The 106,319-nt window shown below is 35.4% G+C and overlaps 1 protein-coding gene across 2 annotated transcripts; it reads right to left on the reverse strand.

The window, feature by feature from the left end:
- Positions 1 to 52,363: 52,363 nt before the first annotated feature.
- Positions 52,364 to 94,089, reverse strand: LOC149769604 (uncharacterized). 2 transcript variants are annotated; one of them, XM_089949817.1, is made up of 3 exons: positions 72,205 to 72,304; positions 59,291 to 59,321; positions 52,364 to 56,032 (listed from the first exon to the last, which is right to left on the reverse strand). In XM_089949817.1, the coding sequence occupies exons 1-3, from the start codon at positions 72,255 to 72,257 to the stop codon at positions 53,516 to 53,518; spliced, it is 2,601 nt and encodes an 866-aa protein (XP_089805943.1). In that variant the 5' UTR covers positions 72,258 to 72,304; the 3' UTR covers positions 52,364 to 53,515. The 2 variants fall into 2 exon arrangements, with proteins under 2 accessions (XP_089805943.1, XP_089805944.1); XM_089949818.1 differs by lacking the exons at positions 59,291 to 59,321; positions 72,205 to 72,304 and adding an exon at positions 93,916 to 94,089.
- Positions 94,090 to 106,319: the final 12,230 nt, after the last annotated feature.

Genomic DNA, 106,319 nt, shown 5'->3' on the forward strand with positions numbered 1-106,319 from the left:
ATCATTTTTTGATAGTCCATCCCGATCCTTTATTAGTGTATTTCTAGATCGTTTCAGGGAACTTTTCAATAATTCTGTCAAATTCATCAATAATGGCGCTGCTATCTTTAAGATTCAGCATTAAGCGGGCATCGCTGTGAATCAACGGGTGGAAGTTTTATATCTGCCTTTGTTATGACAAAGCGGCAAAACTAAATGCGCACCAAGAACAATGTCTGCTTAAACTCCGACTGGCCACAGTTGATTCCAGGCATCATATGTGTTAATAGTTGTTAATAGTTGTGTGTATGCAGGTGGGATAATGGCCACGTGATTTTCCAACTCGCGAATATGCGTTTGAAATTTGCATTCCGGAAAGTGTGATTTTTGTGCTTCTGCAGGAACGTACTCGGTAAGGAAGACCTTTTTGTTAATTCTCATTAATTCTTCATACTCGTCTACTGCTGCAAGGATATAAATCTTTTTTGTCCCTTGGATATTTGGATATTATGGTCATGTGAAAATTGTTCTAGTTGTTATTTACCATTCTTTTTTTGCTGTTGTTCTTAATGCTGCTCAGTGGCAGTGACATCCGATGCTGTTGGTAATGGTGATAATGGTGGATTCAGCACAAATATGGTCTCAATAATTCAAGTATGTCTGATTCTCATATGACATGGCATGTATATGCCATGCTGTCATGCGAGCTGTTTTAGATGTGGAAGTCTAAGCATGTTTATACTAGAAGGCGAAGTGTATTTCTAATTAAGAAATGTTGCCGATGGCTTCTTTTATTTTTGTATTTTGTCAGCATCAGAAGCTACTATCGCTTCAATCCTGATTATTATTTCAATTATCTCTGTTTTATTGTTTGCTCTGTGCCATCTGCTTGCGGTTGGACACCCACGGGTATTTGCGGTTTTGATTTGTTTATATGTGCAATATAGCATTCACAAAGAGATCCTTAAGGCCGTCAGAGTTTATTGCGTGATTTGACCCAGTGTCACATTTCAGGTAAGGATGTGCCCCTGGGCCATCAAGTAATATTTATGTGTATCTTCTACAACATTTATAATGGCAAGTTCTGTCACAAGGTTGGTATTTCCCAAGGCAGGCAACTTTGTATCTGATGCGTTGAACTGCCATGGAACTTCTTATATACATATGTGCAAGCCTGTATCTAATTGGTAGAAACACGGCTACACTTTTTCATCTGTGTTGTTAGCAGCACTCTCACTTGTACTCTCCATGGCGAACATGAATCTGTAAATCAACCCTTGCAAAATAATTAACTACGCCTATCTCAAAGTACTCATGACGAAATCAATATTTGGTGTTGAATAAAACATCTTTCAGAAACATTTCCGCCTCAATGAGATGGCAACATGCTGGCAGTCTCTAATGATTTTGCATGGGTGCAGTTGAATACGTGATATAGCAAGTCCACATGTGTCAATATGTAATAAATTATTGGGTGTCACCGAGAATGCAATCCAGTGAGTACCAGATCCTGTTCATAAATCCAGTTAATAATGCCGGTTTGACGTGCGCGTGGCACCATCGATGCATGATGATCCGCTTAAAATCATCTCGGGATGTTTGTCTGATTTTACCACCGCGAGTAAATCAAGACTGGTTTATGGAAGCGTGGCCTGTCGCTAGTTGTACCGTAAAGTCGAAGATCTTTGTTTGATGGTATTTTTGACCCTGGTAATCGAAAGCCTTTTCCTGTTTTATTCGTCCAGCAACAGCCTTTTCTAAAGCCATTCATATGCTGTTCTGATAGATCAGCAGCAGCTAAGAATTTTGGAATCGATGCAAGGAAAGGGAATATTGCACCTGTCTTCTGCCGTTGTATCACCTCTGATTTGGATAAAGTTAATGTGAATAAGATGTGTGCTTTGCCCTGCAGCATTAAGCTGATTAACTTGTGTATCGGTCAACCACAAGGGGAAAATTCAAGTTAATTTTGTTGAAGGAAGCCTTGATGTGACCCCACAATAATTTTTGTTGCGTTTTTATTTTCCCGATTTAGTTTTCGCTAAGACCGACATTGACTTCATAATAGGACACTATTACTTGGAAACGTAACATATTCAACTACCCAATCAAATTTCCATAGGAGAATCAAGGAGCCTCGTGCGACCACCAACAACAGAAACGTTTAGTAAAAGCTGGATAATATTGATAAACACCGGTTGGAGCCACCTCTACAAGTGCATGAAAATATATGTCAACAGCGGACTGTCTGAAAAACTCCAAATGATCCAATGAAATTTGATCAATCGGGTCAATGTAAGGAAGTCGTAATGAGAAGTTTGCAAACTAGTGTCAAAGTTTTGATGTGGGCCCTTGTATGGTCACAGATTATGATACGCACGCGCTATTCGACTGTCTGTGAAGTTAAGAAAAAAGTCTTCATAGGATTCCTGACGACCGTTTAAGCGCAGAGAAACTTCCGTCACTCCTAAATGGTCATATTTAATTATGATAGTTCTTCTCTATTATCTCTATTTGTTTTTTAAAAGCCACGACGACGTAATTTGGCTCGGTAATACCATGTTGGGTACTTATTTGCCATGTCGACGTTCAAACAATATTACTTCTTGGATCCGCATCTGTCGTGTGCGCGAGATACGACAGAGTCGATTCGGTGCAAGCTTGTATCAACGACAACAAATGTTGTTAGTACAACTTTACCAGCAGCTTCTCCTGTACGATAAATTAATTGCATCATCGGTGTTATTCTTACGAACTAATGTGACTGTGTTTAGCTCCAAGCCTTTCAAATACCTCTGCAAAACCGGAATAGTTGACTAAGGGGGTATCGCACTCACGAATCTCAATGAGTCTCCCTTAATTTGTAGTCGATGCTGTAGGAATCCAGATAAACAAATGGCATTAAGAGCAATTTCATTGTTCCTTTTGCATTTACTGCTTCTTTTCTAACATTTTCAATAGTATGCATTGGATGCACTGCGTCATGAGATATATATATATCACAAATATCATAGACTAGCAGATTTCCCATAATCATCACTGTAACGGCGAGTCTGAGAATTAACGTGACATTGTCAACTTTTTGAAATATGTCTTCCATTTCCTTTTCATCTCTGTTAAACAACGCCATGCTACCATTATTGACAAATCCAACACTTCTGACATCAACACCATAATCATCATCATCGTCTTGTATCCGTTTTCCCTCAATATCTATGATAGCATCATAAGGAAGAAAATCCTAGACGTGCCATGGGCTTGTAATTTCATTTTTTTTTTTTTGTTGATTTAATGACCTAACTGGGGAAGAATAATATATAAAAGTTGTTTCAAACTACCAAAACAGGCGCGCCAAAGTCAAACGCGCGATCGGATTTATTATCAAATTGGGCCATGGTAAAATCAGCCATTACTGGTTTTGTCAACTTCCCATTACCATATTTGCAATAGCGGAGTCAGTTATTCGTTATTGAGCTGCTTTATTCATAATGTGTTACCAACCGCGGCTGGCATTGTTTCTGCTGAAAATGGTTTAATTGCCTTGGTTGTCGAGTGCGATGTATCATCAACAAGGGTCCACAATGCCGTTGTTGATCAATCGTTTTCAAATTGATGATTCCTTATTAATGTTTGGTGCGTTGTTGACCGCACAAAACGACCCTACATGTGTATCCAACCAACCCACATGTTTGTCAGGACCATTGTCCACCAAGCCTTAATTTATTGCTGATGTTATGTACGCATGGGTCTGTCTCTTCAATATGCATATATCACTGTTCAGGCGCTGTCTTATAGATTGGATCCATATTCGCTTTAAGATTATGTAGAAGCTTATTACAGCTGGCGTAGCCTGTTCTTTACCCATGGTTCGATAGAGGTGAGCAAGCTTGTCGAACTCATTCCAAATAAGAACTCTTCTGCTTAATATGCTTTGTCATGTCCACTGCTTGTATACCTATGAATGCCAGTTACTTTCAAAGTAATTAAGATTCCTGTTCTGTGGTAGTTTGTGCTCCAGCATATACTGGTTTAGTTGTTTTCTATTAGGTATTAACGAGGCAAACCAAATAGGATTGCTTAAGATTTTCCTTTGTGCTGGTTCTAGAAATCTGTATATTTCGGTTCTTTAACTTTGATTTGTTTTTGGGTGGTTTTTGTTGTGGACAATTCATATGCGTTACTTCAAGATCCTTTTGCTTTTCCTTTAGTTGGTTTTGTCTTTGTGCTTGCAGTGCCTGCTCACGCCTGATAGGTAGATGTCGTTCTTGTGTTCCCATCATTGCTAAAGTGGTTCCGCGACTTTATGTGTTTGTTCCAAAGTTTCGCGATGGTCCCTGAAATATCTTGTTGGTGTAATCATCATTCAAAGCCAACATAATGAACTTTTCGTGCAGTTTGTCTTTAATGTAACATATCTTTGACACTTCTACCACCGACTATAACATTACGAATCAGTTTCTCACTTTCACTAGCAGATTTAAGGCTGTGTTTTCCATACTCAGCTTTGACATCGTAACGGGTTTTATGGGCCACAAATGAAGTAAACCCAACGAGACAGCTACGTTGGTGTTTGGGAAAATAAACTGAGAATGGCTAACAAGGTGGCAGATATCTATAACCTTTAGAATACAAATAACATAAAATTGAATTGCAATCCACTATTAGAATATCTGTAACTCCTTTTACACCGTATTACATCGGGCGTGGGGTGTTCTATTGGCACATTAGCACCTTCGAATCTACTTGCACATCAATACATTTAAGATCGGAATTTTTTCGGAACAAGACTGGATTTTATTGGTACACTCCTTTCTTTAAGACTTCTGATAGAACGTTCAGGACGATTTGGGGTTTAATTCATAATACTGAAAGTTCCTTTTACTTTTCATTTTGTATTCTATGGGAATAAATAATTTTATCAATTTTACAAAACTTGATGCTTTTTGCTATTTTACTTATTTGAAGACCATAGAGTAATAAATAGAAAATTGGATCTCATCCAAAATCCAAATTTCTGATAAATATTTCAGAGAAATTAGAAAAAAATTAAAATATAAATTTACTTTCTTTTGGAATTATTTTAGTTACTGGTATTTTTTTTAATCTTTAGTGCAACAATATAGCAGCAGAGAGGGTGAACAGACCACTTTAGAAAATGGTCACTCCTTGTTTACCAAAAAAAAACCCTCTCTGCTGCTATAATTTCAGTTCTCCTGAAGATCTTCATCTGTTTTATGCTTCAAGTAATACTCTATCTCTGTTGGTGGTTTTCTATTTTTGGATTTATTTTTTTCTTCTTCTATTTTTATAATATATCATTAAACTTCGATATCGATCTCCACAGCAATTTCCACAAATCTGATATAATCCTCTAACGCCGTTGTTACATCCAACACACCGTCGTGGACCAGCATGTGAATTTTTTGACATGATATACTTGTGTTTTTTGCAATATTCTCCACGACACCTTTTATCACATTTGTTAGTGGTTCCTTGACGCAGCCACGCACAGTTGTGCATTATATTATTGATATCTGTTTAATTAAATTTAATTTTATCGTCACCCTCTCTGTTGTTATCCAAATATTTTATCAAGACCTACACGATATCTTATTCTGGGATCATGTAAATTTATTGTTATAAATCCGTTTGCAACTTGAGCTCGTGAAAAGAAATTTCTGAATTTATTATAATCCATGTCACCACCACACCAAGTTTGATGAATATTTCGCAACGTATGCGTATCAACTCCATTAAACACAACTAAAATATTACAGTTATCTCTGATCACTTCTGGAATTTTTGTATATCGCTGAGTAACATAAATGATATCAGTATTTGTATGTCTACCACGAGAAAATATTCTGCCTGGATTTGGTTGTTTATCTAGCATCACACCATCGTATACAACTAAATTATTAATAAACCCATCAAGATCATCTACGGACGGCGCTTCATCAATATCGGTTATAAAATTAATAACGTCGTTATCCAACAATCTTGCATTTTCATTAAAATCTTTAAGTACATCGTAACATCTTTGATCATCAACGGATGGTGCTGCCAAATACAACTTATCCCATTTTAGCCATCTCATTCTCAAATTGAGTAACAGTTGCGTCTTTCCACTTCCAGATGGCCCTATTATTATCATTCTGATGGAATTTGGTAATTCTGGATGATGCTTAACTGGCTCTCGTCGCCGAGTTGCTGAGAAATTAATTATATCCATGTATGAATTATACATGAATTTATATTGTTTACGTTGTAGAGTTAAAACTCCAACTACCGATTTAGCCACGGTCACAACAAAAAGTAAAAAGATAGCATATGGTGGAAAATGTTCTGTATGTGGTAGAAAGAAATGTTCGTTTGTACCTAATAAAGACGGTGGCGATATTGCTAAATTGATGTCAAAGTTTCCGGGTACTCCTTGGGCTAAATACCCAGGAGAAAAACATCTACCAGGATATAATTACTGTGGTCCTGGTACCAGACATGATATCAGACTCGATAATCAAGACCAACCAAAACCAGGTGAGTATCCAATACACGATATTGATAAAGCGTGTCATGTTCATGATGTAGCATATAAAAGCAATGATCTACAAGACATGCATATCGCATATCGCAGATGTGAAATTAATTCATGCGTTAAATTCTATAAAAAATAAAAATATAAGAGAAAAATTAGCTAATTGGTTAATAACATCTACAATGAAAGGCAAATTAGCGCTAAGTGCTGGTAACATATAATGGAATCAGTTTGTTAGAGTCCAAGAGGATACTGGAGAGGTAAAGCAGCAATTAGTAAACTCGCTGACGCAGGAAATGTTACTCGTGTTACTGCTGAAGCGTGATTATATAAACAGGCGATTATGGCAAATTTACCTACCACCACCGAAACGAATTCAGTACACGTATTTCGATGTTAGTGTTCCTAATGAAGTTCATCAAGCAGATATTTTATTTTTACCACATGATACTGTACGTAGAAAAACATACAAGTACGCGCTAACTGTTGTTGATGTTGCAAGTAGGTATAAAGAGGCAGAGCCTCTATCAACTAAAATATCTTCTGAAGTAGCTGATGCATTTGAACGGATTTATCAACTAGGATCCTTACGATGGCCACATTTACTACAGGTTGATCCTGGCAAAGAATTTCTTGGTCCGGTATCATCGTTGATGAAGCAACATAATGTCAAAATACGACGAGGACATACTGCGATTCATCGTGATCAGGCAATTGTTGAACAATTTAATCGAACACTTGCTGAGAGGTTATTTGGATATCAATACGCGAAGGAATTTATTCAAGACAAGAGATCTCGCGAATTGGTTGCAAGATTACGAAGCGTGGTAACTGCGTTAAATAATGAGATCACACGAACAACCAACATGAAACCAATTGATGCAATTACAAAAAAAAATATATAAACACAACGAAAGGATATTGAAAAACAAAAAATACTCGGTAATATCACTGTAAGATATTTATATGAGCCCGGTGAACTTGAAGGTGGTAAATCGAGAGCAACTGATCCTATCTGGAGTGTTACCACACACAATATATCCACCGTGACAAGATCCTCAGGTTAGATTCAAATGCTCCTCAACGTGGATTTCGACGTGACAAGATCCTCAGGTTAGATTCAACTGCTCCTCAACGTGGATTTACACGTGAACAACTGCATGTGATTCCCACGGATACACAACTATCACCGCGATCACTTAACTAGCGCCTTGACGTCGATTGCACTCGAGACAGGTCAACATAACATTTTCTCGTGTATGACCGCGACTATTATTTTTTCTCTCTACGGTAAATTGTCTTGAATCATTATTCGAATACCGCCACAACATTATACAATGACAACTTGTACAATGATTATTCTGCTGCTGTTTCAACGTTATAATAAATTCAACATCAAGATCAAAATTTGTCAATAGTCTTTATGTATCACAATGATATAATCCAGAACAAATTCACATTAATCCCATCCCAAAATAGTGATTTACTTTGTAATTCCAATGAATAATTTAAATAAATAAATCCCCCCAGATTAAAACTAAACACAGCTAAAAGCCTAATTCCACTAGACAGATATTAAAATAAGAATGACTAATTCTCAGGTAAATAACCTTATATAATACATCCCGAAGCAGCAAACACCTTTTCTGAAAAAGGACTTCAGCATTTTAACGGAAAGTTACCACAAACTGTGTATAAGGAAAGGACAGGTTAATTCAATTTTAGCGAATCCTCCTGCCAAATATCAGGTAGACCATGTAAATCCCTAGTGGAAAATCAATGCTCTGAACTCTGATCATGTTTACAAATGTTCTTTTATGATTAAGTCTACTTACAATCATGGACGAAAGTTAAACACACAATATAGATATTAAGCAACATATTTAGTAGATAATGTCATGCATTTACAGGTCTTTAAATGTTATTTAATATTATCTATTTTGTTATAGATGTATACGTGCATTCATATGGCCAATACAATGTAAATTTGTATCCTTATCTTTGGCAATTTTGCGACGAAACAAAATTTCTGATATGTTGTATCTCAGCTCTTAATTTATGAGTTTCAGTATTTATAATAACTTTGGTTTTCAAGCGAATAAACTGACTCTTTAACTTGCTAATTAGAGGTCACTTATTCTAAGCTCACTATTACTAATTCATCTTGCAAACCCGGGACTGGAATAATAAACTGCACTACGTGATCATATTAATAATTAGTGTAAACATATTGTAATTTTTAAATTCCTTATTATCATACTGTCGATAGCTGAAAATGTTAAATTTGTGCTGCATGAGAGATTGTGTGAAGTTGGTTGCTACAGTTGCCAGTTATTTATGGGACTTTTACATCGTTTCTATTATTATATTTGACCTAACACAATCGTTGTGCTTTCTGTAAACAAATACATTCAGAAAATATTACCGACTTAGCAGACTCTTCAAGAATAAGGTAAAACCAATATTTATTTCATGCATTTGTTACTTAATATGTTTCTTTAAAAAAATAAAATAGTTGTGCATCTGTAATGATACATAATGGCATGAGCACCAAAAATCGCCAAATTGTATATCTTGTTTGTTGCTATTCGATTGTCTGCTAAGAAATTAAAACACTTCCGTAAAGACCTGCGTGAAATAAATATATTTCACTTCACAAACTATGGATAGGACATTCTTCTCTTTTGGAATAAAGCTGGATGCAACGACTCTATCAACCTGGATGAGCAATTATGTTTAAGGTTATCTAAGGGGGCGCTGCATGGATGTATATTTGGTCTTAAATCCATGTCAACGTTCGCGCATTCTGGATCCATTTTCACTTATACAAAATGAAGGCCACGGATTCTATATTCTGTGTTAGCAGTCAAATTGTACTAGAATGCACCTCAACGGCAATAACACCAAATACAAAATGATTAGTCTAGTATTTGGACTGTATGCGGTAATTCTGCGCTCTCTTAGATTAGCTGTAGTCCATACAGCTCAGAGACTACTTATCGTTTTATAGGGAATATACGATATAGTATTTAAATCAATTAACTAATTTTAATGGCAAATGCCCATTATCTTAATTCCCCATCCGGACTCCCAAATAAAACAGCCTTGAGCAGATTTCATAGATGATCACGAATAAGGTGTTGGCTTAATAAAAAGGTAATCTATGCCTCTGAATTGGCCGCATTAATTAGTCATTTTAAAAGTATCCCATTAGTAATTTAACAAATCAGGCCATTGAACTGTTATGACAAATGAAGATCAACGCAAGCGCATATTTAAAACAAATTAAGGGACAGATACACGTAAGGAAGGAAGCTGAAGAATACAGATTGGTGAAAGGTAACATAAATTTATTTGTGAAGAAATGCAAAGAAAAACATGTTTTCGGAACAATATGTTCTTATAACCTGATCATGATATCAGAACCTTACCTCGACACTTTCCAAATTAGAAATATGATGATATTTGCCGAACCCTTTAGCATCAAATGCAAATAGAACTTGACATGCAGTCTCCTGGACAATTGTTTCTTTCACACAGAAATACACCCATCGGAAGGTTGGCGTCGTGCTGTGTATAGTGTCGATGTCCAAGGCACTTATCTTATCGTTGTATTTTGAAGGTACACAATTGTAATCAAATCACGCGATGTGCATATCTTGCACTACCACGATATTTACACTTAGGCTGTACCTAAGGTATCAGTAAAAATGTGTCACACTCATATAGACGATCAATACTGCAATCGATAATACACGAAGAAACATTTGCTTGGTAAGCATTATATAATTATAAGCAGAATGTATATTACTAACCCATATTCAACCTCTTGGAAATAAACTTCGTTATGAATAAGCAAACACATAGAAGACACGAATGTCTCCCTATGCATGTTACTCCACTCTCACCCATCCAGATCCATGTTACGAGAAAAATTCGTTCAGTTACGACTCCATTGTCTTAATCTAAGTAACAGAAACGAATGAAAGCCAACAAGTTTTGTAATATTCAACAAATGATTTACTGTTTCAAAGACAAAGTGGAAATAAAATAAAGAACCTTCATTATCGTGAATTTAATACCAAGTAGTCCTAAAAATTATATTACAATTCCAAAAGAAAACATATTTATAAATGAAACCCGGTGGTAATCATAACGAATTCCACTTTTAATTGCGCTGACATGCCAGAAACCTTAAATGTTATAAATTGTCAATAGTCTTGATGTATCACAATTTTATGATTATATCTGTCTTCAAATGAATTAACAATAATCCCAAAATAGTGATTTATCATGGAAACAATGATCGACTGGTAATTCCAAGTAAGTATTCAAATGAATAAATCCCCTCAAATAATAATTGAACACAACTAAAAAGCGGAATTCCTACGGAAGTTAAAATAGGAATAAGTAATTTTGTTTCTCACCTATTTTATAATACAAAATAAGCAAAATTAGATTATCTTAAAGTGCAACTCACAATTATGAAGCAATGGAATGTTGTCTACAACATGGCCCCTGTAATCTACAATCAAATAAAAATAAGACACAAAACATAGTTATACATAAATAATTGTCATTTTTGAATAGTCGACTTTAGAGACATTTTCTCGTGTGTATATATAACGATTAGAACTTTTTTAGTCTGGGTTACCTTGATGAAAACGCCAATACTGGCGTCCAGTTATTCATAGAGCTTTGTTCATTCGTCTGTGTTTATCATGTCCATTTATCTTTCTCAATTCTACCGTTTCTTTGTCCGTGAATGGGCCTGTGAATTAATATGTTTATCTGTTCGTCTCTTCAGCATTTTAATCGACTATGTTTGTCTATCCATCAGATCCATTTTCCATCGGTTCGCCAATTGCCCATCAATTCGTTTGCCAGGCCGATTTGTCTATTTGGGTACATCTCTTTGTTTCCACGTCACCTAGCTTCCCATCGTTGTTGATTCAATTTTATATCCGACTTCTGGTTCTTCTAATGTTTATCTCACTATTTGTGAGTTTAACTGCCAGTCTAAAACAACCGTGTATTTTGCTTTACAAATCAGACATTATTTCGTCTTTCCAATACGTGTGTTCAAACAGATGAATTATTACAAATATAATTCATCACGAATGTTTGCCTTCTTCTGTTAGATGAACCATCCCTCCCCCCCCCCATTCTAAAGGAGGATTGTTATAATTGTATTCAGATATAGGAACTTAAAGAGGAAGCTGTAGATTTTAAAAGGAGAAAATGTTATTCTGTATCAAATGCATATTTGCTTACCTACCTAACTACGTCAATTTATTAAATAACCATATACACAACAATTGCATTTCTTGCTAATAGGTATATAAGCCATTCCATTCGACATCATTCGTAAACTAAAAGCATTAGGTGCATTTTCCCAATCTTTAACCATTCAAGCACAATTTAACTAGGAACCTGCCACTGACAATGTACATGATGTAAGAAGCACAGCGACCAGTGTCCTTTGTTATGAGCTTCTTGTCGATGGTTCTCATGAAACGTTTCCATTAGCAGCAAATACAGTCGGCCTCGGCCTCCAATCCGATGATGAGATTCGTATAAAACTCATATGCTCGTTCAGATTTTTTTCTCCTGGGATGTTTTGGTACGATTCTAGATGATAGTCGACCGCTGTTTTATTGGTGAATGTCTTTCGCAAGAGATTTACATATCGTGCTATATACCGCTTCAGATTTACCAGACCACATGCAGAACAGTTAATATAATAACTTTCGGACGTATCTAGGTAGCATGCCATGGAACCTTCATGTTTGGATTTTTCACTGTAGGCAAGATCGGACGTGATGAAAATAGACCAACCGCAGTTTTCTGGATGGTGTTTCATTTTCTGAACAAGCGAGTAATGCTTGATATCGATTTTGTGGAACACGTCGATTTTCTTAGCGTCAGTGATCCTGTCGTTGAATCGCTGTAGAACCTTATCGGTATGGCTAAGAGGAGGATTTTTTTCTTAAAACATGCACGTGTTCAGGCACTTCTCGATGAAGTATGAATCGAGACGCTTGTGTAGGACTCACCGTAAAAAGCTTTTTGAAGAGTATCGGATTGCGTTTCTTTCTATGTTTGTTCATTCTCCGTATCGTAAGTCATAGTCACTCCCCAATCAGCTCTAGGACAGTACAGATAAAGAACGTTATTGTGAATAAACACTAGCGCGTCAATATTATCGTGAAAACGATCGTTCTAGATTCTCTGTGAAAGACAGTCATGCTGACATCCTGGATACGGCACGATATCAGACCGATCGGATCTCCTGCGAGTTTATTGGAGATTTCACGGCAGATATATTCTGATAAGTCTTCAAAGTGATATATTCAGATCGAGATAACGTTCATAGTCTCTTGCGTCAATAGGCTGTACCAGATAATCGTACAACGTCCATTCTTCCGTTAACTCCTTGCATCGGCTATAGGCACTAGTTTTAGTCGTGGATAGTTTTACATGATGAATGCCTACCTGATCATCGACCTTTGAGGAAGGATATAATTCGGTTATAGAAGTATTATTGGCTCGGATTTCCACAATAGCAAATAACTTATCAGGCTATCCCAGGAGATGATAACCGCTATTGGTTCTCAACACGATAGCTCTGACCCGGTAAAGCAACTCAAAAAATGAGACGACGTTATCCATGTTCTGGGGAGAATCGACATCGAGTACCTGACTTTAATCTTGCTTGGTAATCTCATTCAAGACCACGGTACCACGAATTCCCTCCGTGTTACGTATATTTAATTTAATTTTTTTTTATTTGATTTGATTGTTTTCGGGTTTTTTAATATTTTTTTCTGTACATATCAATGTAATGTAATTTTGTTTACAAGGAATTTGATATTTTCACGAAAAATCCGTTTGACCTGAATGTTTCCATCAATATCTAATAATATAAACACTTGTTTCCATTTTTTGATTTAGTTCCTGGCCTTGATTGAGGGTCAAATAAACAACCTTTTATCGGAGGAGAATGATTGGTTCTTATTAAGATCATACAGTAAGGATGTGACGTTTACATGTAAACATGCTCACGTGATCCTCTATTTCGCAATTGGGCATTTCCAAAATTAAATTGCGAAATATTTAGTATTAATAGTGATGTTTAGGGACAGAGATCTCAGAATCCGGGCTTTTAAACACCAATGTCAGGTTGTTTTCTTCTGCTGTGACCATTATTGAAAATTTTGAGTTTTTGAGTTATATGTTAACTTTTCTTGAGATTATTTGGACTCTAAAATATTAATTCTTTTCTCTGGAAATATTATTGTATTCATACAGAACTCGCGAACAAGGACATTTCTGGGAAACTTTATTTGGATTTCCAAGACCGCAGGATTAATTATTATGTTTCTACAAGGAAATGTAAACGTCAATACATTACAGGCTACATCATACATTATCACCTTCCATCTTAGATTCTTCGTAGGGATTCGAACATGGAATCATTAGAACATTCCAATATTAGCACTTCAAAAAATTGTATTCGTGGATTATTCTCTTTTTATGTTTTGATTTGATTCTGGAAATCGTAAGTTCTCATATTGTTTCATTTTTTATTATTTTTTCCAGGGAAATAAATTGTTATATTTTTAAAAGCATGTTGTTTTTAGTCTTCGGCATTGATTTCCTCGGTGTTAGTGTACAAATAAAACTTAAAGTTGATGAAGAAGATGATAGCATCACGATAGCTAAAATTCGCTTCTTGCTTGGTACGGAAGATAGCTATTGTAGTGATTCATGGTTATTGTTACTATAGGATATGTCTTCTAGTCCAGGCAGATACTACTGTAGAGCTACTATATAGTAAACCATTTCTCTGTGAGTGCACTTGCATCGTACGACGTTAAATGCTACTATGAAGAGAACTACACCATGATCTTTGACCCGGCGATCTTGTAATTGACCGTGTGTTCATGAACTTGTGTAGGGACAATGTGCCACGTGATCGTATCATGCCCCGTGTTGTATATAGGTCAGACATTTCTCTTTTCAGCATTATAGGATTTATCTCCATAATAAAATATGACAGTTAGCACCTGGACAATTCCAGCTTAAGGTCCGAGTTAATATTGACAGATCCCTTCTGAATAGCATCTTTTATTAGTAAGAACAGGTGGATATCGGACATACATATCTCATACTTGTCCACAGGGACATCGTTGCCATCAGTTGCCAGATACAATTTGGTGGAAACACGATTCATGATACATTCCTCATCGGTGATCATCTCCACTTGATACCGCTCAGTTAACTAATATATTATGAGCAAATCGGCTTATTGTATTCAGTACACTAAGACCAAGGTCTACAAAATCAATCACCATAATGTGAATGTCAGAGATGGCCAAGTCAGATCCATCAGCGGCTAATAAACAGACGATGATAATCATAAGGATGAGACAGAATATCACATGCTTGAGAAGTACGGTAAATATCATCGAGTGAAGCCGGATGGGTTTCAATCACTTCCCTGAAATCATTCTGCTTTTCTTGAATCACCTCATATTTCCATCGTGAGGCCTCCTTGGTAGGTTTATGATCGTTGTGATTCCCTTATAACGTGACACCAAGGGGTCTCTCTACAGCAACACGTTTATCCTTCCACAGAGTGGATTTATTATCATATCTCTACACCGCAGATATAACTTTATCATTCCTCTCCTGATGATGTGAATTGATCCCTTTTGCATGTGAGGAGGAATATCCTGCGTAGTCCCATTATCGCTGAAAAAGCATCTCAGTGACAATGTTCTCGACGTCGGTTTTAGTCTCATATTTCATATCCGGGTGTATCCGATTCAGGGAGTAGACACCTGGTGTCTCAGTAAGGTTGATCCTTCTCCTGACGATGTGCTTACCGGTAAACAGCAACGTGACTGTCAGAGGGGAATATGCAATGAGTTCGAGTCGAATTTCTGCTGAAATATCTTCCAGTGTTTTTATCCTGCTTCTTTCAGCGAGATCATTACATTTGAGGCATTTATTATGGATTCCAGACTAGCAGTTTTATCCTTTTGTGGCTTTGATCTCATTTTCGTCGCTTCAGATCTTGTCGGATATTACAGATACATCATTATCTGTCATGACCTTGATAACCTTCTTGATTCTGACCAGAGACCCCTCTACCTCATACGACTTTAATGATGTGGAGTCTTCTATCTCTTTTATCTTATCCTGGAACTCCATAACGTTAGCCTGAATAATTCTAGCCAATGATTTTTTTTCACGTTGTCCTGTCTGCTGTATCTCCTATATTAGCGACGATATCATCAATCTGAGACTGATTGCCAATTACATCGCCTGCTGCTGGCTGCAGATTATTCATAGCATTCTCCAGCACCGAAATATATGTCTCTGGGTCCTCTATCCTTTTTCTGCTTTCCAGAGAAAATATCATTTGTTCTCAACGATCTGTGGACTAAGTGCGGATGTAGTGGTTAGTCTCTTTCCTGGTTCACTCAACGACATGTTTGTATCTGTTTGAGAGCGGTCTTAATTCAAGGCAATTCCATGTAACCGATCTTGTAGTTTCTAGTCCATGCCGACTGAGGAACACCCATAATCCACAGCAAAAGGTTAGGTAAATACAGCTAACTGGGACCACGTCGACGTGACATAGCAACTTACATAAGTAAACCACTCTCCGAAGTTCCTCTCCAGCCACACGTGATATATTTTAATTTTATCAATATACTTGATGTGGGAAACGTGAACAGCGTAAGGCCTGAGGAAGAATTGTCAGAGAGATGATCCCCACAGCTATCTTGTAGTATGGAGTTGGATAAAAAGTGATGGTGTACGGTTTAGCAGTACGCATTGCTGAGAATATGAGGAACTGCGGATCTGAATAGAAAATAAAAACAAGATCTGTATTCATCTCCTCCAAGTCCACATAATCCTTGTTTGCAGCATCATTGGCAAACAACAGCTGTGAGAGTATATTATGATTTCCCATGCTGAGATCTCCTTACAACGAAGATACCTAGTGACAATAACCTGGCCCAGCAGTCGATATGATGTTTTTTTTTTATCTTGTTCAGGTCCAGACTTAACTTAATGTCATCGTGGGATTGTTCTCCTTCCAAGTTGACTAAATAAAATATTGTAGTGAAAGTGGTACAATACATGGTATCGTGAAGAAAAGCCAGAAATCTTTTTTCTTTCTTATGTGTTTTCGGCATATCTCCAATACGACTGAAAACGTCCACTATGGAATATTTATCTTGACTTCAAAGACCAGTTTGGTTTTATTTACTTCAACGATGATTGGTGGCGGCACCGAGGATTTGGAGAGTGGTATCTTTTCTTCTCGTGAAGAACAATTGTCCAGACGACGACCATAGATGATTGGGACTGAGATACGGTCTGAGCAGGAACGGGTGGTCTCGGCACAGGTCCAGAACAACTAGGACAACATTGATGCTGGGCCCAGGAGATAGTCACATCCAGCTATCTGCGTCGTCCTGGATAAATCAACTACTTAACCTCCTCAGATGCAGATGTTGTGTTATTCGGACGATCTCTCTCCGGAGAGGAATTTTATCCCACAGATGCTGAAAGTTCACATCCATAAAAGAAAGGGGGGGGGGGTAGAGTGTGAATTGACCACATGATAACCTATATCATCATAAAGAAATGAAGACAAAGACTGTGGATATTCTATTCGGTAGCAGTATTCAGCTTATCGACCGATTAACCAAGGATATCCTGAAAAAGCAACAATGTCACTTAAGACAAATGTCTCTGGAGAGAAAATGCTAAGAGATAAATACAATTCCTGACTTATCTCCGGGATACCCTGTAAAATGACACCTTGTGTCTGCATCCAGGCATTATTCTTTTTGAAAGACTTACGTATCTCAAAAGTATTGTTTTTCCAGGAAGAGATGTGTCTTCTTCCAAAAGTAGCCCATGTGATGTAGGTGGTGATAGCCGTCACGACAGCGATTGCATTAGCGGCTGCCAGATTCCAAGCTACAACTGCTACTCCATCAGCGGAAAAGTTGCTAACAGAGACCAGAAACGATCATAGGACTCCATGAATATCAGTAGCATCTTTTCCTGCCAGTTGAATTAACCATTCCTTGAGTTTAATCAATAATGCCTTAATCCTATTAAGAAAATCATTAGGTTATGGGATTTGTCCAGGTCCCGGTGGACTCGATCCTGAAGGACTCAGCTGGGACGTGGTCCTGGTGTTGTCCTTAGAGTTGCCGCAGATTTCAGGGATGCTTATGTGGCTGAAATGGTAAATCCAATATCCGCGACAACCTCCGCGACAATATTTCTTCTCGATCGGATGATAGCAGTGACTTGGGTGGATGATAGAATCATCACTGACAGAATATCGTTCGGCGATGCCGTGCTCTCCAAGGAATATGGGTTGGACAGTATCCTTCACAAAAGTTTCATCCATCTTCCGGTTGTCATCCGTGAGCTTATGAGGACAGATTTATAACTCTGGGGATCGCTAGACAGTGATAGAACTATTTCCTCCTCCTTGTCCTGATCGCCCTGGGTGAGTGTAGATTCCCTCTGAGCATCTTCCTCCGGTCGTCTGTAGGTGGTATATAACTCGTCAAAATAATAATGCAGTCGACAAAGATTTCACGTACAGACGTTCTATATCACCCTGTTTTACTGCAAGAGTCCATGTCATTTGATTCGGTCATGATGCGAATGATATCCTGAGTCAAGAAGACCGTCAGCGTGTACGTTCTTACTTGGAATGGAAGCCTTGCTAAGCCCTTTTGCTGAGAACGGATCCTCCTATGGATCACCGTTGCCTATTATGATTTGGGAATAGTGATCTCAGAATTAAACCTTCTTTCGTCTAGCATAAACAGCATTATATCCATAAAAGGTCCAGGATATACTCACGAGACAGCATCGTTGCATTCGAGTGGAGGCATTATGTCCTAAGTGGAAGATCAAAAACAGAAGCTTGTTACTGACTAAGGAACTTACTACCGAATACAGGAACTCTCTAAAGATCATGTCAGTAACCGGAATCGAATGTGTGACCTCAACGACCGACAAAGTCTTGACAATCAACTATATTTTATCTCAATCGTTTAAAATGGCCACGGGAATCATCCCTTCTACTGCTGCATGCACCAACTACACCATCTTCACGTTTCCCGCCGGTAAAAGCTATTATAAGATTAAAATGTGTGAAGTGTGACTGAAAAGATTTCCAGGAGAGTAGTTCAGCACGGGGAGTGCTTCGGCAAACATAGACTGGTCTGGTTCTGAAGTCATAATCAGATCAAACAGAATCGATTTCTGGATGATTGCAATACTACCACTGAGCTGGAACAATCGTGTGGAATACATTGAACTGTTTGAGCTGTCTTAGTCTGCATCGGTCAGTTAGAGAGATATAGTATATTATGATAAGGCATCGGAGGAGTAAGACACTTCTGGACAAAGAGCCATCCGAAGTTTGGAACTACACAAAACGGTTATCATATCGTAACTGTGTCAGGTCCATATGGATTCAGGAAAACGTTACCCGTTTCAAGCATTGTATAAGAGTGTAATTATGGCATGATACCTTCCGGACTAGTTGTCAAGCTGTCAACCGAAACAGGACTGATAATAACATAGATAACCTCACAGCGGTTACTATCCGAGACAATATGAAACACTTGTCATCCAGAGGCTCCAGAATACCCAGAAGACCAGTGATAGCAATCAACATGGAGACCGGAGAATTATAAACATTTTACTTCATAAATCAAGAAGCGAGAACCCCAGATACTCTGCTGCTGCGAAGGTATGGTAAGAAGGGGCCACATCGAGAATTGCAGGAGAACTCTACACTTTTAAGTTTATGCCGATGTAGTTTCCATGACTTCAGGTCTTTTTAAGTTAACTGTACAAGTCTTCTTTCTTTGTTTCTTCTTTTCTTTTTTCTGTATAGTCCTTCTTTCTTTCCTGTCCTAATTGTTTTGTCACTGAGTGGAGATAAGTCAAAATATGCTAAGAAAAGAGTAAAACTTCTGATTTTGCACCACGTCTTTAGTATAGTCTGAACACGGATCAATGATTACAAGAGAAACCGAATATAGTGATGTTTTATCCAGCAGCAGCTTGTATCATATGAGTATCAAGCGAAGGAGTCGAGGGCAACCAACTACATCATACAGCGAAGCCGTATACAATAAATTGGCGTCTAACAGAACTGTTTTCATATATTGTTTTTAAAATCCCTTAATCGGCATATACTAAAATTGAATTCTTATTAGCATATATTTTAATTCCTAATACACCTTCCTCCAGTGCATAATTATATATATATATATATATATATATATATATATATATATATATATATATATATATATATATATATATATATATATATATATATATATATATATATATATATATATATATATATATATATATATATATATATATATATATTTGTGTGTGAGTGCGTGTGTCTGTGTCTGTGTGTATGTATGTGAACAAGTTGTTATTCATGTATTATTGGCTATCAATATACTTCACTTCTAAATGCATTACATAGGACCAGGAGATATTTACATTTCTTTACCTTGGCTCTAATTCGTTTATATTTCAAAATGTTTCTAAATATCATTTGGTTATGTGATTTAAATTCATAAATCAAGGGTCGTCTTCTCTCTCTCTCTCTCTCTCTCTCTCTCTCTCTCTCTCTCTCTCTCTCTCTATCTATCTATCTCTCAAATTTCGACTACACTGTTCACTTCTATTATTTCCCCTCAACTCGACCGCTCCGGTGGCCTAGTGGTTAGAACGTCTGCCTCAGATGCGGGAGATCACGGGTTAGAACTCAGGTCGAGTCATACCAAAGACTTATAAAAATGGTATTAACTAGGCGCACAGCATTAAGAGGTTAGTGTTAGGACTGGTTGGCCTCGTGTCAGGATAATGTAACTGGATAGGACATCATGCTGCATGTCTGCGACATTATGCTCCAATGCTAGACATCACTATAAACTACCACACTGCAGACATCGTAGCGATGTGTCTGAACGTTTATAAGCTAATTTAAAAATCCAAATCACACTCACACACACAATTTAAGAGAAAAACACGAGATGTAAATATATAGACCTTTCATATACTTACGGGGCGCATGATTATTAGCAATGTGATTAATTCATAATAATATAGATGTCCAAATTTCACAGATATGAAGGCAAGTGGAGATGGAAAAAAACCATTACTTTCCGATCTTGTTCCAGATAGACTTCTAGCAAAGTAAACACAATTATCAACCGATGAGTTTCTGAAATAGCGAGTTGTATAGAACACAAATGTAGAGTAAATACATTTGATATGCTCATTTATATTCGCTTTGTTCCCTGATAATGTACTGGTGATATAAATAATACTTACCTTTCATACAGGTATAAACATGTTATTAAGGTAGTCCCTACATTTTACCCTGAAGGTCAAGTATAGAAGATAAATATATGTACATGTACGTTCAGGTAGAGGTGTATGATAACACTTCAGATAAGTAACCTTTACGATTTTGTATGCACCTGCAACAGTCAATATTTTCTTGGTATTAGAGCAACAGGGACTATTTTTCTGTACAAATATGACTCCTAAATACATTAACGTTAACAGTTAAGCACTGGTTTTAACAATAGGCATAGTATAAAAAATATCCATACAATTTATCAACAATATTATATACTGCTGGACTTTTGAGAGACTAACAAACAATCAAGTTATATCACCATGTGAAAAGTAAAGTAATATTTAATGTTTTGTGTCCTTTATTGAAAGTCGTAACTTGTTTTCGGTAGACATAGACTATGTTAGTTCGACTATAGCTATACTATTAAGTCTGCATAAATGATGGATGTCATATACTCCTCAAAGAACGAAGTTGTGTTCTGTTTTATATGAGATACTACAACATAACGAAAGCAATGTTGTTGTTTTTCTTTGTTACGTTAAAGTACTCTCGTTAAGAAACTTCACTTCAGTGGTACACGATATGAACCTCGCGCATTGCATATCACGTTAATGAAAGCAGGAGTTCGTGATTACCAAAGTATATGGATATTGTCAGATATACAGATCAGGGTCAAATAATAAAGCTATTTGACTAATCCATGTCTAACATATAATGTGATATAATAAAGTGTTCCAACGTCTCCCCGGATGGACAATTTGATTTATATGATCATTATCCTCGTTGCCACCATAATGGTATATTTTATCGCCATAGTGCCACGCTTTGCTAATATTTGTGGGTATTTTGAGGGACTTTTTCAGACTGTGGATTTAGGTACTTCCCGTAGCCCAGGGGATAATGCTAGCTCCGATTGCCGGATTGACAACGAGTGAACAGGAAATCGTTTTGATGGAGGGTCAGTATCTATCAGCTTCATATAAAGATGAAAGATGCGCTTGTCAATCGATGTATTCTGAGTGGGAACCTGTGTGTTACACATGGTAAAATAAGTATAGCACAGTTGAAATTAAATGACATCATGTAAGATTATACTTGTCTGAAAAGAATAGATCTCATTTCGCAAAACAGGGTTAGGATAATATCAGTTACTATTGCTTTCATTCCAATGTATACTTTATACAAAAATATTCAGTAAATGTTTTCATGAAAGAGCGTCAGTATTTATAGATTGACCTCACGCATACGTTTATCATCTTGTGTTTAAAAATGATGTTATGTGGTCGACCAGTGCATATATTATATATGAATTATATATCATACGGTAAATCGTCGAGTAATTATTCGTATCCCATATTTTAATGACTATTTTAGTTAGGAAAAAATAAAATAAATCTGTCAAAGTCAAAACATTTTCTCGTACACTCTTTCCTGAATGAAACTATATAAACGGAATATTGCACGTTCTCGGCAGCAACATCATAACTAGTCCATAAGGAAAAAATATAAACTATACATAAACTATGAATCACGTCCGTCCAAATTAACGGTATAAATTACTTCCCTAAAGAGATCAGTCCTGATTGTGATATAGAGTATTTGGGTCTGAAATTAGCACTTATTAAGTTCAGCATACTTTTTGCTTAGTGTGACAAAGTAAACGTGTGTCATGTGACCTCTTCCAGAACGGATGTTTTCTGTAAACTCTCTAGGCATTCATTTGGAATTATACCCAGAAAATGCAAGCTAATATAACTTAGTTTCTTCAAATATATTTTGTATCCACGTTCGTGCATGGCAAAAGTACGATATTGCATCAGAACGTCAAAATATAAATATATATAAGAAATATAAGAAATGGAATTATCCACGGACACTAAGTTGTACAATGATCCCTGAAGCAAGTTCAGGCTCTTTTTTATTTTAAGCCATATCACTAACATACATCTGTACCATGTTGTTATCAATTCCCAAAATTAGGAAATATAGATTAATGGACGGGTTGTTTGAACCTAGACTGACGCCAAACGTATAAAGATAGTCGAAATTTGAAAATGGACAAAACTTGAACCTAAGAATCCTATAATACTTAACGTTCTATATGTTATTTTAACATTCTATTTTTTTCTCACTTATATACTTTCCTCTGACTATATTTTTATCTAAAACTATTTCTGGAATTATCAACCACAGTGCAAATTAAATTTTATATAATATGTGATCTTTTACTCGGGTCTACCATTGTTAGGTGGATGCACGATATTAATTACCTTTTCAATCGATCCGTCTGTCCTTCCGCTCCAGCAAGTTGGAACGGTAGTACATTTCTTTGAAAGACTAGCACATAATTGAATGATATTTGGTTGGGGTATTTCCTATTTCATGAACATGTACATTTTAATGTGTTGATTTTTTATGTTGAATTTTGACAGAGATGTAACCCTTCTCTAACAATGTTTAATATCGATAGCAGTCAACCGTTGAAATCAGGATAACTAAGAAACCACTCAACATATCCTAAAAGAATGTAGTGTGTCCATCGGCTACAAGACCTAGATCTGCCTTTTACGGGATATACATCTAAGTGACAAATTACTCACTATTTATTTGCCTCTCTCTCTCCCTCTCTCTCTTATATTGCCAAATCACGGCAAAGTTAGAAAGGATCTCTTGATTATCTATATATAGAAATATTGAGAGTTAGAAAGTCCAGTGTCTAAAATGTATGATGTTAGACTGATCCTCTTTTAACATGCAGTGTGGTATAATGTGGTATCCACAATGGAAAATCATTCTTATATTTCATCTTTATCATTACTGTCATTTAAACATTGCTAGTGTTACAAAACTGGAAGCATTAAGAGGTTAGTTTTAGGACTGGTCTGCCTGGTGTCAGGATAATGTGACTGGGTGGGACATCGTGCTACATATCTGTGGCATGATGCCCCAGTGCGAAACATCACTATAAACTTCCATAAGCCAGACATCGTAGTGATATGACTGAATACTGTCTAAAGCTACGTCCAAAGTCCAAATCACATACAAAGAGACACAAACAGACACACGCACACTCACACACACAAAAGATAGGATCTTAATCTTTATTATCTTAATGGTCATCATCGCCATAATCATATTGAAGTTCATTGTCGTTGTTGTCAATATCATCGATTCTTCTAATTAGACATCGTTAGATAAACAATTTAGATAGTATCGCTTGTGTATTACGCTCCAGACGAAGCAGGAACTAACTTTTATTTATATCCCCATACATTTTGAAAAGTATGGGAAATTGTGGCGCATTCCGTCTCTCCGTACATACGTATGTAATGTCCTTACATAAGCTGCATCAAAACGAACGTTAATGTTCAACCTTTATTGTTTGCTTCATTTGTATGGGAAAATATGAGCTCATTTTGTCGGATGGATACTGCACGATCTTGTAGAGTGCAGTATCTATCCGACAAAATGAGCTCATATTTTCCCATACAAATGCAGTAACCATTTTATTATATACTCATTTTTTTATTCTACTTATATATAAACTACAGGGAACAACTTAACTGAATTTATGCTGTATTCCAAAAGAAATACACAACCGCAAATTCGCTGATACACAACCATATTAATGCGAACATAATTCCGCCCATCGAAATTTGAACATAGTCGCGCGCTGGACACGTCTTACAAAAGAAACTATCGTTTTGGACTATTTAAAATTGAAATTTAGAGCTGTATTGTGAATGAATGCACATTGCATCAACTTCTCCATTTAGTCTGGAATGAATGAATATGGTATATGTGTCGATTCTAATAAATTTTTTGATTATGGGCTGGATTTATGTGTTAATGCCACATGAAGTACATCTGATTTGAGCAGCAGGAGAGGAGTCTTGACTCATCTACATGTGTTTTTCTGTTATGTTATGGAATGTTTGTGATCAAAATGTGGGCGAAATATAAACTTTTTCAATTATAATGATCAAAAATACGCTATGGAATATAATCTTCATTTCATTTTGAGTGCAGTAAGAAGTATATTATTTTACTTGGAATGTAGTCGAAATGACAGTACAATTTCGAAATGTGTAATCAAGCTTTATAACCAATGACATAGCGCACGTAATACGGATTTGCAAAACTAAGAAAGTACATTTTGAGGTAATTCAAGATGCAAAAATGTAAATATACCTTGTGTTATTTTTATCACCTTACAATATATGCCTGGTCATTTACATGCTCCCATAGCTGTGTTATGACCTGTATCATCTATCGTTAGCCTAAATCCGAAACATTGTATCAACAAAGTTAACACACACAGTTGCCCTCAGTATCATTTTCGATGACATTTGATATACCCAAGAGAGCACTGGTCATAGTCTGAACCATTCCATGAACGAAAAGTTACGAACATTCTCCTAAATAACTGTTTCAATAATCAGAATGGTATTTTCAATACTGCGTATCACAATTTTTGTGGATATTGCGAATATCACGTTCATTTGTTTGCTTCTTTGAATGTTTCATGTGTGACTCTGAAAGTTCATAAGCTACTTTAAAAATCCAAATCACAAAATTTGAGAGAAAAACACGAGATGCAAATATATACCTTTCATATACATACGGGGCGCATGATTATTACCAATGAGATTAATTCATGATAATATAGATGTCCAAATTTCACAGATATAAAGGCAAGTGGAGATGGAAAAAAAATATTACTTTCCGATCTTGTTTCAGATAGACTTCTAGCAAAGTAAACACAATTATCAAACGATGAGGTTCTGAAAAAGCGAATTGTATAGAACACAAATGTAGAGTAAATACATTTGATATGCTCATTTATATTCGCTTTGTTCCTTGATAATTTACTGGTGATAGAAAGTATACTTACCTTTCATACAGGTATAAACATGTCATTAAGGTAGTCCCTACATTTTACCCTGAAGGTCAAGTATAGAAGGTAAATATATGTACATGTACGTTCAGGTAGATGTGCATGATAACACTTCAGATAAGTAACCTATACGATTCGGTATGTACATGTGACAGTCAATATTTTCTTGGTATTAGAGCAATATGGACTATTTTTCTGTACAAATATGACTCCTAAATACATTAACGTTAACAGTTAAGCACTGGTTTTAACAATAGGCATAATATAAAAAATATCCATATAATTTATCAACAATATTATATACTGCTGGACTTTTGAGAGACTAACAAACAATCAAGTTATATCGCCATGTGAAAAGGAAAGTAATATTTAATGTTTTTGTCCTTTATTGAAAGTCGTAACTTATTTTCGCAAGACATAGAATATGTTAGTTCGACTATAGCTATATTATTAAATCTGCAGAAATAATGGATGTCATAAACTCCTCAAAGAACGAAGTTGTGTTCCGTTTTATATGAGATACTATAGCATAACGAAAGCAATGTTGTTGTTTTTCTTTGTTACGTTATAGTACTCTCGTTAAGAAACTTCACTTCAGTGGTACACGATATGAACCTCGCGCATTGCATATCACGTTAATGAAAGCAAGAGTTCGTGATTACCAGAGTATATGGATATTGTCAGATATACAGACCAGGGTCAAATGATAAAGTTATTTGACTAATCCATGTCTAATGTGACATAATAAAGTGTTCCAACGTCTCCCCGGATGGAAAATTTGATTTATATCATGCTTATCCTCGTTGCCACCATAGTGGTATATTTTCTAGCCATAGTGCCACGCTTTTCTAATATTTGTGGGTATTTTGTGGGACTTTTTCCAGACTGTGGATTTAGGGTCTTCCCGTAGCCCAGGGGATAACTCTATTGCATGCTAGTTCCGATTGCCGGATTGACAACGATGGAACAGGATATCGTTTTGATGGAAGGTCGGTATCTATCAGCTTCATTTTGATGAAAGATGCGCTTGTTAATAGATGTAATCTGAGTGGGAACTTGTGTGTTATACATGGTAAAATAAGTATAGCACAGTTGAAATTAAATGACATCATGTAAGATTATACTTTCCTGAAAAGAATAGATCTCATTTCACAAAACAGGGTTAGGATATATATCAGTTACTATTGCTTTCATTCCAATGTATACTTTACACAAAAATATTCAGTAAATGTTTTCCTGAAAGGGTATCAGTATTTATATATTGACCTCACGCATGCGTTTATCATTTGTTTAATTATGATGGTATGCGGTCGACCAATGCATATATTATATAGGACTTATATCTCATACGGTAATTCGTCGAGTAATTATTCGTGTCCCATATTTTAATGACTATTTTAGTTTTGAGAAAAAATGAAATAAATCTGTCAGAGTGAAAACTTTTTCTCGTACATTCTTTCCTGAATGAAACTATATGAACGGAAGATGGCACGTTCTCGGCAGCAACATCATGACTAGTCCATAAGGAAAACATATAAACTATACATATACTATGAATCACATGCGTCCAAATTAACGGTATAAATTGCTTTCCTAAAGAGATCAATCCCGATTGTGATATAGAGTATTTGGGTCTGAAATTGGCACTTATTAAGTTCAGCCTACTTTTTGCTTAGGGTGACAACGTAAACGTGTGTCATGTGGCCTCTTCCAGAAAGGATGTTTTCTCTAATCTCTAGGCATTCAGATGGAATTATATCCAGAACATGCAAGCTAAGATAACTTAATTTCTTCAAATATATTTTGTGTCCACGTTCGTGCATGGCAAAAGTACGATATTGCATCAGAACGTCAAAATATAAATATAAATAAAAAATATAGGAAAATGATGGAATTATGCACCGACAATAAGTTCTACAATGATTCCTGAAATAAGTTCAGGCTCTTTTTTATTTTAAGCTATATCACTAACAAACATCTGTACCATGTTGTTATTAATTCCCAAGTTTAGGAAATATAGATTAATGGACGGGTTGTCTGAACTTAGACTGAAGCCAAACGTATAAAGATAGTTGAAATTTGAAAATGGGCAAAACTTGACCCTAAGAATCGTTTAATATTCACGTTCCATATGTTATTTTAACATTCTCTTTTTTCAATTATATACTTTCCTGATTATATTTTTATCAGACACCGTTTCTGGAATTATCAACGACAGTGCAAATTAAAGTTTATATGATGTGTAATCATGTACTCGGGCCCTCCATTGGTAGGTGGATGCACGATATGAATTACCTTCTCCGTCGATCCGTATGTCCGTCAAGCAAGTTGGAACGGTAGTACATTTCTATGCAACCATAACACATAATTGAACGACATTTGGTGTATTTCCTATTTCATGAACATGTACTTTTTAATGTGTTGATTCCTTATTTCGTATTTTGACAGAGACATAACCCTTCTCTATCAATGTTTAATATCCATAGCAGTTAACCATTGAAACTAGCATAACTAAGAAACCATTCAACATATCCTAAAAGAATTTAGTGTGTCCATCGGCTACAAGACCTAGATCTGCCTTTTATGATATATCATTTATATATATATATATATATATATATATATATATATATATATATATATATATATATATATATATATATATATATATATATATATATATATATATATAAATGACACCTTACTCACTATTTCTTTCTCTCTCTCTCTTTCTCTCAATTATAGCCAAAATCACGGCAAATTAGAAAGGAACTCTTCATTATCTGTATATAAAAATATTGACAGATATAAAGTCCAGTGTCTATAAGCTATGATGTTAGACTGATCCTCTTTTAACATGCATTGTGGTATAATGTGGTATCCACAATAGAAAATCATTCTTGTATTTCATCTTTATCATTACTGTCATTTAAACATTCCTAGGGTTACAATATTGGAAGCATTAAGAGGTTCATATTAGGACTGGTCGGCCTGGTGTCAGGATAATATGACTGGGTGTTACATCATGCTACATGTTAGCGGCATGGTGCCACAGTGTTAAACATCACTATAAATTGTCACACGGTAGACATAGTAGTGATATGACTGAATACTTGTTAAAGCTACGTCCAAAATGCAAATCACATACAAAGAGACACAAACAGACACACGCACACTTACACACACAAAAGATAGGATCTTAATCGTTATTATTGTTGTCCGGATCTTAATCGTTATTATTGTTGTCCTTGTCATAATTGTAATGGTCATCATCGTCATGATCATATTGAAGTTCATTGTCGTTGTTGTCAATGTCATCGATTCTCCTAATTAAACATCGTTAGATAAACAATTAAGATAGTATCGCTTGTGTATTGCGCTCCAGATGAAGCAGGAACGGACTTTTATTTATATCCCCATACATTTAGAAAAGTATGGGAAATTGTGGTGCAGTCCGTCTCTCCGTACATACGTATGTAATGTCCTTATATAAGCTGCACCAAAACGAACGTTAATGTTCAACCTTTATTGGTTGCTGCATTTGTATGGGAAAATATAAAACAGTTTTGTCGGATGGATACTGCACGATCTTGTAGAGTGCAGTATCTATCTGACAAAATGAGCTCATATTTTCCCATACAAATGCAGTAACCATTTTATTATATACTCAATTTTTTTATTCTACTTAAAGCCTAATTATCTATATATATATATATAAACTACAGGGAACAAAGTAATTGAATTTATGCTGTATTCCAAAAGAAATACACAACCGCAGATTCGCTGATACACAACCATATTAATGCGAACATAATTCCGCCCATCGAAATTTGAACATACTCGCGTGCTCGACACGTCTTACAAAAGAAACTATCGTTTTGGACTATTTAAAATTGAAATTTAGAGCTGCATTGTGAATGAATGCGCATTGCATCAACTTCTCCATTTAGTCTGGAATGAATGAATATGGTATATGTGTCGATTCTAATAAATTTTTTGATTATGGGCTGGATTTATGTGTTAATGCCACATGAAGTACATCTGACTTGAACAGCGAGGGAGGAGTCTTGACTCATCTACATGTGCTTTTCTGTTCTGTTATGGAATGTTTGTGATCAAAATGTGGGCGAAATATAAACTTTTTCAATTATAATGATCAAAAAGACGCTATGGAATATAATGTTCATTTCATTTTTAGTGCAGTAAGGAGGATGTTATTTTACTTGGAATGTAGTCGAAATAACAGTACAATTTCGAAATGTGTAATCAAGCTTTATAACCAATGACATAGGGCACGTAATACGGATTTGCAAAACTAAGAAAGTACATTTTGAGGCAATTCAAGATGCAAAAATGTAAATATACTTTTTGTTATTCTTATTACCTTACAATGTATGCCTGGTCATTTACATGCTCCCATAGCTGTGTTATGACCTGTATCATCTATCGTTAGCCTAAATCTGAAACATTGTATCAACAAAGTTAACACACACAGTTGCCCTCAGTATCATTTTCGATGACATTTAATATACCCAAGAGAACACTGGTCATAGTCTGAACCATTCCATGAACGAAAAGTTACGAACATTCTCCTAAATGGCTGTTTCAATAATCAGAATGGTATTTTCAATACCGCGTATCTCACTTTTTTGTAGACATTGCGAATATCACGTTCATGTTTTTGCTTCTTTGAATGTTTCATGTGTGACTCAGTAACTCGATCACATTGTTCACTTTATCATCTCTACTTTCAAATATATAAAATAGCTGTGTGCATTGTTTGTTTATAAGGTAGCTTCTAATACACTATACTATTTTTATTCAAACGTGTCGTGTAAGTGTGTCAATATCAAGGTGTTAAGTATCATAGAATACTAAACGATTCTGACAAAATGAATTTAACGGAGAACAAATCTAGAATATAATAATTCATTGTTCTGTGTTGGAAGTCTGTCACTATATGATGACTACATTCTCTCTCTCTCTCTCTCTCTCTCTCTCTCTCTCTCTGATCTAAATGATTGTTTTGGGTTGGAAATTTATCATCATCATTATCGATCATAAGCATCATTAAAGCTGAATAGTGGGTATGTCAGTGAACTTTGCGACCCTATATGGGCTGATATGTGTAAAGACTGAGAGACTTTTTGTTTTTTAGTAGGCGTATTTCTTGGTCAGTAGATGAGTGTGTGCAGGTCAGTCACACGGCTTGCTGGTTAGCAGATGCTGTCTCAGCATTAGACTTCACTTATCCCTTGATATTATTTCTAGCTATATATGTAAGAAGTCATACTCTATTCCTTGAATTATAATAAAACATTGCTATTTCCCTTTCACCTATAATCTCATTTGTATCAAAAGGATAACACAAAATAAAATATTTTTTTTAACAATGTAAATAAAAAATATAGATCCAAAGAAAAACACCTATACAAAATTACTATTCTAATGGTATTAACTATGTCATTTTTAAAATTATTTTTACAGCCTCGATGTCAATTTCCCCTTCATGACATATAACTATATTAAATCTTTCCATAATATTACTGAGGCCAATGGCGATTTTGAAACATTTTTGGAGCTTCAGACTTCAATTGCCATTCCGTTTGTAAACATGCATGAAGAGCCAGTTCTGTGATAAATATTCCATCCGAATATTCTTATATATGAAATATAATCTAACGAACCAAGGAAAAGAAATTACATCATAACTGGTTAAACTTACCTAAAATGAATCGATCTTCCTCCACAAACTAGGGATAATATATGATTCAACTCCAATCCCTTTGATAGACATTTACATTCCTGTCATCCAGTAAATTCTTTCCTGAAAGATTATCAATAATTGCATACTGATTTCAAGAATGTGCTAATCGTCGTTTTCGCAATCTCATGACACGTATACAGACAATCAGTCGATAGATTATATGCGACTTTAATCTCACCAGGAAAACACGCAAGTACCCTTTCTTGTCCGTACTTGTGTTTCGAATACATGCCAATTTACACCGGTACATTGTTACATGACAACAGTCGTTAAGGATCGATAAAATATTTTTATTTATGAAAACGTCACTAAGAATCTTCTCTCACATATTGTTTTAACAGTCTAGTCAGCAACATAAGGACTATTTTCATTTTTAAAAAAAGAGTATAAACCGTATATTCTCTATGAATCATCTGCGGCCACATTATCAGTTTAAACCACTGTAATAAAGAGATCAATGCCGATTTAGTGTGATGTGTGATGTGTGATTTTGATTTTTAACGTAGCTTTAACAATTTTTCAGTCATATCGCTACGATGTCTGCAATGTGGCAGTTTATAGTGATGTCTAGCACTGGGGCATCATGCCTCAGACATGTAGCATGATGTCCCACCCAGTCACATTATCCTGACACCGGGCCGACCAGTCCTAACACTAACCACTTAATGCTGAGCGCCAAGCGAGGCAGCTGTTAGTACCGTTGTTGTAAGTCTTTGGTATGACTCGGCCGGGGATCGAACCCACGACCTCCTGCATCCGAGGCGGACGCTCTAACTACTAGGCCACGCCGATTTAGTGTGGTCTAGACTATTTGTATTTGAAAATGACAGTCTAGGTTTGAATCTCTGTTCCTACTTGCCGTGTTACTGTTTGCTTATTGTGTGCGTGTACGTAGAAACAATATAAGTAGCGAACTTTTGAATATAATTCTTTAAGTATTACAGATTACAGAGAATGATACAATCGTTACAAAATATTTAAAAACTGAGATGTCAAAGAAACTGAATTGCAGCCATGATGAACGAATATAACCTGTGCACGCTCTGTGCTGACAAGCAACCACGTTAGCGATATTGAATATCATACCGTAGAGAAAAGTAGCCAACATCTGTGTGATCTAGGAAGCATGTGCTTGAATTAAACAGTCAAGATTTGAACCAGACAAAAATGAAGATATTGTACCCATTCCATGCTGTGGTGTTTACAGTGATATCTTTAAGGATTCAGGACGCTCGACGCTCTTACTGAGATATATAGTAGCATTATATGTACGTAAGCCGGTCAATGTGCTCCTCTAGATTGACTTGACACTACATACTTTATTTTTTCTGGAAAATTAAGGCAGTGGTTGTTACCGTCATAGTGCGACTGCACACACTGAGCATTAATGGCATCCTATTTAAGACCCTATCAAAAGTATTCATATTACAGTTCTTGTGGCTTTGATAACCAGTGATGCATGTTACTTGTAAAAATGGAGTACATCAACAAAGCCTAAACAAAAAATAAATGTATATTCAATTTAGCCAGTTGGTTTTTGCTTAGGATGACAAAGTAAACAGGTCTGACTAGGCCTGTCACAGAAAATTCGTTGGTTCTAACGTCTCTTCTCGTTTCATTGAAGTGGAAATAATTTCCAGAAAATGATGGATACACTAAGTTCAGTTTCTTTTCTAATAATGTGACTAATTTAGAGCCTAACATAAGTAACTTCCAACTAATACATTGGATTTCATAATACAATGGGGGAAATATACAAGGAAAGTATCTTAAGAAATGATTCCAGTTTGTATTTTTTGTATAACCAGTGTACTAACACTACCCTTTACCATTTTTGCTAATCACGGAAAGAAAGAACTAAATATTGACTTATGGGTGGAATTTACGATTTATATTTAAAAATGTCAAAACTTCACACTATGAATGAAGGAAAACTGTTGGTATAACATTATTTTATTGTTTTAGACACATTTCTTTGATTATTTTGTTTCATCTGGCATTATATCTGTAATCATCTTCCCTGTACCCATTAAACTTTAAATGATGTGGAATCATCTTTCATTAAGGCCTGTGTTGAGAAGTTGAAATGCTAATTACCTTTTCTGTCAAATCTTCTTTCCGTCTGTACGTTTACTCCAACTTGTTGTACTATATAGCTATGTAACCTTAAATGCATAATTCGATGCCGTTTGGGAAGTTATATCCTTTTAACTTGTCTATTTTTTTAAGTGTTTCGTTTAATTCTGACGGACCCATTGCCCTACCTCAATCTATGTTTACTATCCACTACAGCTGATCCTTAAAAATCGTCATAGTTTTGAAACCATATGTCACATTTTTAATCATGCTCTTAAATGAACGACATAAATGTCCAGATTTCATGAATATTAAGGAAATGCAAAAAGACAAATTAACTTCCCGACTTTGTTTCAAAAAGAGTTTTAGTAAATTGATTAAAGGCAAGGTTAGGATGAATAAAAACTTATGAAATGACTTGTCGCATTGAAGACAACTGTAGATAAAATATTCCTGGTTATGCTGACAGATTGTAATGCTTTGTTTTGTTCCGTTATATTTTACTGGTGATATAGCGGATTATTACCTTCAATGCAGGTAACAAAAATATTTTGAGGGTTGTACCAAATTTGAATCAATGTATTAGACCAAATAAATTAGGCAAATACATATGCGTCTATTGCGTTTATTCACCAATCCAAACACGCGTTACGAAATTCCAATCCGAAGAGAGCGGACTATGACTTCACAGTCCCTATATATATATATATATATATATATATATATATATATATATATATATATATATATATATATATATATATATATATATATATATATATATATATATATATATATATATATATATATATATATATATATATATATATATATATGGTAGCGTCTGTGTGCAGTCAATCCATGCGACACAGTTTTAAATCAAGACGGAAACTAAGAAGACAATGAATTGGGGAGCACCAGCCGTGGAGACGAGACGCGATGGTATAGTAGCGGCTACCAAAGTCAACACAGGCCTACTTCCAGAGGATGTCGATTTTAATTGGAATTTAGTCGATTTTCTTTTTTCTCGCACGAACTTGCTCCGGTACCAGTACCTTCGCCTCCTTCTCCTTCTTTACCGCACGTCGATGATTTTAAACAGAGACAGAAAGAAGAATTGGATAATATTTTACAACAACAGAAAGAAGCAGAACAAGCTTTTCTCCTTCAACATCAACAGCGAGAAGAAGATGAGGCAAGAAGGAAGATACAGGAAGAAGCAGCAGAGAACTATCAAGGTATAGGAGAGAAGGCGACTAGTGAAAGCCAAATGGTGACGGTACGTTTAGACATTTTTGCAGGGTTAAGAAGTCTGAAACAAATGTATCAGACTTCTTATTACGACCCAGGAGAAAAATACATTCCCGAGCCAAACAACCCAGCCCTGTTACTACGCCTGCGATGCCATCCCTAGTGATTTCTACCAAATCATCATCGACAGGAGCCAGTCCAGAAGTAGTCCTTGACCGTGGCAAAATATTAAGGTTAAAGATGTTCACGTCCCGTTCCTGAGTTTTATTTTTTAAACAAACAAATACCCAATAGTTATTTTCAGGGTCACCCACATCTCTCGATAAGATATAGTATTTCAATTGTCAAAATCAATTAAAACTCAAAAGTACTTTTTATTTATGATGTACGTGTGCAATGAGTGAGTGATCGAGTGTAGGTCCTTATTCTGAAAAATCATAACCAAGAGACACTTACGTTTTCTGCCTGGTCTATTCTGGTACACGTTTAACAATCCAGTTCACAACACAACACAACACTTTAAAAAGTACATAGACTTCGTCTGTGTCTGTGTTCACTCTCGCTGTTTTGTTTTTTTTTTTTTAAATTTCTTCACTTTCACAGTTTCTTCTTCCTCACTCTCTCCTCGTCTTATATTCTTCTCTTTTGTCTCTCTCTGCACGTGTCTCGGCTTTTCCCTTGGGTGGGCACCTCTTCTTATTCCTATTGTTAACCCCTCTCTTCTTCTTGCTCCTGTTTTTTCTTAGAGTATTCTGAAGACCAATGTCCTTTCTCTTGATAATGATAGCAGTTATCTTCTCAATTGTCTCTTCTGGTACGTGTCCTACTTTTTGGACTGTCTGGACACTCTGAAGACCAATTTCTTTTCTTCTTACATATATAGCAAGTATCTTGACTTTTAACTCGAAAGTAGTGGGAGTAGTCCGTCGTCTTGTCTGACGAAAATTTTCTGATGACGACTCGCAAACTTCTGATGAGAAGTTCCATCTGTGTAGTCTCTTCCATCGTTCTTATCGATTTGAGAGTGAAATGAATATTGGAAGGGACGAAACACTCTATATCTGCTGGTTTGACAATGTAAAGTCCATTGCACCATCAGTCTCAGTTCTCATTACGTGGTCTTCTTTCAAAGCCCTAGAGGTAAATCGCAAGGGCAAGTCTTAACCAAAGAGTTAGGAACGCCTTGGCTGACTCATGCGTACGACTATGCCACGCAAACCCCACACGCCTATTTACTCGTGGATTTAAAACCCACTACCTCCGGTTATTTGCGATTTCGTACCCATAAGTTTCACCACTGATGCCAAGACATGTACATGTTTTCGAATTAACAAACACAAATCTATCAAATACTCGGAAAATTTGGGTCTTTCTCATAAAGCGTCAACATGACATACCTTTAGTCTCATCTTCCCGTCAAATTGATTTGTGCCTTGTACGGCATCAGTCGCGAAAAGAAACCACATATACGTGCTAGTGTCTTAGAAGCCGGCTTCAAAAAAGTCATTCGATGGTTTACGGTGACACCACGTCAATTACTGTAAGGTATCATTCACATTCCTCATCAAACCAAACGCTTTTTTGACGGAAATAGAGTAGCCTTTATGCAACTGGATGATCCCCGCATCGACACTCAAATAAAAAACCAAACCATTTTGAACCCTGGATGGAGCGGTTCTCAAGGAGGTGTCATCATTCGCTCCCTCTTAAAATGGGATCATAATGCCCACAAAGTTCTCCCCAAGAACAAAGTCGCTCCAAAAATGCCAAACGAACCCCAAAGAAGAAAAAGAGCAATGGTTTTAAGACCAGGTCACACCTCGAAAAAGAAAAGCACACAGATAAAGAAAAGGAAACGTCCCCAGAAAAGAAAAGCTCCGATAAAACAGCTTATACCCGCAAGAGATACAAGTCAGCCAGGACGCATCCTCACATTCGCAAACGACGACCTTCATCGACAGTGACCGTGTCTCCAGTAGCCTCATGTTCGTCCACTTCTCCGTTGCTGGTGATGCTAGCCTAATCTAATTTTACACCTTTTCTTCCTCATTTGATGAAACAATGGAAACCAGCGTCACCAAAACATCTCCAGCTGTGATAGCCTCCACCTCCTCTTTAGCTGCAGTGGAAGCTACTCACAAAGTATCTGCTCCCAGAATCAACGTCCAAGAGAGATCGGGAATGTTACAGAGTTTACTGGATTTGTCCAAGCACGAACTGTCCCGATTTAGTCCGCGCCTGTCATCAAGTCGATACGACGTAAAGACAACCAGTGGTGACGCGTTCTAGTATAAAAATGTCCTGAGGAACAAAATAGGAATCAGTGTTTTTGTGCTCCTGAAAAAACAACGATGTCACCCACAGAAGCCATCCCTCTTCTAAATCCAAAGGAAAGAATAGGAAAGGACTGCCTCCTCGTTTAGTCAAACCGCCTCGAAAGATGTTATCGATACTGTGTGCGAATGTTGTTTGATCGTCTTGAAATGCACGATACCTTTGTCTAAACACTGGAAAAAATGGTTAGCCAAACACCGTCACCTTCTTCGCCAAATGATTTAAAAGAAAATACAAATTCGTCAAAAGAAGATGTTGGGACAACACGGAGGAATTTTGTCCATGTTGTTAGGACGCTTGCCAAAAGGAGGATTAGGAACAATGCTGTGACAACTCTTTGAAGCAAGATAAAAAGGGACCAAGAAGATAAAAGGGACCTCTGGAGTACAAAGATCTCAGACGTGACCAATGCAATCGAATGGAAGGACGAACACTGGCTCTAGTGCCTTAAAAACGTTGTCAAAGCACATCAGTATATGACAACAGTATATCTGAATTGAGCCAAATTACTCACTCTGTCTCTCTTTCTCTCTTTCTCTTAGTAAGTAAATTTACGCTAATATTGCACAATCTCCACATTGTGTATTGCATATCGCCATATCACGGCAAAGTAAAATGGAACCCGTGATTATTTGTATATTAAAATATTGACGATCAGTAGATAGATTATATGCGACTTGTGTCTCACTAGGAAAATGCTCAAGTACGCTTACTTGTCCTTGCATGTGTTCTACATTCATGCCAATTTACGCCGATAGAGAATAGTCGCCAACAGATATGTGATCTAGGAAGGTTTTGTTCGAATCAAGCAGTCAAGGTTTGAGTCCGGAGAAAAAATGAAGATATGGTTGCCATTCAATGTTCTGAGATTTACAGTGCTATATTTAGGGATTCAGGACGCTTGACGCTCGTAGTGAGATACATAGGAACATTATCAACGAATTATACACGTAAGCCGGTAAATGCGCTCCTTTAGTTTGACTTGACACTTGACACGTTATTTTTTTCTGGAAACTTAAGGCAGCGATTCTTATCGTTATAGTGTGACAGCACACACTCAGCATCTATTGCATCCTATTGTAGTCCATAGCAAAATCATTAATATTAGAGTTCTTGTAACTTTAATAACCAGCGATTAATGTTAATTGCATTCAATCAAGTACAACAGCATAACCTTAAGAACAACAAAAATAAAATGTTTAATGAGTTACCCAGTTGGCTTTTGCTGAGGATGGCAAATTAAACAGGTCTGACAATGTCTGTCCCATAAAAATCGTAGGCTATAAAGTTTCTTCTCATTTCTTTCAAAATGGAAACAATTTCAAGAAAATGCAAGATAAAATATGCATCCTAATTCAACTGCATCTATACATTGAAAACGAGACCACCATTAGATGGGAATCGACTAGGTTCCGGTGCTATCGGTACTCATTATGGGTAGGGTGAAATTCTTCAGAGTGTTCTAGATCAACTTGAAAGAAATATTTCATTTCATGTATGTGTTTTTAGACATCAATGTGTGCGGGATCAATCCATTAAAATGAACCGACAAGCAACGGATGCATCAGTGCCCATCCATAAAAATATGTTACATAAAGATACATGTGTTAACTATTTGGGACAGCACGGAGGTACGGTCTTTGTTTGTGTTGTTTGCACGTGGGCATCGATGGCTTGCCATTAATATTCCTACAGGGAGTGAGAGTTAAATAAAGAGATGCATATCAATCTTAGCAACATGATTTTGCTTTTTAATAAAAGTGCATCCCAAACCATTCACAATGATTCACATTAATGTGCAGGGCTGTATTTGTACATTCGCATATCAACACCTCAATCACATCCGCGAAAAATAACACATTTTGTTTCAAACAAGTATCGTGATAGTACCGTAGTACCGAATGTTTTTGCCTTTAATGAGAACAAAACTTTATTTGCATGTTTATAGTCTTTGGTGGCAATACAAGGACAAATAAAATGCCCCCCCCCCCCATAGGTGGTAATTGATTTACATCAAACCTGTCCCGATCGTTAATGTATTCGTGTGAGTTCACCCCTTTTCTAGATAATACGTCAGTGTCAATGATATAATATGGATTAATAATTTTGAAGTTTTCTTTAATTTGTTTTAATTTGCAGTTTAGATTACACTGGTTGTGTGCAGCTCCTCTATACGGGCCAGCAATATGATCATGAACGTTGAAATCGATGGGGTTAAGATCGCCATCGCGTAACCAGCAGTGAGTCGCCATTTAAAACTCATTAATAGCAATACGGTCATAATCATGTCGGTGGTTGAGAATGGATGTTGTCGAATGCATTTCGCTGTAACCTCGACCGATTTTTTTAAAATAAAAAAAACCCTCAGCCGACTCCAAACCACGATACAATAACCATGGTTTAGTTTGCCAGTCACATCTGACAAAATTGCAGAAAAATCCGCATAGAACTTGTCCAGCAACTTGTTTTGTAGGTATTTTTTTTATTTGGGTGTTCACTTGAACGTTGAAGTATTGAAAATGTCCGCATTGATGATATAGTGTACTGGGTTTTTTTTAACTGCTGTGACCTTTAATAGATTTTTCTACTAGTTTCTGATATAACAGTGCGCTGCGGTTTTTCACTGATTCCTCGAAAATAGATTGTATGGTCAACTGGCAAATGTTGGCTCCTAAACAGAGGATCTCAAATGGGTAATCATTATAATCACTAACAGATGATAATTGTTGGCAAAGCTAAGATTTACAGTAAGCCACACACTTTATAGTTTCGAAGCCACACACCTTTATAATTATAGCGTTCCAGTGCCATATATATATATATATATATATATATATATATATATATATATATATATATATATATATATATATATATATATATATATATATATATATATATAAGAAGATATAGATATAGATATTAGTATTTAATTGATTTCATCCATCACCTTTTTCTTATTATAGCCTTTACAGATCGTTGTATAGAAGTAAATGTTCCAAATGCAAATAATAGTGTCATTATTTATATAGACTATTAGATATACGACACTTTTCGCTACCTGAAAAGAAGAATTTTAATCTCAAATCAGGTTCTGCTAAATAAAGAGGCACCTTCCGCTGTGGGCCATATAAGCCAAGTTTGCATAATTAACAGTAGGTATCGATAATTTTCCAGTGTGTAATCGCATGCCAACTCTTAAATTTCCATATACATATTTGTATCGAATAATTTCAAACTAGGGTTGACACTTAAATAAATTATGGATTTATTTTTTTGATAAATTATCTCTAGTAAATTCATCACAAAGAGCCAACTATTTTTCTTCTTGCTCAAGGAATGTATGTTCCTAATACTTTTCACGGTCGGAGAATTTGTATTACATCGTTATATTAATATTAAAACATCTCTCCAATCGATGTATCATTGGTGATATGCATTGATCCTACTGTATTCGATTGATCGATCAATGTCATACTCATGATCATTATTGTAGTATCCATCCGTTTCAATATCTGTACTAAACGTTAGCACCATTTTTTCTTGCAAAATATAATTCAATGTCGTTTCAGTTCTTGTATTGTGTTAGCCAAGTTGATATTGTTGCTGCTCCAAAATAATTCCTAAGTTAATTAATTTATCAATATGTTCTGGCTATGTCTTCAAGAGGCCATATAACATACTTCGGGCTTCTTCAATAAATCAGCATGATGTATTCAAATGAAAAATCGATTTAATGTTTTATATACCGTTACACCCACTCCACTGAGCAAGTAGAATAATATCACAATTAGATATCTCGATTATTTCTTTAAAAAAATACTTTACGCATCCTTATATAAATATATATATATATATATATATATATATATATATATATATATATATATATATATATATATATATTTATATATATATATATATATATATATATATATATATATATATATATATATATATATATATATATATATATATATACATATATATATATATATATATATATATATACATATATATATACATATATATATATATATATATATATATATATATATATATATATATATATATATATATATATATATATATATATATATATATATATATATATATAAAGAGAGAGAGAGAGAGAGAGTTGTTTAATATATAATAGGCACATATGCTGGGAGTATCCTTGCGAATTGGTATCTTTAAGAACAGGCACGATACCAATTTTTAAGAAGTTCACGTTTAGTTCCTACGAAGAAGCTAATGTGTGTGTCCATATCAATTACAGCGGATTCAACACAACTTCAGAGGAACCCTAAGGTGCAAACAAGATACTAGAAGGCCCAGAAGTTACTAAAACCAGGCGCATCCCAAAGACCCTGCCTTTAAATGCCAATATAAAGGCTACGCTATTTTGATTACTATTTCGTGATTTATTTTGTGGTCCCGTCAAATTTAAGCATGCATAGTATTGAAATAGTTATTTAGGTCTCTCGAATATTTGCTAGCGCTTAGATATCCTCTCAGCAGATATTGAATAATAATTAAATATATTGATATATCTGCGAATTCGGTGTTTCGGCAATAGTCGCCTAGGAAGAAGATCTAGCACCCACCCATCCCATTGCAGCAAACATGTGGGTTTAGAGTACTTAGAATATCTTAAATATTAGATGGCAACTATTGTCAATTGTATCAGCCGGTTTAGTACCAAATCTGTTTGTTTCAAAATTATCACATAAGGACATGTTTTTTGCATATGCAATGTGCTTATCATTGTGCATCAAAATGACATTTGACTATGAACAATTGCATGTTTAAATCATAGGGACTGGGGTGCATGGACTTATTTTTGTGTTAGCTCCATTAGCTTGTTAAGTCAAATAGATTATATATTTATATTTTGACATAAATAGTTATCCAAAATACGGACTTTTATGACCTCGCTGCATGCTGTATTTTATGTGAACTTTTATATTAAGCGGATTGATGCATTATCCAACTTGTCGAAACTGTCCATTGCACCCTCAGCTCGGATATGCGCTGCTTAACCCTAATCCTCCTTGAGGTTGATAAACCAAAATATTTTTTTTGAATGTTTTTGAACTGATACGCTAATTACAATGGCTATGATTTTGGTCCAGACGTTATATCCTTATTGACAAAGATTCTTCCCACATATTCTAGCCAAAACATGACACGTCAACAGTTCCAACAGAATCGCAATTTCTGTAGCTTTCATTTGCTTTATAAGTACATATCATGTACTTAGAACGTTTATAAGTGAAGTTTGTTTTTATATATCTATTTAGACCCGGAACAACTATCATTTGGTTATTTAATAGCATCGTCCATAGCATTATCGAACACAGTGGACAACGTAAGAAACCTTAGTCATGTGCCTGTTCTCATATACATACATTTAATAGCTATAATAATAAGGTAATTGGTCATGTATATGCAATCACCTCGCTGCGGCAAATTGACTGTGATATGAAGAATTGCTGTCATCATAAAAAAAAACAATTATTGTCTTATTTAGACGGAAACCAATATTAGACTTATAAACTATTGTTGCAACTAGATAAGTAAGTGAAGTTTAAATGTAACTTTGTAAGTACTAACCACAATTATGAAACGATAGGGACTGTTTCGGTAATCAGACTGACATTTTCTTGTTTTGTTTTCCTAGATGTTTGTCTCATATATATATATATATATATATATATATATATATATATATATATATATATATATATATATATATATATATATATATATATATATATATATATATATATATGTGTGTGTGTGTGTGTGTGTGTGTGTGTGTGTGCGTTTTTTTGCGACTACGATATTCTTCCTGTTCAGTATACCAATCTGTCTGTACCTCTACAACTTCGCTACAGATACAATTTGATAGGAGAGGTGTCATGGACCCAAGGGAAAATAAAATTAAATATTTCTTAATATGCTCAGACTGGTTCATACGTTTGCCACAACCGACAGGTGCTCAACATCATTTTAAAATATTTTCAAAACAAGCAAATTCCTAGCTTGATCCTAATTATTAGTTTTTCCTGTCTGTCCGTCCTAATGTCCATCTCTGTCTTATGTCTATATGCTTTATCTATAATTTGCCATTACATCAATGTCAATCAGTTGTGATACAGTGCTAAAATATCTCGTTTTTGGTCAAATGAAACAATTACTTTGAAATCACTCTAAATTGTGTTGTCGTGTTTTAAGTTTATTCAGTGTTAAAAATTATGATTTTGACATTGTATTGTAAAGCACTGCAACAGAAAATGATTGCCACCTTTAAGTTCGTTTTATTTTTAAATATTATGTTTATTAAACGATATACTCTCTAATATGCTGAATCATAAAGAACACCATTAAATGCAGTGAGAAGTATTGTCGGATAAGGAAACTCTACAATAGCGAAATTTCGATTTCCTATTACGACAGGTATAAACCCTGTGTAGGAGAATACTAAGAAGTTAGTAATGTACCCCTTTCCCCAGGTAAAATAATGATGATTTCGAAATCTAAGATATATATCTAGAATTCGGGAATTATGGAATATATGTATAATACTATATACGTTCAAACCTTATTTGCTAAAAATCAAATTATTCGTCAGGAACATAAACATCTTTCCTTAAAATAACAACACTCAATACATACACCAAATTTCCTTGTTTAGACAATGACATGACTTGCATAATTAACATAATACCAATTTGTAAATATATTGCAATTTGTTTACGATGAAACACATGACACAAATGTATGAAATATTGCCTGTTTTGTTTGGTTGACTGAGAATGAGCATCACAATTGTCATTAGGAACTGAAGAGTACTTAATAAATTTCTAAATCTTTATTTTAAATTGATGTCGAGTTAAATTAAGTTTTAAGGGTCATGCCAGATACAAAATATAAGACAACAGGTTACAAATCAAACGAACGGTTCTTATGTTTTTAAACCACATATATCATTTAATAACCTATTGTATATGTAATACATATATCTTCCTAGTTTAGTTTAAAAAGTATTGGAATTGCTAAATATGTACAAACAAATTGAAATATCTAAGCCAAAGCATAAATATCTAAAACGTTCTTCATGGGTGATTACCAAAATATGTTAAACAAAATTAATAAATCCTGATAGTGCCTCCATCTCGTAAATTTGATGGATGCAATCTTTCTCTCTCTCTCTCTCTCTCTCTCTCTCTCTCTCTCTCTCTCTCTCTCTCTCTCTCTCTCTCGTGTTTGTATTTCAAATTATAATCGGATAAGAAGGAAAAGAAAGATGCAACCAAATGTACATAACAAAATAAATAATTATTCAGAAAGCTAATATAGAGCCAGCAGAAAGTTGATTTTAGATTATTCTTCATATGAAAGTTTCTCTTATCGCCAACATAAATACATGTGCAAACTTTACATACGGTGTCCCGATACAATTTATTATTTTCATTTAGATAAATTGTTTCGAGTTGTTGTAATTACGATATAGACTTTTTAATATATTATATACTAAAGAGATATATTTCGTGACAGGTGAAAAAATACAAGAATCAAATGATTGCTGTACATTATATGCAGTATATGCAAGCAATGTCCCATCTGACTTTGTAACTCTTGTGTATACAGTGCCTTTTTCGTTTATAATCCATTGATCCGTATTTCAAGTAACGACCCATTGTACCAATTACACGTGTAGACATAGTATGTGACCATTGGTAACTAGTGTACTATTAATATAAATACATACAAACGCGCGTATCCATTTCACAATAGGTACTTAAATGGAAATGGAGGATGAGGAGGGATACAGGTGATGCATTGTAGAGATGAAATAATACTAAAGGTACACATGCATGTTATACTTTTATTAATCAATAATGTTATTTTCCCACCACGGACTATAACACCTGACAACCGCTGAATCGCCCCCACCCCCAATACTTTTGTCGAAGTCATTTATCATTGCAGTCTTTTAGCTCCTCATTCATGGATATACCAATCAGATCCATAAGCGTGATCAAAGATCCGTGTACATTCTGTTCATGCTTTGTCAATGAAGCGGAATGTATGTTAATATGGGGTGGGTCGTATATTCCCTTATAGATGTCAGTCTAATTTTAAAATGCACCTATTATACCATGCAGCTTTGATCGTTTTCAAACATGTGATTTTACTTTACCCAGTACAGTATACAATATTGCAGCATCAAACGAGGAAATCTTATGATTTCAGTGGATAACTAGGGGTTCCTTTCAATCAACACCGTCGACTTCTCCTCTTATAGTTTTATACCTCTGTTTTTGTAATCACTAACAAAGTACATTCCAAAGATACGTGTTCCAAAGATACATAACCGAGGCTACGTGTTGTAAGTTATGACCTAGTATTGTCAAAGCTAACGTCTCAAAGAATAGAGACCAATACTTCAACGTCCCTCTCACAGCTTGGTCAATAATTGTCGTGCGCAGGCTTAGGTTCTAACTTCCTTTTCAACGTAAGAAGAATATAATTAGATTCAGTTACAGATTTGTCTTAGTTGTCTAATGCGTTGAGAAGTAACATATTTATGGATTATTTCACCAAATGTAAAGAAATTGTAACATATTAGTGTCATTATTATTATTGTTATTATTATTATTATTATTATTATTATTATTGTTATTATTATTATTATGTAGAAATGGTTTACTACCAACTTCATGCTAGAAAATAATTTATTTAGAAACAAAATACCTTTGAAATTATACGAAGTAATAATTTAGTGTTTAGAATAAAGATTTAATAAAATACTTGATTGAAAATAACTTTGGTTAAAATTTGCAATATTTTATTCCTAAGCATTTGTGCGCTATTGACAATATTTTTAGTTTTTAATTCTAAAATACAGAACTTATAGAACTGTATGAAGTTGGTAAGCTCTAATTAAATATAAAATGTTTATTATATAGTTTAAATGAATTGTGTACAATTTTTCTTATATATCTGGTGTGGTGTTGTTTAATTTCAATAAAGAATTGCTGTGTGCAGACGTAGGTTCTAGCTTCAGATTTTCCCGTTCGAACCCAGTACTTCTTCTCTAATACTAGCGATGTATCATCTACGTCGCAAGAGTGACAAAGCCGCCTAACAGGAGGCCATAATGATGCTTTTCTCTCTCTCTCTCTCTCTTTCGGTCTGCGTGTTGTTCCATCAATAAATTGGGCAATGATGATAAAACTCTATATTGAATAAACGGACATTAATAATGGGTTACAAAATAACCATTAACATCCCTTATTGTTTGTCCTGATAGTTCCTTACAACGCCCCAAAATATTCAGCTTTTTCATTGGAGTAAATCCTTTTTGTCTCTGTAAGTTCAATGGCAATCATTAAGTAAACTACTTGTTAAATACCATATAAATATATTGGTAAGAGCTGTTAATGTATTGAACTATTTTGTGTTGCAATGACGGTCTGTCAGTATTATGCTGCAAATAGATATTTTTTTCCTTCCGATACGTTTGTCACAAAGCTCCTTGTTTCTTTTAACTTTAAATTGATGAAATATACAGCAAATGCATATAAAAATGGCGTCTGGTGTGCTAATATAGTCGTAGGTGTTATAAAAATTACTATACCCTTGAATGCTTGGATCTCTGGTAAATGTTACACATATAGGTGATTAAAGAGACCATAAAATGAAAGAAATTTACCAGACGGCTACGTCGGAGTATTGACAATAGAATGAGAACGTCTAACATGTTGACAGCAATATATCACCTTTTAGAATAATATTCAAATGAGAGATGGAAATGCTATGCAATGACGAAGTATTTACGGCTCATTATTGTGTTATTGTGTTCTATGTCCGTCCGTTAACATTTGTTTGTTGGGCCAATACTTATGTTGCGACTAGATGAATTTCAACAATCTGCTATAGTATATACCACAATGAGATGGAGTTTCGAGTACCATAAGCAAGCTGCATTTACAGTGTCGATGTCTCGGCAAGGACAAATGTAATCATCTTTACTGTGTCCTTTGTCTGGAGTCTAACATTTGAAACAACGAAGATATTTTACCGAGACTTTATCTGATAATAAATCTGGCATAATCTCTGTCGCTTACCACAGTAATGTCCTCTTCAACTTCAAGGTAACAGAAAGGAAGAAAACACAATACCTCCAGACTTGTATCCTTATATGTTGTAAAACGTTTGGAAAACGCAAGATATTTTAAAAGAAACTTTCACCAGTTATATTTGGTGATAGGACAGTGTCACATATGATAACCACGCCCTTTCTACACGGTTAAATCACGACAATTAAAATATGAATCAGAACATATTTTGAACCCAATGGTATAACTGTTGGTGCGACATGATATTATGATGAAACTTATATTTTCAATATGTGTTGACTTGAGAGTGTCTCGTATATTCTACATTATGTATCATGGTCGCTGTCACAACATAGGTTACTGTAGGTCACTGACCCCTAGTTTTATCCAGGCATTGTAACCTCTACATAAATTTGGAGACCACTTTATACGGATTCAGATCGTATACATCTGTCAATTCACTAGTTGTAGTTTTAACATGATCAGTGTGTTATGATATAGTTTTGTATCATAACCTTCTTCTCACCTCTTGCCATGAGAAGGGATTACTCATAAATTAAGAAATGTCTTTGCCCATGGTTAGAGATAGAGAGAGAAGAAGAAGAAGAAGAAGGAATTCAGGCCCTCTAACAAGGGTGTCACCAGTAATCTTGGACATACGGCTACATCTTGGGGAATGAGGTACTGAATCGCTGTAAGGAAAAGACAGAGTTGTTCTGACTCGAGGAACAAACATTTTATTGATATATAATGCTAAATTCTAAAAGAACATTTATAAAGCTTTTATAATTAAAATACAAGAAATACATATATACTTACATTTTCCCATCGTGCTTACCAACTTCATTGTATAATATCTGCCTTTTGGAATGTAATACAGATAGTTAAATCTCGATTAAGTTCATGATATCTAATGAGCATAAAATTCAATAGTTGTGATTAATGCAACAATCATTTTGAAACAATGTATAGTGCTAAATTTAAAATAGGATACTAATCTGGAATAAGTTACTAAACATCACTCAGTATTACTTAAAGAATCTTGTCTTTCCAAATTAAATCTAAACATGAAGTTGGTAGCGAATTAATCTTTTCCAATAATACATGCCATAAATACAATTAAACATTTCATTATATTATAATATAAAATATAAACTCACAAAAATGTTGGAAAATATGAACTTTACCGTTAAAGTCTCAAATATTAAAAAGTACACATTCTTTAAAGAAGTTTGGGAACGCAGACGAGTCTTACCTGTAAGGAAAACACAGAGCTGTTCTGACTCGAGGAACGAACTAACTCTTCGTAAGCCTGCTTCGCTATTGATACATTATTTTTTTTATTTTTGCATTCGCTCAGTCCACTGAGAACATACTCCTTGAACGTTTCCATGGCGATCGTGTGAACCGTCGCGTAACACATCCATTATTGATATAATAATTTGTCTGTTCAGCAGCTTCCCCCCCCCCAATCTAAATTGATGATATTTAGATACGAGCGAAATGTATTTTGTGCTGACCATTGTTGATATTTAGTTACGAGCAAACTGTAGTGTGTGCTGACAATAGTTGACATTTAGTCACGAGCGAAATGTATTCGATGGGTTTCTGCATCTGATAGTTAAAAGCGATCTTTACAAAATAGCATCCAGTGTTATAACACAAATATCAATTTTTTTGTCTCAATATATTTTAATGGAAAATTATTTTCAATATAAATTATTGAAAAATTATTTTTAAAACAATTTAGAATAAATTTCGATCCTAATACTTTTATTTAAAAGTTCTGTTCTAATAAGTGCATAAAAGGTCACTAGACTGGCGTATCATGTGCTGTTTGTGGTACTCTTGTTGTGCTATAATATCATGGAATAGTCTATTCGTCTTGTATCAAAAAAGGTATTCTGAAAAAACGGATCCGACAAATATTAACATAAATATTTAGTATGCAACATATTCTTCACATTTAGACTATTTTCATAGTCACAGTTATGGATCGTCTCAATGGGATCTCTGTTTTAGACCATAAATCCATGTTCTTTTCAGTTTTACAATAATGATTACAGTTATCGCTCTTTCATCGCCAAAATTTATAATATATATATACATTATTGTTTATATTTCATTGTATAATAGGACATAGCCGACGCTACTACAACTGCATCTGGTGCAATCTCGTGGGCAAATTAAAGTTTCAAAGAAACCTTTCTGATGCAGAGGAAACAAATCAGTATGCAATTAATTATTTATATATTAGTGGGTTAAAATGAATTTTATTATTTTCTCTAATTTTGTGCTTATGAGAACACTGATCTAATTTGTATTATGCCCATGCTTTTGACGATGCCTGTCGTAATCTTCGTGTACGCGTGCATACATGTGAACGTCGTTCATTCATTCTATGCTATTTAAGAGAGAGATTTTTTAACATTATGGTAGGTTTAGGAGTGGTCGGTAAATGTAGTAAACGGTTCCAGAATTTCGATTCATATCCTGCACTGACATTTAGGGTTGGGACTCTTCTGCTCATATTTGTGTCGGGATAATTGACTAAAACATGGGAATGCTGCTGTTCTCTGCAAAAGGCCTTTCGTTCACTTGTTTAAATTTTATTTTCTATGTCTTTTTTGTCAGCTTTTAGTGAAATTGCTAGTTACTGATATGAATACGTATGTTGTGTTATGTATATTTAACTTGCGTTACCTGACTGACATTTTTCCATAACTGAGGGTAGGAATTAGGGCCTACCTGACTAATGTCCTTATTTTGTAAACAACATATTACATAGCTAATTTCTTGTCTATTCTTGTATATTATATATCTTACGATTTTATGATCATAGACTAAGTAACAAAAAAGCGAAACCAAAATGTCTTGTAAAACTTAACAAACAATTTAATCATCAAAGTTATAAATGAAAAATGTGAGACAAATCTGCAGTTTTATGAAGTGAATCCAAAGTAATCCTGATAAATTTCTATGACAGTCCTAAATGAATGAAAAGTTCCTATAAATTTCTAAATCGGAAATGCACTGGTCCATAAAGAATCGTTACATTGGCAAGATGGTGTTGTCCAGAACTCCCTTGAATAATTCACAGTCCCAGAATATATTATGGACCAAATAATTAGCACATTCTATTTCCGCTGAATAGTACAAATAAATGTTTTTCTTCTCGAAGTACAATATAAAACACGTCTGCAAACTTACAACAGGAAACACAAGAAAGGAGAATGACTTCAAAAAAGAAATGAAACTCATTGCTCAGTTCTTTTATTATATACACCATCTATTACTAATCAATTTCACAATTTATCCCACGTGACAGATCATGCTACTCATTTCCCTGCAAAATTTGCATTTCACATTACCTAGCCCGACCAATGGGATATTATTTATATCTTCCAGAACCGTCTGAACGCCAACATACAATGAGAAATTAATGGAAAGGCGCCATTACGTTTTATTATTAAGATTATTATTAGTACGTCAACACATACGTAAGCATCTATTTATAGATCCTATATGATGTTATGCTCTTAAGAGACTCAGTCAAACTCTTAATAAAGATATACGGTACAATGTACAGCCATGAATAAGAATTCCAAAATTAGATAAAATTAGTTACAAGGAGTTACAACAGATATAGATATAAAAACATATATTACGATAATTATCATTTCCAGATAAACATTTACAGAAATCTGAAAAGTTGTGTCCGAACACATACAGGTTTAACTACTTAATTCGACTGTATCTTAAGAACAAGGCAAGGTTGTGTTGTAAACCCTATCATGTTTTCCCTTTTTATTAATGATCTGAGTACACAGCTGAAGCTCGAATGTAGCAGAGGTGTATTTTACTCAGAGGATATTGATATTTTTTGCAGTACTTTAGCTGATCATGGTTCTAATTGCGCCGATACCGTAAGCCTACTTCATAAACAAAAAAGTTTATCGAACGTTTCTGCGATAAAACTGATATGACGGTCAATCTCGATAAAACTAAAATCTTTTTTTTTTCATTAATGAGGAATATGACAAGCAAAAGGACGTGTGATTCTTCAAAGAAAGTCGTATTTAATGTGTGCCTTATAACAAGTACTTGGGTTTATTTTTCATTCCAAAGTTGGTTTGGACGAAAGCTAAGCAGATACTAGCGGCTCAGGCAAAGAAAACAGCTTCAAAGATTTTGAATTATCAAAAACGATTCGGCTATTTTAGTGTAGAGGATGCTTTTAACAATTTTGATTCGGTGATAAATTCAATTGCTTCCTCTGGTTCAGAAATTTGGGAATATGAATTTAGGAGATGATGTGTGAGGTAGTAACACCTTTATAAAAAAATGCACCAATTATAGGATTTATCTATGTATACTCGTGATGAAAACCAACACCATATTTAACTTCTTTACACCATGGCGATACTTAAATTTACTTACAATGTATTTTGTAATATGAGTCCCCGGCCTTAAGTGCTGAATAAAGTATATTATTATACACAAATTATATAAGTTTTACGTTGTATGTAAAATCTAGATCATTAATATGTATTGATTATTGCGCAGCCACTAAGTATGGGATAGATGCAAGGGCGTAGTCAGATGGGAGTTATATTTGCTATATTTGTTTTCAGGATACCTCAGTTCAATTTCGAGGATATGTCTTCAATACAAGAAAATTCAAACATATTTCTGTACTCATGGGGTAGGATGCACTCTCTCTCTCTCTCTCTATCTCTCTCTCTCTCTCTCTCTCTCTCTCTCTCTCTCTCTCTCTCTCTCTATATATATATATATATATATATATATATATATATATATATATATATATATATATATATATATATATATATATATATATATATATATATATATATATATATATATATATATGTATATATCTCTATATATCTATCTATCTATCTATCTATATACTGTTGTTGAAGACGGGATCAGTGTATTTTGACAAATGGAGGTGGGGGTAATACGACAATCAATATCTGCAATTTACTCTAATGTGCACAGATATTCTTATCAAGCTGCTGAGAACACTCAGGTGCATCTTCTGTTTCACAAGAAGTAGTCCTCCCCTGAGAAAAGCAAGTAAAGGCGATGGAAAAATCAGTACACGTAACTTCAACTTTTACACAATGGCTGTACCATATTGTCTATAATGCTATGGCTATGCATGCGTGCTTATTTCTATTTCTTAATTTCCTTTCAGCCATATGAGACATTTTAACAAGTCAGTACTGTATGTGCTTTCAGACGTTATAATTGTTAATACGTGACGGAGGACTAGGGTAGCTGAATGTGGTATATAACACAAAAGAAGTGACAGGAACCATTAATCATCATTTCACCTTCTCTTTTGACAGTGCTGAAATATGGACTAATCTTTATATGCATAAAGGGATGTATCAAAGAAGTCGGAAAGACTTGAAACAAAATATGCATCCATATTGGAACGTATATGTATAAAAGATAGAAGCTATGAAGTGCATAAACTGCAAAGCAATATTGCTATAATTTGAACCTTTAAAGTAGGAATAATTCACCTATTCAAAAATATGACAAACGAAAATCTTAAAATAGAAAGTTTAATAACTGTTTTAATTGGGATAGCCCGCTCTCTTTGACTTTATGTCTCTTTCCTATTTTATCAAATAGTTTAACCCACACGATATCTTAAAAGCACAGCAAATATTTTGACCCTGCAATAGCAGTTCTTGAAGAAGAACATTTTCGGTTACTATGCGCAATTGACTGCGCCTACAACTTGTCTACAGACCTAGCTCACTAGAATTTCGGTCCTAACGCTCGGCACATATATGTTAGGCAGGAGACTCAATTAGGGCAGAACAGTCAATAAGTTAGCAATTATCCAGGATGTTAAGAGACTATCATATTCTTTAACAAAATGTCTTGTTCAACTTTCTCTATTGATACCAGATTATAGAGGAGCTGTGTGGAATTTATTTGAGCCTTGCAATCCACTAACTGAACAGTCCGGATCCATATATGGGAAAATATTTGAACAAGAACGTTCTGCCAGTGACATAACCTGACATTCATTGCAATATAGGCGACATCAAACCTCTGTTTCGTATGATATGAATTGCTCCAACGCGTACAGCGTCAAGAAATGTAGAAAATGAATGATGTCTGAATCCTTTTTGCAAAATTTGAAAACCAGATCAATGCTGGCATGTATGTCTTCTTCACAAATGTCTTTTCTTTGAAATCCAGTGTCCATTTTCTTTTTCTTTTTCGGGTTTTTTAAGTACAGCTTTGTTGTGCTATGATTGTTTCTGAAACTTTCTAGTGCTAAATCAATATTCAGACAGTAGAAAGCTAAGTACTTTCTAAAAATATTGTCAGTTCTGGTTTCCTCTTCTCCTGGATCCGTTGCCAAAATTATACCCAAAACGACATCTTCCAAGCTACCGTCCTTCCAAACAAATAGGTCATACTTTTCAAGCACTTTTCTTGCATCTGCCCATCGATTTTCATTAAGGCATAACTGGAACTTATTAATCCCTTCTTTACAAACAATGCCGGATTCTGATATCTTAGACACTTTTGTCATTTGAAATTCCCTGGGTTGTGGTATCACCCATCCATTTATTTTGTCTGTGTATATTTTACCGTAGAATCTGGCATCTATTCCTCCGAAATGTTTTTCCATGGCGACATTTTCATGCAAACTTTTTTCTTGTGTTGCAATTTTGACAATTTGCTTTATGACTCCATTCCTCGATTCCTCTGTGAAGTTCCTACATTCAGTTACTGATGGAGCCTCTTTTAAAAACTTCTTCATTAAAAAATCAGTAATATTATTGGCAACCTTTTCTTGAATTTCCTTCTCAGTCAATCCATCAATATTCTTCGCGGCAACCTTTTCTTGAATTTTCTTTCTAAACAATCCAGTAATACTATCATTGATGTTTGATGCGCGTATGAGGGCCGATGCTTCCGTTGCGTCTAAATTTTTAGTCTCTACAACTGCATCAGCATCCAAAATAAATATGTGAGGTGTATATATTGCTTCACAAAATGCGTGCCATTTTTCCTTGTCACCATGACCGTCTAGTTTCACCACATACAAAGAAGTCATTAAATACTTCAACTTCTTCAGCGCATTTGGTTCGATCTGTACATTAGCTGAGTCTGAGTCTTTATGTAACTCTGATATCAGATTAAAAATTGACCCTGTAGAGGCTTCTTTTACGGGATTCAGAATATGCGAGAATATTGCCTTAATGAAGATGAAGTCCGACTCGCCTTCAACGAAAAGGATTCTTCTTGCATAAAGCACACTTGCATAGTCCTCACTGGCAATTCGAGGAATTGGTTCTGACACTTTTTTTATTATATTTCCAATGCTTACGATCTCCAACCTAGCATTGTCTCTGTTATGTCCTGATGCTTGATTGCTAATCTTGCAAAACTTGAATGTCCGTGGAATCAACTCATTTGAAATAAAAGCAGCGTTATGCGATATTATAATAATAGTCTTTTCCTGTTCTGCTGCCAGGATGATACTCCTCATCCTGTGTATCATTTGGGTATGCATCCCCCGATCTGGTTCCTCCAGAAGAAGAGTTCGGAATGGCTTGTATGCAAGGAGCAAAGAGATATGCTTTGCTTCCAAGATCCCTTCTGGACATTTCAAAATACTGAATTCTTTCCCTCTACCATTTTCTACGAGCAGTAACTCTTTTCCCCCTTTCTTTTTGAAATGAAATTTAAAACTCTCTCCACCAGTTAAAGTAGTTAAGATTCTCTCAGCTTTTGATGTATCATAGTTGTTATCTGCCTGTCTCTCAATAAACCATTTAATTACTTCGCATCTCTCAGAAGCTGCGTAGTAATTTTCCTCACCTTTTCTCAAATTTGAACTTTTAGACCACTGCACTCCCCCTACAGCCCGCAAACCAAACGTAAAAACTACGTGGTCACTTAAAGCTTCTAGGATTTGTTCACAATCAGTAAGGGTAAAACTTTCTTTGTGCAATCTGGTAGGTTCCAGAAAGGCCTCCACGCGTCTCTTGAATTTACTCTCGGTGGTGTTATATCTTTCAATAACTTTAGAAACGGTACTCAGAAATTCACCCGAATTATTGTCCTTGTTTTCGACTAACTCTTTTAAGTTCTTAATCATTTTATATTTCTCTTGTTCGTCGATTTGGCATGGAAAATTTTGTGAAGGCCGAATAAGGTCCCCACTGGAGATAATGTCTAAATACAAGACTTCGTTTTGGGTCTCTCTTTCGTCAGTAATAATAACAACCTTTGCAGAGTCAGACCCGGCAATATGGACAAATGATGTTAAAATTCTATCGTGGCCTTGAAACTGGTCTCTAGTATCTTCTGGTAAAGAAAAATCACATACAGCATATGTTGGCTCTGCCTCATTCGGAACATTCATCGAAAAGGAAAAATTGGATTTCATATCCATGCATTTTCTTACAGCTTCGAATACCGACGACTTTCCTGAATTATTTTCACCCACAAAAAGATACACTCCATCTTTGATAAACTGTAATAATTGATCTTCCTTAAAGTTAATAAAGTTCTTGAATCTCACTGCTCTAAGCATTTTCCTCTGAAATGGAAGAAAATATAATATATAATATGTCGATGGACACAAACTAAATAAAATATACCATCTTTCTTCCACGCGAGGACTGAAGGAATTATGAACCGGCGTACATTATAGTACGTCTCTTTTAAAATGGCTATCAACGCAAAAGATCCATAAATTGAAAACTTGTATATTGTCTTTTCTTCTTAATGTTCTTGTCGCTTGCTATTAAGTATCCATGAAATGAAAGCTAAATGAGTAGTCTATAATTCATTAAATTTAGACAGATTAAAAGTATATATTACATCAGACCTCCGCAATGGAAGGCACGTGAGACCTATTCATTAACGATTGTACATGGTTTCGTATACTTCTCGATGAATTTGCAAATCTTTAGGAATCTGATAGTATAAATCAAATGCTCGATTTATTTTCTGAAGAAAAATACAATGTGTATTTGTGCATAGTTAAATAAGCAATAAAAAATACAGTCATCAAGAAACACAAACATATAAGTACACACACACAGTCACAAACACACACACACATACATACATACATATATATATATATATATATATATAGAGAGAGAGAGAGAGAGAGAGAGAGAGAGAGAGAGAGAAACAGACAGACAGACAAAGACAGAAATAGAGAGATACAGCAATGTCATGCAATGTCATTACTATCTGACTTTTGTATGTAGACGAGAGAGGATGAGGATGTAGCAGGTAATGTACAGTAGTATACATTAATGGTTGGAAACAAATACATGGATTACAGTTGTAGTAGAAATTTCTACATAAAGCATTGATATACCAACATAATATATAGTTCAAACGCCTTGGTGTGTCCATGGGAAAAGCACAATGTTCCGATTTCCTTGTTATGATATAGTGCAATAAATTGATGAAGATGCACTTGCAAATGAACCAAGCTACAAACGATGTACTGCTATTTCATCCCCTATTGTAATAACTTCATTTAGTGAAATATACATATTGTTGAGAAAAAAAAATATTTACTTTAAAGAAAGTTTCTGAAGTAAATGCATATTTTTATTATCCAATATTTATATTTTTATTTTACTTCTTTTAATTGAAACTTTCTTTTATCACTCCCGTCATAGGACGCAAAATTAAGTTAGTTGTCAGATTTGTTGCCATGCATTACAGTTCTGCTATAATACGAGGTAAATTGCGTACATCAGATACAAGAATTGTATACTGTGAGAGGGACTGCCTGCACGTTAAAGAAATTGTCAACCGATTAGTAAGCCTGACGGACAAAGAAAAAGGGTCGAGTTTCTGGTAATTTACAATAAACTGCATCCCTTTGGTTACTGTACATTTTTATATTGATATCACAACAGGAGGCTAACTAATATGAATACTAAACGGTCGACTCAAAACTGGAGCTTATTTAGATTTGTAAGCATCAATAATTTACATGGGTTGACAAATGTTAAGCACAAAATAAAACTTTTGGTGCCTCTAATATAAAGCTTCCATATCCTATAAGATCTATTTTGTTTTAAACATTTGATAGAAAAAATAATGTAACATATTTAGTATATTTTTTTGAAAACAAGATCTTCCGTCCTGTCTCAATCCAGTATGAACTGGATACTTTTTATTATTAACTGATACAAACATTGAATAAAGTTGATTTCCTTTGACACCTTTGTTCTGTTAAAATCGTTTAGTCCCAAATGAAACACGTAATGGTACAAATCTCTCTCTCTCTCTTTCTCTCTCTCTCTCTCTCTCTCTCTCTCTCTCTCTCTCTCTCTCTCTCTCCAAACACACAAAGTGAATTTGCTCTGCTAATAAAAATTAAACTATCAATAAATTGTACGTTTGTTTATAACTTCTCAGTTGGTGATGACGGAATAAATTTCACGTCTTATGTGTGTGTGCGGCTTTTCATTTTTAACGTAGCATTAACAATTTGTCAGTCATATCGCTACGATGTCTGCAGTGTGACAGTTTGTGGCGATGTCTAGCACTGGGCAACATGCCACAGACATCTAACATGATGTCCCACCCAGTGACATTATCCTCACACCAGGCCGACCAATCCTAACACTAACCTCTTAATACTGAGCACCAAACGATGCATCTGCTAGTACCATTGTTATTAGTCAGTCATATGACACGGCCGGGGTTCAATCCCGCGACTCCCGCATCCGATGCGGACGCTCTAATCACTTAGACCCTCGGAGCGGTCCCACGTCTTATGAAGTTTATTTTTCCATATCAGATGAGTAGAAAAAGAGTCTATACCTTTAATATTTACAGTGTATATCTTTAATATGTGCAGTGTATATCTTTAATATGTACAGTGTATATCTTTAATATGTGCAGTGCATATCTTTAATATGTACAGTGTGTGTCTGTATTCACAAATAATGGCAATATACACATCATCTGCACATGTGTTATTGAAAAATACAAAGGCCTTTCTGAGAATAAAGACATATAATAAAAAATTAACTTTCTCATCTTTAATATATGAAACAAAACGTGAGATGTAAGTATCAGTACAGTCAATAAAACTTTAGAATAAAAAACGATTATATTTTCATATGTGTTTTGCACTTTATGATCCATTGAGACTAACTGTCATTTGTTTAGAACATTGCATCATTAGCATGTGTGGCTGTATTATTTATTATACAACGAATTGTTGTTAGCCTTGGTATATTGAAGATCATGGGCGTTTGATGTTGCAACACAAATATGTTTTTCAGTGCTGATCCACTTGGAATAAAGTATGTAGCCTAGTGACACACCACAGTGGCAGACGCGGGCAGATCGGATGGTAAGAATTGAACACGCACGTCTGGCACACTAACCCCTTTGCCACCGCAGTTTCCATCTGCATTAGCCACGCTTGACTCTGAGAGCCTGAGTGAGATTTTGTCCTATTCTGCATTAACGAGCCAGCAGTAGGTGCAACGTGATCTCCAAATATTAGTTCTGCTGTTTCTAATGTCTCGGCGTCAAAAAAGCAACCGGTCTGGTGCTATGCGTTTAAGATTTGATCTAAGACATGATGCAGTGTTCAACCTGTCTGTCACTTTATGTTTTCTGTTATTATATTAACAAGCTATATCTTCCGCAGCATTGATCATATGCACTTGACATGCACAGTCCGATCTAAAAACCATCTTGAACTTCAACAAGAATTTATAATTTCAAACCCCATGTAGGTTATGATAGACTAGGGATGGAATCTTCCTTAGATATACAAAATGTATTTCAAAAAGAAAGAACTTACATGGTTCACGTTCTCTTCTCTTGTAAACACTCTGAAAAGTACAGTGTATCTATTTTATGATGACTACCAATATTAGAGAGCTGTCAATTCCATCGGCGGTTCTCGATCACGTCTGGAAGATCTTGAATCAGTTAATCAACCGGTGCTACGATGGACTTATTATCTTTAATGCATATCAAATAATCCATCTAAATCAGCCATAACCCGACCGCATGCAAAATCAAGATTGTCTGAATGCAAAAATAATCAATAACTAAGCATTGTCTGCACTATTTGGTCATTTCGAAAGTCTCTCATTAATAATGTATCTAGCATTGGTTGTGGAATTATATGACCAATGAGTCGTAACCTAAACAAAGCAGTAACAAGATCAAAGAAAATGCATATCGACGACATATTAAATGGCCGCATCAGTACATCAGAAAGCTGATGCATAAATAAGGGATAAATCTAATATATATTTTTCGACAGGTAAGCTTGAAAATATATTTTCGGAACGAACAGTTTTTATAAACTAATCATGTTATCTGCTGTATAATTACCTAGGACGTGCTGTCAGTTTGCAAAATCTTTCCTAGGAAGGAATGCACTTATTTGAAGGTTGGCTCAGCACAACAAATTACGTATACAGCGTCTTCCACCTTCACAATGCAAATGAGAGCCGTGAGCTTTGCATCCTCCTCAATGGCCACCACATAAAACACGACCTGATAACAATCTACCTTGGTATAACTTTGGACAGATCACTGACATTCTAAAACTACCTGAAGAAAACTGCAGCAAAACTGAGCACTCGAAACAACCTACACCGCAAACTGGCTGGCTCAACCTGGGGCAATAGTGCTCAGAAACTTAAGTCATCAGCACTGGCCCTCTGTTATTCGACAGCCGAGTATAGCGCTCCTGTCTTGGTTCAATCGTCCCATACTAAGCTAACTGACGTCCAGCTCAACACAACAATGCGCATCAATTCTGGAACACTGAGTCATTCTCCTTTACCATGTTTGCCGATACTCTGCAACATTTCTCTTGCACATCTCCGTCACCAGGAAGCGACCACAAAAATGCTGGCTGAGGTTTATGCCACTGATGAACATCCACTTTTCATGGACATCCATCGGCAGTCCTGGCTTCAAGAAATCCAGTCTGGTTAGGTCCGTTGTCGGAGAATATGACAGCTATTTCGACATCAAGTGATCGGTGTTCTTCAACAGATGTTATAAAACGCTCACCTCGTAGCTGAGCCATCTGTCTGCCATTCTGGCTTCATTTGTGGAACACGCTGAACCGTTTCCGAACAGTAGTGGGTCGTTGTGGAGTCAACCTTTTCCGATGGGCCAGGCCACTGGTTCTTCCGGAAGTTGTGGAGCTCTACAGAATATATCACACATTGTGTACAAATGTCCATTTAAAAAGTTCCCTGGTGGACGGCATGATCTGCACCTTACGGTTAATCACGCTGCTAAATGGTTGACAAAGCAAAGCACACAATAAATAAAATGAAACAAACTTCGTTCTTAAAATCTTCAGCAGGCTCTAGCCCACATTCAGACTGAACAGTCCATGATGGAAGAGCTTGGAGGTCGGTAAGAGGAGCAGATATAAAAAAAAAATTGCTATTGAGGAAACCAAATTTGATCCTGACTAAATCTACAGCTAATATTTCAAAATCAGTTATTCTGTACTCTAAGTTTCAAGCTGTTTGAAATGTATGTGAATATCTCTTTCATTCCTAAGTGTCAATATTGTCTTATCAATATAAGGTGATTAAAAGATGTGGTACAGTCCGATACATTGCAGACAAATTACAGCAAGGATGGATTCATTTCGTATTAGTCATAGGTCATTGGTATTGGCAAGCTATCGCGTACATTATGGTTGAAAAGCTGCATCCCATTCATTTATAAGTCAAAACATGTACGTGGTACATTTTGTCTAACCGAAGTAGAATCAAGAAGATATTATTTTTTAATTACGAGTTACAGAAAGAGAATTAAGACATTGGCATGTAATGTAAGAATTAATGTATTATCATTGCAAATAAACTGATGTACGTAAGGTTTATATATATGTATGTAATGTACGTATATATATATATATGCAATAAACTGACAACGAACTGTGCAAAACTAGTTTCTAACTAACCTAAGCGCGTTCGACTCGTAATAAGTCTTTTTCAAAAGCAAATACAAAACAGACAAGACAAACAAATAAAACACAAATATCGTTGTGTTTGCAAAACTTTATATGGATGTTTCTACAGGAATGAAACCTTTATATGTATTATGTTTCAACTAGTTTATTTCAACTTGTTGCGGATGCTGGAAAATATTGTTATTGACCTAGAAACCGATGAGCCATAAGGACAACTGTTGTTTTATGTAAATTTATGTAAGCACAAATTATATCCGGGGTATTTCCTTGTTATAGTAGTAATTATATGCTATCAAGCAATTTAGGGAATTATTTAAAAGAAAATGTGTCGGCTGCAAAAGCTAATTTAATTTGTGCTTGGCTATGACCAGTTCTTGCATGCAACGTCTGCATAGATGTTTTTCCGTGCGTGCCAAGGTCCTTTAATCATACGTTGTGTGACACCATTTCTGTTTACTTTCATTTCAGTCAGCAACAACAGATGAATCAGAATTAGTTTGTGTTGGACATCGGAAGATAAACAAGCGGATAAATGCCTTTCTCGTACGTGAATACATTAACAGCAGTACTTGGGTTAAGTGTTTCCGATTTCTTCAGTGTGGCTTTTGTAAACTGATCCAAAAACTCGATATACCAAATTTGAGTTTATCCAGATGTTTCCGGTATTTTCGGGGCCACAACGAAGCTGTCAATTCTAATATCTGTTATCAAATTTTTCACATTTATAATTGACCTTGGTTGTACCCAGTTTAGTGTTGTTGTGCAAACTGAACCATGAAATTGGTGCTATGGTGAGAGATGGAGTTCGACTGTCGATCATTTTTTGATAGTCCATCCCGATCCTTTATTAGTGTATTTCTAGATCGTTTCAGGGAACTTTTCAATAATTCTGTCAAATTCATCAATAATGGCGCTGCTATCTTTAAGATTCAGCATTAAGCGGGCATCGCTGTGAATCAACGGGTGGAAGTTTTATATCTGCCTTTGTTATGACAAAGCGGCAAAACTAAATGCGCACCAAGAACAATGTCTGCTTAAACTCCGACTGGCCACAGTTGATTCCAGGCATCATATGTGTTAATAGTTGTTAATAGTTGTGTGTATGCAGGTGGGATAATGGCCACGTGATTTTCCAACTCGCGAATATGCGTTTGAAATTTGCATTCCGGAAAGTGTGATTTTTGTGCTTCTGCAGGAACGTACTCGGTAAGGAAGACCTTTTTGTTAATTCTCATTAATTCTTCATACTCGTCTACTGCTGCAAGGATATAAATCTTTTTTGTCCCTTGGATATTTGGATATTATGGTCATGTGAAAATTGTTCTAGTTGTTATTTACCATTCTTTTTTTGCTGTTGTTCTTAATGCTGCTCAGTGGCAGTGACATCCGATGCTGTTGGTAATGGTGATAATGGTGGATTCAGCACAAATATGGTCTCAATAATTCAAGTATGTCTGATTCTCATATGACATGGCATGTATATGCCATGCTGTCATGCGAGCTGTTTTAGATGTGGAAGTCTAAGCATGTTTATACTAGAAGGCGAAGTGTATTTCTAATTAAGAAATGTTGCCGATGGCTTCTTTTATTTTTGTATTTTGTCAGCATCAGAAGCTACTATCGCTTCAATCCTGATTATTATTTCAATTATCTCTGTTTTATTGTTTGCTCTGTGCCATCTGCTTGCGGTTGGACACCCACGGGTATTTGCGGTTTTGATTTGTTTATATGTGCAATATAGCATTCACAAAGAGATCCTTAAGGCCGTCAGAGTTTATTGCGTGATTTGACCCAGTGTCACATTTCAGGTAAGGATGTGCCCCTGGGCCATCAAGTAATATTTATGTGTATCTTCTACAACATTTATAATGGCAAGTTCTGTCACAAGGTTGGTATTTCCCAAGGCAGGCAACTTTGTATCTGATGCGTTGAACTGCCATGGAACTTCTTATATACATATGTGCAAGCCTGTATCTAATTGGTAGAAACACGGCTACACTTTTTCATCTGTGTTGTTAGCAGCACTCTCACTTGTACTCTCCATGGCGAACATGAATCTGTAAATCAACCCTTGCAAAATAATTAACTACGCCTATCTCAAAGTACTCATGACGAAATCAATATTTGGTGTTGAATAAAACATCTTTCAGAAACATTTCCGCCTCAATGAGATGGCAACATGCTGGCAGTCTCTAATGATTTTGCATGGGTGCAGTTGAATACGTGATATAGCAAGTCCACATGTGTCAATATGTAATAAATTATTGGGTGTCACCGAGAATGCAATCCAGTGAGTACCAGATCCTGTTCATAAATCCAGTTAATAATGCCGGTTTGACGTGCGCGTGGCACCATCGATGCATGATGATCCGCTTAAAATCATCTCGGGATGTTTGTCTGATTTTACCACCGCGAGTAAATCAAGACTGGTTTATGGAAGCGTGGCCTGTCGCTAGTTGTACCGTAAAGTCGAAGATCTTTGTTTGATGGTATTTTTGACCCTGGTAATCGAAAGCCTTTTCCTGTTTTATTCGTCCAGCAACAGCCTTTTCTAAAGCCATTCATATGCTGTTCTGATAGATCAGCAGCAGCTAAGAATTTTGGAATCGATGCAAGGAAAGGGAATATTGCACCTGTCTTCTGCCGTTGTATCACCTCTGATTTGGATAAAGTTAATGTGAATAAGATGTGTGCTTTGCCCTGCAGCATTAAGCTGATTAACTTGTGTATCGGTCAACCACAAGGGGAAAATTCAAGTTAATTTTGTTGAAGGAAGCCTTGATGTGACCCCACAATAATTTTTGTTGCGTTTTTATTTTCCCGATTTAGTTTTCGCTAAGACCGACATTGACTTCATAATAGGACACTATTACTTGGAAACGTAACATATTCAACTACCCAATCAAATTTCCATAGGAGAATCAAGGAGCCTCGTGCGACCACCAACAACAGAAACGTTTAGTAAAAGCTGGATAATATTGATAAACACCGGTTGGAGCCACCTCTACAAGTGCATGAAAATATATGTCAACAGCGGACTGTCTGAAAAACTCCAAATGATCCAATGAAATTTGATCAATCGGGTCAATGTAAGGAAGTCGTAATGAGAAGTTTGCAAACTAGTGTCAAAGTTTTGATGTGGGCCCTTGTATGGTCACAGATTATGATACGCACGCGCTATTCGACTGTCTGTGAAGTTAAGAAAAAAGTCTTCATAGGATTCCTGACGACCGTTTAAGCGCAGAGAAACTTCCGTCACTCCTAAATGGTCATATTTAATTATGATAGTTCTTCTCTATTATCTCTATTTGTTTTTTAAAAGCCACGACGACGTAATTTGGCTCGGTAATACCATGTTGGGTACTTATTTGCCATGTCGACGTTCAAACAATATTACTTCTTGGATCCGCATCTGTCGTGTGCGCGAGATACGACAGAGTCGATTCGGTGCAAGCTTGTATCAACGACAACAAATGTTGTTAGTACAACTTTACCAGCAGCTTCTCCTGTACGATAAATTAATTGCATCATCGGTGTTATTCTTACGAACTAATGTGACTGTGTTTAGCTCCAAGCCTTTCAAATACCTCTGCAAAACCGGAATAGTTGACTAAGGGGGTATCGCACTCACGAATCTCAATGAGTCTCCCTTAATTTGTAGTCGATGCTGTAGGAATCCAGATAAACAAATGGCATTAAGAGCAATTTCATTGTTCCTTTTGCATTTACTGCTTCTTTTCTAACATTTTCAATAGTATGCATTGGATGCACTGCGTCATGAGATATATATATATCACAAATATCATAGACTAGCAGATTTCCCATAATCATCACTGTAACGGCGAGTCTGAGAATTAACGTGACATTGTCAACTTTTTGAAATATGTCTTCCATTTCCTTTTCATCTCTGTTAAACAACGCCATGCTACCATTATTGACAAATCCAACACTTCTGACATCAACACCATAATCATCATCATCGTCTTGTATCCGTTTTCCCTCAATATCTATGATAGCATCATAAGGAAGAAAATCCTAGACGTGCCATGGGCTTGTAATTTCATTTTTTTTTTTTTGTTGATTTAATGACCTAACTGGGGAAGAATAATATATAAAAGTTGTTTCAAACTACCAAAACAGGCGCGCCAAAGTCAAACGCGCGATCGGATTTATTATCAAATTGGGCCATGGTAAAATCAGCCATTACTGGTTTTGTCAACTTCCCATTACCATATTTGCAATAGCGGAGTCAGTTATTCGTTATTGAGCTGCTTTATTCATAATGTGTTACCAACCGCGGCTGGCATTGTTTCTGCTGAAAATGGTTTAATTGCCTTGGTTGTCGAGTGCGATGTATCATCAACAAGGGTCCACAATGCCGTTGTTGATCAATCGTTTTCAAATTGATGATTCCTTATTAATGTTTGGTGCGTTGTTGACCGCACAAAACGACCCTACATGTGTATCCAACCAACCCACATGTTTGTCAGGACCATTGTCCACCAAGCCTTAATTTATTGCTGATGTTATGTACGCATGGGTCTGTCTCTTCAATATGCATATATCACTGTTCAGGCGCTGTCTTATAGATTGGATCCATATTCGCTTTAAGATTATGTAGAAGCTTATTACAGCTGGCGTAGCCTGTTCTTTACCCATGGTTCGATAGAGGTGAGCAAGCTTGTCGAACTCATTCCAAATAAGAACTCTTCTGCTTAATATGCTTTGTCATGTCCACTGCTTGTATACCTATGAATGCCAGTTACTTTCAAAGTAATTAAGATTCCTGTTCTGTGGTAGTTTGTGCTCCAGCATATACTGGTTTAGTTGTTTTCTATTAGGTATTAACGAGGCAAACCAAATAGGATTGCTTAAGATTTTCCTTTGTGCTGGTTCTAGAAATCTGTATATTTCGGTTCTTTAACTTTGATTTGTTTTTGGGTGGTTTTTGTTGTGGACAATTCATATGCGTTACTTCAAGATCCTTTTGCTTTTCCTTTAGTTGGTTTTGTCTTTGTGCTTGCAGTGCCTGCTCACGCCTGATAGGTAGATGTCGTTCTTGTGTTCCCATCATTGCTAAAGTGGTTCCGCGACTTTATGTGTTTGTTCCAAAGTTTCGCGATGGTCCCTGAAATATCTTGTTGGTGTAATCATCATTCAAAGCCAACATAATGAACTTTTCGTGCAGTTTGTCTTTAATGTAACATATCTTTGACACTTCTACCACCGACTATAACATTACGAATCAGTTTCTCACTTTCACTAGCAGATTTAAGGCTGTGTTTTCCATACTCAGCTTTGACATCGTAACGGGTTTTATGGGCCACAAATGAAGTAAACCCAACGAGACAGCTACGTTGGTGTTTGGGAAAATAAACTGAGAATGGCTAACAAGGTGGCAGATATCTATAACCTTTAGAATACAAATAACATAAAATTGAATTGCAATCCACTATTAGAATATCTGTAACTCCTTTTACACCGTATTACATCGGGCGTGGGGTGTTCTATTGGCACATTAGCACCTTCGAATCTACTTGCACATCAATACATTTAAGATCGGAATTTTTTCGGAACAAGACTGGATTTTATTGGTACACTCCTTTCTTTAAGACTTCTGATAGAACGTTCAGGACGATTTGGGGTTTAATTCATAATACTGAAAGTTCCTTTTACTTTTCATTTTGTATTCTATGGGAATAAATAATTTTATCAATTTTACAAAACTTGATGCTTTTTGCTATTTTACTTATTTGAAGACCATAGAGTAATAAATAGAAAATTGGATCTCATCCAAAATCCAAATTTCTGATAAATATTTCAGAGAAATTAGAAAAAAATTAAAATATAAATTTACTTTCTTTTGGAATTATTTTAGTTACTGGTATTTTTTTTAATCTTTAGTGCAACAATATAGCAGCAGAGAGGGTGAACAGACCACTTTAGAAAATGGTCACTCCTTGTTTACCAAAAAAAAACCCTCTCTGCTGCTATAATTTCAGTTCTCCTGAAGATCTTCATCTGTTTTATGCTTCAAGTAATACTCTATCTCTGTTGGTGGTTTTCTATTTTTGGATTTATTTTTTTCTTCTTCTATTTTTATAATATATCATTAAACTTCGATATCGATCTCCACAGCAATTTCCACAAATCTGATATAATCCTCTAACGCCGTTGTTACATCCAACACACCGTCGTGGACCAGCATGTGAATTTTTTGACATGATATACTTGTGTTTTTTGCAATATTCTCCACGACACCTTTTATCACATTTGTTAGTGGTTCCTTGACGCAGCCACGCACAGTTGTGCATTATATTATTGATATCTGTTTAATTAAATTTAATTTTATCGTCACCCTCTCTGTTGTTATCCAAATATTTTATCAAGACCTACACGATATCTTATTCTGGGATCATGTAAATTTATTGTTATAAATCCGTTTGCAACTTGAGCTCGTGAAAAGAAATTTCTGAATTTATTATAATCCATGTCACCACCACACCAAGTTTGATGAATATTTCGCAACGTATGCGTATCAACTCCATTAAACACAACTAAAATATTACAGTTATCTCTGATCACTTCTGGAATTTTTGTATATCGCTGAGTAACATAAATGATATCAGTATTTGTATGTCTACCACGAGAAAATATTCTGCCTGGATTTGGTTGTTTATCTAGCATCACACCATCGTATACAACTAAATTATTAATAAACCCATCAAGATCATCTACGGACGGCGCTTCATCAATATCGGTTATAAAATTAATAACGTCGTTATCCAACAATCTTGCATTTTCATTAAAATCTTTAAGTACATCGTAACATCTTTGATCATCAACGGATGGTGCTGCCAAATACAACTTATCCCATTTTAGCCATCTCATTCTCAAATTGAGTAACAGTTGCGTCTTTCCACTTCCAGATGGCCCTATTATTATCATTCTGATGGAATTTGGTAATTCTGGATGATGCTTAACTGGCTCTCGTCGCCGAGTTGCTGAGAAATTAATTATATCCATGTATGAATTATACATGAATTTATATTGTTTACGTTGTAGAGTTAAAACTCCAACTACCGATTTAGCCACGGTCACAACAAAAAGTAAAAAGATAGCATATGGTGGAAAATGTTCTGTATGTGGTAGAAAGAAATGTTCGTTTGTACCTAATAAAGACGGTGGCGATATTGCTAAATTGATGTCAAAGTTTCCGGGTACTCCTTGGGCTAAATACCCAGGAGAAAAACATCTACCAGGATATAATTACTGTGGTCCTGGTACCAGACATGATATCAGACTCGATAATCAAGACCAACCAAAACCAGGTGAGTATCCAATACACGATATTGATAAAGCGTGTCATGTTCATGATGTAGCATATAAAAGCAATGATCTACAAGACATGCATATCGCATATCGCAGATGTGAAATTAATTCATGCGTTAAATTCTATAAAAAATAAAAATATAAGAGAAAAATTAGCTAATTGGTTAATAACATCTACAATGAAAGGCAAATTAGCGCTAAGTGCTGGTAACATATAATGGAATCAGTTTGTTAGAGTCCAAGAGGATACTGGAGAGGTAAAGCAGCAATTAGTAAACTCGCTGACGCAGGAAATGTTACTCGTGTTACTGCTGAAGCGTGATTATATAAACAGGCGATTATGGCAAATTTACCTACCACCACCGAAACGAATTCAGTACACGTATTTCGATGTTAGTGTTCCTAATGAAGTTCATCAAGCAGATATTTTATTTTTACCACATGATACTGTACGTAGAAAAACATACAAGTACGCGCTAACTGTTGTTGATGTTGCAAGTAGGTATAAAGAGGCAGAGCCTCTATCAACTAAAATATCTTCTGAAGTAGCTGATGCATTTGAACGGATTTATCAACTAGGATCCTTACGATGGCCACATTTACTACAGGTTGATCCTGGCAAAGAATTTCTTGGTCCGGTATCATCGTTGATGAAGCAACATAATGTCAAAATACGACGAGGACATACTGCGATTCATCGTGATCAGGCAATTGTTGAACAATTTAATCGAACACTTGCTGAGAGGTTATTTGGATATCAATACGCGAAGGAATTTATTCAAGACAAGAGATCTCGCGAATTGGTTGCAAGATTACGAAGCGTGGTAACTGCGTTAAATAATGAGATCACACGAACAACCAACATGAAACCAATTGATGCAATTACAAAAAAAAATATATAAACACAACGAAAGGATATTGAAAAACAAAAAATACTCGGTAATATCACTGTAAGATATTTATATGAGCCCGGTGAACTTGAAGGTGGTAAATCGAGAGCAACTGATCCTATCTGGAGTGTTACCACACACAATATATCCACCGTGACAAGATCCTCAGGTTAGATTCAAATGCTCCTCAACGTGGATTTCGACGTGACAAGATCCTCAGGTTAGATTCAACTGCTCCTCAACGTGGATTTACACGTGAACAACTGCATGTGATTCCCACGGATACACAACTATCACCGCGATCACTTAACTAGCGCCTTGACGTCGATTGCACTCGAGACAGGTCAACATAACATTTTCTCGTGTATGACCGCGACTATTATTTTTTCTCTCTACGGTAAATTGTCTTGAATCATTATTCGAATACCGCCACAACATTATACAATGACAACTTGTACAATGATTATTCTGCTGCTGTTTCAACGTTATAATAAATTCAACATCAAGATCAAAATTTGTCAATAGTCTTTATGTATCACAATGATATAATCCAGAACAAATTCACATTAATCCCATCCCAAAATAGTGATTTACTTTGTAATTCCAATGAATAATTTAAATAAATAAATCCCCCCAGATTAAAACTAAACACAGCTAAAAGCCTAATTCCACTAGACAGATATTAAAATAAGAATGACTAATTCTCAGGTAAATAACCTTATATAATACATCCCGAAGCAGCAAACACCTTTTCTGAAAAAGGACTTCAGCATTTTAACGGAAAGTTACCACAAACTGTGTATAAGGAAAGGACAGGTTAATTCAATTTTAGCGAATCCTCCTGCCAAATATCAGGTAGACCATGTAAATCCCTAGTGGAAAATCAATGCTCTGAACTCTGATCATGTTTACAAATGTTCTTTTATGATTAAGTCTACTTACAATCATGGACGAAAGTTAAACACACAATATAGATATTAAGCAACATATTTAGTAGATAATGTCATGCATTTACAGGTCTTTAAATGTTATTTAATATTATCTATTTTGTTATAGATGTATACGTGCATTCATATGGCCAATACAATGTAAATTTGTATCCTTATCTTTGGCAATTTTGCGACGAAACAAAATTTCTGATATGTTGTATCTCAGCTCTTAATTTATGAGTTTCAGTATTTATAATAACTTTGGTTTTCAAGCGAATAAACTGACTCTTTAACTTGCTAATTAGAGGTCACTTATTCTAAGCTCACTATTACTAATTCATCTTGCAAACCCGGGACTGGAATAATAAACTGCACTACGTGATCATATTAATAATTAGTGTAAACATATTGTAATTTTTAAATTCCTTATTATCATACTGTCGATAGCTGAAAATGTTAAATTTGTGCTGCATGAGAGATTGTGTGAAGTTGGTTGCTACAGTTGCCAGTTATTTATGGGACTTTTACATCGTTTCTATTATTATATTTGACCTAACACAATCGTTGTGCTTTCTGTAAACAAATACATTCAGAAAATATTACCGACTTAGCAGACTCTTCAAGAATAAGGTAAAACCAATATTTATTTCATGCATTTGTTACTTAATATGTTTCTTTAAAAAAATAAAATAGTTGTGCATCTGTAATGATACATAATGGCATGAGCACCAAAAATCGCCAAATTGTATATCTTGTTTGTTGCTATTCGATTGTCTGCTAAGAAATTAAAACACTTCCGTAAAGACCTGCGTGAAATAAATATATTTCACTTCACAAACTATGGATAGGACATTCTTCTCTTTTGGAATAAAGCTGGATGCAACGACTCTATCAACCTGGATGAGCAATTATGTTTAAGGTTATCTAAGGGGGCGCTGCATGGATGTATATTTGGTCTTAAATCCATGTCAACGTTCGCGCATTCTGGATCCATTTTCACTTATACAAAATGAAGGCCACGGATTCTATATTCTGTGTTAGCAGTCAAATTGTACTAGAATGCACCTCAACGGCAATAACACCAAATACAAAATGAATAGTCTAGTATTTGGACTGTATGCGGTAATTCTGCGCTCTCTTAGATTAGCTGTAGTCCATACAGCTCAGAGACTACTTATCGTTTTATAGGGAATATACGATATAGTATTTAAATCAATTAACTAATTTTAATGGCAAATGCCCATTATCTTAATTCCCCATCCGGACTCCCAAATAAAACAGCCTTGAGCAGATTTCATAGATGATCACGAATAAGGTGTTGGCTTAATAAAAAGGTAATCTATGCCTCTGAATTGGCCGCATTAATTAGTCATTTTAAAAGTATCCCATTAGTAATTTAACAAATCAGGCCATTGAACTGTTATGACAAATGAAGATCAACGCAAGCGCATATTTAAAACAAATTAAGGGACAGATACACGTAAGGAAGGAAGCTGAAGAATACAGATTGGTGAAAGGTAACATAAATTTATTTGTGAAGAAATGCAAAGAAAAACATGTTTTCGGAACAATATGTTCTTATAACCTGATCATGATATCAGAACCTTACCTCGACACTTTCCAAATTAGAAATATGATGATATTTGCCGAACCCTTTAGCATCAAATGCAAATAGAACTTGACATGCAGTCTCCTGGACAATTGTTTCTTTCACACAGAAATACACCCATCGGAAGGTTGGCGTCGTGCTGTGTATAGTGTCGATGTCCAAGGCACTTATCTTATCGTTGTATTTTGAAGGTACACAATTGTAATCAAATCACGCGATGTGCATATCTTGCACTACCACGATATTTACACTTAGGCTGTACCTAAGGTATCAGTAAAAATGTGTCACACTCATATAGACGATCAATACTGCAATCGATAATACACGAAGAAACATTTGCTTGGTAAGCATTATATAATTATAAGCAGAATGTATATTACTAACCCATATTCAACCTCTTGGAAATAAACTTCGTTATGAATAAGCAAACACATAGAAGACACGAATGTCTCCCTATGCATGTTACTCCACTCTCACCCATCCAGATCCATGTTACGAGAAAAATTCGTTCAGTTACGACTCCATTGTCTTAATCTAAGTAACAGAAACGAATGAAAGCCAACAAGTTTTGTAATATTCAACAAATGATTTACTGTTTCAAAGACAAAGTGGAAATAAAATAAAGAACCTTCATTATCGTGAATTTAATACCAAGTAGTCCTAAAAATTATATTACAATTCCAAAAGAAAACATATTTATAAATGAAACCCGGTGGTAATCATAACGAATTCCACTTTTAATTGCGCTGACATGCCAGAAACCTTAAATGTTATAAATTGTCAATAGTCTTGATGTATCACAATTTTATGATTATATCTGTCTTCAAATGAATTAACAATAATCCCAAAATAGTGATTTATCATGGAAACAATGATCGACTGGTAATTCCAAGTAAGTATTCAAATGAATAAATCCCCTCAAATAATAATTGAACACAACTAAAAAGCGGAATTCCTACGGAAGTTAAAATAGGAATAAGTAATTTTGTTTCTCACCTATTTTATAATACAAAATAAGCAAAATTAGATTATCTTAAAGTGCAACTCACAATTATGAAGCAATGGAATGTTGTCTACAACATGGCCCCTGTAATCTACAATCAAATAAAAATAAGACACAAAACATAGTTATACATAAATAATTGTCATTTTTGAATAGTCGACTTTAGAGACATTTTCTCGTGTGTATATATAACGATTAGAACTTTTTTAGTCTGGGTTACCTTGATGAAAACGCCAATACTGGCGTCCAGTTATTCATAGAGCTTTGTTCATTCGTCTGTGTTTATCATGTCCATTTATCTTTCTCAATTCTACCGTTTCTTTGTCCGTGAATGGGCCTGTGAATTAATATGTTTATCTGTTCGTCTCTTCAGCATTTTAATCGACTATGTTTGTCTATCCATCAGATCCATTTTCCATCGGTTCGCCAATTGCCCATCAATTCGTTTGCCAGGCCGATTTGTCTATTTGGGTACATCTCTTTGTTTCCACGTCACCTAGCTTCCCATCGTTGTTGATTCAATTTTATATCCGACTTCTGGTTCTTCTAATGTTTATCTCACTATTTGTGAGTTTAACTGCCAGTCTAAAACAACCGTGTATTTTGCTTTACAAATCAGACATTATTTCGTCTTTCCAATACGTGTGTTCAAACAGATGAATTATTACAAATATAATTCATCACGAATGTTTGCCTTCTTCTGTTAGATGAACCATCCCTCCCCCCCCCATTCTAAAGGAGGATTGTTATAATTGTATTCAGATATAGGAACTTAAAGAGGAAGCTGTAGATTTTAAAAGGAGAAAATGTTATTCTGTATCAAATGCATATTTGCTTACCTACCTAACTACGTCAATTTATTAAATAACCATATACACAACAATTGCATTTCTTGCTAATAGGTATATAAGCCATTCCATTCGACATCATTCGTAAACTAAAAGCATTAGGTGCATTTTCCCAATCTTTAACCATTCAAGCACAATTTAACTAGGAACCTGCCACTGACAATGTACATGATGTAAGAAGCACAGCGACCAGTGTCCTTTGTTATGAGCTTCTTGTCGATGGTTCTCATGAAACGTTTCCATTAGCAGCAAATACAGTCGGCCTCGGCCTCCAATCCGATGATGAGATTCGTATAAAACTCATATGCTCGTTCAGATTTTTTTCTCCTGGGATGTTTTGGTACGATTCTAGATGATAGTCGACCGCTGTTTTATTGGTGAATGTCTTTCGCAAGAGATTTACATATCGTGCTATATACCGCTTCAGATTTACCAGACCACATGCAGAACAGTTAATATAATAACTTTCGGACGTATCTAGGTAGCATGCCATGGAACCTTCATGTTTGGATTTTTCACTGTAGGCAAGATCGGACGTGATGAAAATAGACCAACCGCAGTTTTCTGGATGGTGTTTCATTTTCTGAACAAGCGAGTAATGCTTGATATCGATTTTGTGGAACACGTCGATTTTCTTAGCGTCAGTGATCCTGTCGTTGAATCGCTGTAGAACCTTATCGGTATGGCTAAGAGGAGGATTTTTTTCTTAAAACATGCACGTGTTCAGGCACTTCTCGATGAAGTATGAATCGAGACGCTTGTGTAGGACTCACCGTAAAAAGCTTTTTGAAGAGTATCGGATTGCGTTTCTTTCTATGTTTGTTCATTCTCCGTATCGTAAGTCATAGTCACTCCCCAATCAGCTCTAGGACAGTACAGATAAAGAACGTTATTGTGAATAAACACTAGCGCGTCAATATTATCGTGAAAACGATCGTTCTAGATTCTCTGTGAAAGACAGTCATGCTGACATCCTGGATACGGCACGATATCAGACCGATCGGATCTCCTGCGAGTTTATTGGAGATTTCACGGCAGATATATTCTGATAAGTCTTCAAAGTGATATATTCAGATCGAGATAACGTTCATAGTCTCTTGCGTCAATAGGCTGTACCAGATAATCGTACAACGTCCATTCTTCCGTTAACTCCTTGCATCGGCTATAGGCACTAGTTTTAGTCGTGGATAGTTTTACATGATGAATGCCTACCTGATCATCGACCTTTGAGGAAGGATATAATTCGGTTATAGAAGTATTATTGGCTCGGATTTCCACAATAGCAAATAACTTATCAGGCTATCCCAGGAGATGATAACCGCTATTGGTTCTCAACACGATAGCTCTGACCCGGTAAAGCAACTCAAAAAATGAGACGACGTTATCCATGTTCTGGGGAGAATCGACATCGAGTACCTGACTTTAATCTTGCTTGGTAATCTCATTCAAGACCACGGTACCACGAATTCCCTCCGTGTTACGTATATTTAATTTAATTTTTTTTTATTTGATTTGATTGTTTTCGGGTTTTTTAATATTTTTTTCTGTACATATCAATGTAATGTAATTTTGTTTACAAGGAATTTGATATTTTCACGAAAAATCCGTTTGACCTGAATGTTTCCATCAATATCTAATAATATAAACACTTGTTTCCATTTTTTGATTTAGTTCCTGGCCTTGATTGAGGGTCAAATAAACAACCTTTTATCGGAGGAGAATGATTGGTTCTTATTAAGATCATACAGTAAGGATGTGACGTTTACATGTAAACATGCTCACGTGATCCTCTATTTCGCAATTGGGCATTTCCAAAATTAAATTGCGAAATATTTAGTATTAATAGTGATGTTTAGGGACAGAGATCTCAGAATCCGGGCTTTTAAACACCAATGTCAGGTTGTTTTCTTCTGCTGTGACCATTATTGAAAATTTTGAGTTTTTGAGTTATATGTTAACTTTTCTTGAGATTATTTGGACTCTAAAATATTAATTCTTTTCTCTGGAAATATTATTGTATTCATACAGAACTCGCGAACAAGGACATTTCTGGGAAACTTTATTTGGATTTCCAAGACCGCAGGATTAATTATTATGTTTCTACAAGGAAATGTAAACGTCAATACATTACAGGCTACATCATACATTATCACCTTCCATCTTAGATTCTTCGTAGGGATTCGAACATGGAATCATTAGAACATTCCAATATTAGCACTTCAAAAAATTGTATTCGTGGATTATTCTCTTTTTATGTTTTGATTTGATTCTGGAAATCGTAAGTTCTCATATTGTTTCATTTTTTATTATTTTTTCCAGGGAAATAAATTGTTATATTTTTAAAAGCATGTTGTTTTTAGTCTTCGGCATTGATTTCCTCGGTGTTAGTGTACAAATAAAACTTAAAGTTGATGAAGAAGATGATAGCATCACGATAGCTAAAATTCGCTTCTTGCTTGGTACGGAAGATAGCTATTGTAGTGATTCATGGTTATTGTTACTATAGGATATGTCTTCTAGTCCAGGCAGATACTACTGTAGAGCTACTATATAGTAAACCATTTCTCTGTGAGTGCACTTGCATCGTACGACGTTAAATGCTACTATGAAGAGAACTACACCATGATCTTTGACCCGGCGATCTTGTAATTGACCGTGTGTTCATGAACTTGTGTAGGGACAATGTGCCACGTGATCGTATCATGCCCCGTGTTGTATATAGGTCAGACATTTCTCTTTTCAGCATTATAGGATTTATCTCCATAATAAAATATGACAGTTAGCACCTGGACAATTCCAGCTTAAGGTCCGAGTTAATATTGACAGATCCCTTCTGAATAGCATCTTTTATTAGTAAGAACAGGTGGATATCGGACATACATATCTCATACTTGTCCACAGGGACATCGTTGCCATCAGTTGCCAGATACAATTTGGTGGAAACACGATTCATGATACATTCCTCATCGGTGATCATCTCCACTTGATACCGCTCAGTTAACTAATATATTATGAGCAAATCGGCTTATTGTATTCAGTACACTAAGACCAAGGTCTACAAAATCAATCACCATAATGTGAATGTCAGAGATGGCCAAGTCAGATCCATCAGCGGCTAATAAACAGACGATGATAATCATAAGGATGAGACAGAATATCACATGCTTGAGAAGTACGGTAAATATCATCGAGTGAAGCCGGATGGGTTTCAATCACTTCCCTGAAATCATTCTGCTTTTCTTGAATCACCTCATATTTCCATCGTGAGGCCTCCTTGGTAGGTTTATGATCGTTGTGATTCCCTTATAACGTGACACCAAGGGGTCTCTCTACAGCAACACGTTTATCCTTCCACAGAGTGGATTTATTATCATATCTCTACACCGCAGATATAACTTTATCATTCCTCTCCTGATGATGTGAATTGATCCCTTTTGCATGTGAGGAGGAATATCCTGCGTAGTCCCATTATCGCTGAAAAAGCATCTCAGTGACAATGTTCTCGACGTCGGTTTTAGTCTCATATTTCATATCCGGGTGTATCCGATTCAGGGAGTAGACACCTGGTGTCTCAGTAAGGTTGATCCTTCTCCTGACGATGTGCTTACCGGTAAACAGCAACGTGACTGTCAGAGGGGAATATGCAATGAGTTCGAGTCGAATTTCTGCTGAAATATCTTCCAGTGTTTTTATCCTGCTTCTTTCAGCGAGATCATTACATTTGAGGCATTTATTATGAATTCCAGACTAGCAGTTTTATCCTTTTGTGGCTTTGATCTCATTTTCGTCGCTTCAGATCTTGTCGGATATTACAGATACATCATTATCTGTCATGACCTTGATAACCTTCTTGATTCTGACCAGAGACCCCTCTACCTCATACGACTTTAATGATGTGGAGTCTTCTATCTCTTTTATCTTATCCTGGAACTCCATAACGTTAGCCTGAATAATTCTAGCCAATGATTTTTTTTCACGTTGTCCTGTCTGCTGTATCTCCTATATTAGCGACGATATCATCAATCTGAGACTGATTGCCAATTACATCGCCTGCTGCTGGCTGCAGATTATTCATAGCATTCTCCAGCACCGAAATATATGTCTCTGGGTCCTCTATCCTTTTTCTGCTTTCCAGAGAAAATATCATTTGTTCTCAACGATCTGTGGACTAAGTGCGGATGTAGTGGTTAGTCTCTTTCCTGGTTCACTCAACGACATGTTTGTATCTGTTTGAGAGCGGTCTTAATTCAAGGCAATTCCATGTAACCGATCTTGTAGTTTCTAGTCCATGCCGACTGAGGAACACCCATAATCCACAGCAAAAGGTTAGGTAAATACAGCTAACTGGGACCACGTCGACGTGACATAGCAACTTACATAAGTAAACCACTCTCCGAAGTTCCTCTCCAGCCACACGTGATATATTTTAATTTTATCAATATACTTGATGTGGGAAACGTGAACAGCGTAAGGCCTGAGGAAGAATTGTCAGAGAGATGATCCCCACAGCTATCTTGTAGTATGGAGTTGGATAAAAAGTGATGGTGTACGGTTTAGCAGTACGCATTGCTGAGAATATGAGGAACTGCGGATCTGAATAGAAAATAAAAACAAGATCTGTATTCATCTCCTCCAAGTCCACATAATCCTTGTTTGCAGCATCATTGGCAAACAACAGCTGTGAGAGTATATTATGATTTCCCATGCTGAGATCTCCTTACAACGAAGATACCTAGTGACAATAACCTGGCCCAGCAGTCGATATGATGTTTTTTTTTTATCTTGTTCAGGTCCAGACTTAACTTAATGTCATCGTGGGATTGTTCTCCTTCCAAGTTGACTAAATAAAATATTGTAGTGAAAGTGGTACAATACATGGTATCGTGAAGAAAAGCCAGAAATCTTTTTTCTTTCTTATGTGTTTTCGGCATATCTCCAATACGACTGAAAACGTCCACTATGGAATATTTATCTTGACTTCAAAGACCAGTTTGGTTTTATTTACTTCAACGATGATTGGTGGCGGCACCGAGGATTTGGAGAGTGGTATCTTTTCTTCTCGTGAAGAACAATTGTCCAGACGACGACCATAGATGATTGGGACTGAGATACGGTCTGAGCAGGAACGGGTGGTCTCGGCACAGGTCCAGAACAACTAGGACAACATTGATGCTGGGCCCAGGAGATAGTCACATCCAGCTATCTGCGTCGTCCTGGATAAATCAACTACTTAACCTCCTCAGATGCAGATGTTGTGTTATTCGGACGATCTCTCTCCGGAGAGGAATTTTATCCCACAGATGCTGAAAGTTCACATCCATAAAAGAAAGGGGGGGGGTAGAGTGTGAATTGACCACATGATAACCTATATCATCATAAAGAAATGAAGACAAAGACTGTGGATATTCTATTCGGTAGCAGTATTCAGCTTATCGACCGATTAACCAAGGATATCCTGAAAAAGCAACAATGTCACTTAAGACAAATGTCTCTGGAGAGAAAATGCTAAGAGATAAATACAATTCCTGACTTATCTCCGGGATACCCTGTAAAATGACACCTTGTGTCTGCATCCAGGCATTATTCTTTTTGAAAGACTTACGTATCTCAAAAGTATTGTTTTTCCAGGAAGAGATGTGTCTTCTTCCAAAAGTAGCCCATGTGATGTAGGTGGTGATAGCCGTCACGACAGCGATTGCATTAGCGGCTGCCAGATTCCAAGCTACAACTGCTACTCCATCAGCGGAAAAGTTGCTAACAGAGACCAGAAACGATCATAGGACTCCATGAATATCAGTAGCATCTTTTCCTGCCAGTTGAATTAACCATTCCTTGAGTTTAATCAATAATGCCTTAATCCTATTAAGAAAATCATTAGGTTATGGGATTTGTCCAGGTCCCGGTGGACTCGATCCTGAAGGACTCAGCTGGGACGTGGTCCTGGTGTTGTCCTTAGAGTTGCCGCAGATTTCAGGGATGCTTATGTGGCTGAAATGGTAAATCCAATATCCGCGACAACCTCCGCGACAATATTTCTTCTCGATCGGATGATAGCAGTGACTTGGGTGGATGATAGAATCATCACTGACAGAATATCGTTCGGCGATGCCGTGCTCTCCAAGGAATATGGGTTGGACAGTATCCTTCACAAAAGTTTCATCCATCTTCCGGTTGTCATCCGTGAGCTTATGAGGACAGATTTATAACTCTGGGGATCGCTAGACAGTGATAGAACTATTTCCTCCTCCTTGTCCTGATCGCCCTGGGTGAGTGTAGATTCCCTCTGAGCATCTTCCTCCGGTCGTCTGTAGGTGGTATATAACTCGTCAAAATAATAATGCAGTCGACAAAGATTTCACGTACAGACGTTCTATATCACCCTGTTTTACTGCAAGAGTCCATGTCATTTGATTCGGTCATGATGCGAATGATATCCTGAGTCAAGAAGACCGTCAGCGTGTACGTTCTTACTTGGAATGGAAGCCTTGCTAAGCCCTTTTGCTGAGAACGGATCCTCCTATGGATCACCGTTGCCTATTATGATTTGGGAATAGTGATCTCAGAATTAAACCTTCTTTCGTCTAGCATAAACAGCATTATATCCATAAAAGGTCCAGGATATACTCACGAGACAGCATCGTTGCATTCGAGTGGAGGCATTATGTCCTAAGTGGAAGATCAAAAACAGAAGCTTGTTACTGACTAAGGAACTTACTACCGAATACAGGAACTCTCTAAAGATCATGTCAGTAACCGGAATCGAATGTGTGACCTCAACGACCGACAAAGTCTTGACAATCAACTATATTTTATCTCAATCGTTTAAAATGGCCACGGGAATCATCCCTTCTACTGCTGCATGCACCAACTACACCATCTTCACGTTTCCCGCCGGTAAAAGCTATTATAAGATTAAAATGTGTGAAGTGTGACTGAAAAGATTTCCAGGAGAGTAGTTCAGCACGGGGAGTGCTTCGGCAAACATAGACTGGTCTGGTTCTGAAGTCATAATCAGATCAAACAGAATCGATTTCTGGATGATTGCAATACTACCACTGAGCTGGAACAATCGTGTGGAATACATTGAACTGTTTGAGCTGTCTTAGTCTGCATCGGTCAGTTAGAGAGATATAGTATATTATGATAAGGCATCGGAGGAGTAAGACACTTCTGGACAAAGAGCCATCCGAAGTTTGGAACTACACAAAACGGTTATCATATCGTAACTGTGTCAGGTCCATATGGATTCAGGAAAACGTTACCCGTTTCAAGCATTGTATAAGAGTGTAATTATGGCATGATACCTTCCGGACTAGTTGTCAAGCTGTCAACCGAAACAGGACTGATAATAACATAGATAACCTCACAGCGGTTACTATCCGAGACAATATGAAACACTTGTCATCCAGAGGCTCCAGAATACCCAGAAGACCAGTGATAGCAATCAACATGGAGACCGGAGAATTATAAACATTTTACTTCATAAATCAAGAAGCGAGAACCCCAGATACTCTGCTGCTGCGAAGGTATGGTAAGAAGGGGCCACATCGAGAATTGCAGGAGAACTCTACACTTTTAAGTTTATGCCGATGTAGTTTCCATGACTTCAGGTCTTTTTAAGTTAACTGTACAAGTCTTCTTTCTTTGTTTCTTCTTTTCTTTTTTCTGTATAGTCCTTCTTTCTTTCCTGTCCTAATTGTTTTGTCACTGAGTGGAGATAAGTCAAAATATGCTAAGAAAAGAGTAAAACTTCTGATTTTGCACCACGTCTTTAGTATAGTCTGAACACGGATCAATGATTACAAGAGAAACCGAATATAGTGATGTTTTATCCAGCAGCAGCTTGTATCATATGAGTATCAAGCGAAGGAGTCGAGGGCAACCAACTACATCATACAGCGAAGCCGTATACAATAAATTGGCGTCTAACAGAACTGTTTTCATATATTGTTTTTAAAATCCCTTAATCGGCATATACTAAAATTGAATTCTTATTAGCATATATTTTAATTCCTAATACACCTTCCTCCAGTGCATAATTATATATATATATATATATATATATATATATATATATATATATATATATATATATATATATATATATATATATATATATATATATATATATATATATATATATATATATATATATATATATATATATATATATTTATATATATATATATATATATATATATATATATATATATATATATATATATATATATATATATATATATATTTGTGTGTGAGTGCGTGTGTCTGTGTCTGTGTGTATGTATGTGAACAAGTTGTTATTCATGTATTATTGGCTATCAATATACTTCACTTCTAAATGCATTACATAGGACCAGGAGATATTTACATTTCTTTACCTTGGCTCTAATTCGTTTATATTTCAAAATGTTTCTAAATATCATTTGGTTATGTGATTTAAATTCATAAATCAAGGGTCGTCTTCTCTCTCTCTCTCTCTCTCTCTCTCTCTCTCTCTCTCTCTCTCTCTCTCTCTCTCTCTATCTATCTCTCAAATTTCGACTACACTGTTCACTTCTATTATTTCCCCTCAACTCGACCGCTCCGGTGGCCTAGTGGTTAGAACGTCTGCCTCAGATGCGGGAGATCACGGGTTAGAACTCAGGTCGAGTCATACCAAAGACTTATAAAAATGGTATTAACTAGGCGCACAGCATTAAGAGGTTAGTGTTAGGACTGGTTGGCCTCGTGTCAGGATAATGTAACTGGATAGGACATCATGCTGCATGTCTGCGACATTATGCTCCAATGCTAGACATCACTATAAACTACCACACTGCAGACATCGTAGCGATGTGTCTGAACGTTTATAAGCTAATTTAAAAATCCAAATCACACTCACACACACAATTTAAGAGAAAAACACGAGATGTAAATATATAGACCTTTCATATACTTACGGGGCGCATGATTATTAGCAATGTGATTAATTCATAATAATATAGATGTCCAAATTTCACAGATATGAAGGCAAGTGGAGATGGAAAAAAACCATTACTTTCCGATCTTGTTCCAGATAGACTTCTAGCAAAGTAAACACAATTATCAACCGATGAGTTTCTGAAATAGCGAGTTGTATAGAACACAAATGTAGAGTAAATACATTTGATATGCTCATTTATATTCGCTTTGTTCCCTGATAATGTACTGGTGATATAAATAATACTTACCTTTCATACAGGTATAAACATGTTATTAAGGTAGTCCCTACATTTTACCCTGAAGGTCAAGTATAGAAGATAAATATATGTACATGTACGTTCAGGTAGAGGTGTATGATAACACTTCAGATAAGTAACCTTTACGATTTTGTATGCACCTGCAACAGTCAATATTTTCTTGGTATTAGAGCAACAGGGACTATTTTTCTGTACAAATATGACTCCTAAATACATTAACGTTAACAGTTAAGCACTGGTTTTAACAATAGGCATAGTATAAAAAATATCCATACAATTTATCAACAATATTATATACTGCTGGACTTTTGAGAGACTAACAAACAATCAAGTTATATCACCATGTGAAAAGTAAAGTAATATTTAATGTTTTGTGTCCTTTATTGAAAGTCGTAACTTGTTTTCGGTAGACATAGACTATGTTAGTTCGACTATAGCTATACTATTAAGTCTGCATAAATGATGGATGTCATATACTCCTCAAAGAACGAAGTTGTGTTCTGTTTTATATGAGATACTACAACATAACGAAAGCAATGTTGTTGTTTTTCTTTGTTACGTTAAAGTACTCTCGTTAAGAAACTTCACTTCAGTGGTACACGATATGAACCTCGCGCATTGCATATCACGTTAATGAAAGCAGGAGTTCGTGATTACCAAAGTATATGGATATTGTCAGATATACAGATCAGGGTCAAATAATAAAGCTATTTGACTAATCCATGTCTAACATATAATGTGATATAATAAAGTGTTCCAACGTCTCCCCGGATGGACAATTTGATTTATATGATCATTATCCTCGTTGCCACCATAATGGTATATTTTATCGCCATAGTGCCACGCTTTGCTAATATTTGTGGGTATTTTGAGGGACTTTTTCAGACTGTGGATTTAGGTACTTCCCGTAGCCCAGGGGATAATGCTAGCTCCGATTGCCGGATTGACAACGAGTGAACAGGAAATCGTTTTGATGGAGGGTCAGTATCTATCAGCTTCATATAAAGATGAAAGATGCGCTTGTCAATCGATGTATTCTGAGTGGGAACCTGTGTGTTACACATGGTAAAATAAGTATAGCACAGTTGAAATTAAATGACATCATGTAAGATTATACTTGTCTGAAAAGAATAGATCTCATTTCGCAAAACAGGGTTAGGATAATATCAGTTACTATTGCTTTCATTCCAATGTATACTTTATACAAAAATATTCAGTAAATGTTTTCATGAAAGAGCGTCAGTATTTATAGATTGACCTCACGCATACGTTTATCATCTTGTGTTTAAAAATGATGTTATGTGGTCGACCAGTGCATATATTATATATGAATTATATATCATACGGTAAATCGTCGAGTAATTATTCGTATCCCATATTTTAATGACTATTTTAGTTAGGAAAAAATAAAATAAATCTGTCAAAGTCAAAACATTTTCTCGTACACTCTTTCCTGAATGAAACTATATAAACGGAATATTGCACGTTCTCGGCAGCAACATCATAACTAGTCCATAAGGAAAAAATATAAACTATACATAAACTATGAATCACGTCCGTCCAAATTAACGGTATAAATTACTTCCCTAAAGAGATCAGTCCTGATTGTGATATAGAGTATTTGGGTCTGAAATTAGCACTTATTAAGTTCAGCATACTTTTTGCTTAGTGTGACAAAGTAAACGTGTGTCATGTGACCTCTTCCAGAACGGATGTTTTCTGTAAACTCTCTAGGCATTCATTTGGAATTATACCCAGAAAATGCAAGCTAATATAACTTAGTTTCTTCAAATATATTTTGTATCCACGTTCGTGCATGGCAAAAGTACGATATTGCATCAGAACGTCAAAATATAAATATATATAAGAAATATAAGAAATGGAATTATCCACGGACACTAAGTTGTACAATGATCCCTGAAGCAAGTTCAGGCTCTTTTTTATTTTAAGCCATATCACTAACATACATCTGTACCATGTTGTTATCAATTCCCAAAATTAGGAAATATAGATTAATGGACGGGTTGTTTGAACCTAGACTGACGCCAAACGTATAAAGATAGTCGAAATTTGAAAATGGACAAAACTTGAACCTAAGAATCCTATAATACTTAACGTTCTATATGTTATTTTAACATTCTATTTTTTTCTCACTTATATACTTTCCTCTGACTATATTTTTATCTAAAACTATTTCTGGAATTATCAACCACAGTGCAAATTAAATTTTATATAATATGTGATCTTTTACTCGGGTCTACCATTGTTAGGTGGATGCACGATATTAATTACCTTTTCAATCGATCCGTCTGTCCTTCCGCTCCAGCAAGTTGGAACGGTAGTACATTTCTTTGAAAGACTAGCACATAATTGAATGATATTTGGTTGGGGTATTTCCTATTTCATGAACATGTACATTTTAATGTGTTGATTTTTTATGTTGAATTTTGACAGAGATGTAACCCTTCTCTAACAATGTTTAATATCGATAGCAGTCAACCGTTGAAATCAGGATAACTAAGAAACCACTCAACATATCCTAAAAGAATGTAGTGTGTCCATCGGCTACAAGACCTAGATCTGCCTTTTACGGGATATACATCTAAGTGACAAATTACTCACTATTTATTTGCCTCTCTCTCTCCCTCTCTCTCTTATATTGCCAAATCACGGCAAAGTTAGAAAGGATCTCTTGATTATCTATATATAGAAATATTGAGAGTTAGAAAGTCCAGTGTCTAAAATGTATGATGTTAGACTGATCCTCTTTTAACATGCAGTGTGGTATAATGTGGTATCCACAATGGAAAATCATTCTTATATTTCATCTTTATCATTACTGTCATTTAAACATTGCTAGTGTTACAAAACTGGAAGCATTAAGAGGTTAGTTTTAGGACTGGTCTGCCTGGTGTCAGGATAATGTGACTGGGTGGGACATCGTGCTACATATCTGTGGCATGATGCCCCAGTGCGAAACATCACTATAAACTTCCATAAGCCAGACATCGTAGTGATATGACTGAATACTGTCTAAAGCTACGTCCAAAGTCCAAATCACATACAAAGAGACACAAACAGACACACGCACACTCACACACACAAAAGATAGGATCTTAATCTTTATTATCTTAATGGTCATCATCGCCATAATCATATTGAAGTTCATTGTCGTTGTTGTCAATATCATCGATTCTTCTAATTAGACATCGTTAGATAAACAATTTAGATAGTATCGCTTGTGTATTACGCTCCAGACGAAGCAGGAACTAACTTTTATTTATATCCCCATACATTTTGAAAAGTATGGGAAATTGTGGCGCATTCCGTCTCTCCGTACATACGTATGTAATGTCCTTACATAAGCTGCATCAAAACGAACGTTAATGTTCAACCTTTATTGTTTGCTTCATTTGTATGGGAAAATATGAGCTCATTTTGTCGGATGGATACTGCACGATCTTGTAGAGTGCAGTATCTATCCGACAAAATGAGCTCATATTTTCCCATACAAATGCAGTAACCATTTTATTATATACTCATTTTTTTATTCTACTTATATATAAACTACAGGGAACAACTTAACTGAATTTATGCTGTATTCCAAAAGAAATACACAACCGCAAATTCGCTGATACACAACCATATTAATGCGAACATAATTCCGCCCATCGAAATTTGAACATAGTCGCGCGCTGGACACGTCTTACAAAAGAAACTATCGTTTTGGACTATTTAAAATTGAAATTTAGAGCTGTATTGTGAATGAATGCACATTGCATCAACTTCTCCATTTAGTCTGGAATGAATGAATATGGTATATGTGTCGATTCTAATAAATTTTTTGATTATGGGCTGGATTTATGTGTTAATGCCACATGAAGTACATCTGATTTGAGCAGCAGGAGAGGAGTCTTGACTCATCTACATGTGTTTTTCTGTTATGTTATGGAATGTTTGTGATCAAAATGTGGGCGAAATATAAACTTTTTCAATTATAATGATCAAAAATACGCTATGGAATATAATCTTCATTTCATTTTGAGTGCAGTAAGAAGTATATTATTTTACTTGGAATGTAGTCGAAATGACAGTACAATTTCGAAATGTGTAATCAAGCTTTATAACCAATGACATAGCGCACGTAATACGGATTTGCAAAACTAAGAAAGTACATTTTGAGGTAATTCAAGATGCAAAAATGTAAATATACCTTGTGTTATTTTTATCACCTTACAATATATGCCTGGTCATTTACATGCTCCCATAGCTGTGTTATGACCTGTATCATCTATCGTTAGCCTAAATCCGAAACATTGTATCAACAAAGTTAACACACACAGTTGCCCTCAGTATCATTTTCGATGACATTTGATATACCCAAGAGAGCACTGGTCATAGTCTGAACCATTCCATGAACGAAAAGTTACGAACATTCTCCTAAATAACTGTTTCAATAATCAGAATGGTATTTTCAATACTGCGTATCACAATTTTTGTGGATATTGCGAATATCACGTTCATTTGTTTGCTTCTTTGAATGTTTCATGTGTGACTCTGAAAGTTCATAAGCTACTTTAAAAATCCAAATCACAAAATTTGAGAGAAAAACACGAGATGCAAATATATACCTTTCATATACATACGGGGCGCATGATTATTACCAATGAGATTAATTCATGATAATATAGATGTCCAAATTTCACAGATATAAAGGCAAGTGGAGATGGAAAAAAAATATTACTTTCCGATCTTGTTTCAGATAGACTTCTAGCAAAGTAAACACAATTATCAAACGATGAGGTTCTGAAAAAGCGAATTGTATAGAACACAAATGTAGAGTAAATACATTTGATATGCTCATTTATATTCGCTTTGTTCCTTGATAATTTACTGGTGATAGAAAGTATACTTACCTTTCATACAGGTATAAACATGTCATTAAGGTAGTCCCTACATTTTACCCTGAAGGTCAAGTATAGAAGGTAAATATATGTACATGTACGTTCAGGTAGATGTGCATGATAACACTTCAGATAAGTAACCTATACGATTCGGTATGTACATGTGACAGTCAATATTTTCTTGGTATTAGAGCAATATGGACTATTTTTCTGTACAAATATGACTCCTAAATACATTAACGTTAACAGTTAAGCACTGGTTTTAACAATAGGCATAATATAAAAAATATCCATATAATTTATCAACAATATTATATACTGCTGGACTTTTGAGAGACTAACAAACAATCAAGTTATATCGCCATGTGAAAAGGAAAGTAATATTTAATGTTTTTGTCCTTTATTGAAAGTCGTAACTTATTTTCGCAAGACATAGAATATGTTAGTTCGACTATAGCTATATTATTAAATCTGCAGAAATAATGGATGTCATAAACTCCTCAAAGAACGAAGTTGTGTTCCGTTTTATATGAGATACTATAGCATAACGAAAGCAATGTTGTTGTTTTTCTTTGTTACGTTATAGTACTCTCGTTAAGAAACTTCACTTCAGTGGTACACGATATGAACCTCGCGCATTGCATATCACGTTAATGAAAGCAAGAGTTCGTGATTACCAGAGTATATGGATATTGTCAGATATACAGACCAGGGTCAAATGATAAAGTTATTTGACTAATCCATGTCTAATGTGACATAATAAAGTGTTCCAACGTCTCCCCGGATGGAAAATTTGATTTATATCATGCTTATCCTCGTTGCCACCATAGTGGTATATTTTCTAGCCATAGTGCCACGCTTTTCTAATATTTGTGGGTATTTTGTGGGACTTTTTCCAGACTGTGGATTTAGGGTCTTCCCGTAGCCCAGGGGATAACTCTATTGCATGCTAGTTCCGATTGCCGGATTGACAACGATGGAACAGGATATCGTTTTGATGGAAGGTCGGTATCTATCAGCTTCATTTTGATGAAAGATGCGCTTGTTAATAGATGTAATCTGAGTGGGAACTTGTGTGTTATACATGGTAAAATAAGTATAGCACAGTTGAAATTAAATGACATCATGTAAGATTATACTTTCCTGAAAAGAATAGATCTCATTTCACAAAACAGGGTTAGGATATATATCAGTTACTATTGCTTTCATTCCAATGTATACTTTACACAAAAATATTCAGTAAATGTTTTCCTGAAAGGGTATCAGTATTTATATATTGACCTCACGCATGCGTTTATCATTTGTTTAATTATGATGGTATGCGGTCGACCAATGCATATATTATATAGGACTTATATCTCATACGGTAATTCGTCGAGTAATTATTCGTGTCCCATATTTTAATGACTATTTTAGTTTTGAGAAAAAATGAAATAAATCTGTCAGAGTGAAAACTTTTTCTCGTACATTCTTTCCTGAATGAAACTATATGAACGGAAGATGGCACGTTCTCGGCAGCAACATCATGACTAGTCCATAAGGAAAACATATAAACTATACATATACTATGAATCACATGCGTCCAAATTAACGGTATAAATTGCTTTCCTAAAGAGATCAATCCCGATTGTGATATAGAGTATTTGGGTCTGAAATTGGCACTTATTAAGTTCAGCCTACTTTTTGCTTAGGGTGACAACGTAAACGTGTGTCATGTGGCCTCTTCCAGAAAGGATGTTTTCTCTAATCTCTAGGCATTCAGATGGAATTATATCCAGAACATGCAAGCTAAGATAACTTAATTTCTTCAAATATATTTTGTGTCCACGTTCGTGCATGGCAAAAGTACGATATTGCATCAGAACGTCAAAATATAAATATAAATAAAAAATATAGGAAAATGATGGAATTATGCACCGACAATAAGTTCTACAATGATTCCTGAAATAAGTTCAGGCTCTTTTTTATTTTAAGCTATATCACTAACAAACATCTGTACCATGTTGTTATTAATTCCCAAGTTTAGGAAATATAGATTAATGGACGGGTTGTCTGAACTTAGACTGAAGCCAAACGTATAAAGATAGTTGAAATTTGAAAATGGGCAAAACTTGACCCTAAGAATCGTTTAATATTCACGTTCCATATGTTATTTTAACATTCTCTTTTTTCAATTATATACTTTCCTGATTATATTTTTATCAGACACCGTTTCTGGAATTATCAACGACAGTGCAAATTAAAGTTTATATGATGTGTAATCATGTACTCGGGCCCTCCATTGGTAGGTGGATGCACGATATGAATTACCTTCTCCGTCGATCCGTATGTCCGTCAAGCAAGTTGGAACGGTAGTACATTTCTATGCAACCATAACACATAATTGAACGACATTTGGTGTATTTCCTATTTCATGAACATGTACTTTTTAATGTGTTGATTCCTTATTTCGTATTTTGACAGAGACATAACCCTTCTCTATCAATGTTTAATATCCATAGCAGTTAACCATTGAAACTAGCATAACTAAGAAACCATTCAACATATCCTAAAAGAATTTAGTGTGTCCATCGGCTACAAGACCTAGATCTGCCTTTTATGATATATCATTTATATATATATATATATATATATATATATATATATATATATATATATATATATATATATATATATATATATATATATATATATATATATATATAAATGACACCTTACTCACTATTTCTTTCTCTCTCTCTCTTTCTCTCAATTATAGCCAAAATCACGGCAAATTAGAAAGGAACTCTTCATTATCTGTATATAAAAATATTGACAGATATAAAGTCCAGTGTCTATAAGCTATGATGTTAGACTGATCCTCTTTTAACATGCATTGTGGTATAATGTGGTATCCACAATAGAAAATCATTCTTGTATTTCATCTTTATCATTACTGTCATTTAAACATTCCTAGGGTTACAATATTGGAAGCATTAAGAGGTTCATATTAGGACTGGTCGGCCTGGTGTCAGGATAATATGACTGGGTGTTACATCATGCTACATGTTAGCGGCATGGTGCCACAGTGTTAAACATCACTATAAATTGTCACACGGTAGACATAGTAGTGATATGACTGAATACTTGTTAAAGCTACGTCCAAAATGCAAATCACATACAAAGAGACACAAACAGACACACGCACACTTACACACACAAAAGATAGGATCTTAATCGTTATTATTGTTGTCCGGATCTTAATCGTTATTATTGTTGTCCTTGTCATAATTGTAATGGTCATCATCGTCATGATCATATTGAAGTTCATTGTCGTTGTTGTCAATGTCATCGATTCTCCTAATTAAACATCGTTAGATAAACAATTAAGATAGTATCGCTTGTGTATTGCGCTCCAGATGAAGCAGGAACGGACTTTTATTTATATCCCCATACATTTAGAAAAGTATGGGAAATTGTGGTGCAGTCCGTCTCTCCGTACATACGTATGTAATGTCCTTATATAAGCTGCACCAAAACGAACGTTACTGTTCAACCTTTATTGGTTGCTGCATTTGTATGGGAAAATATAAAACAGTTTTGTCGGATGGATACTGCACGATCTTGTAGAGTGCAGTATCTATCTGACAAAATGAGCTCATATTTTCCCATACAAATGCAGTAACCATTTTATTATATACTCAATTTTTTTATTCTACTTAAAGCCTAATTATCTATATATATATATATAAACTACAGGGAACAAAGTAATTGAATTTATGCTGTATTCCAAAAGAAATACACAACCGCAGATTCGCTGATACACAACCATATTAATGCGAACATAATTCCGCCCATCGAAATTTGAACATACTCGCGTGCTCGACACGTCTTACAAAAGAAACTATCGTTTTGGACTATTTAAAATTGAAATTTAGAGCTGCATTGTGAATGAATGCGCATTGCATCAACTTCTCCATTTAGTCTGGAATGAATGAATATGGTATATGTGTCGATTCTAATAAATTTTTTGATTATGGGCTGGATTTATGTGTTAATGCCACATGAAGTACATCTGACTTGAACAGCGAGGGAGGAGTCTTGACTCATCTACATGTGCTTTTCTGTTCTGTTATGGAATGTTTGTGATCAAAATGTGGGCGAAATATAAACTTTTTCAATTATAATGATCAAAAAGACGCTATGGAATATAATGTTCATTTCATTTTTAGTGCAGTAAGGAGGATGTTATTTTACTTGGAATGTAGTCGAAATAACAGTACAATTTCGAAATGTGTAATCAAGCTTTATAACCAATGACATAGGGCACGTAATACGGATTTGCAAAACTAAGAAAGTACATTTTGAGGCAATTCAAGATGCAAAAATGTAAATATACTTTTTGTTATTCTTATTACCTTACAATGTATGCCTGGTCATTTACATGCTCCCATAGCTGTGTTATGACCTGTATCATCTATCGTTAGCCTAAATCTGAAACATTGTATCAACAAAGTTAACACACACAGTTGCCCTCAGTATCATTTTCGATGACATTTAATATACCCAAGAGAACACTGGTCATAGTCTGAACCATTCCATGAACGAAAAGTTACGAACATTCTCCTAAATGGCTGTTTCAATAATCAGAATGGTATTTTCAATACTGCGTATCTCACTTTTTTGTAGACATTGCGAATATCACGTTCATGTTTTTGCTTCTTTGAATGTTTCATGTGTGACTCAGTAACTCGATCACATTGTTCACTTTATCATCTCTACTTTCAAATATATAAAATAGCTGTGTGCATTGTTTGTTTATAAGGTAGCTTCTAATACACTATACTATTTTTATTCAAACGTGTCGTGTAAGTGTGTCAATATCAAGGTGTTAAGTATCATAGAATACTAAACGATTCTGACAAAATGAATTTAACGGAGAACAAATCTAGAATATAATAATTCATTGTTCTGTGTTGGAAGTCTGTCACTATATGATGACTACATTCTCTCTCTCTCTCTCTCTCTCTCTCTCTCTCTCTCTGATCTAAATGATTGTTTTGGGTTGGAAATTTATCATCATCATTATCGATCATAAGCATCATTAAAGCTGAATAGTGGGTATGTCAGTGAACTTTGCGACCCTATATGGGCTGATATGTGTAAAGACTGAGAGACTTTTTGTTTTTTAGTAGGCGTATTTCTTGGTCAGTAGATGAGTGTGTGCAGGTCAGTCACACGGCTTGCTGGTTAGCAGATGCTGTCTCAGCATTAGACTTCACTTATCCCTTGATATTATTTCTAGCTATATATGTAAGAAGTCATACTCTATTCCTTGAATTATAATAAAACATTGCTATTTCCCTTTCACCTATAATCTCATTTGTATCAAAAGGATAACACAAAATAAAATATTTTTTTTAACAATGTAAATAAAAAATATAGATCCAAAGAAAAACACCTATACAAAATTACTATTCTAATGGTATTAACTATGTCATTTTTAAAATTATTTTTACAGCCTCGATGTCAATTTCCCCTTCATGACATATAACTATATTAAATCTTTCCATAATATTACTGAGGCCAATGGCGATTTTGAAACATTTTTGGAGCTTCAGACTTCAATTGCCATTCCGTTTGTAAACATGCATGAAGAGCCAGTTCTGTGATAAATATTCCATCCGAATATTCTTATATATGAAATATAATCTAACGAACCAAGGAAAAGAAATTACATCATAACTGGTTAAACTTACCTAAAATGAATCGATCTTCCTCCACAAACTAGGGATAATATATGATTCAACTCCAATCCCTTTGATAGACATTTACATTCCTGTCATCCAGTAAATTCTTTCCTGAAAGATTATCAATAATTGCATACTGATTTCAAGAATGTGCTAATCGTCGTTTTCGCAATCTCATGACACGTATACAGACAATCAGTCGATAGATTATATGCGACTTTAATCTCACCAGGAAAACACGCAAGTACCCTTTCTTGTCCGTACTTGTGTTTCGAATACATGCCAATTTACACCGGTACATTGTTACATGACAACAGTCGTTAAGGATCGATAAAATATTTTTATTTATGAAAACGTCACTAAGAATCTTCTCTCACATATTGTTTTAACAGTCTAGTCAGCAACATAAGGACTATTTTCATTTTTAAAAAAAGAGTATAAACCGTATATTCTCTATGAATCATCTGCGGCCACATTATCAGTTTAAACCACTGTAATAAAGAGATCAATGCCGATTTAGTGTGATGTGTGATGTGTGATTTTGATTTTTAACGTAGCTTTAACAATTTTTCAGTCATATCGCTACGATGTCTGCAATGTGGCAGTTTATAGTGATGTCTAGCACTGGGGCATCATGCCTCAGACATGTAGCATGATGTCCCACCCAGTCACATTATCCTGACACCGGGCCGACCAGTCCTAACACTAACCACTTAATGCTGAGCGCCAAGCGAGGCAGCTGTTAGTACCGTTGTTGTAAGTCTTTGGTATGACTCGGCCGGGGATCGAACCCACGACCTCCTGCATCCGAGGCGGACGCTCTAACTACTAGGCCACGCCGATTTAGTGTGGTCTAGACTATTTGTATTTGAAAATGACAGTCTAGGTTTGAATCTCTGTTCCTACTTGCCGTGTTACTGTTTGCTTATTGTGTGCGTGTACGTAGAAACAATATAAGTAGCGAACTTTTGAATATAATTCTTTAAGTATTACAGATTACAGAGAATGATACAATCGTTACAAAATATTTAAAAACTGAGATGTCAAAGAAACTGAATTGCAGCCATGATGAACGAATATAACCTGTGCACGCTCTGTGCTGACAAGCAACCACGTTAGCGATATTGAATATCATACCGTAGAGAAAAGTAGCCAACATCTGTGTGATCTAGGAAGCATGTGCTTGAATTAAACAGTCAAGATTTGAACCAGACAAAAATGAAGATATTGTACCCATTCCATGCTGTGGTGTTTACAGTGATATCTTTAAGGATTCAGGACGCTCGACGCTCTTACTGAGATATATAGTAGCATTATATGTACGTAAGCCGGTCAATGTGCTCCTCTAGATTGACTTGACACTACATACTTTATTTTTTCTGGAAAATTAAGGCAGTGGTTGTTACCGTCATAGTGCGACTGCACACACTGAGCATTAATGGCATCCTATTTAAGACCCTATCAAAAGTATTCATATTACAGTTCTTGTGGCTTTGATAACCAGTGATGCATGTTACTTGTAAAAATGGAGTACATCAACAAAGCCTAAACAAAAAATAAATGTATATTCAATTTAGCCAGTTGGTTTTTGCTTAGGATGACAAAGTAAACAGGTCTGACTAGGCCTGTCACAGAAAATTCGTTGGTTCTAACGTCTCTTCTCGTTTCATTGAAGTGGAAATAATTTCCAGAAAATGATGGATACACTAAGTTCAGTTTCTTTTCTAATAATGTGACTAATTTAGAGCCTAACATAAGTAACTTCCAACTAATACATTGGATTTCATAATACAATGGGGGAAATATACAAGGAAAGTATCTTAAGAAATGATTCCAGTTTGTATTTTTTGTATAACCAGTGTACTAACACTACCCTTTACCATTTTTGCTAATCACGGAAAGAAAGAACTAAATATTGACTTATGGGTGGAATTTACGATTTATATTTAAAAATGTCAAAACTTCACACTATGAATGAAGGAAAACTGTTGGTATAACATTATTTTATTGTTTTAGACACATTTCTTTGATTATTTTGTTTCATCTGGCATTATATCTGTAATCATCTTCCCTGTACCCATTAAACTTTAAATGATGTGGAATCATCTTTCATTAAGGCCTGTGTTGAGAAGTTGAAATGCTAATTACCTTTTCTGTCAAATCTTCTTTCCGTCTGTACGTTTACTCCAACTTGTTGTACTATATAGCTATGTAACCTTAAATGCATAATTCGATGCCGTTTGGGAAGTTATATCCTTTTAACTTGTCTATTTTTTTAAGTGTTTCGTTTAATTCTGACGGACCCATTGCCCTACCTCAATCTATGTTTACTATCCACTACAGCTGATCCTTAAAAATCGTCATAGTTTTGAAACCATATGTCACATTTTTAATCATGCTCTTAAATGAACGACATAAATGTCCAGATTTCATGAATATTAAGGAAATGCAAAAAGACAAATTAACTTCCCGACTTTGTTTCAAAAAGAGTTTTAGTAAATTGATTAAAGGCAAGGTTAGGATGAATAAAAACTTATGAAATGACTTGTCGCATTGAAGACAACTGTAGATAAAATATTCCTGGTTATGCTGACAGATTGTAATGCTTTGTTTTGTTCCGTTATATTTTACTGGTGATATAGCGGATTATTACCTTCAATGCAGGTAACAAAAATATTTTGAGGGTTGTACCAAATTTGAATCAATGTATTAGACCAAATAAATTAGGCAAATACATATGCGTCTATTGCGTTTATTCACCAATCCAAACACGCGTTACGAAATTCCAATCCGAAGAGAGCGGACTATGACTTCACAGTCCCTATATATATATATATATATATATATATATATATATATATATATATATATATATATATATATATATATATATATATATATATATATATATATATATATATATATGGTAGCGTCTGTGTGCAGTCAATCCATGCGACACAGTTTTAAATCAAGACGGAAACTAAGAAGACAATGAATTGGGGAGCACCAGCCGTGGAGACGAGACGCGATGGTATAGTAGCGGCTACCAAAGTCAACACAGGCCTACTTCCAGAGGATGTCGATTTTAATTGGAATTTAGTCGATTTTCTTTTTTCTCGCACGAACTTGCTCCGGTACCAGTACCTTCGCCTCCTTCTCCTTCTTTACCGCACGTCGATGATTTTAAACAGAGACAGAAAGAAGAATTGGATAATATTTTACAACAACAGAAAGAAGCAGAACAAGCTTTTCTCCTTCAACATCAACAGCGAGAAGAAGATGAGGCAAGAAGGAAGATACAGGAAGAAGCAGCAGAGAACTATCAAGGTATAGGAGAGAAGGCGACTAGTGAAAGCCAAATGGTGACGGTACGTTTAGACATTTTTGCAGGGTTAAGAAGTCTGAAACAAATGTATCAGACTTCTTATTACGACCCAGGAGAAAAATACATTCCCGAGCCAAACAACCCAGCCCTGTTACTACGCCTGCGATGCCATCCCTAGTGATTTCTACCAAATCATCATCGACAGGAGCCAGTCCAGAAGTAGTCCTTGACCGTGGCAAAATATTAAGGTTAAAGATGTTCACGTCCCGTTCCTGAGTTTTATTTTTTAAACAAACAAATACCCAATAGTTATTTTCAGGGTCACCCACATCTCTCGATAAGATATAGTATTTCAATTGTCAAAATCAATTAAAACTCAAAAGTACTTTTTATTTATGATGTACGTGTGCAATGAGTGAGTGATCGAGTGTAGGTCCTTATTCTGAAAAATCATAACCAAGAGACACTTACGTTTTCTGCCTGGTCTATTCTGGTACACGTTTAACAATCCAGTTCACAACACAACACAACACTTTAAAAAGTACATAGACTTCGTCTGTGTCTGTGTTCACTCTCGCTGTTTTGTTTTTTTTTTTTTTAAATTTCTTCACTTTCACAGTTTCTTCTTCCTCACTCTCTCCTCGTCTTATATTCTTCTCTTTTGTCTCTCTCTGCACGTGTCTCGGCTTTTCCCTTGGGTGGGCACCTCTTCTTATTCCTATTGTTAACCCCTCTCTTCTTCTTGCTCCTGTTTTTTCTTAGAGTATTCTGAAGACCAATGTCCTTTCTCTTGATAATGATAGCAGTTATCTTCTCAATTGTCTCTTCTGGTACGTGTCCTACTTTTTGGACTGTCTGGACACTCTGAAGACCAATTTCTTTTCTTCTTACATATATAGCAAGTATCTTGACTTTTAACTCGAAAGTAGTGGGAGTAGTCCGTCGTCTTGTCTGACGAAAATTTTCTGATGACGACTCGCAAACTTCTGATGAGAAGTTCCATCTGTGTAGTCTCTTCCATCGTTCTTATCGATTTGAGAGTGAAATGAATATTGGAAGGGACGAAACACTCTATATCTGCTGGTTTGACAATGTAAAGTCCATTGCACCATCAGTCTCAGTTCTCATTACGTGGTCTTCTTTCAAAGCCCTAGAGGTAAATCGCAAGGGCAAGTCTTAACCAAAGAGTTAGGAACGCCTTGGCTGACTCATGCGTACGACTATGCCACGCAAACCCCACACGCCTATTTACTCGTGGATTTAAAACCCACTACCTCCGGTTATTTGCGATTTCGTACCCATAAGTTTCACCACTGATGCCAAGACATGTACATGTTTTCGAATTAACAAACACAAATCTATCAAATACTCGGAAAATTTGGGTCTTTCTCATAAAGCGTCAACATGACATACCTTTAGTCTCATCTTCCCGTCAAATTGATTTGTGCCTTGTACGGCATCAGTCGCGAAAAGAAACCACATATACGTGCTAGTGTCTTAGAAGCCGGCTTCAAAAAAGTCATTCGATGGTTTACGGTGACACCACGTCAATTACTGTAAGGTATCATTCACATTCCTCATCAAACCAAACGCTTTTTTGACGGAAATAGAGTAGCCTTTATGCAACTGGATGATCCCCGCATCGACACTCAAATAAAAAACCAAACCATTTTGAACCCTGGATGGAGCGGTTCTCAAGGAGGTGTCATCATTCGCTCCCTCTTAAAATGGGATCATAATGCCCACAAAGTTCTCCCCAAGAACAAAGTCGCTCCAAAAATGCCAAACGAACCCCAAAGAAGAAAAAGAGCAATGGTTTTAAGACCAGGTCACACCTCGAAAAAGAAAAGCACACAGATAAAGAAAAGGAAACGTCCCCAGAAAAGAAAAGCTCCGATAAAACAGCTTATACCCGCAAGAGATACAAGTCAGCCAGGACGCATCCTCACATTCGCAAACGACGACCTTCATCGACAGTGACCGTGTCTCCAGTAGCCTCATGTTCGTCCACTTCTCCGTTGCTGGTGATGCTAGCCTAATCTAATTTTACACCTTTTCTTCCTCATTTGATGAAACAATGGAAACCAGCGTCACCAAAACATCTCCAGCTGTGATAGCCTCCACCTCCTCTTTAGCTGCAGTGGAAGCTACTCACAAAGTATCTGCTCCCAGAATCAACGTCCAAGAGAGATCGGGAATGTTACAGAGTTTACTGGATTTGTCCAAGCACGAACTGTCCCGATTTAGTCCGCGCCTGTCATCAAGTCGATACGACGTAAAGACAACCAGTGGTGACGCGTTCTAGTATAAAAATGTCCTGAGGAACAAAATAGGAATCAGTGTTTTTGTGCTCCTGAAAAAACAACGATGTCACCCACAGAAGCCATCCCTCTTCTAAATCCAAAGGAAAGAATAGGAAAGGACTGCCTCCTCGTTTAGTCAAACCGCCTCGAAAGATGTTATCGATACTGTGTGCGAATGTTGTTTGATCGTCTTGAAATGCACGATACCTTTGTCTAAACACTGGAAAAAATGGTTAGCCAAACACCGTCACCTTCTTCGCCAAATGATTTAAAAGAAAATACAAATTCGTCAAAAGAAGATGTTGGGACAACACGGAGGAATTTTGTCCATGTTGTTAGGACGCTTGCCAAAAGGAGGATTAGGAACAATGCTGTGACAACTCTTTGAAGCAAGATAAAAAGGGACCAAGAAGATAAAAGGGACCTCTGGAGTACAAAGATCTCAGACGTGACCAATGCAATCGAATGGAAGGACGAACACTGGCTCTAGTGCCTTAAAAACGTTGTCAAAGCACATCAGTATATGACAACAGTATATCTGAATTGAGCCAAATTACTCACTCTGTCTCTCTTTCTCTCTTTCTCTTAGTAAGTAAATTTACGCTAATATTGCACAATCTCCACATTGTGTATTGCATATCGCCATATCACGGCAAAGTAAAATGGAACCCGTGATTATTTGTATATTAAAATATTGACGATCAGTAGATAGATTATATGCGACTTGTGTCTCACTAGGAAAATGCTCAAGTACGCTTACTTGTCCTTGCATGTGTTCTACATTCATGCCAATTTACGCCGATAGAGAATAGTCGCCAACAGATATGTGATCTAGGAAGGTTTTGTTCGAATCAAGCAGTCAAGGTTTGAGTCCGGAGAAAAAATGAAGATATGGTTGCCATTCAATGTTCTGAGATTTACAGTGCTATATTTAGGGATTCAGGACGCTTGACGCTCGTAGTGAGATACATAGGAACATTATCAACGAATTATACACGTAAGCCGGTAAATGCGCTCCTTTAGTTTGACTTGACACTTGACACGTTATTTTTTTCTGGAAACTTAAGGCAGCGATTCTTATCGTTATAGTGTGACAGCACACACTCAGCATCTATTGCATCCTATTGTAGTCCATAGCAAAATCATTAATATTAGAGTTCTTGTAACTTTAATAACCAGCGATTAATGTTAATTGCATTCAATCAAGTACAACAGCATAACCTTAAGAACAACAAAAATAAAATGTTTAATGAGTTACCCAGTTGGCTTTTGCTGAGGATGGCAAATTAAACAGGTCTGACAATGTCTGTCCCATAAAAATCGTAGGCTATAAAGTTTCTTCTCATTTCTTTCAAAATGGAAACAATTTCAAGAAAATGCAAGATAAAATATGCATCCTAATTCAACTGCATCTATACATTGAAAACGAGACCACCATTAGATGGGAATCGACTAGGTTCCGGTGCTATCGGTACTCATTATGGGTAGGGTGAAATTCTTCAGAGTGTTCTAGATCAACTTGAAAGAAATATTTCATTTCATGTATGTGTTTTTAGACATCAATGTGTGCGGGATCAATCCATTAAAATGAACCGACAAGCAACGGATGCATCAGTGCCCATCCATAAAAATATGTTACATAAAGATACATGTGTTAACTATTTGGGACAGCACGGAGGTACGGTCTATGTTTGTGTTGTTTGCACGTGGGCATCGATGGCTTGCCATTAATATTCCTACAGGGAGTGAGAGTTAAATAAAGAGATGCATATCAATCTTAGCAACATGATTTTGCTTTTTAATAAAAGTGCATCCCAAACCATTCACAATGATTCACATTAATGTGCAGGGCTGTATTTGTACATTCGCATATCAACGCCTCAATCACATCCGCGAAAAATAACACATTTTGTTTCAAACAAGTATCGTGATAGTACCGTAGTACCGAATGTTTTTGCCTTTAATGAGAACAAAACTTTATTTGCATGTTTATAGTCTTTGGTGGCAATACAAGGACAAATAAAATGCCCCCCCCCCCATAGGTGGTAATTGATTTACATCAAACCTGTCCCGATCGTTAATGTATTCGTGTGAGTTCACCCCTTTTCTAGATAATACGTCAGTGTCAATGATATAATATGGATTAATAATTTTGAAGTTTTCTTTAATTTGTTTTAATTTGCAGTTTAGATTACACTGGTTGTGTGCAGCTCCTCTATACGGGCCAGCAATATGATCATGAACGTTGAAATCGATGGGGTTAAGATCGCCATCGCGTAACCAGCAGTGAGTCGCCATTTAAAACTCATTAATAGCAATACGGTCATAATCATGTCGGTGGTTGAGAATGGATGTTGTCGAATGCATTTCGCTGTAACCTCGACCGATTTTTTTAAAATAAAAAAACCCTCAGCCGACTCCAAACCACGATACAATAACCATGGTTTAGTTTGCCAGTCACATCTGACAAAATTGCAGAAAAATCCGCATAGAACTTGTCCAGCAACTTGTTTTGTAGGTATTTTTTTTATTTGGGTGTTCACTTGAACGTTGAAGTATTGAAAATGTCCGCATTGATGATATAGTGTACTGGGTTTTTTTTAACTGCTGTGACCTTTAATAGATTTTTCTACTAGTTTCTGATATAACAGTGCGCTGCGGTTTTTCACTGATTCCTCGAAAATAGATTGTATGGTCAACTGGCAAATGTTGGCTCCTAAACAGAGGATCTCAAATGGGTAATCATTATAATCACTAACAGATGATAATTGTTGGCAAAGCTAAGATTTACAGTAAGCCACACACTTTATAGTTTCGAAGCCACACACCTTTATAATTATAGCGTTCCAGTGCCATATATATATATATATATATATATATATATATATATATATATATATATATATATATATATATATATATATATATATAAGAAGATATAGATATAGATATTAGTATTTAATTGATTTCATCCATCACCTTTTTCTTATTATAGCCTTTACAGATCGTTGTATAGAAGTAAATGTTCCAAATGCAAATAATAGTGTCATTATTTATATAGACTATTAGATATACGACACTTTTCGCTACCTGAAAAGAAGAATTTTAATCTCAAATCAGGTTCTGCTAAATAAAGAGGCACCTTCCGCTGTGGGCCATATAAGCCAAGTTTGCATAATTAACAGTAGGTATCGATAATTTTCCAGTGTGTAATCGCATGCCAACTCTTAAATTTCCATATACATATTTGTATCGAATAATTTCAAACTAGGGTTGACACTTAAATAAATTATGGATTTATTTTTTTGATAAATTATCTCTAGTAAATTCATCACAAAGAGCCAACTATTTTTCTTCTTGCTCAAGGAATGTATGTTCCTAATACTTTTCACGGTCGGAGAATTTGTATTACATCGTTATATTAATATTAAAACATCTCTCCAATCGATGTATCATTGGTGATATGCATTGATCCTACTGTATTCGATTGATCGATCAATGTCATACTCATGATCATTATTGTAGTATCCATCCGTTTCAATATCTGTACTAAACGTTAGCACCATTTTTTCTTGCAAAATATAATTCAATGTCGTTTCAGTTCTTGTATTGTGTTAGCCAAGTTGATATTGTTGCTGCTCCAAAATAATTCCTAAGTTAATTAATTTATCAATATGTTCTGGCTATGTCTTCAAGAGGCCATATAACATACTTCGGGCTTCTTCAATAAATCAGCATGATGTATTCAAATGAAAAATCGATTTAATGTTTTATATACCGTTACACCCACTCCACTGAGCAAGTAGAATAATATCACAATTAGATATCTCGATTATTTCTTTAAAAAAATACTTTACGCATCCTTATATAAATATATATATATATATATATATATATATATATATATATATATATATATATATATATATATATATATATATATATATATATTTATATATATATATATATATATATATATATATATATATATATATATATATATATATATATATACATATATATATATATATATATATATATATATATATATATATATATATACATATATATATACATATATATATATATATATATATATATATATATATATATATATATATATATATATATATATATATATATATATATATATATATATATATATATATATATATATATATATATATATATATATATATATATATATATATATATATATATATATATATATATATATATATAAAGAGAGAGAGAGAGAGAGAGTTGTTTAATATATAATAGGCACATATGCTGGGAGTATCCTTGCGAATTGGTATCTTTAAGAACAGGCACGATACCAATTTTTAAGAAGTTCACGTTTAGTTCCTACGAAGAAGCTAATGTGTGTGTCCATATCAATTACAGCGGATTCAACACAACTTCAGAGGAACCCTAAGGTGCAAACAAGATACTAGAAGGCCCAGAAGTTACTAAAACCAGGCGCATCCCAAAGACCCTGCCTTTAAATGCCAATATAAAGGCTACGCTATTTTGATTACTATTTCGTGATTTATTTTGTGGTCCCGTCAAATTTAAGCATGCATAGTATTGAAATAGTTATTTAGGTCTCTCGAATATTTGCTAGCGCTTAGATATCCTCTCAGCAGATATTGAATAATAATTAAATATATTGATATATCTGCGAATTCGGTGTTTCGGCAATAGTCGCCTAGGAAGAAGATCTAGCACCCACCCATCCCATTGCAGCAAACATGTGGGTTTAGAGTACTTAGAATATCTTAAATATTAGATGGCAACTATTGTCAATTGTATCAGCCGGTTTAGTACCAAATCTGTTTGTTTCAAAATTATCACATAAGGACATGTTTTTTGCATATGCAATGTGCTTATCATTGTGCATCAAAATGACATTTGACTATGAACAATTGCATGTTTAAATCATAGGGACTGGGGTGCATGGACTTATTTTTGTGTTAGCTCCATTAGCTTGTTAAGTCAAATAGATTATATATTTATATTTTGACATAAATAGTTATCCAAAATACGGACTTTTATGACCTCGCTGCATGCTGTATTTTATGTGAACTTTTATATTAAGCGGATTGATGCATTATCCAACTTGTCGAAACTGTCCATTGCACCCTCAGCTCGGATATGCGCTGCTTAACCCTAATCCTCCTTGAGGTTGATAAACCAAAATATTTTTTTTGAATGTTTTTGAACTGATACGCTAATTACAATGGCTATGATTTTGGTCCAGACGTTATATCCTTATTGACAAAGATTCTTCCCACATATTCTAGCCAAAACATGACACGTCAACAGTTCCAACAGAATCGCAATTTCTGTAGCTTTCATTTGCTTTATAAGTACATATCATGTACTTAGAACGTTTATAAGTGAAGTTTGTTTTTATATATCTATTTAGACCCGGAACAACTATCATTTGGTTATTTAATAGCATCGTCCATAGCATTATCGAACACAGTGGACAACGTAAGAAACCTTAGTCATGTGCCTGTTCTCATATACATACATTTAATAGCTATAATAATAAGGTAATTGGTCATGTATATGCAATCACCTCGCTGCGGCAAATTGACTGTGATATGAAGAATTGCTGTCATCATAAAAAAAAACAATTATTGTCTTATTTAGACGGAAACCAATATTAGACTTATAAACTATTGTTGCAACTAGATAAGTAAGTGAAGTTTAAATGTAACTTTGTAAGTACTAACCACAATTATGAAACGATAGGGACTGTTTCGGTAATCAGACTGACATTTTCTTGTTTTGTTTTCCTAGATGTTTGTCTCATATATATATATATATATATATATATATATATATATATATATATATATATATATATATATATATATATATATATATATATATATATATATATATATATATATGTGTGTGTGTGTGTGTGTGTGTGTGTGTGTGTGCGTTTTTTTGCGACTACGATATTCTTCCTGTTCAGTATACCAATCTGTCTGTACCTCTACAACTTCGCTACAGATACAATTTGATAGGAGAGGTGTCATGGACCCAAGGGAAAATAAAATTAAATATTTCTTAATATGCTCAGACTGGTTCATACGTTTGCCACAACCGACAGGTGCTCAACATCATTTTAAAATATTTTCAAAACAAGCAAATTCCTAGCTTGATCCTAATTATTAGTTTTTCCTGTCTGTCCGTCCTAATGTCCATCTCTGTCTTATGTCTATATGCTTTATCTATAATTTGCCATTACATCAATGTCAATCAGTTGTGATACAGTGCTAAAATATCTCGTTTTTGGTCAAATGAAACAATTACTTTGAAATCACTCTAAATTGTGTTGTCGTGTTTTAAGTTTATTCAGTGTTAAAAATTATGATTTTGACATTGTATTGTAAAGCACTGCAACAGAAAATGATTGCCACCTTTAAGTTCGTTTTATTTTTAAATATTATGTTTATTAAACGATATACTCTCTAATATGCTGAATCATAAAGAACACCATTAAATGCAGTGAGAAGTATTGTCGGATAAGGAAACTCTACAATAGCGAAATTTCGATTTCCTATTACGACAGGTATAAACCCTGTGTAGGAGAATACTAAGAAGTTAGTAATGTACCCCTTTCCCCAGGTAAAATAATGATGATTTCGAAATCTAAGATATATATCTAGAATTCGGGAATTATGGAATATATGTATAATACTATATACGTTCAAACCTTATTTGCTAAAAATCAAATTATTCGTCAGGAACATAAACATCTTTCCTTA

This window comes from Sinohyriopsis cumingii, unplaced genomic scaffold (assembly GCF_028554795.1).
Source record: "Sinohyriopsis cumingii isolate HCF-2022 unplaced genomic scaffold, ASM2855479v2 utg003552l, whole genome shotgun sequence".
Classification (NCBI taxonomy): Eukaryota; Metazoa; Mollusca; class Bivalvia; order Unionida; family Unionidae; genus Sinohyriopsis; species Sinohyriopsis cumingii.

Excerpts from the sequence above, each read along its gene's own strand:
- LOC149769604 (XM_089949817.1), bottom strand. The coding sequence starts at position 72,257 with ATGCTAAAGGGTTCGGCAAATATCATCATATTTCTAATTTGGAAAGTG. Across the intron at positions 59,322-72,204 it reads CTAATTTGGAAAGTGTCGAG|AGTGTTTACAAGAGAAGAGA; the intron begins GTAAGGTTCTGA and ends TGTACTTTTCAG. Across the intron at positions 56,033-59,290 it reads GAGAAGAGAACGTGAACCAT|AGGAAAATGCTTAGAGCAGT; the intron begins GTAAGTTCTTTC and ends CTTCCATTTCAG.